Source organism: Larus michahellis, chromosome 3, assembly GCF_964199755.1.
Source record: "Larus michahellis chromosome 3, bLarMic1.1, whole genome shotgun sequence".
In the NCBI taxonomy this organism is placed as follows: domain Eukaryota; kingdom Metazoa; phylum Chordata; class Aves; order Charadriiformes; family Laridae; genus Larus; species Larus michahellis.
Window position 1 is genome coordinate 58050774 of NC_133898.1, and position 126739 is coordinate 58177512.

At 45.5% G+C, this 126739-nt stretch overlaps 1 protein-coding gene across 1 annotated transcript; it reads right to left on the minus strand.

Moving 5' to 3' along the window:
* Positions 1 to 49008: 49008 nt before the first annotated feature.
* Positions 49009 to 121185, minus strand: FNDC1 (fibronectin type III domain containing 1). Its single transcript, XM_074580336.1, has 20 exons — positions 121017 to 121185; positions 93867 to 94076; positions 92028 to 92126; positions 90732 to 90846; positions 89833 to 90020; positions 89081 to 89188; positions 85577 to 85765; positions 82484 to 84859; positions 80485 to 80606; positions 78573 to 78684; positions 77253 to 77633; positions 72469 to 72534; positions 70367 to 70528; positions 68142 to 68372; positions 66917 to 67025; positions 58560 to 58639; positions 56449 to 56478; positions 54061 to 54222; positions 52850 to 52972; positions 49009 to 50840 (listed from the first exon to the last, which is right to left on the minus strand). The coding sequence occupies exons 1-20, from the start codon at positions 121105 to 121107 to the stop codon at positions 50725 to 50727; spliced, it is 5070 nt and encodes a 1689-aa protein (XP_074436437.1). The 5' UTR covers positions 121108 to 121185; the 3' UTR covers positions 49009 to 50724.
* Between the last annotated feature and the right edge of the window lie 5554 nt (positions 121186 to 126739).

Here is a 126739-nt window from a genome sequence, read left to right on the forward strand (position 1 = left end):
CCCTTCATGCCAGAAATTGCCTGTAAACAGACCATGACTTCTCCAGAAATACTTACTATTAGCTGAATGTAAGTACACAAGTAAACATCTGCCTGCGACTGGCTCAAGAGTTGTTCACCACAACTATTTGTTCACGTATATGAGATCCAATATTTGAGCTACAGGATTAGTTAACCAGTCCTATGATATTGCTTGTCTTTTCAGCCACATCTGAATGCCTACAGGAGCAGCTTCAGCACGATGCTTGCTGAAAATACTGAATTTACATGATTATTCACCACTGCCTTGCAGCAAATGCTGTCAAAAATAAAAGTTTCCCTCCCCAATCTTATTTAAATATTTGCAAACATAATGAAATCATAATAGATTTTACAGACAGATTGGCCAACATCTTTGAAGAATTCTTCACTCAACTCTGCTTTCAGCCTAATTTGCCAGACCTTTAACCTGTGTTCATAGAGAACTGAGGTTTCTGTAATCATAATGTATAGGTGTATACGCTCACATATGTATCCCTAATAACTTTCGAATTTTCTAGGCAGTTTTCCTCAGATTTGTCAGAGGAGAGACACAGACATTAAGTTCCTAAGATGCTCCATGTGTCAGCGAGAGAGATGGCTGCGCAGAAGCTGCTGACCCTATTAGTGCCACCAACTAAGGAAATACTTCAGTAAAGCCTTTCCCTTACTAGAGTTCCGAGCCCAGAAACTCTAGGGTTCAGCCTCAGCAATTTAAAATAAATCAGATCTCATTGGCAGTATTATCCACCAGGTCATGAATTATTTTGATTTGCAACATACAAACTAGGTGGAAAGTTGGTGGACTTGCTTTAGAAGAGGGAAAAACATTCTGTTTCAGATTTTTTGGTTCTTTTTGAGTATGCTCCAGTCTTTACATAATTTTTTTCGAGTTAATCTCCTTTGTCAACCTCACACACTCCCTCTCATTTACAGGCTTTCAGCAATGCACCATGAACAAGCTTGTAATAAAAGCCTTTATGAAGAATAGAGACTTCTCTTTCTGATCCTTTCAAGTGCTGCAAGCAGATGTTTAAGGAGCACAGGTATGAACCCACTGTGGTCTTGCAGTATGGGTGGGACCAAGCTGCATTTCAGAAATTGTGCCAAAGTTTTGTAGTAAAATGCTGAGTAATTATCATCTGTTTGAGGTCTTTTCCACACAGATGCCATCTTTTTTTTTGTGGTAGGAGGTGTAAGTCACCCTAACTGGACTTGTTTTCAATCACCATGACTGAAATAGATAATTTTATAGTCTGAAAGTAAGAAAGTATATTATTTTCCTACATGGGAGCACTGAAACTGAATGCTGGAGAAAAGATAAAGGGGTTTTCAAAAGCCTTGTCTGGCTCTGACCCATCTTGCGTTGAGATGGAATGCAATACAGGAAGGAACTCTGTTAGACACAGTCCAAGTATTTTTGCAAACCTCACCCAAAATTTTACAGTATTACTTTATATCACTCCAGTTTATCCACAAGCATGAAACAACTTTTTGGTAATTACACAAGTCTCAGGACCTCATGACCTACGGAATAAGCTGTTGAACATTCTTCATTATTAAATATTGCCTTTAAGGACTTTTAAAGTTTCATGTTGAAATCTGCTTTCCCAGATTCCCAGTCTTCTTTAAATATTAACGTACTTTTTAATATGCTTATAGTGCTAGTAAGGCATATACATATTGAGATAGGACTTTGGGGCAGTTTTCTTGAACTTCCTAGAACTGCCACACTGCAGGCTTGGATTTCTCTGTCCTTGCAAGTCTATGTTCTGAAAACAAGAACTTAATTTGGTTTGCAGGGGACAGAACCATGCCCATTCCAACCCATTAAAGATAATAGGACAGTTAATGATATAAGTAAGAGAAGAACTCAGCCCAGAATCCACTTATTCAGCAAACTGTTTCAGGAAGAAGGTAGCTTATATGTTTAAAATATTGTTATTCAAATCATATAGAGGCAGCATCTTCTAGGAATATTCTACCACAGTTATGCAGAAAAATGTATATGCCAACGTCAGCATTTGAGGAAAAAGGTATCGTAACACCTCCAGGGCAACGGTTTTAAAAATCTCTGCGTATAAATTGAGACCTCCAACTTCCTCATGACTAAGTAACTAGGAGTGACCATTAGTAAAAGAATCGTTTGAAACATTAGCAATTTTATTTTGGAAGTTCTCCTCATTTTAGCATTCCTCTCAGAAAGACACTGGGTCAGTTGCATTTATATTGGAGGATGTATAAATCTGGAGCAAATCATAGGGAAGCCTGTGGAGACATGTCTCCTGAAGCCTGCAGTAGCAGAACTTTACACTTCCCCTAAAGACATCTGTTTTGTTTTGTTTTTATTTTTTCTAGGTCCCCTTCCCATTCTCTCCACACCCATGAGGGCAGTTGCCTCTGAGTCATTTTGAGAAGTCTGGATTTCAGTTCTTAAAAGTTTCTGCTCTTTACCCTCTGAGAGCTTTGCCAAGGTGTTGGCAGCCTGAAAGCCAGGTATTTAACTCCACACTGCTGTTTGGGCTCAGCCAACTGCAAGTGTCAGAGAGTATTTTCCACCTGTAAGCCTATGGGAGTCCAAATCGCTCATGGCAGGGAGCTCGCTGAGTTTAAGAAGAGCACAAAAGCAGGGAAATTGTGAGGACCAAGGTAGGTTTTTGTCACATGGCATAAAAACAAGCATTACAGATTGCTCATATCTTTTGCTGACTTGAGTGGGAGAGCAGTCCCCTCCAGCCTGGGGTGTCCCCAAGGGGTCCTGCCATGGGGCATCTGCAAACTTGGTATTTACTGTTTCTGCCGTCCTTGGACTGAGAGAAGGGGGCAGGCAGGGCCTGGGCAGCAACACATGCTCTCTCAGCCCCATTTCCGTGTATTCAGTAGCTCCTGCCCCTCCAGCTCCTCCAGGCACCCCAATGGGATGGGAAGGGGAAGGTGCCGGAGGGACAGCCTGCCTGCTTGGGCTGAGCAGGCAGAGGAGAGCAGCCCAGCCACAGCCCCACCGCTCCTCACCTTCCTTCTCAGCGTGAGAGCCACGAGCGTGCCCAGACTCCCCCACAGATCAGGACGTACAGCACACGGTGAGGCAGGTAAATGCTCTGTACTTGGGTGACTGAGAGCAGATGTCATCTGTGGCATTGAAAATTATGTTTACTGAGAGACACTGCCCAAACCAGCATCCTTCTGGAGAGAAGTCCCTGGTTTGGAAGGACGCTTGCAGTAAGCCTGGGATGCCACACAAGAATGTGTTATGATACTCTCTGATCTCCATTTAAGTTGTGGCTTTCAGTTGAAGTGATGAAACAGTCAGGCTTTGTTTTTTATTAATTTTCTGGTGCTGGATGCCACCACATGCATCATTCTGTTCCCTCCTGCTCTTTTGGCAGGTGTTTCACTAACATCTGTTGTCTTAGCCCCAGAGGACCCAGTCCCCTTCATCAAAAGAGAGCAGCGGGAAGCAGACAGTCATATGCTCTTTTAATGACTCAGACATCAGCATGATGTTCATGGCACCATGGCTGTTAACAAAACAATTAATGAGGACTGAAAGAGAATGAGCGGATAAAAAAACACCAGCATGATCTTGTCAAGAACTGACTGCCTCAGAACAATCTCATTTCTTCCTCTGAAAGGATAATTCACCTGGAGAGTAATGGGGAAGCAAGCAAGATTATCTTGACTTGAGGTTTTTTACGCTCTCTACCCTGATTTTCTTTTGTGAAACAAAGTGAAATAGTCTCTGTGGAACCACTGTGCACAACCGGTTGTATAACCACATGCGAGGAGCAGTTGTCTGTATGTCATGCTGTCCAGCCTAGCAGATATGTCCAGCAAGGAAATCCAAAGATCTGCTCAATAACTTTTTCTATTTACAATTTGGACCTCGGCATGTAGAGAACTCCTGTAAAATTTATTGTCAAGACAGGTGAGACCAGGCACTAAATCTAAAATTATTTAAATAAAACTGAGAGACGATACCAAAATTACATTATTGACTCACTTTATTTTTTATTGTGTATAGCTATTTGACCTTTCTCTCTAACATTCCTGTCTGGCTGACTGTTTTCCTCTTTGTATCTGTGCCTTTCTCTTCTGCCTTGTAGCACTTTTCATTTCTCTTTTACCGGTTTCTCGACATAGCTTAAGGGCAAGAAGAAATCTGCATAATTTGCAGCAAAGGAGGTTTTGGATCAATATGAGGGAAGATTGTGACTGCCGGGACGAGGAAACGCCCCCTTCAGTGGCGGAGAGGTGGTGGGCTCTTGTCCACTGGAAGCTCTGAAAAGCAGATGTGATGAACATCTGTCAGGCCTGGTCTCACAGCACTGAACCAGTCCTGTATTCCTACAGTTAACTTTAAGACAGCAGCTGTGGATCCCACAGCTGCACCAACGACATGTGTCTCCTGAAGACCCAGAGCTATTAACTATTTTAAAAAACCTACAGCTGGATTTTATTGAAAAGGACAACATTTTCCACCTCTCTCTGCTCAGAGGCAAACAAGTGATGTTGCATCTGTGCTTTGGTCAAAAGGAAAAGCTTCTGCTACTCAAGACTGATTGTATTCACCTATAACCTCTTCAAAGGCATGTCCAATGTATACCTTTGCTCTAGTTGCCAATGAAGAAAAGTGGACTTTTTGCGGACCTCATTGATCTTCTCGCACAGGACAGCTGTGGGGCTCGAGCAAATCAGATCATCCAGAATTTTTACTGGCTGAACTAGTCATGCCAAAGCTCACGCTGGGCTTCCCAGCAGTGGAGGAAAATTGAAAGTGGCTGCCCCAAGAAGGAGAGGCAGGTCTGGAGCCATAAGGCCTTATCAGGTCTGTCACGAGAGAGAAACAGGGAGGGAGAAAGAATGACAAGTGATGATCCCCACAGCTGTGACCTTCCCATACCTCCTGTCCCATCCCTCCAGAAGTGACAGACCCAGCACAGAAAAAATGCACAGTGGGCCCTTGGCCATTTTGCTGTACTCAGGTGTCTTTTGCCCTCCATAACTAGCCCTAGGGCAAGCCCAGAGTCGTACTTGTCCTACTCTGCTGTATTGGTGAATTCTGAATTATTTCAATTAGACCTTGATGAAATCCTACTGGCACATTTGCATGAGCAGAGCCCAACTGCAGGTTACAGTGTCAAGTGCTGGTTTTCAGAAGAGCCCTGCTGGGACACCCCAGCTCACACCAGCTGTGGGAGCTGGGAACTAATTCACCAAAAACAAGTGCTGCAAATAGCACGAAGCCCAGCAGGTGATGTGGTGCCTGGCCAAGTAGCTTTCACTCTGCAATAAGGGCATTTCTGCATTGGGCTGTCAGCCTGTACCTCACTGGTAGGGTGAGGTAGCCTCAGATGGGAAATCCTGGGAACATCAGATTTTTGGTGGCCTGTGTCCTGGACGGTGGCAAGAGCTCTGCTGTGCCTGAAAGACACCATGGCTTTAACCTCACTGTAGAAATGAAGAATTCTTTTATTTCCTGACGTGGTTCCTACTCCTCCTGTCCAAGTGCCTGTGATGGCTATTTCAGAAGACATGAATACAGATCACTGTGACTACCTCTCTTAAGGGCAAACCGTTCCCATGCTGCTACGAGTGACGGGATATAAAATCCCATAGAACTGAGTCATTACAGCAACACAGATAAGGCTGTGAAGACCATGTTCAAGTATCCAGTTAAGTTTATAGCACAAGAAAACAGCCTTTAGAAGTATAAATCCCTGTATTCCTACAATCAACAAAAGCTTCATTTATGTCTTGGACTTTTTTGGATCTGGCACTCCTTTAGTATTAATCCTTCCCTGTTTTACTACATGAGCAAAATTCTCAAGAGGCTTTTTAAAAATGAGAGCAAACTCACTGAAGGAAAGCACATCAGGCCAATCTCGCTTGTTAAAAATAAGTCTTCTGTAGAAAGAAGACATGGAAAGTCTCAAATGCCCCCGTGCAATCCATTTTGGTATCTGAAGATGCCTGTTCATTCATTTAGATCTAAGTTTTTCAATTTAATAAAAGCTTGGCAGCACCCTAAAATGATCTAATTTGGTGGCATTTCTTTCCTGGTCTGCCAGCATGAAATTTAAAGAGGCTGGCGTCTCCATGGCTGTGCCTGTGGGTGACTGGTTGTCTCAAGGGACTCGTCAGCAGGGGACAGAAAAATCATCATATCTCAGCTCATCACTGAGATTGCAGTTATGGGAGGACCATTCAGTAGCTGTCACTGGCTGGAGGAGCACCAAAGATGTTGAAGGGATGGTTTGCAGGAGATTGCGTGGGATTTGGCCATCTTTCCTTCACTGTAAGCTAAGCTACTGTGGGAGATGCTAATTGCTGTTTACACAGCCTCTTGGCAAACTTGGCAGCCTTCTCTGAACCAGCTCTGCAAGCTGGCAGCCCCTGATCGAGGCAGGGTGAGGCCAGTCTCAGTCGGTCACAGCGCTGCATGCATCCCCTCCCTTGGAGACCACAGTGGTGGCTCTGCTCCTGCCTAGGCAAGAGCCACCAGCAATGGAGATGGTGGGTACTATACACTGCTTTTCATCCGCGGCTTTAGGTTTTGGAGCCCCACATGCTTGTCTGCCTCAGTCTCCGAGATTTTTGCAAGCTGAGACCAACAGGGACACTTGGAGGGAAAGCTGTACCCTGTGTGCCCTAGACAGGGAAGCGAATTGCACAGCTTTCTTCTGAAACAACTCTCATTTGCCCTTTCCTTTCACTCTGTGGTCCTTCGCATATGGACCGCAGGGGCTTATTACCAAAAGGCAGGCATTTCTCATATTCAGCTAAGCCACCTTCAGCACATCTTTACACTCCCCCCCAGCTGCATGCTTCCCCTCCATTATTCTTCTGGTATCAGCAAATGGAAAGGTTTAGAGATGACTGTGGCTGGACCTGACACACAAGCCAGCTTATTTTAGCGGGCTGCTAGAATTCTGTGGTTCTACACTGGCAGCCAGACAGGGAGACAAAAAATGAGGCGTATTATTTCCAAATGAATTCCCCAGAGTGCATTCAATTAGTGAGGTTGTTTTTTGACCTTTCGCAGGCTTCGTTAAAGCCCCTATCGCTTTTCCAGAAAAAACAATTTTGAAAACAGATGGGAGTAAATGAAAAATTTATGCCTGCAATGCCACACAGCCCAAAATGAACAGTCTTGAACGATCTCTGCTGAGTACCAGTGTGTAATTAAAAGGATGCTTATGAAGCCTTCATACTGTGAAGTACAAATACTTGCCTATAACCTACTGGGAACTGCCTCACGAGAAAAAAACCGTACACTCTATTAACTCAGCTGGTATGGACTTTTGCATGTAGACTATAAAGTGACTGAGAAAGAGGAGTTTATGGAGGCTGGTATTAATCACTAGGTGATGATATAAAGCAGGAAAAATACAGGAAAGAATTATTCCTTAGAAACAGCTTTATAAAATCCATAGGAAAACTCTGAGAAAAAGTAGCAAATAGGTTTAGGAAAGACCCAAAAATTTACTTCAGTTGCCTAAGATCTGAGAATTACTGGAGGAATAAGACAGTTGTGCTGCAGTTGTCCTGCCCAAACCACGACAGTAGTGCAGGCTGGTACTCAGAAGAGGTGCCGTTACTTACAAAAATTAAATACTCCTTAATAGGCACATGTGATCCTCTGTTATTTTTTATCCCTTGTGTGACTCTGCCTAAATCCTTTTTGGATCTAGCCTCAAGGCCCTTCTGATATCCGGAAGAGCTGTTTTCCAGCTCGTAGAGCTGGAATGTTTTATTGGAAGCACTCTGCGTCCCACCTGCGTGGTGCTGCGTGCTCTGCCTGTAACACGCTCACGGCTGAGCAATGCTCTCCTGAGTGTATGTCACGACAAGCTGCCGTCACTGACGCCCATCTCTCCTTCCTCGCTTTGAGATGAACCTAAACCCACCAGTTTAGACAGGGAATAAATGTAGGTCAGGTCCCTTTAACCCATTTTATCTCTATTCCTGTCATATGCTCTACTTAATACGTTGTTTGTGTAGCAAGCTGCGGCAGGAAGAATTAAGGTAATATGGACTAGCTCTGCTGACAAAACTTTCTCTAAGCTACTTGAAATGTGAGAGAGTGAAAATGGTCATAGTCTGTTGCATTTCAGGTAACTACAGAAGAGCTTTCAGATGTCAGAGCAGGACCAAAATATGGTTTTACTCCTTGTAGAAATCAGTGTAATTGTACTGGTATAAAACCAGGTGCATACTGTGCCACCAGGTCTCACTGAGCAAGCTCAGAAATTCAGGGCTCCATTTCATAGGTCATTCCTGTGCTCGTACTTGATCATCCACCTATCCTTACACAAAACTATTTGACCTTTGGCCGCAAAAGAAGCATACGTCTCTGTAACAGATTCATGTCCAGAGAGGCCACCTCCCCTCTTTGGTATTGACACCTCACAGGAGAAGGGACTACCTGTTATCAACAACACGAGTGGTGGCTCTGCTTTACAGCAGGTGACAGGGGCCTGGACTCTGATGCCGCAGGCTGGGAGCACCCAGGTGGGGAATTCCTCTCTGGCTCTTACATGGCGAGGCACCATTTGAGCCAGCCCCGCTGGGACCCTCATCAGATGAAATAATCTGCGACTGACTAGTGCGCTGAAAGGACCTAATAGAGGTTGGAGCAAAGACTGTGCATTTTGCTTTTACAGTCTTTGAGTCTGTGAAGGGTGCATATGTTTAACTGTCTGGAGAACATATGATTCAATTTCCTTGTACCCAGATGTCTTTATTTCTCGGCAAATATTTTTTGGAGTCATTAGTGTCCATATGATGGAAGGCTCGGCTAACAGTATGACTAAACTGAGTTTCATCTGGAATGAGATTAAAAGTGGTTACTTTATTATACCAGTTGCAGTCTATTTCTGCTGGGTCAGGTGCATTTATTGATTCTTCTGTCATTACCAACATTAGGTCACACAGTTCCATAACTCTTGACATTTTCAGCTGTGTATATTTCTAAATGTCATTTCTAAATATAAATAAATAAATAAGCCCAAGACCATGCCTTCCTATGGAAAAAAACACTTCTTAACATTTGGATTTTCAAAGATCTTCACTTTATTTAATGTGTGAGCATTAGAAAATCATGCCCTGACGTATAACTTTCTCTGTGTACTTTTACAAATAGTTCTTAAGGAATTTTAACTGTAACGTTTTTAGGGAGGATAAAAGAATAGGGTTTAGAGTTGATCCTAACACCTCATTCTACTACTTATATGTGGCCACACCGAATGGACACACAGTCTGCTGTAAGTAAAAATAGTCACTTCTTCTGAAGGGGAGTGACAGGGAGGACAGAAGGAGGAATATTTGAACCTGTTTGTGCCAGGATGATGCTTGGAAAAGGAGACTTCTTAAGCTTATAATAATTTCCTGCTGCTTCTTAATATCACCCTGTAGTCTGTCTTTTAAAAGGAAACAAACAACAATAACAAACATAAGCTTATAATTGACAACATCAGTGAAATCTGCTCCTCTGGAGATGCCACAGGCATGTGCTCCCTCTTCCAGCTCTGCAAGTGCTCAGAGTCTTTCTGCCTCTCTTATCTGGCCGTGTGCCGCTGACAGGGGGCTGCTCAGGTGCACGGCGTGCTCCTGTTTGTCCCATGTGGCTGGTTGTAGAAGAAGAGATCAAGACGGAGTCTGCCGAAGTCAGCGAGGCCCTCCCTCACTGGGGGAGAGGTACAGCCATAGGTGCTTTGTGTTGTACCGCAAACTAAATTCCCAAGACCTTCCTCAACAAGTGTGTCTCTGGTCCCATAGGTTCACCCCAAGGAGAAGAATCTGCAGCTGGGTAGAGTGGCCCTAGGAGGAGACCCTTGCTATCCTCAGTGGATCCATCTTGAGGCTTGGCACTTCTCTTCAAAACTTTTCCCAGCATATTCCTCGTTAGGCCTTTGTGTGTCAGAAACCATCCAGCAGACAAGAAATTTGAAGAGAGGTATTAAAATATGTACCCCAGGCTTTAGAGGCTTCCATGCCGGTATTGAAATTTGCACTACTAAGTGAATTCCTATGCCATCCCCCTTCCTTTTCAGAGCAATACGTGTTACAGTTTAAGAAGGGACACCAGCCACTGCGGAGCAAGGAAAGGAAGCTGAAAGTAGCAATTGAAACTGGGAGAAGACGGAAGGCGTTTCCAGAAGAAATGTGAATTGCCTTCAGTGGGGCCCAATCCCCCTCAGCTGCAGGGAGGTTCCCACTAGCATAGGCAATGTACCCTCGCCCACAGCTGAAGCTAATTGCAGTGGTATACACTTCTGCAGGCTTTAGAAACTCTAGCCCTGTCTCTTCTCTTTGAGGAAAGCACATGTAGCCATCAGAGATGCAAAGTTATTTAAAGAAACACTATATAATGAGGAGGAAAACACTTATTCTGTGCACCTAGCCATCCAGTTTCTTCTGTTTACATTAGCCAAGACTTTGGGGAAATACCTAAAAATGGAAGTTTATAACTGCATTAAGTCCAGCAGCGTATCAGTGAGCAGCATAAAGTTATTAACACTTCATACCAGTGTTTCCCCTCCTTTGCACGCTTCTTCCACGTGATCCAGAAGCTTTGGGACAATTGCTATAATTCAGTTTTTCAAAGAGATGACAGGTTACATGGCAATGATATTATACTTTTTATTAAATTTCTGAAATTGGCACATTGCTTGCTGTTGATTCATTTAGTAACTCTTGTCTTGAACTGAAACAGATGGAATTAGCACAAATATGGTGTTGTTAAGGTTCAGCACTTGGCGAACAAAGGTGCTGTGTTGCTAGGAGAGCAATTTCTAACAGCACATTTTTAAAACAGAAATTAATGATTTACCCGTCGCATGTTGCGATCCAATGTCATGTGTCTCCAGAAATCCACTTCTTCCCTCAGAGCAAAAAATTCCACTCCTGGAGTCCAAACTTTCCTGTCTGCTCAGGAGCTATGAGAATACAACATACAGGAAAAAGTGAGGCTTATCCAGAAACCAGCCATTCCTCAATGTTAAGAGCTGGATATTGATTGTCTCCACGCTGAAACACCTCTGCAAAAACAAGCATCCTTTGTTAGCGAGGAATCCAAGCCCCGTGTCTCTGATCCATGGGTGTCTTGCTGGGATACCTATTGGCCCATAATCAAATGTGGCCAACAAAACATACTTGTGAGAAAAACTGGAAGAAACCATATTACTCCACTCTGGGCCCTTTGGAAAATGACTGTGAAAAATGCACAGATTAAATCCGATTATGCTCTCCAGAGCTGAGCACAATGAAGCTGCTGACATGACGTGATGGAGGCGGGGAAGTGCTTACTATGCACCAGCTATGCTGAGAAGAAATCAGGTTAAACAGACATATCCATGCATGAGATTTATCTCGGAAACCGGGGATCTGACTCCAATACTGCCACTGAAGGCCATGTGGTTATGCAGCACTGAGAGGGCGTAAGGGAGCGCTGTGGCAGGCTGCATAAATAACGCTGCTTCATGATAAATGACTGTCACTAGGAGGCAAAGCTAGTCATAGAATGGTAGAATCATAGAATCGTAGGGTTGGAAGGGACCTCTGGAGATCATCTAGTCCAAGCCCCCTGCCAGAGCAGGGTCACCCAGAGCAGGTTGCACAGGAACGTGTCCAGGCGGGTTTTGAATGTCTCCAGAGTTGGAGACTCCACCACCTCTCTGGGCAGCCTGTTCCAGTGCTCTGCCACCCTCAAAGTAAAGAAGTTCCTCCTCATGTTCAAGTGGAACTTCCTATGCTCAAGTTTGTGCCTATTTCCTCTTGTCCTGTCCCCGGGCACCACTGAAAAGAGCCTGGTCCCATCCTCCTGACAGGAGACCTCCCACCCTTTAAGTATTTATAAGTGTTGATAAGGTCCCCCCTCAGCCGCCTTTTTTCCAGACTGGAGAGACCCAAATCCCTCAGCCTTTCTTCATAAGAGAGGTGTTCCAGTCCCCTAATCATCTTGGTAGCTCTCTGCTGCACCCTCTCCAGCAGTTCCCTGTCCCTCTTGATCCGGGGAGCCCAGAACTGGACACAGTACTCCAGGTGCGGCCTCACCAAGGCAGAGTAGAGGGGGAGGATAAGGATAACCTCCCTCGACCTGCTGGCCACACTCTTCTTGATGCACCCCAGGATGCCACTGGCCTTTTTGGCCACCAGGGCTCATTGCTGGCTCATGGTCATCCTGTTGTCCGCCAGGACTCCCAGCTCTCTTTCAGCTGAGCTCAGCCCCAAACCTGTCCTGGTGCAGGGGGTTGTTCCTCCCCAGGTGCAACACCCTACACTTGCCCTTATTGAATTTCATAAGGTTCCTCTTTGCCCAGGTCTCCAGCCTGTCCAGGTCTCTCTGTATGGTGGCACAGCCTTCCCGTGTGTCAGCCACCCCCCCAGCTTTGTGTCATCAGCGAACTTGCTGAGGGTGCGCACTATCCCCTCGTCCAGGTCATTGATGAATATATTGAAGAGGACTGGACCCAGTACTGACCCCTGGGGAATGCCACTCATCGCTGACCTCCAAATTTGAGTAGTATCTCAAATGCTTTCTGAAACAAGCCCTGCTGACAGGTAACAACATACCCGTCAGCAAATTAAAAGCAGAAGGAAGGATCATTTCCCATATCACCCATGCAATAATGCTTAAGGAGCGGTGCAAGCCTGCAGAGCTGAGGTGTTTGCTGGCCGTGGCAGGTGGAGGCGTAAGAGCATCTCACTGAATTGTGTTTTAACATCAGCCACAGCTCAGCATGGGGAAGGACCCATGGGGTCTGGCTTGGCTCCTCTGGGCACCCCTGCCCCAGGAGCACCTCAGCAGCTGGCATACTCAAACTGGAGGCAACTTGCTGCTGCCCCTCAAAGTACATCCCCCTATCTCTGCTTCCTAGGATTATTAACAATATAACTGTTCAGATGGAGAACTGTAAAAAAACTTGCTTGCAGGGACTAGCGAAACCAGGGCCCAGGGGTTGGCTCCAGCCCTGCCTGGTTTGGGGCAGCTCCAGCCCACGGTGCCACCACTGTGCATGCAAAAAGAACGCTCACAGTTATAACCTGTTGACAGAGGGTTTGCCTTACCCACCGAAGCAGAACAGGGCAGGTGTGGAAAGGGCTTGTTTCCAGAAGTGTGGTCTGTTCCCAGTCTGTGGGATGGATGGCACTTCCAAACCAAGGCATCTCTGTGCACGGCCAGCAGTGCCAGCCCAGGACCCCCTGTGAGCCACAGGGGCACCAACTGGACACCCCAGAAACAGCCACCCTGTCACTTGCACAAGTTCTGTCTGGGACAGCAGGGAAATCCTGGCTGCCTCATGCTGCCGGGGTTGTGCGTGACGCTGCCCATAAAATGCCCTGCCAACTGAGACAGCTTGTGAACCCCTTTCCACACCCCCTTTTTTCTGCCCGACTCCCAGTTTTTCTCTGTTCTTTGAAGTCCCAGGGGCTTGAACAGCATTAACTCTGCACCTGGCAGCTCAGCCGGTGCCTTTCATCTCAAAGCCCCCATGGATCCACTTGCTCCGAAAGTGCGGGAGCTGTAATGCAAAGAGCTTGCTGGGGGCTTGGACCCCACAGGGATGTTTCCATTACACTGTTACAATACAAAAGGCCCAGAAGAAAAAAAGCAAAATTAGGCAACCTGCATGAGCCCAGTAGATGTGTGGGAGGTCTCTGCAGGCCTGTGGTGAGCAGTTTCGATGCATTTCCAATCATTATTGTTGAGTTCAGTGTGCCTGAGCAAACCAAACAGCAACGGAACTCAGCACTGAGATTTCCAGGGCCTGATTTAACAAAGAAATCTGCAGAATCCCTTAAAATGTCATCATGCCCAGCAGAATCCAACACTAGTCACATGGGAAAGGAGCAGAAACAAACACTTCCCAGACTAAAATAAGCAACAAGACCAGTAGCCCACTGACCCCCCTGAAAGCTGCAGGTGCTTGCAGCCTCTGGCAGCAGAGCAGGCCCCCCTGCTCAGCTCTGCCAACCGCCCCGTGCCTCGGCGCTGCCCCAGCTGCTTTCCTGATGGCTTTTGATGCAAGGATTTTGATGAACTTGGCACAGACTCTGCCACCCCAGAGCAGAGCAAAGCACAGCTTGACAGTTGGCCCTGCATGCGAAATTACCTTTTCTGCTCTGATAACCTGCTTCAAACAGAACCAAAACTTGTCTTTCCTGTGAGGAGTTCTCATTTATCAAATTCGTCTCAAGGCAAGCAAACTCCATGGGTTTGGAATGGGCTCAACATATGAATACATCGATATCAACAGGCAGTCATATATGCCCTGATACTTCACAGCTTTTCTCTGAAGCAGTATCCAAAATGTCACAAGTTTTGTAGAAGAAAGTTGGCTCCATTTTGCTGAGACATCTTTCTTTGCTGACATGAAGTTGCACAGTTTGAGGCTCTGAGACAGCAGAGTACTTAATCACTTCCCGAACTCAAAGTACCTGTGCGATGCTGTACTGAGCCTCGGTAGGGGGCTTCACTCAGCCGCAACTGTTTTCTGCACTTTGAAAGGCTCCTGGCCTTCCTTGGGCTGCTGCTTGCTTAACAGCACAAGTCTTCTCTGCTATGGATCTGTGCCCGTGTAACTTAGTCAGATTTAAAAATGAAGGCAATTTAAAAATGAGCTTAGCCTGACATCTCCCATTTGGCTGACCAGTTGAACCCAGCTCCAGCAGGCTCCAGGCTGCCACTGCTGCATGCCCCAGACTGGGGCTCTACTGGGAGGAGAGTGGACTGGGGCAGGGCGGGAGATAGTATCGGGCACCACCTAGGAAAGGGAGAGGGGGAAAGCATTACGGGGAAGCAGGGGAAGGGGGAGCCATGTGGACCTCCGCGGGAGGATGAGGAGGTGCCTGGAGCCAGTGTGGAGACAAGAAGTTGAAGAAAGTCACAACTGAGATGCTGTGGAAGAAGAGAAGGTGTCTGAGAAAGGGAGGTCACTTTGGCAGGCAATATAAAGATCCTTTCTTTTCCTATCCAATTACTGGCTGCTTTTACAGTCCAAAATTAACTACTGTAGTCCAAGACAATTACAGGCTTCATTAAAGTCATAGCAGAATGAGCTGTCAGAGCGAAGAGCTGTCAAGCCCTTTCATCTAAGGAAAAGACAGGGAGGCTCAGGCTGCTGCAAACCATACTGCAAGCAGCCCCAGCAAACAGGCAGGGGTTTTCTCTGGCAATGGGCTGGGGATTTGTATTGGACAGGCAAAGCCAGGAGGATTTGTGCCCAACGTGGGTGGCAGCTCAAGCTTGACAAGCTTCTGGGCTGGCAAATTTGGGAACAGATGAGTTGGCAGCCACTGCCTCCTTGGGAGACGGGGCTGCCATACTTCTCTAGGGATGCATGGCGAGGTCATGCCAGATAGCCTCCATTTGTGTAACTGGTTCTCACCCTAATGGAAACTGTCCTCCAAGTGACTTCCTCCAGTCACCAGCTGGACAGTGTTGCTGGCTGGGCAATGCAAGGCTTAGAGGCGATTCAGCCTACAAGAATAGCTTTATGTACCTTGGGGTGGGGAGGGGAAGGCAGGACTGCTCACATACACTATGCCAAGAATAACTGAAATGTGCAAAGAGATGGCCCTGCACATTGGCACAAACACGATCTGGTTCTGCCTGTCTCACATCAGCAAGATGTCAGTCCCGTGGCCCGCAATGTGTACTCAACACAATATATCTGATCACCCAGGGTGCGATGAACTCCTTGCAACCAGACTGCAAGTCACCAGTTCCATCTCCTCCCTCTTCCCAGCATTTGGCATGCATATACTTCCTCTTCTCTGGGACATGGAACGGGATTTGAAGACTATTTAATGCTTAAAAAATCCTGCCGCTGTGTTCTACTTAACAGAGAAGTTTTACATGGAAAATGTGTTGTTTTTTTCCATTATATTAACTTCTGACAGCTCTGCCTGCCAGTTGTAGCTCCTTGCTTTCAAGCTACTGACGAATCTCAGCATCTGTTCTTCTGGGCATCCAGGCCATTTGCAGATTCTTTAAAAGCAAAAGCCATGAAAAACTGTTTTTGTAAAATGACTGGATGTCTCCCATGGTTAAAGTCAATTAGTGAAAGAGGCCCTCAATGTATTGCTGACATGATGTTGCAAGAAGAGTACATTGAGAGCTTGTCCATTTTCTCTAAGGCTACCACAGCCTTCTCCCGTGCTAACCCAAGCAGCAGAGTACCCCCAGGCACTGGGAAGGGAGTGAAGTCAGTCCTTCTAGTAAACTGCAAGCTGGAAAAATAGTTTTGAATACTGCTGACAGCGTAGCTGCTCTTTAAACCTGCTTTAGAACAAAGTCTCCTGATGCGGAAAACGAATCAAACTTTTAACAAGGTAAAACGGCAAGTAAAGGCTCTGGATAAAACCCTGATGGCTAGAACCATACATTTTATGGCCGGAAAGAAAAGTATTCCACAGATGTCTAGGAACTAAGGGAAAGTTTTGTGACAAACATTGTCACTCCTTCACTATTCAGCCAAGTTTTGCCCATGGAGCTTTTCAATGGTATTGCTTTCACTCTTTAGGGACTCTCTCACAGGAGAGAGCACCACCTTATCCATCAGTGTTAATATCCAGGTAGGCAGGAGAGCCCACACTGAGAGATTATCTATTGCTAAGCTTCTCCAAATGAAGGCTCAAGCATTTCTTCTGGACAGCAGAGTTGAAGGTTTTCCCAAACAATGCACAGAGCTCTGCACTTTCATCACTGCTGAGGTGTTCTGGGGCACGCCATTTTTTCACACTAATGACAAGTCTGGGAAAGGCACAATACGATGCCTAAATGTGACCATGAAGCAGTTTTCAGTGGCTGCAAAGCAGTTTTCATTTCTTTGTTTGCTGTGGCATTGTCGCCTGTTCATCCTGGGTCACAGTCACTTCAGGGACACAAGGAAATTAAGTACGTTGGGAATGAGGACATAACCTTAAGGTTTATCAGGGCTCCCTTTCCGTCCCTGTGCAGAAACTTTTGAGAAAGCCAAGGGAGGAGACATGGCAGAGCAACACGTGTCAGTGTAACCACCTTCTTGTCACCATTGGCACTGCAGCAGTGTGCACATGGAATAAACCGGTCAAGCCCTTCCTCAATGAACTGAAAGTGCATCAAAACGGGAAGTGAGTAGGAATGAATCAAAGCACTTTTCAATGTATCTATCCCTTGGCTTGGATACAAGTCCATTAATCAAGCTCTTTTTTGTTCTTCTTTTTTTCCCTTTTCGTCAAGTTATTCTTCCTCAGACATTTTGTCTCTCTCCATTTTTCCCCTTTTAATCACGCTAGTGACAACAGCGCTAAGATAAATGTGTTTACAGACTAGAACTGGGCTGGTATCTTGAATTCCTCTCCACTGCAGACAATTGCATGACTTCACCCACTGGCCACACAGCAGAAGGCCAAGGGGCTGCCAGCCAGCTACGTCAGGCAGCGTGCAGGCAGCGGCAGCTCCCGCTTCACTTCTGGCACCTGGAGAGCTCGAATGCAGCAAGGGATGCAGATGTGGCATGCCTCTGGCAAGCAGCGAGCCCTGGGGAGCAGGCTGGGGATGGGCTGTGCATGTGCACGTCTTCACCGCAAAGTTCATCCATCTGGGGGGACTTTGGGCAGGTTCAGGTGTGTGTGGCAAATTTGCACCATCCCTGGGTAGCCACAGCCTGGCATGTGTGCACTCATGCAGTGTGTGCCATACCCTGCCCTGGGGCCCTCCAATGTGTAATATAGTCTTGTTCCTGGTCTCTGTAGGACAGCCCTGGCAACTATTTCTAACCTCTGAAGTGAAAAAAGGGAAACAAGCCCCCTTCTGAACAGACCGATGCGGCCAGCAGCTCGGTGAGCATGGGTAACACAGATTTCTTTCCTTCAGGTTTCAAACTTAAGAGATGGCAGAAGGGCAACTCTGGTTGTTTTACAGTATCCTCATGACTCTGAAGCAAGGGCAAATGCCCGTCTCTATTTTAACTTCATAAATTCTCTGCTGCTGCATGGACTGAGGCCACTGATGGCACCTTTGATCTCGCCTTCTGCTTTCCTGAGGCACGTGATCTTTTTTTGGCTTCTGGAGTTTGCTCTAAGGTGTTGGGCAGTTTGCTGTGGCTGATCGTGTGTGGCATGTGGGGTCTGCCAGCCCTCCCAAGACATGCCTCTCAGCCCTGGCCACCAGCCGGACCCAGGGACAGGAGCCAGCAGCCCAGGTGGCCTTTTTCTGACCCACTGTTGCACTGTTGTTCAAGCTAAGAGCAGACGTGGGTTTCACTGATTCAGGGTGCCCCAGAGATCTAGCAAGGCAAACCAAATTGACTATTGCCATCCCAGTTTGGGAAAAAGAAGACAATTTTATAAAGCGCATTGTTTTTCTCCCAAAGCTTTCTTTATAAATGTCCTCTGAAGCAATTTCACACTTCAAGTAGTTTCGGAACACCCAGATTTCATCTCTCTGTTTTCAGACTCTTCTGCCCCACTGGGGGAATGCGATGAAGGCTGGTTTGCCATTGAACCAAACTCGGACAGCTAAGGCAGGGATTTTTGCTGCCTCCAGTTGATTTCCCTCTTTGCTCTCCTGCCTATTTTCTAAGACAATCTTCTCAATGAGAGATCATCTTGAGACAATTTTTTTGCTTGGCTTTTCCCTGCTGATTTTGTGATCATTCATAGCCATGCCAGATGTGTGGACTGGTAGTGTATTTCATCTCCTTCATTTAGTGTCAATTGCCACTTTGGGAGGATGTCTTTGATAGCTGGTCCCCTCACTGAATCTGAATTACTTTCTGAATCTCTGTCTCTTCCTGGAGTGGAGTTGTGACTCTCACAGTGCCCACTGCTTGGACACTGCTAGCCCAAGCGCACGTTTTAACAGATATTGCACAAACGTAGAAGGTAAACCATGTTAAATTATCCATTAAATGGGTCACTGTGTACTCTTTCCAGTACTAGATTTAATGCTGAATGTGGTGTGTGAAAATATGAAACAACCACAGAGAGCAGAAACCAAAAGCTCCCTGCAGATATATACTAATAAAAAGGCTAAATCTGAGATGCAGCTTTGCACATCCCTCTCTCAACTTCTGTTGTTTAAATAACAAAAGAAACACCTGTGGTTTCACCTCCTGATAAACTTCAGCTTGTCCTAGGGATTTAAAGTGGTCACAGACTGCATTGTACAGGACAGAACAGCACACAATTAAATGAGGTATTATAAATGAGATTTTTTTTTTACTCTGTTGTTTCCCCACAGAAAAGCCATTGCAAACGGGGAATAAAGAAAAAATGAAACTTTGCACAAATAGGTGAAGAAACAAATCTAAGGGAAACTGGTGCCTGGAGTCAAAGAGCCAGGCTCTTCCGCTGCAAGGCTTTTCATAGACCTTCCACCCACCAACATGGAGAATCATCAGCTCCACCCATGAGGGCAGCCAAAAGTGTTTACAAGCCATTTCGGTACTAGGGAACACAGAGCTCTCAAGCAGAAGAGGTCAGATCTCAGCATGAAAATCCTTGATAGCACACTGTGATCAAAGTGAGTATCTATATTGAAATGTGCATAATTCCAAATTGTTGTACATGTCAACAAATTATAGACACCCTGCTGATAATGTCTTTCCGGTGCCCCTGTAACAAAATGTAATTTGTAATTCGAAAGAGCACTGTCATTTCCAATCCAATCTCTGCCAAGTTTTCTTTTCATATCCAAAGCATAAAGTGAGAAGATTTAAACCTGGAAAAGCTGAAATTCTTTTATTTTGTGTACTTAACTTTCTCATCTTTACTTCAGAGACTCAAATCCTAGCAGCTTTGCAAATGGAGCTTCTTGCATCAGTAAAACAAGTGGGACCCATAACTTAATGAACTAAACAATGCTGTGTCTAATGTGAATGCCACAGAAAATGAGAGGCGATGACCAATATTCAAAAGTGCTTAAGTAAGTGACTTAGTGACCTCAGCTCCACAGGAAAAAGCTTTAAGTCACTGCAGAAAAGATTTTTGATGGGTATGACCATGGCGTAAGTTTGAATGAGACCTTTCCTTCCTCTGCATTTAAAAGTAAAGGACAGATATAAGTAATACACTGCACAAACCCAGCATCCTGTGGCTAATATTCTGCGAGCAGCTGCTTGATTTGTCAACGGCTTTGAGTACTAACCAGGTTAGAAAGAGGTCAAGCCACAGATGTTTCGAGAAAAGAACTGAAAAGTTGCAATCTGCCTTGTTGGCCTATTCTGCACACTAAGGTGCTCCATTTAGACTAAATGGGACCCAGACTGTAGTTCCCAGCTCAGTGCCTAGCATTGGTTTAAACCTGGCTTGTAGAAATTTGAGTCCAGTAAAGTTCCCGGCAGCCATGTAAGAAAATTTCCATGCAAAAGACTGTGTGGGTTTAACTTGACTAATATCCTCATAGGGAAGGTTGGGAAGAGTGGGCTTGATGAATGGACAGTAAGGTGGATAGGTAACTGGTTGAAAGACAGAGCTCAGAGGGTAGTGATTAGGGGCACAGAGTCTAGTTGGAGGTCAGTGACAAGTGGTGTTCCCCAGGGGTCAGTACTGGGTCCAGTCCTCTTCAATATATTCATCAATGACCTGGACGAGGGGATAGAGTGCACCCTCAGCAAGTTCGCTGATGACACAAAGCTGGGGGGGGTGGCTGACACACCGGAAGGCTGTGCCACCATACAGAGAGACCTGGACAGGTTGGAGACCTGGGCAAAGAGGAACCTTATGAAATTCAATAAGGGCAAGTGTAGGGTGCTGCACCTGGGGAGGAACAACCCCCTGCACCAGTACAGGTTGGAGGCTGAGCTGCTGGAGAGCAGCTCAGCTGAAAGAGACCTGGGAGTCCTGGTGGACAACAGGATGACCATGAGCCAGCAATGAGCCCTGGTGGCCAAAAAGGCCAGTGGCATCCTGGGGTGCATCAAGAAGAGTGTGGCCAGCAGGTCGAGGGAGGTTATCCTTATCCTCCCCCTCTACTCTGCCTTGGTGAGGCCGCACCTGGAGTACTGTGTCCAGTTCTGGGCTCCCCGGTTCAAGAGGGACAGGGAACTGCTGGAGAGGGTGCAGCAGAGAGCTACCAAGATGATTAGGGGACTGGAACACCTCTCTTATGAAGAAAGGCTGAGGGACTTGGGTCTCTCCAGTCTGGAAAAAAGACGGCTGAGGGGGGACCTTATCAACACTTATAAATACTTAAAGGGTGGGTGTCAGGAGGATGGGGCCAGGCTCTTTTCAGTGGTGCCCGGAGACAGGACAAGAGGAAATAGGCACAAACTTGAACATAGGAAGTTCCATCTAAACATGAGGAGGAACTTCTTTACTTTGAGGGTGGCAGAGCACTGGCACAGGCTGCCCAGAGAGGTGGTGGAGTCTCCAACTCTGGAGACATTCAAAACCTACCTGGACGCGTTCCTGTGCAACCTGCTCTGGGTGACCCTGGTCTGGCAGGGGGGTTGGACTAGATGATCTCCAGAGGTCTCTTCCAACCCTATGATTCTATGATTCTATGAATATCATTGGCCTGTCTTACAACAGGTTTTTTTTGGTAGTTAATTGACAGCTCTTCAAATAAGACAGCTATAGAGTAAGGACACGGGCTCAGTGAGAAGGCAATGTATTTAGTCAGGGGTGACTCTTCCCCAAGATTCACCAAATATTAGCAAAATCCCATCTTGTCATTATTGTCCAATTTTCTGTATTACTTCCTTGGCACTGGCATGTATTTTACAGTTATGTCAAGACCTGCTTTGACATCAGGTGATCCTTCAGAAAGATCCAGCCTGGCCAATGAAAGGCCCCTAAATAATACAGTGCTTTGAAGGAGAATGAACAGTGCAGGGTACTTGGAGTTTAGTGCAGATGAGCCGGTCAAAGGAGCAGTCCTAGCAGCAAGGAACTTGTCTGCTGTATCTGCATCCTGTAATTACAGTACTTCCCAGGAACTGCAGACTTCAATGTAAGGTCCCCAGGGACCTTTGCATAGCAAGTGCTGATGTCCACATACTGGCCTCTGATTTTGGGTAAAAGGCTCATGGGACCAAAGTGGAGTATGTTTGCCCAAGAGCCTACGGGGAACAGGGAGATATCTCAGCTAGCTTCACCTCAGCTGAGCCAGGCATCTGCAAAACAGTTGATGGAGAACTTCGTGCCACAATGGCTGTACTATTTCCGGTACTCAGGTCACCTCGTTCAAGGCAAGCTTATGTATCTCTGCACCGTACTGTGATCCATGTAGATGTTCCCCTGGAAATCTGATTTCCTGACTTAGGAGAACAAAAATGGAAGCCAGACTAAAACTGTTTTGGAAATTACTCCCTGGCTGTATCTAGTTCTGCATTATCTTTGCAAAAACTCAGTTGAAATTTCAATTACACCCCCACCCCCAACCCCCAACCCCCTACCCTCCCCCCCCAAGGAAAAGAAACCAAACCAGAACCTTAAACTATCCTTTGAAATTTCTGGACCTTCAAGAGTTTGGTAGGGTTAGGTCTTGCTTGTGAAATGTAACAGTCTCCCAGTGGGGAACAGCTCACTCATTACTATCTTTTCTTGGACTGCATAAGGTTTAAAAAGATCATGAAAGTCAATCAATATCAAGAATTTTTTGTTATTTTTCCAGCGTTAATTTCCTGTTCTCCTTTCATGTGAAAAGCTACCTGGACAAAGCACAGTGCATGATTGGCCTGGTGTTCCTTTACACATTATTGTAAAATATAATCAGACCAGAAGCTATTCAGGGAGGATTAATACCAACCAAAAAAGAAGGTTTACTGTGGAAAGCATCCAACAGAAATTTCCTTTTTCTCACCACAATTTTATATGAGATTAAAATCATATTCATCAGCACTTTTGTAAATGTTTTTCACTGACATTGCAACTGATGTTTTCTATTACTATTTTAAACAGCTTGATCGATTACCAAGGACAATAAGTTCCCCATAATTCCATCAGTGTTATAAGAAGGAAGGTGTTTTACCGAGGTCTGGAAATTTCTGTTTACCACAGCCATCTGTTCAACGTAGCCCTCCCAAATTTTTGGAGCCACAGTGGTTCATTTTATTCTTCCCTGACAGGCTGCCTGGTCATAACCGAAGTTCCTTTGCTCATTGCCCTGTTGGTACGTGTGAGGACTAACACTGCTTGTACAGATTTGTGAAAAATCAAGGGCATTTGCGCTTGCACCTTGGTCTCTAACACCCTGTGCAGGGTTTACCCAGTCCAGCCTGCCACTTTTTCACACTGTCTCCCAAATCCATGCATGGCTCACCACCATTAGAGCTGCTCCATACTTAACAATGAAGAAAACAACTCTTAGATAAAGGGTTTTACCTTATGCAAGTCATAAGCCATAGTGAGCTCAGTATGCTCTGCCTTCTTCCAGGTAAAAAGTGATGCCAAAGGGTGAATGATACTATTGGACTGCAGGATTTCCTTCACTTACTCTGACCCTTTATTGCACAGATAATCCCCATACCAGTGACATAGCTTTAAGGATACGTTGTGTGAGGACAGATGGTGGTATTAAGTGAGGCATCAAGGTAGTCTCGATTGTCTTCTGGAAACTCTGTCAAGAGGCACCTGTCTTATTTCGGAGTCAGACACCCAAAGTTGGATGGTATGAACACCCTCCACCTCCCCCTTGCCCAAGAAACCCTGGGTTCCTCTCCTGCAATACTCCTGTGTAATTCCCCTGCCAGGTGCTGTTGGCTACAGCTAAAACCTGTCTCAAATCTGTCTTTAAATTAAGCTGTGATTTTAAGTCCCAACCCAGCGCTCATGGCCTCACTATATACAATCCCAGCATGCTCTTTCTAGGCATTAAGTTCCCATAAGAATTAAATTCTGGCATGAAAGGACTTTGCAATGTGGAAAAGAGAGCATGGACCAACCTAGTAAAATGAAGCACCAGTCCTAATGAATAACAGCTTAAACAGCCTTCCAGAGAAACTTTGAGAGCTTATTCTCCATATACTGAACTGAATTTGCAGAAATCCACATTGATTGCCACCACACTACCTGCTACTGCCACATCCACTGCAATTCCTGTTCCTAGTTTTTTGCCAACGGGTAACACAGTTGCTGTATCGTCTCTTCCAGACCTTGGGAAACACTTGCTTGTCCTTGAGGTTTGGATAAAATAACAAGGAGAAGAAAATGTAATGGTAACTGGGATGTGACCACCAAATCCATGAGTAGTTTATTATTTTCTGGTGTTATATATACAAAGATGAGCTCAAGCTGTTGACTGGTAGTTGTCAACCATAAGAATGGGAAAATGCTCAGGGATATTACAAGAGCTGTTCAAAAGCAGTAAAGAACATTGTCATGATTAGGTGTGGTCATAAACAGCCCAGAACTGAGCAGAACCCCTCTCTACTAACTATAATCACCTTTTCAAGGAGAAGTGGATTTGGCTTTAACTTCTTTTCAGCTGCTTCTGGAGATACTTTTCCCGTTCACGGCGTGACAGCCCTCTGTTACTTTGGTCAGTTTTCCAAACAACATTTCTCATTAAAATAATATGTATTTTTGATCTATAAATATGAATCTTGAGAGGCGTGGAGCAAACAAAGAGCCTGATAATATATCATAAACTTGGACGTGTATGAGTTCAGACAGCATGGAAGCAGCCAAAGACAAATGCAAACCAGCCTCGGCTCCTGGTCTGGCCTAAGGAACCACGCTGGATCCAGCACTTGGCATCCAAAGTATTGTGTGTCTTCAAACCAGGATACTGGACAGCAGGCTGCAAGCTGAGGTCAGAGCAGTCTTGCTACGAGCTGATTTAAAACCACCACGTCTTGTGATGGCCCTGTGCCCCATGCTGAGATCCTGGTATCCGGTAAAACTGGGTTCTCCATAAAATCAAATGGGAAATGGTTAAAAGGAGATGTATGGTCCTTTGTGTCCTTCCCATTCCCATTGCTGGCCTGGCTTGACCTAAAACGACAAAACAAGGCAGCCTTCAGACCATTTTCATTTAGCTGTGTTTGCTAGTAGCCCTTCAGGCTCGTCTGCAAGCTTGTTTCGAGGCACAGGCATGATGTGGCTCTGTACTCTCTGCCCCTTGCCATGCCCCACACCATTTACAAGTTTGGAGCTGCAGCTTTGGATCTAGAGTGATGCAGGAATAAGCTCTGTGTGCCTTATTCCTCTATTCTCCTGCACCTCTGAAAGTCAGAGGCGAACCCCGACCCTCCTCCCTGGGTGCTCTTGCTTTGCATTCCCCTCTGCTCTATAAAGGCAGGGGACAGGGTGGAGAGCAGCACAGAATGATGTCCTGGCTGTAAAGCTGGGCTGGAGATGACCGTCTGATTCCCAGTGCACCAGGGGTAGGATTTATCTTTCCCCTTCGGGGACAGACCCAGAGCAGGTGGGCGTCCCTTCCACCAGGGCAGCCAACAATGCTTTGTATGAGTGATGGACGCACCTCGTTGGCACATCTCTGTCCTAGTCACTATCTCCTCACCCCCAGGGTACTTCCTCGAGCTGACGCAGTGGAGGTGGCCATGGGGCACATAGACCTTTAGGCTTTGCCACTGCTGGGGAGCAGGAAACTGGGAGGGTTGGTGCTCAGATTGACTAACCATGGCCATGTTTAAGCCTTCATGTCTTGACTTGCCTGTCCCCTGTCTTTCTTCAAGCCTGCTGCACACCATCCTGTTGGTTGCAGGGATTCGGGGAAGCTGGCCACACTCTGAACAGGCAAAAAGCTTCATCCAAAGGTTTAGGTTTTGTATTCACTGATGTCCTGTTTCCCAGAGCACGGGAGCAGGAACACCACAAGGAGCTGTGTCTCGTACCACAAGCAGGGAGAGTCAGCCATGAGTCATGTGGCCACGAGGCACATTTAATCTCTCTGTGCCTGGTGCACGCAGCCAAAATGTGTGTTCTGTGTGCCCTGGCAGAGAGAGCCTCCTGCCACACTCTTGTGGGCTCACCAGCCTTCTCCAGGGGCTGCTCAGGGCCGGGAGCAGCCCAAGTGTCCTCCTGACCTGGTAGCACCTGGCTCCTCCGTGCTGCATGTGGGCAACTCTGGGATGGGCTCTCATTGAGTCCATGGGGCAGGCTGTGTGGGACATGGATGGGGTCTCACCAAGATCCGTGGGGCAGGCTGGGGGAGATGTGGCTGGAGTCTCATCAAGGTCTGTGGGGCAGGCTGGGTGGGATATGGCTGGGGTCTCACTGAGGTCCATGGGACAGTCTGGGTGGAATGCACAGTCCCTGTGCCAGCAGGAGTGCGTTAGTGCTGCCATCACTGGGGCCAGACCACTTCGTACTCTAAAATCCCAAAGCCCTGATCTTCAGGCATGCTCAGGGTTTGGTTTTTTGATTCCCTTCCTTTCTTTTAAATCCAAATACCACAGGCTTAGCAAAGTATCGACTTACTCAGCATGCAGGGGCTGCTGCTGTAAAAACAACCTGACGTTGACGAGTCTCTGCGGGACCATTGTCAAACTGTTTGACGCGACAGTGCAAAATGTCCTGGCCAGAAGGGCCCACAGGTCTGCTCGGCGTCCAGCCGGGCTGCCCCCCAAGCCCTGCCCTGCCACATGCCATGCCTCTCTCAGCAGGCCGGTGCGAGCCCCGGGAGGGCACAAGCCTGCCCGCCATTCTCCCCGGCTGGGGCCAGACCCTCAGGCTCTGCCTCTGCCCTACCTCTTGCTGGCGGCTGCCCTGAGCTGCAGGGCCAGGGTGTCACTCGCGTCCCCCACGAGGCCTGTGCTCCTTTCTCATCCAGCCTGGAATCTCATAACCGATTGGTTATTATGTGATGCATATCATTATGTTGGCAATTAGCGGCTTACTGTCCCTGCAATCACTGTTAAGGCTCGGCTGCCACGGGTTGTGCCACATGCTCTGCATGGCCTGCCTGCCTCCTGCCCATGCAGGAGCTGATCCAAAAGCCCCTGTGGAGTCAACATGGGTATCAGGGGGCTTTTTTGAATCTTCTTTCACTCTTCCTTGTGCGTCTTTTGCATGTTTTGCTGGGTGTACATTGTGCCCGCTCCAGCCACACCGCATTCCCCTGCCTCGCCATTAGCAGGCGACTCTGCTGCCTCTCTCTTGATGTTTCTTCTCAATGGTACACATCTCTGGTAGTCTACCAGTCTCTACAGTTCTGTGGCAAAGAAATGGCAGGAACAATGGGAGCAATATTTCCTGGAGAAAATGAGGCTTTTTGCCATGTAGAATAAGTGATCAGTGCAAAATAATTCAGTTATCAACCAACTCACAGACAAAAGAAGGGATGTCAGTTCGTATGGCTGCACCAGCTTCAGCACAGTTAGGTCAGTTTTACCACAGGTGAAGAAAATCAGTCCCCATAACCAATTAATCTGGGCCCCAAGGTGGATCTGGATTTCAGACTCCCGATACATACAGTGTATAGTGCTAGAGGGTCAGGTATCCCAAAAATGGATCCCAGACTGCCAGTAAGTCAAGCAAGGCATCCTCCCAATGTTTGCAATGCTCGCTTTCCAGACCTAGACAACCTCCTACCACTGAGCACTGTAAGAGCTCCTGAGCATCGGAGCTTTTCTATGTATAGGTCCTTCTGCTTTGAAAGACTGGAGTGGGGCTGAAAGACTTACTAAATAACTTGAAGGCAAGAAGAGACAGAAGCAACTGAATAAACAAAGAGTATAAATGTTTAGAGGAATACACAGAGGAAATAGGAGCTCAGGGCCAATCACAAGATCAGAAAAGAAACTCAGATATTTTTGCAAAGAAAGATAAGCATAATAAAGAATGTCAGAGCAAAAAAAGTAAAAGAGAGAAAAAATATTTTGAAGAGGTATAATACATATAGAATATCTCTTGATACATCCTAAGTCTATGTATTTAACAACTGTAAGTGATCATTAGGAGCAGTGTATCCACTGCAGGGAAAGGGAGCAAGCAAAGCAATTCTTTCCATGCGAAAATGTGCTGTAGAGCTTCTTTCTAAGCATCTGAAGCGGTCTGTTCGTGAGAAATGCTTCTCACTGGCCACACCAAGAGAATGTGAAAAGGCATGGTATTATTTCCATTTACCAGCAACAGCGGCAGGCCATATGGCTGGCTTAATTTCTGCTGCCCAGATGGAGGGATGGGAGCCAGCTTTACCCTACATCCCTGTGCATCAGACTATATGATTAAGGCAGACCAGTTACACTGGGCAACTGAAGGAGCAAGGTGGCTAACTCTCCTCCCGTTCTTCTAGCTTGTGTAAGTTGATACTCACAGCTGGGTCAGGCTTCAGGACAACTTCAGTGTGAGACAAATTTATGAGAGCAGGTTTGAATGCATGCTGTGCTTCTGGCTTCCTACCACATTCTCCTGGATGTTGAAATATTTATGTGGAAAAGAGGCTTATGAGTTGAAAGAAAGAGATAATGAGCTACGAAACTGCTGATTACCATAAGGACTCATCCTCTTTTGGCTGACTTGAGTTTCTCCCATTAATTTACAGAGATAAGCTTAGTCCTTCAGACTTGGAAATGTCTGCAGTCCAAGATTTCACTTGTTCAATGAAACGGGAATAAACACCTCTGAGACAGTAGCTCTTGACGAGATTCATCCTGTCATTATTGTCTTTTCCAGTTCAGAAGGGTGGGGTATTGTGATAAAGACTGGGTGGGCTCTACCTAAATGCTTAGGCTTGCTTTCCGAGCCACAGAACTTTCCAGACTTAATGTGCCATACCCTTTTTTTTTTTTTTTTGGTGGCAGGAAAGTATTCCTTTGATTGATAGCAGAACTCAGGCTCCATCAAAGTTCAAGCCATACATTCCCTGTGGCAGCCAAAACCACTGAGTAAAGGAGCCCGGCTTGGAAGGATTTAGGGGAGAGAAGTTCTGGGAACTCAGATCTGGGATGCCGGAAGGTGCTGTGAATGTGATGCAACTCAGCTGAGGGCTTTCAAGCTATCATGAATTGTGCTCCAGAGGAGGAGAGCTGGAGAATCATTGTTTCTGATAGGCAACTGGATAAAACCAACTAAACTGTTAGTTTTAAATATCAGTCTGAGATGCAGCCCTAAAGCTGAGGAATCCTGTTCTAGGATCAGTTGAGAAAGTCTTTCATAACCTGAAAATCCATCAGGTGGCTCTTTCCCCAAGAACCCAGAACATTTCCACAGCAGCTCTACATGGTACTGCAGGCTGCCGGACTATCCCTTGCCAATTTTCTCTCAAATTATACAGCGGCAGGCCACATGAGCAGAGAAGCCCCCATCTATACACTGAGTGAACTTCTGGGTCATGGATGAAAGGACAGGAGGCAAAACCTGCCTTTTAAGAAAAGTTGATGTGGTCAGAAGCAAACTGGAATTTAACAGGACCGTTGAGGACCATAAGTACCTCCAGCTATCTCTGCTGACACACAGCTGCTGTAAGGAAGACAAATACTTTAGGTCAAAACCTTCTGCATGGCATGGGAGACCACTCGGGCATTGGGTAAAGGTCCTTTTGGGCCCGGCCTCTACAGAAACAGCCAGCACCAGCCTGGCCACCAGAACCATGCCATGGGCAAACCCTTGCCACTCTCTCACGTCACCAAGTAGCTGCCACTGCACAAAGCTCTCACACTCGTGCAGTGTCCTGGTGCAGAGAGAGAAGTGTGGGGATAGTTGGAATATTTGGACACTCTGGCATCCCAAGGATTCGCTTTCTAACATTTGAAATGGCATTTCCTTTCGAAAGGTTTGGTAAGTTATTTGAGAAGAAAAAACATTTGGAAACATTTTTAAAAGGTCAAAATCAAAATAAACATTTGGAAAACAGAGAATCCGCTCAACCAGTCTGAAATGTTCATTTCCTTTGGATTTGCTGCGCATAATTTTTTTTTTCAAGGCCTTAACATTTCTTCTTTTCTTGTCAGAAAAGAATGTCAGATCCTGACAGTCCTTGTGGGGCTGGAGGAGCCTCTCCCACTCGGCCCTTCTGTGCATGCATCATTCATATGAGAAATGGGCCCTTGGACCGTAAAACAGTTGAGCAATTCCCTTCCAAAAGGAAACCACCACCAGAGTAGAAAAAGATGTCGAGAACAAAAGTTATTGTTTAATGTGATAAAGGAAATCAGTGTTGAAAACAGCTTCCACTGTATCCCATTTCCTACAGCTTTGTCATTCGAAAACAAAGATCCCACTCTCTCTCCTCCGCAGGCTTGGCCTAAAGCTTATCTTTCTCCCAGTTATGTGTCACTTGAATTCCGTGAATTTTACGCTCCCTGTAGTTTCTCTGACTTTGCTTGTCAGGTCCACAGGGCAGGGATACATTTATTACCCGCTTTCCAAAGCACAGTGGGCTACTGCTCCCTGATGCAGGCACTACACCAGTACAGATAATAAATAAAGAGGAACGTGCCAAGCCATACAAGAATTGTAACTTTGAAGTTTTCTCTCTTTCTGTTTTTCTCATTGCAATTTTAATGTAATTATTTAGAAGTCAATATATTTCACCCTTGCTGCTCACTAAATATTCTCAGATCAGCAGACATGTAGAGCTGCTGAACACGCCTAAAGCAAGAGGGAGAAATTGTTTGCCAAACAGATGTAGAACATTATTACTAGTTTCTTGTTTTTCATCATTCCTCTCCCAGTCAAGAAAAAAATCAAATAATTGAAGTCTGAAACTGGTAACAAACCTTACAGCATTTGGATTCTGAAATAGAAGAGAAACTCTATGTCTGCAGTCATCCTGCAATTTGTCCTTCGGCCTTAACCTGTTTGTTGTCCTTGGCGTTATTTTTAAAACATCTCTATTTCAAAAGTTATCTTCTGACAAGTGGGGATTTCTAAGGTATTGGCAGTGTCCTCTCTCTGACCCTGCGAAGGCAACGGCATGAGACGGCTGGGACGTCTCTAGGTTTCACTCATAGGGCTATCGGTGAGTACAGGCTACTTAACCCTGCATTTATTCTCACTGTGCATCTGATATCCTAAATGCAATGAAGTCATGAGAAATGCTTTGCTCCCATTATAGTGCAGGTTTCCAAATTCCCAGCGACGTTCCCTGTGCACTAGTGGTGCTGCCAGGCAGAACTTCAGCTTCTCAGGGCCCTTGTTCTCTTAACTCTGCTAATATTACAAGACTTTCCAAATCTGTGCTACGTGCTAGGGTTTTAGAGCTGCACTGAATGCCCGGCATCCCTCCCCAGAGGCAGGTGTCCCGTGTTCCCCACCTCGACGGTTCAAAGGACCTTACAAGCTATTGGCTTTGCTCAGAATGCATGAACTCTTCTAAAATAATAAACACGAGTGTCTTTCTGCCTGGCCAGCCTCTGGCACCCCAAGCCATTCACTTCAAATCACCAAGCTCTGATCCCCAAGCATGGAGGCTACAACTTTAGCTAATTTTGAGGTGATGGCTAAGATTAAAAATAGACCGAAGGGAAGCCAGCTGCAGGCTGCACAGTGATCTGGCAGCAGCTGCTAAGAGGGACCATGCCCAGGTTAGATCCCAATTCCTGAGGCTTCATCCTGGGCCTTTCCCCAGCTGTGGAAAGGGGCTGAGGGCAAGGTGGCCCAGAAGAGCTACCTTCTCCAGGTAGTCTGCATTGCTCCAGGCCTGGGTCAGGACCAGATACAGAAGGAGTTTGGCTTCAGGTCACCCCAAAAGGCACTCATCTCACCTAACTTGAGCCATCTGCTACACTGCTGCCTAAAAGTAATTTTGTGCAACATAACCTCCCTGCATAGAGCAATAGAAAGCAGCAGGAAACTTTAGGATAAGAGCCGTCTGACCAACTTGGGCATCTACCATGGGATTTATCTCCAGATATGGGCACCTAAATGTTTGTGTCCCCATATAAGTGCCTGTGGTAACATTTAAAGCCTTGAGTGAAGAGCTACCCCATGGAGCCTGCAAAGCCTACAGAGCCGTGCAGTTCACCTTCATTCCCTTGCCTAAACATAGGTGTCTAAGGGTAGGCACGCTGTGAGGCTGACAGGTACAACACAAGACCTATGGGTGACCCACAGCCTTCCAGGACTGTGTCTAGGGACCATGCAAGATAGGATATTACATCTCAGGGAGACATCTGGTTTTAGGCACCTGAATCCTGCCGCTAGAGACAATGGAGGTACCAACAGTCAGGTGTTTGCCTAGAGCTAGATCCCTACCCTGCTTCAGGATGAGCCAAATCTTTCCATAAATGTGCCTATCTCTCTTCGTTGACTGTACAGGAAATCCACCTGCCCAGCTGGGCGGGTGTCAGGAGCTATGCTGCAGATGCTGGAGACCCCCCATCTAGGGGCATGCCATGACAACCACCACCACACCAGGTGAGCACTGAGGGGCTCTTCATGTTTGTGTGAAAAAATCTTTTGGAAGTGTAGACTTCTTTCCAATGAAATTTTTTTAAGAATTTTGGGGCAGGGGGTGGGGGAGAGGAGGGAAATTGTTTTATATGTTCTAAAATAAATACCAGGTTGACAGATTTCTTCAACACTGACTAGCATGCATTTCTTGCCCATTTCATGTCTGAACCCTAGTGAAAACTTTGTGGCTGCACACTGATCCCTCACAGTGATGCTAAAGGCGAGCAGTGCTCCAGGATGAAATCTTGTCCAGCCAAAAATGATGGAAAGTCTCCCATGAAATTCAGTAAGGGCAAGATTTTTGCCCCTAATTTTTGTGGTCAAAGCATTTCCACAGGCTTTAGTTCTTCCCCAGCATAGGATCCCCAGCTGAGGTAGCTCAGGCCACCACAGGGAAAATTCAGACAAGCAGCTCTGAGACCTCAAAGTGAATACCCTCAAATGCCACGCAGAAATATCCTCAAATGCCATGCACTTGCACAGGGACGCTACAAGGGGATTTGAAAGCAGCAGAGCAATGAAGAGCTGGAGGAGGATGTCAGGAGTGGAAGTGGTTCGGGAAGAGGTCTGAGGAAGGCCAGGTGAAGACTTTTCTTCAGAGGGCATAAAAGTGCAGCTTGAAACTGGGTGAAAGTTCAGGCCTGTGCTGCCTTTATCCAAACCAGATTTCCTAGCTTCACTCTCTGTGTGCAGGATTATTTTTTGGTTATTATTTCCTAGCTTTCCTGCTGCTGTATGTAATCACTCTGAGGAATGTTTAGCTACTTTCAAAACTCTGCGCTTCTTAACTGAGGTGGATTTTGGAGGAGGCCGTGGCTTTGTCTGTGCTGACAAGCAGTGCAGCAGAGTTGGCGCAGATCTGCAGAGTGAATCAGTGCTGAGGGCTCACCTCACACTACTCGTCACCTTGGGGTTTTCTTCAGCCCAGCTCCAGCCCGGACTGAGTGCCCATGAGGAAGTGGCCCACACTACGAGTGCTCCCAGGGACCACTCTCATGCTGGTTTCACCTGGCAGAAGCCCAGCTTGAGCTCCCCGAGGCCAGTTTGCAGTACAAATCCTTGTGGGCTGTGCATGGAGAAGGCAGATACTCACCTTTAAAGTGCACTCCTGCTCCAACCAAGTGCTGGTGTCAGCACAGCCCCAGGTAGCTGTAATCCAGCAGCGTATCTCCCCTCTTTGGCCCCATCAGAGCAGACTGAACCACGGTGCTCCTAGCTACAGCAATGCCGTTGGGAAGTGCCAGTGTGGCACCAGATGGGAAATGAGCCTGCAAGGCCAGACATGGCTGCTATGAAAACATTAACTACAGGTAGCTCCAACTATTTTTCCCACAAGCCACAGCAAACCATGCTGATCCAACCTATCCAGAGCACCTGGGGGTACAGAAATGAGTGTGTAGGAAGTGGTTAATGAGGAGTTTAAACACTAAGTTGGCATTATTAAGAAAGGGAGAGGGAGAAAGCTCCTTACCAGTCACTTCTCCCTAACTGATGCTAACAAGATGGGCTAAAATGCACCAGCACAGCTTGCTCTCAGGTGCTGACAGCTACCTGTCGGGATGTGAGTAACACCTGACAGGCTGCTTGCAGCTCAGCCAGCCTGAAAAAACATAAAGCACTTAATCTCTGGACTGCACTTGAAGAGAGTCACTAGTTCAGGCTCATTTTAATTGCCATTTACATGATTATTCCTGCTTGGAGGAGCAGGCAGCAGAGAGGGAAAGCACCGAAACCCCCTTCTCTCGGTGACCGCTGACCCACCTCTAGCCCTCCAAGGGTGACAGATGCAGTTAGCATACTGCACCCCTGAGCTGTTCTGCGAGAGCACAGTGCTGCCCAGATGCAGCACTGTCAGGTCTTAAGGGCAAATTTGCCCTCTTTGCAGGCAATTCTTGGAGTGCTTGGTGTTCTGCTTGCCCTGTATCTTCTGAAATCAAGGTGGCAGAAGTGTACCACAGGTATTCTGCTTCTTGTGCCCAGCGTTTGGGACCTCAGAGGAAACCTTGTGAGAGCAAAATGCTCCAACTCAGGAATGGAAATGAAGAGAACTCTAAATTTGGTATTTAAAAAAATGCTTAATTGATATGACTATCTTTGGGGTGAGAAGTACAGTGTCACTTGGTGATTCTGTGTGAGTTGCAATAGTGAAACAGCACGGTCTAAGGCTAAGGGCTAGCTAAAGGCCTCTCTCTTTTCAACCTTTCTTCTAAATTAAGTCAGTATCTCCTGGGTGCTTGTTGCCTCCTTGTCCAGGAATGGATCCTCATCCCTCAAAAGAGTTCAAAATATTCATCTTGAATGACCCAAAATGTTTTCCTGGATCCACGAAGACATAACTCCTGGGCTTAAGTGGGAAATTTCTTCAATGTGAAACAAAAATTTCATGATCTGCAAATGCCCATGAGTCAATAAATCTATGGAAGTTGCTTATGCACGTAAGTGTTTGGTTTGCAAAACGGGGTCCCCAAAAAGGATCTTTTTAGCAATGATCAGCAAAATCCCTGATGGTTTGGGGTCCAGTACAGAGATTTGGATGCTTATTATACTTATGTAAACCTTCTGGATCAGCAACACTTGGCTGTAAATACAAGGAGTAAGACAGTGGAAAGAATTGTAGCACTTGTACTGTTAGTCAGACTGCCAAAGAGCAGAAGAGCACCATGGAGAAGAAAAAATGCTGGAAAGTAAATTAGCCGAACTTTGCTGCAATGGCAATAAAAGCTTGATGCAGATGGAAAGAATATGATGCATTACCAGAAATGGCTAGCCTTTCCAGGTCCATGCCAGTCAACACTTCAGTGGATTTGTAACTTGAACGTTCTCGTTTTCTGAAATGCAACATGTCACCACTCCAGGCCCCTGATCACCGTAATGCCACTGGCAGTGTCCTGATGGCTGGAGGCGTCTGTCCTGCCAGGCTTCCAGGATGCTGTGGGCAGCTGACCTCCAGCTGGTGCAGATGTTTCACAGGCAGTACCATGACCGTAATTGCAGAGCATGTAAAGAAGAAATCACAGATCTAAACAGGCAGCTCAGCTTGACGAAGGAATACACACATTTTCCTTCGGTTCTCACTGACTTTGTAGAGCCAACATTTCACCACATCTCTGAATTTCCATATCAATTTCACATTTTGCAATAGTGGATACAGCTCTAGTATGACCAGGGACTCTGTACATCACCCACTCTCAAGGGAGCACGAGAAGCACTTTCGAGGAAACCTAGAGGGGTGGTACAGGTCCCTTAAGCCCCAGCAAACTCACGGCTGGTGTTTCGTGTGTTAGTTATATGGGTGTAGGAAAATGGATGAGCAGTTAAAGATTCAGGCTGAGAGCACTGTGTACTTTGGTCTGGTGCTAGGTAGGAGGAGGAGCCGGCCCAGCAAGGTCTTAGTGTGTGGCTGGGAATTGGATTTAGCTGTGTGGATTAGATAAATAGCAGTTTCCCCTGCTTTCATCCCTTGAAGTTTTAGTAGGTAGCAGTTTAAAAATTCATTGGGTTTTGTGGTTCAATGTATTTGAGACCTTTTTTAAATTGGTTTCTACATCCCTCTGTTGCTCTCCTCCTCAGCTCATGATGGGAGACAAAGCTCAAGTACTGAGGCCGAAAGCTATTTAGTCTAGTCCAAATTCTGCTCTCAGGTCCACGGGGATAAAATTAGTGACTAATTTAAGTGTGAGCAAAGTCTGTACTGTTGTCTCTGCCCTTTCTGTCCAAAGGCAACAGAGAAGGCCAGCAGCTCCCTGGGCTGCATGAGTATGGGCACAGCCAGCAGATCGATGGAAGTGACTGCTCCTTCTACTCAGCACTCAATAGAATCATAGAATCATAGAATGTGTTGGGTTGGAAGGGACCTTTAAAGGTCATCTAGTTCAACCCCCCTGCAGTGAGCAGGGACATCTTTAACTAGATCAGGTTGCTCAGAGCCTCGTCAAGCCTGGCCTTGAATGTCTCCAGGGATGAGGCCTCCACCACCTCTCTGGGCAACCTGTTGCATAGACCACATCCAGAATACTATGTCCATTTTTGGGTGCCCCAATACAAGGAGGACATCAATAAACTGGCGAATTTTCAGCTGAGGGCCACCAGTATGGTCAGGGCCGAAGCACTTGCCTCGTGAGGAGAGGCTGAGGGAGCTGGGCCTGCTCAGCCTGGAGAAGAGACAGTATTGGTGAGACCTGACAGCAGCCCTTGGTACCTACAGGGAGGGCATCCTCCATCAAGGATGGAGCCAGGTTCTTCACAGTGGTGCACAGTGGGAGGATGAGAGACAATGGGAGTAAGCTGAAATAAAAGAGGTTCAGTTTGGATATAAGGAGAAGCTTTTTCACCCTGAGGACAGCCTGAGAGCTGAACAGGTTGCCCAGAGGTGCTGTGCAGTCTAAAGCAGGCTGAGGACAGAGTGTATTCTGTCAATGGACTAACAGACCGATGGTCTGACAGACAGGCATATTGCTAAAGGCTTGGACACAGGTGGAGTCCTTCACTCCACCTCTGTGCAGTGCCTGTACCCCGAGGCAATGCCCATCTCAGGTACAGCAGCAAAAACTTTATTAGCACTGCTTTTGTAATTACTGTTTTCAGGGGAGGGGGAGGTGTCATTCTGAATTAGACTAGATAATTAATTAATGATTATGAAAAGCCAGCTGCTTTCACTTTTCCTTTAATGAGCTGGGTAAATTAGCAAACACTGTCCTGCTCTGTGTCTACACCAATTGCATGTGTGTGCAACTTCACTTAAGCTTCCATGGAAGGGGAAGGGACACTACCATGAGCCATTTGCATCTGTATGTACCCATAGTTGACATATGGCACATGCATACATCACATACATCAGTGTTCTTGTTGCCTCTTTTGCAGATATTTCTCATATGGCGCTCGCACGATACATGCACTACATCTCACTGTAGAGAGGTTGGTGCTGGTCTCTTCTCACAGGTAATTAGCGATAGAACAAGAGGGAATGGGTTCAAGCTGCAACAGGGTAGGTTTAGGCTGGACATTAGGAAAAAATTCTTCACAGAAAGAGTGGTCAGACACTGGAATAGGCTGCCCAGGGAGGTGGTGGAGTCACCATCCCTGGATGCGTTTAAGACTCGTTTAGATGTGGTGTTAGGGGATATGGTGTAAGGGAGAACTTTGTAGAGTGGAGTTGATGGTTGGACTTGATGATCCCAAGGGTCTTTTCCAACTTAAATGACTCTTCCAACTTAAATGATTCTATGATTCTATGCCTTCCCTCCCCATAGGAACATTGTCTGCTGACACAGACCTGAGTGAAGAGTTATACAAGCTTTGGGCCAGCAAATAATTACAGAGTAAATACAATGTTGCCTTCTGTTCACAAAAGGGTTTTTTTTCCTCTATTAATTTAATATGATTATGTATCAGAAAAATTTGCGTGGTGCACATGATGCTGGGAAGCAGGGATAATAGTGATCACTAGGGGAACAACAACAGCAGAGTCTTCTGATCTACTTTGTGAAGAAGGGCATGCATGACCAGGTCGGCCAGGCAACAGCTACGACCTGCGATGTCATTCTTATGGTCCCCAACCATCTGATTTCCCTCCATGCTCATGTCATTACATTACTGGATATTGTTAAGGGACCTGGTCTGCCAAATTCTTAGGCCTATTCATCTCTCAGCAAGGAAAATGTTCCTCATCCCTGCTCTGAAGGAAATGTCACACTTCAAAAGTTTTTGGATAGTGCAGCATTTCCCTGTCAGAAGATAACGAACTTGGGTCATGTCTTTGGATTCATAGTGAGACGTAATAGAGATGGGGGTGTTGGGCTCTGCTGGTTGTCGCTGCACTCCGTAAGGCTCTGAAGGGCATGTTATAGCACCTCAAAGTGTCAAATGGGATATTTAATGTGGGTCTACATTTCAATGGCATTCTAGTTTCTGCATGGTATTTATAAAGTGGAAAATGAGCTACAGTTGTAGAAACTGCTTACTTCAGAAAACTTACCTGTGGCCTCCGTGAGGCAGGGGAGATCTGGACCTCGAGTAGGATGTCTCAGTCACAAGTGATTGGGCTTGAAAAGCATGGGGTTAGAGCTGCCCGGTACCAGCCTGTGTTGCACCGGCAGGACAGATCAGACACAAACTCATCCTGGGCACTCATGGTCTGGATGCAAAATGTGGGTACCCGCCTCAGAAATGTTCTGGCTCTGTTAGGTCTTCAGGCTTTCCACTCTTGGCCCTTTCCTATGTTTGAGAAGACTCCTGAAAGCATGGGTGAGGGAGCAGTGCTCTGGCAGTGGCGCTAGCAGGAGCTGTGTATTTTGGAATGCCTTCTCAGCACAGGACAAACGGTGACACGGCTGAAACACCAAACTGAGCTGATGACTTTTCAATTCTTGAGGGATTTCTGTCCCTGTCCCCAGCATCCTGGAAATGGCAGGGCTTAGGAATGTAACACTTTTTTCCAGTTTAAGATTTCCAGGGACTTTCATAGTGTTCTTCTTTAGAAAAAAATTGTTCTGACATTTCAGTGCTTTATTAGTGGGGGCTGGGTGGGAAAGAGTAAATACTGGCATATCAATAATCTGTGGATTACAAAAAGGGTAAATATAAATTGGGTTAAGTATTTTTTCTTATCTCAGCTCACTGTACTTTTGTCCTTTTTCCAGCTCAGCAGAACTTTTAGCCAGCTCAGATGTTTCCTCAGAGACTCATAAAAGCTCTACAGCCCAGAGCAAGCCCCATAAAATAAGTAAAACCTCCCAGTGTGAAGTTCTGCCTCCCTCCCACTCAGCAATTAACTCTTCTTCCTCCTACTTACATACAAGTTGGCTTCCCACATGCTGAATGCCAAGTTTTCTGCTACTCTTCTTTCACACCAACCTCAAGAGAAGGGGAAGGGATTTTTAAGCATCCTGTCCTTGGGGTCTACTGGGTCCTTCTCATCTCCAGGTCTCTCCTGGGACAGCTGCAGTCTGCTGTGGGCCTGTCTCAATTTTCTCGGCCATCGAGGGACACTCAAATCTCTTTACTTTCAGCCATTTCTCATATGGGAACATTTCTTACCATACCTATCTGCCTTTATCTCTCTTACTACCGTCTATGCTACCAACTTAGAAACACTCTGGTTCCTGAAAGCAAAGTTCCAGTGAAGGTTTTGGCACTTGGCAGCTCTTTTACCTTGTGCCAGGAGGACAGAGAGGTTACAGTAAAACAAAGCCCCATGGTCTCAAGTAACAACCACATCTCCCTGTGATACAACCTCAGCACTGTCCAAACTCACATCCCTCCTTCTCTGCTGATGGCAGACCTGCAAAAGGTCTCTTTGAATACCCATGTTAGCCTTAATTAATTTCTTGCCCCTTTTATTTTCTGGAGGATGAGAAATCGCTTCTACTCTCCATTTCCTTCTCATGCAACTCTAGATTATAATTACTTCCTGTCTGAGTCTGTTTGCTCAGAAACTCTGGAAGTACAGCGCAGTTTGTTTTAAAGGCCATTTGCAAGAGCGAAATATCAAATGTTGGTAACCGTGCCAACGCTTATTATATGGAGTTCCCCCTGTAGCTAGTTCATATGAAGCATTCATCATACGACACTGCAAAAAGCACGTGACTAATTGACTGACTGTTTTCAGAACAGCAATGTCTCTTCTACAGCTGGCTTCCAGCCCCCCTACAGCTGGCTAGCTCCTGCTAGTTTCACAGGGACAAACTGGATAAGCAAACGCATGTGTCTGGATGTGGCCTATTTAAGCTCTATATAAAAAGCTGAAAGCTCTGGAAGACAAGTCTAAGCAAGAAAGACATGTTCAGATGTGGATGCACCGTTCCTTGAGACGCTTTGTGGAGTTCAAGAGCGGGTTAAGCTGTCCGTGTCGACACAGCCAACAACTGGAGCATCCGTGCAGCTAGGGAGCCAAGTGTAAACCTGGCACTGCTCTGCTGGCTTCTCTGTGGTTATTCCAGATATTAAGATCCCCATTTCCTACCTAAGTGGAAGAATTTCAATTCATCTGGGGTTTGACTGTCTCTGTCAAACCACGTCTGCATGTTTTGGCGTGTATTATTTCCTATTAGATCTCCTCAGATCTTGGAGGAGAACCACTTCCCAGTTCAACATCATAAAACACAAAACAACATAAGGGTAGCCAAATAAACATTTCTCATAAAATAGGGAAACACGGCGATAATATGCACGTAAAGAAAGCTGCATTTGCTGTGCGACTAGAACAGACTCCTAGAATCAATCAGGAACGGGGGAAATGGCAAACGACCTTACACAGCACTGTTCATGCTTTCTAAAATACTGAGTTTTCCATAGCCACTTCCAACCCTAAAAGTAATAAACCTCATAGGTGAAGCACAGCAGAGCCGTCTCTGCTGATGCATCTCTGCTGACATATTTTCACAGCTACTCTGCCCTCCTGGCAGAAATGGCAACATGAGCCCAAACACAAGCATTTAGTTTATTGCATCTGTATACAGTTAGTTGTTCAATTTTATATACCAATTCAAATTCAAGACAACTAAATGTTCTTCTCCTGAGGCTGACAACCGATGGGAAACCATAACTTGTCCCCAACCCAGTACTGAGGCAACCAACTACTGCTAATTAACGCCATTTTTTATAGGAAACCTCAGCATTCAGAAGGTAGATTTTGCATTTTCAAGAACTGAAAAGGTTTCTACTGCAATCTAGGGAAGGAGGTGGGGGTTAATCAGGTGGTCTGAAGCCTCCAGCTCCAGTTTCCTTGCAGCTGTTAGCAGCTGGCTAGCCCACACCCTGGGTATCCAAATCACAGAAGAACCTGCAGTTCTAGATCATAGTTGAGTCCCTAGAAAAGGACTACAGACCCATGTGTGTGAAAAGTGTGGATCCTGTACCAAAGTGGCTTTTCACAAAGTTTGTCAGGCTCAGCGGCAACAACAGAAACAAAAGGTGGTAGGAAAGACACAAGATTGAAAACAAGGCCCTATACTGAGGTGCCTTCCCTATAACTGAGCTTCCTAAGCAATCCACAAGCCTCCCAGGAGCAATGAAACTTGGACAAGTCCACAGCCAGATTTTGACCCATACTGAGGGATCTCCAAGATATCGGAGTCCAGCCCTGTGAAGCATCAGAAGTCAGTGGGGATTCCAGAAGGTCCCTTTAATACTTCTGTAATTGCATAAAGCAACATTAAGACAAGGGGATTCTCTGACACAGGAAAACCCTCAGAGGTGGGCTGACACTCTTGCAATCTCCTTTCCTGTTTTTCCTTGGCAGGGTGAGATCCAAAAGAACGAAAGCAGCCTTCATTTGGTGTACTGCTATTGAATGAAATGCCAGGTGTTGAATGTAAAACCTCAGGTTCAGTTGCATGCCAAAGACATATATTATCATCATAAAGGGATGAACGAGGGAGACATGGCAAAGCCAGCAAAAACCCAGAGAACAACTCACTATCATACTGATTCTTGCCTTTTTATCTGTTTGGAAAACAAATGTGTTGTGTTTGATGTGGCTGACAGCAGCTGATAGCTATAGAAAAACAAACGCACACTGTGGAGAAGCACACTCCCCTCCACAAAACGGAGCCAGCAAATAAAGCCTTGAATGGAGAGAGGCAAATCTGGCAATCAATCACCTTGCTTGTTTTACACAACAGCTATAAAAATCCCAATATTCTATATGCTGCAGAGATTAACCCACATTACAATATTTTTACATCCCTACTGATACATTACATGATTATTTCAAGAAACTGCTTTTCATAAGCTCTTCTTTGGAGCTGCAACCCCTCAGGTGCACAGAATGTTTGTACAAATGAGAATTCGGATGACAAGAATAGAAAACTGCAACTGGGCACCAGGATGATAGGAACACGCCTCAGTATGGAGAAACTAGACGCCTGTCCTCAGCAGCTTGCTTTTGCTGGTGACAGAGCAATGGTCCCTGAAGGAAACACGCTTGCACTGGCAGCCCATGGTTCAGCTCTCCCTTTTTGCAAAGGACGCCGAGGCCTGGGAATCTCAGAAGTCTGAAGGACCACAAGAAGTGCATCACGTTTTGATCACTCAGCTGAACTGACCCCAAGCTGCTTGGGTTCACTGGCAGTAGCAAGGGACATCGTGCAACCTCTTGAGAGCGCCGCAGCAGCTGGACCAGTGAAAGATTTCCAAATGTTTTCAGAATTTTCCAAGTTCTGGCACCTTGCACACGGGTTTCACATGCACTAAGTCACTCCCCCATTGTTGGCACTTAGCGTATTTTTCCATGTCTAAGGAGGATATTTTTTTCCTCCTGCTGCTGGGACTCTAAAGCAGGTCCAGTAACCTTGCAAAGTCTCCAGAAGTGTGTGGTGGTGGGTCTTCAGCATGACAGCAACCCCATGCCCTCACTCTGTCCAGTGACACAAACTCAGTCTTGGGCAAAATGCATAAGTGTTATAACTCTTCTAAAACATACATAATCCACTTCTTAAAAATATTAGTGTATCACTAAGACTCACTAAGAATTTGCTATATAGTACCATGTGTTGTACATCCGCTATATACTTCAGTGCCATACGTGCTTCTCCTCAGATGCAATTGAAACCATCCTTACAAACCTTTTTGTCTCTATATCTTATACGATGGTTCTTTGAAGCAATCCTGTTTTCAGTACAGGTTAATCAAATGTGATGCAATATAATATATCAATTGATGTATACAATATTATAATATACTCCAGATATACTCAAGTATTCAATAACTGTATGAGTAAATGGCATTTCAGTTACTCTGAGGAACATGTTTTTTCTTGTTTCTGAACCTTTGGACTTTTGAAGAAAACCAGTCCAAGCAGATTTCTCAGCACAAGTGATTCCAGAATAATTTTTCAAAAGAAAATTTCAAAAGGAAAAAACCTAAGCAGATTTCTGTTTGGAACAAAAATTCTTAAAGCATATTTATAGCAGGAGAGTTGAAAATCCAGAAAAATACTATAATCTCTAAATGTAAAATGAGAGCTGCAGCAGCCCTAAAGGCAACTGGGAAATGGCTGGTCAGTTATAAGAATCTCCGACCTAACCTGGACCATTTCTGTGCAAAAAGCAAGCAGGAAAGCTAGAAATCACCAGCTTTCCCACCAGAGGAAGATTCCCCATCACCTTGAAAGTCATGTCATGTTTGTTGGAAAGACCAGTTTTGAGCTTTTGCAGAGAGAGGACTAGTAGAGCACCTGGCAGGAGAGCTGGTGGGCTGCAGCATGACCGTGGACACTCTGGGGGGGAGCCCAGGCTGATGCAGTACGGCAGACAAGCTTATCAGTGTGCGGTTTTGAAAGGTAAACATTCAGAGCAGGAAAGTACAAAAAAATGAACTGCAAAGATAATAAAAACAATAATAACCCATAGCGCTCCTTGAAATTAATGGACGAGTCCTCATTCTCATTAGTTATTTCTCTGCTTTGTTTAAGTTCCCGCTGCCTAAAGCTGGTGTTGACAATAGTACTAATTTTGTAGGTCTTGTTTTTTCTCACATTCAGGGAGAGGAAATGGTAACATATTCACAGCTTGGAACCATTTTCTCTTGTTTGTTCACTGCTGATTAGCAGCATAAACCAAACACAACCTCAGCTGACTTGTATTTATATACTCTGCTGTTTGGATAGAGAACACAAAAACACGGAGTGTATCTGCTCTTTGCAGCCTCTGGACCTCTCTCATCGGTATGCTGGTTCTTTCAGGCAGCTCTGCCTGTGCAGGTGACCATGTCATACCGGTTTTGGCTCTCACCCTGCCCTTTCCTGGGGGATGGGACTCCCAGCATCTGCCCAAGGAGGCCTGGTGGGATGAAGGATGCAGCTCTGCAGATGGTCTCCGCCTTTCTCAAGGCTGTCCCAATCAAAAAGCAGGGCAGCCAGGACCCCGTGAGGAGCCATCTGGAGCAGCCCCTTCCCTCCAAAATGATCCTCACCACTCAGTGTGATGACACATGTAGCCTGGGTGAAGGAGGTGACTCAGTAGTGCTTGAGTCCAGCCCATGAGCTTGCCCAAGCAGGAGACATGATGCCAGTACTCCCATGGGCAGCATAAAAAGGTTCATACAGGAGAAGTTTTGCAGCCTGGGCCAGGTGGGGCAGGGGCCTACCTGAAGACAGAGACGCTGGGTGACCTGGAGGAGTGGAGATGAATTGATCTCAGGTCCTCTCCTGTCTGTTACTGCCTCCACTTCATTCCCTTATGTGCTACTGACCACAGGGAAGGGGGAAATGCTGCTACTGGTTGGTTTTGGGGGACACACAGAGTTGTGGCTCTGTTTATGCAAGAGAAAAATATGTGGGCAAGGCAGGTTAAATATCTGCTAGAAGACATTGAGTGGGACAAGACGGATCCTGCTCGTGGGTGTCAGGAGAGAACACTAACCTGAGTCCTCCATTGTGAAGCATTTTTGGACATAACTTAGACCATACTTTCATGACACAGTCAGTGCATCACTCAGCTCCAAGAAAGAATCTCCAATTACAGAAGGGAGAAGGTCAATGAAGAAAAAAATGAAGGTTAACGATGGAGAATCAGCGAAAGCTTATGGGGATTTTATTAGCAGTCTTAAATAAACACAGCCCATATTTTTAATGGATGAAGAGGACCTGCAGTTCACAGCAAAAAGACTCCCAGAAGGATGAAGTGCAGAAAGCAATTAGGTGGGCAGAAACACGATCGCAAGTACATGCAAGAAGAGCCTGAAAGCCTCCTGGAAATAGCCCATAATGCTTTTACTCCTACTGCAAGATAAACTGGTTCTTGCTGCCCACAGTACTCCAGAGAAAATCACAATGCCTGCAATTTTAGGAAAGTATCTCCTGAGAAAGCACAGCAGGAGCACATTGTGTATTTGCGCTTTGTCTGTTTCTACTTATAACCTTCCAAAGCTTTCGACTTAACAGACTGCAAGTTTTGCCTTGTGAGGGATGGGCTCGCTCTTAGAGATTTTTCTCTAAGACCTGGGAATGGACTTTGCTTCTCCTGAATCAAAACAGTGCTCTCATTAAAACAATTTTCTCACTATGTGTGTGCAATGCTGAATGTACATGCCATCTGCACTCCTGCCACTCATCCCCTGCTGTAATGGCCTGCTGCAAGGCTTGGCCAAACGGCATCTCCTGCCATCTAGAGGCTTTTTGCATACGCATGAGGGTATCTCCAGCATTCACGTTTGACCTGATCCCCAGACGTAGCTGTGAGCTTGCACACAAGTCACACTTGGAAAGGATGTGCTGGAACTACTCACAGCAAGAAACCAAGATCAGAAATTCTTCACGGGAGTCTAAGAAACTACAGTCCTCCCCTCTCTTGTCCTCACAGCCTCGCAAATGGTCATGCTTTCCTCTGGGAGCCAGCTTGTAACTTCCATTTAGAAAAAAGAAAAAAAAAAAGCACTTTTTTTTTTTTTCAATGAAGAAAAGGTGATCCTTCAATTTTCCTTTTCAATTTCCAAAAAGGTGATCCTTCCCCTTTATTCAGCACTGGTGAGGCCACACCTGGAGTACTCTGTGTTCAGTTCCAGGCTCTCCAGTACAAGAGAGATAATGGAGAGAGTCCAACAAAGGACCACAAAGGAAAGTCTAAGAGAACTGGGAATTTTCAGCCTGGGGAAGGGAAGACTCAGTGGGACCTTATCCTTGATGCAGGGAGTAAAGAAGATGGAGCCAGACTCTTGCCAGTGGTGTACAGCGACAGAACAGAAGTGAACTGACACAAACTGAGATACAGAAACTCCCATTTAAACAGAAGAAAAATACTTTTTATTTTGTGATGGTGTTTGCACCCAAGGACCTCGTCCCCAGGCTGTTGCCATAGCCTTTGACACTTGACATCCCAATATTGACACCACAGTTCTCACACTCAGCTACGATTCTGGCGTCATTCTGCTCCAAGTGCTCATTCCCAGCAGGGCCGTACTTTTCACCGACTTTTGTGTTGCAGCTGGCACAGTGATGTGGCACAAGTCCTGTGGGAGTTCTTCCTGCTTTATGGGACACAGAAGCACGATGAGAAAGAGGCAGCAGCAGTATAAGGCATGGCTTTGTTTTCAAATGTTACCAGCCCTCAGGCAGACTGGCAGCTCTCCAGGGGTGGGATTTTTTTATACATCCATGGATGCCAGTCTCGCCTTGGAAAGCAGAGCTGGGCTGCTGCAGCATTGACCTCATTCCTTTCTGCATTTACCTCATTCTCTTCTGACGGAGGAAGACAGCTCTTCACATGAATAACATCTAGCTGCCTGGCTAGGAAAAAGGACATGGATTTTGGAGACAGAAAACTCTACAGTTTCTTGTAGGAAGGAACCACAAGGAGCGTTTCACATTGTTTAGTGGGTTGGTTTACCTCCTGCGAAGGCCTTCAATTATCTTTCCAAGTGACGCCCAATGCTTCCTTCATTACCAAAGAGCTCTTCTGTTCGCATCCCGGGTCCACATGCTGGGCTTTGGCTGCCCCCGAGAGCCCTTGGCATTTCTCACATGCTGGCAATTGTTCCCGATGCCTTTGAGGCAGAAATCCCAATTCTCACAAAAATATGGTACAGTGATCAGAGATTAGCATCTGGAACTGACCAGGGCCAGACAATGCTTTGAGCAACCTCTTCGCCTGTCTTTTCCTCCCCACCCCTTCCCCTGTTGTGTTTTTCTCCCTTTCTTTTCCAGCCCTGTACAATTCCCCACCAGGCAGGGCCCTGGCGTCCCTCTGCCCCAGAGAGACTTGGACCAGAGGCGATGTAGGCACAAGCCGTGCGTATTTTCTCTCTGTGGGGATCCTCCCTCTCCTCCATCCTGTTCCCTCAAGGATCGCTCTGACAAGAAGGCAGGGTTGGTGCAACACCCCTTAGAGCCTCTGAAGGGACATGGCGTTCTCCAAGCTGGCACCAAAGGCTTGGAGTCCAGATGCAGATGTGGCTTTGCCAGCAAGGGGGGGCATGGGAGGAGAGCTGATGGAGGGAAAGACCTGTCCCTTTTCCCTTAGCACCATCCGGATCCACATGACATCCCCTGTCACACAGCGCAGTCACAAAGCTGTACAGCCGTTTCAATGGAGACAGGGTTTACCTCCAAGCTGGCATGCTGCTTCTCCTATGGTGCCACAGCAGGACCAGTGTGTCACGGGAACAGCAGGGAAGGGGGAAAGGAAAGGGCAGAGCAACCCATGGGTCAGGTCACTGCCAGGGCCTTGGAGAGGGGATCTGGATGGGAAGTGGCTTTCCTGACCCACATGGCTTTAGCTGCCTCTTTAATCCCACCACCTCTTAAATAACCAAAGAGCAAAAATAGTATCATCTCTTCAAGAAACTACCTACTATCATGACAATGTGTTACTCTGCACATGGGGCAAAGGTTGCAAATGTGTCAATCAGATCACCTCATACAGCACAGAGGACTTACCCAGACCTCAAAGTGAAGGGAACAGACTGCATACCATTGCACTTCATGTGCTTCCCTGTTGTGTCCTACTGCTGACCCTGCCCTGGCTGATTTAGTCTCAGGGAAGATTTACACTGGAGGGGAACAGAGCACAGTGCCCTCCACCCCTGTCCCCAGTTCCTCTCCAGCTGAGGCTGCAGAAAAAACAATAGCCTCAGCTCTTCACCCATGATGACATCCCTGAATGGGACGTCCCACCCCAAGGGTATTTCCAGCAGGGAATGAAGGAATGACATCTCTGCAGATGAACAAATCAAAACCCCGTGGTCTCTGAAGGTGAAAATGCAAAATGCATTGGCTGTGAGGAGGGAACATCCATCTTTAAGCAGTTGACCAAAACATGACTGGTGAAACCGGGCCCTGCTCTTAAGAGTCAGTGGCAGAAGTCCCACTCACACGTGCTGAAGACTGGGCTCTGGACCAAGGCATGACTTTGATTCAACAAAAGAAAAAAAATACATTCTATTATTGGATGCCTCCTCTAGGATCATAAAAAGTCACTGAATAATTTAGATTGGAATGGATCTCTGGAGTTCTCACATTCGATCTTTTGTCCACAAGGACTCCCAAGTCCACTCCTGCAAAGCTGCTCTCTGGACAGTCACCCCAGCCTGTATAGCTTCAAGGGGCTATTCCATCCCATGTGTGGGACTTCTCACTTCCCTTTGCTGAACTGCACGAGGTTCCTGACAGCTCATTTCTCCAGCCTGTAAAAGTCCCTCTGATGAGCAGCTCTGCCCTCCAGCACATCAACCACTGCCCAGTTCCAGTTTAGTATCATCCGCAATCTTGCTGATGGTGCACTCCATCCCATCATCCAGGTCACTAGACAGTCTTGGCCCAAGTACTGGCTCTTGGAGGTTGCAGTTGCAACCAGCTGTCATTTGGATGTTGCGCTATTTTTGATCACAACCCTTTGAGCCTCAGGGCGCAGCTGGTTTTATGTCCACCTTAAAGTCCAACTATCCAAGCCATATCCCACCAGTCTGGCTACAAGCACACAGTGGGAGACCATGCCAAGGACCTGATGAAAGCCAAAGTAAATGACATCAACTTTTCTCCCCTTGTGCACAGGGCCAGTCATCTCAACAAAGAATATGATCAGGCTGGTTAGGCATGATTTGCCCTTGGCAACCTCACACTAACTACTAACCACCTTCGAAAGGGAACAACACACACCTCATAGAAAAAGTTGACACCCACTCCTCTCCCAAGGAAGACTTTTTGAAAGCTAACAATTTGTCACTTTCTCAGATTACTTGACACAGATGACCAGAAAGGATGAAATAGAAATGGAACCATGTATCATAGGTTTATTAGGGAAAAAAGTTATACTTCAAGACCATATAGTTGGCACTGTACTGAAGCAAAAGTATGTGAGAACAATTAAAATGTTAAAACCCAAATCACCATGAAAAATAAAATGCTCTTTTAATTTCTTTAGTTCCTTTTTTGTCCCCGTACAATTTACAATAAGTACCATAAGTGACTGATAAGGTATTAGTTCTACACTACACTTAAGCTGGAATGAGAGCGAGAGATGGACCAGAGACCGAATCCATCCCCCAGGTATGCTGCCACTCTCCCAGGCTGTGAGAATGGTTAAGTCTTACTAACACGAGCAAAGGTTGTTGAGCCGTTACCATGAAATGGTAAGACCTTGAAAGTTACTGAGTAAACCATTAATGCTAGATTTCCCAGAAAGACTGCTAAAGAAGTCCTACATTATTGCAAGCTTCCAAATGCCTGCTAAAAAAATCATCATTATACCTTTCATTCATGTCGGCTTTTGCTTTCTGGTCTGGATGGAAGAAATTTCGGTAGTATTTTAAATGAACTGTATCCCAATTTATCCCCAGGACGGATCAAAGTCAAATGGGTTTCCTGCTAGTTGACTCTTGTATTGGTGGCTTGGGCTTCTATTTGGAGAGCAAATAAGTTAAAAGCAGTTTCTAATTTGCAAGTTACTCATCCCATGCATCTGCACAGTGAAGTGAAAGATACTGACACGGAATAAATAACATACAAAATAAGATGAGAATGGATTGAAGAAAAGTTGCACTAAACCTTTTAAATGGTAAAGGATAGAAAGCTTAACTGATGCTGATAAACTGCTGAATATGTGTTTTTGCTGGACTATACAGTGCCACTCTAACATGGATAGAGGGGTAGATTCCCATTGAACGTCCAGTCCAAAGGCTGCCAAGGAAGTGGGACACAGGTCTTTGATCAATATTTCAAATGTTAGATCAACAGTACTCACAAGAAGAATACAGCTCTTTCCTTGGTTAATATATTGTGCATAGCCATATCTCAAAGAATTAACAGCACCTCTTACATAAAAATTCCAAACATATTTATCTAGTGAACAAGAAAAACTCAGAGAAAACTTAGTACTCTAAGCAGTACTTCTGCAGATGTACAGTACTGTATTTATATAGATACAGATATAGATACCTCAAAGTGAATTTACACTGTGACGTAGTGATTAGTCCAGCAGTGGGCAAACCCACAGGGCAAGTCTTCAGAAGCACATATCGCCTTTGGTGGGCAGCCGGTTACATGGCATGATTGCATAGGAGAGCCCCATTGGGCAGCAAAGGACAGTTTAGCATCCCATTAAGCAAGCACAGCATGCTTAGGTCGTTCCCGCAAGATATAAGAAACTTCCAAATTTTCATGGCTAATACAGTTCTAGTTTTCACAGGTCACATACATTGCAACCACCTCTCCGTGCCTTAAAGACCCAGAGGAAGAAGGTAGGACACGAAATTTATATCCCATCCCTGCTTCCAAGCAGAAATCAAGCAGCACCACAGATTTAGGCTGGTAAAGTGGGGACCATGTTTGGCTTCATGGGGGTTTCTTGAGCAGCTGGTCTTCACTGGTTTGCCTCATTTCTCTTTTTTTTTTTTTTTTCTTTTCTGAATCAGTTGCTTACAGTCAGCTGGTGGAAATCTTTTGAAAAGCATGGTCGGCCTGCCCTGCCTGAGACAGGGAAGCAGACTGCTACCATTTCCCTGGGATAGGCACGCCACACTCATACCAGCCCACGTAGTAGTAGGGTGTTGTGTATCCAATGCGTCCAAACGATACAGGCTCCTGGCGGTACTGGCGGTAATACCCTGATGGGGGAAAAACGGCCATTTGCATTTCAAAACAGAGACATAATAATTTAACAAAAGTAACAGACGCAGCGAGAGTCAATCCCACAGCCCAAATGAAAACTTAGAAGCTGTCTGGTAGGGAGTTTTGTCAAAAGGGTATTTGCTAGCCCTGGTATTTGCTTTAAATCTTTGTTGAATGATTTCACTCTGGTCCTTTACATTTCTTGTAGTTTTGATTCGTTTTACTGTCCAAAATCTCTTGAACTATTGTGTAATGCTGTAGTCTGCCAAAGCGCTTCTGCATTTCACTCCAAAAGGTGGCTATATTTCAGCTGTGTTTATGAAGTTTGCAAGTCAGTTTAAATATATGAAGGACTCTGGGGCAAAAAATACCATCAAATCCTATTATCTCACAAGGCTCAAGAGACTATCAACAAACATCAGCTTTTCGCAAAATAAAAAGGTATCATTTCATGCAGTAAATGTGGAGTTAAGCCCTTTCTCTCCCTTCCGATAGCCTTTTCTTCATCTGCAGAAAGAATGTGACTGCTTAAAGCATTAGGAGAGGTGCAGCATTCTTCTCCGCATAGCTCGTGCACTGGAACATCTGAAACACTCATGTCTTGTGCCAATAATATAATTTCTGTGTGCTCTCTATCTCTGTCTCCTAGACCTAGTAATACACATCTGGATTAATCATCCCTCTTTTGAACTGAGAAATGCAGTACTTCCCAGTGATATACATCGGTGGCTATTTCAGTTTCTTCCTGGTAACATCACCATGAAAAGAATATCAACAAACAACTTAACATGGAAACCATTAAAGCCAACTGAATAATTTAAATCAACTGACTTATTGAAAAGATTGGCTGACTTTCATGATTGGGTTCGTTTCGTGGAGAAAGCCACAAAAGCGAGAGAAAGTCCTCTTGGCTATGTGAGCTGAGCGGTTAACTCAGAGAAACTCCTTCAAGGTGAGAATTTTCCCTCAGAGGGAGATATCTACCACGCCAGAATAAACATCCTGCAGTCCCACCTTAAGTCACAGAATCACAGAATGGCAGGGGTTGGAAGGGACCTCTGGAGATCATCTAGTCCAACCCCCCTGCCAGAGCAGGGTCACCTACAGCACGTTGCACAGGAACGCGTCCAGGCGGGGTTTGAATGTCTGCAGAGACTGAGACTCCACCACCTCTCTGGGCAGCCTGTTCCAGTGCTCTGCCACCCTCACAGGAAAGAAGTTCCTCCTCATGTTTAGATGGAACTTCCTATGCTCAAGTTTGTGCCCATTACCTCTTGTCCTGTCCCCGGGCACCACTGAAAAGAGCCTGGCCCCATCCTCCTGACACCCACCCTTTAAGTATTTATAAGTGTTGATAAGGTCACCCCTCAGCCGTCTTTTTCCAAACTAAAAAGACCCAAATCCCTCAGCCTTTCTTCATAAGAGAGGTGTTCCAGTCCCCTAATCATCTTGGTAGCCCTTTGCTGTACCCTCTCCAGCAGTTCCCTGTCCCTCTTGATCCGGGGAGCCCAGAACTGGGCACAGTACTTCTAGAACACACTAGACGTACTCCTATGTGCTTTGTATTGAATGAACTGGTAAGAAACCATTTGCAAAAGCCATATTTGCAAAGATTGCATCTGGTCCTTTGTGGAAGAGTTTGCACCTCTGTTCAATGAGGTATGTCGTACAATTGGGAGAAAGGTTTCATAGACCTATACAATTTTTTCTTTCTGTTTTTGCATTTTGTTTCTGTAAATTATCGCATCATATGCCCCTCTCTTTCTTTCTCTCTCTCTCTCTCTCAACACCCACAAGTTCTTCTGGGACTTTCATAACCTGTTCAGCTGGGCCTGAGTACAAGACCGTCTCATCCGTCTCATCACCTACTGCATCAGCAGGCCTCCTCAGAGAGCTGCCAACAGTCATGGACAAAGAACCCCACTCCATGCCCTGCTCCCTACCCCTGAAACCTATGGACGCGATGAGAAGCACCTGGCCAGCACCCACTCCCGCGTTGCCATACCTCGGATGGTGGGCAGGGCTTCAATGTACGACTGAGGTCCCGTTCTTCCGTCCAGGTGCGAATCCACAAACTGGCAGTGGTCCTCTCCCCTTCCCCAGCTATCCCCAATGCTGTAGAAGGTGTCTGAAGGGTGATACAGACAGATTATTTGACTCAGAATTATTTTTGTTTGGGATGCTATTTACCACCAGGAAACTAGACATGGGAGAAAGCAGAAGTACTACAGTGACAAACACAGTATTTCTAATGAAAAAACAGTGGCTGAAAAGAGGGAGAACGCTACCTTCACAGTACAGAAGGAGATACTATGGAAAAGAGAAATGGGTTATAGCTCGGTAAGGAATATTCCCCATTTTGCAAGTTCATGGACACTGCACCACAGGTAACAGGTGGAAGGAATTTCAACCGAGCCAGTCATTTCAATATGTCATGAGAAAGTAAAAAGGACTCCATTTGTCAATACCACCAGCTTGAGTGCAGTCTCAAATGAAAACCGAAAACTGTGGAGCTCTCCCTCTAGCAGATGAGGTGGGTCCTGCTGCCCTGATTGTTTCTTATTGGATATTAAACACTGCCTTTAAACTATACAAATGCATTGCAATAAAAATAATACATCAGCACAATCTGAAAAGCCATCGAGATAATCCCAGTACCTCAGACCAACAATATGGAAAGCTTTCTTCATTAAGTCTCATCAAATACACCCGCGTAAGAGCTACTGTTAACCCCTGGGAGCACTGCCCACCCCGTCACTGTAATACCAGTCTTTCCTCCACCGTTCCCCACTTTCACCTGCCCTGGGGCTCTCCGGGGTGTGTGTCTGACCATGTGCAGCTGGGGCTCACCTGCCCATGGGGCAAGCGTGGGACTTCCCAGGGAGAGGTGCAGGGAGCAGAACTTTGTTCTCACAGTACAAAGCACATTGCTTTCTCAGGATGCAAAAACACACAGGCTTTTCAAGGGAAACTCCTTCCGGAGAGGGGAAGAGAGAACTCTAAAGAGTTCTGAACTCTAAAGAGTTCTGCTGGAAAGCTAATGCCAGGGCATGAGTGTAACGCAAAAGCAGGGCAGCTCAGCTGTTACATGGGACCTTCTCAAGAGAAGGACTCCCAAGATAGCCATCACGCAATTCCTTCACAGACAAGGTGAAGAAAGCGAGAAGATGGAGATGACAAGTAATCATATATCGGGAAATTCATCTCAGTGCCTACCTTTCAGGTCATCGCTGAGGTAAATCTTGTACCTTAAGGAGTTGCAAAGAACTACTCCTACAAACTTGCGGTACCAAGTCCGTTTCACGTACTGCTTGCCACTGCAGTCTGAATAGGTGGGGTCGTACTTAAAAGTGAAGGGGATCCAGATAGGTTCACCACCTTGGAGAAGATAAAATTCAACGTTAAGGACAGACATTAGCATTTCAGTCTGAGTTTTGCTGAGGTTTACATCCGATAGTATGTTTTACAAATAAATAAATAAAATAAAATAATAAAAATTTAAAAATAAATAAATAAAATGCAAGGGACTTGATTAAATCCCTTCTAGGCAGTAGACAGCAATAACTGTTAAAATGATAAAAAATATGATTTCATGTACCGAACCACAGTTTTAAGTTAACAAATAGCCTCACTGTTTTCAGTAAGACATCTTCTCTACCTAGTGATACTCTCTTTCTTTTTTAAAGGGAGCCTGATCCTAGGTCTGACAGTGGCACTGCCCAAATACAGTCACTTGCATTTTAACACCAAGTACGAGACTTACACCTTTTGCTATAAAAAACAGATGTTAAAAATTCTGCGGTGAGTAACAGCCTGTGATGCGAATTCAAGTCTATTCTTGCTATTTGGTTAAAAAGGTCAAATCAGAAACATACTTTTCGGTTTTGTTTTCCCACATTACATCAAAATAGACGAGGTTCCAACAACAGACAAGCGAGACCTTTCCTGGGGAACTCTGTCCAGAGCGCTGCTGCAGAGAAGTCTGTATCACAAAAGACTAAATATCCCTTTTGGCTTGCCTAAATGTTTGCTTTATACTAACCAAGACAATATAATTTCTTTTGAAATTGCTGCTGTAGTAATGTACATATAATTACACAAAAAGCTTCCAGTGTGGTAACTGATATTTTTCTCCCAAGCTACAGCACAGAGCACCATTTTTACTGTGCTATTTTGAGGAGGTTTACAAATGAGATTGAAACTTTTTTCTGTTAGTCATTCTTCCTCCCTCTCAGTAGGCACACGGACCAAATCCTGCAAACGCTTGCACGTGAGAAGCAATCGCTGATCAGCAATCCTCAAAACTCCACCAGTATGGACACAAAGGTAACTGGACCGACTTTACACAATTAGTCACACAGTGAAAGGAATGCAGGATTTTGGCTTTAGAATAAAGCAATAAACTCTCTATTTCTTGAATGCAGTTTTATTGCTGTGAATGGTCTGCTTTTGTCCACCACCTTTGCCCACCTCCGAAAATCCTGAAGGATAAACTTAGAATGTCCTGCAAGGGCTGCGCTAGATGTTCAGAAGCTCTTCATTTCTTTCATTTCTTCATTTCTTTCATTTCACCCAGAGCTCTGACACCTCTTTTTGGTCTATCTTACCTCTACCACTGCAGCTACACAAAAAACATTTTCTCTTTGTCCAGTCGGAGCAGAAACTACAAGTGCAAAAGCCATCACCTTCCAAAATCACCTTTCCATGAACAGACCCACAAAATAACTGACAGCAAAAAACCTGAAGGTGACCGGTGACAGGGGAAGGCCACTGCTCTCAGAGGCCTCCCACACTGACTGCCAGAGACACCACGTGCTTGTGCTCTCCGAATCCTGTGCATCATCAGAGACATCTGAGAGGACATGGAAAAAGCAGACTAACAAGCATAATAAAACATAGAAGGGAGGGAGACACTGGACATTGTTTTCATGAACAATGCAGTCAAAAAGCCCCAGAACCAACCATTTGAACTGCTTAGGAAAGCTGACAGAGTGTAATAACCATGAGATCTTTTTTTCCTGCTTTTCTCCCCAGAGCACCCTACCAACGGACACGGCAGCAAGGTCGGTCCCAGCACCAGGAAATCAGTTCTTCTGATTAGGGGCCAAACCGGCTTATTGCAAAGTCAGTAGGCTGGGAAATGCAAAGCAGGCTCAACAGCATCGTGACATATCCCTGTCATTCAGGTCAGCCACAAACCCTTGAATTTTTTTATTATTTGTAAGGGCGTTAGGCTTATAGACGAGGCTAACAAGTAGAGACAGAACAAACTGATCCCACTGTCCAAGCTATGCTCAGGGAACTAAAGGACACAGATACAGAAGCAATACAGTTTAGTGCTTATTACTAAGCAATTAAAGCTGTTGTACCAGATAAAAGATGGGCCAAAATCGAGTGCTCAATCTAACACATCTTTACAAGGTTTCTTTTCAAAGACCAGAATAAGGGATCTTATGACAGAAAATGTTTTTTGAATTAGCACAACCTGTTCTCACTTAAAACTGTAACTCAAATTGCCTGTTAATGTGCTTCTAACACCTATATTATAACTGTTTTACACAGGTTTTATGCATGTCATGAAAGAAATAGTGGAATAAGACTTACCAGGTGGTCTGACAATGAGGAGGGGATTGTCTAGAAGAATGAAACAAATACAAATAAATTAATATTTTGTTCCAAACCTTGTTTTATAATATGAAAGATACAGTGTCAAACAAGAAAATGTCAGTTGCAAAACAACTACTTTTAGCTACATTATGAACGTGGGATTTACATGTCTCCTCGATTTGCAGAGCTAATGAGTGTTTGTTATTCCGCTGTTTTTCTCCGTTGAGGAAACTTGCCACAAGGCTGTATATTTAATACTGTAAAAAAAATATTGAGAATAGTATCAAAGTTCAAAGCCAACTCTGAAACAGATTTCCTCCTCTCAGGGGGTCCTCAGAGCAGGAGGAGAGTTTCCCTGTAGGCTTCTGAATATATAGTGTAAGTTACACCTGCAGGCCTAACTTCCAAAGGGATATGTAACCTACCCCTTGTATGCAAATCTTGGTCTCAGACATCCACCACGTTTAGTACAGTTGTTTAGTGGTTTTCATAAATAGGTGAAATTTATCATTTTAATTCTTTTTGTCATAGTGACAGAATTTTTGCAGAAGCCCCCTGGGCAGCGCGGGGTGCACTGCCCACTGCCTCAGGAGCTTCTGGTCATGTGGAATACTCTTTTTTAACAAAAGAAGGATGGAATAGGTGTGGAGTAAGGATAACAAACCAACACGATCCAATGCATTAGCTTCTCTGTATTCATTATATTGCAGTTTCTGTCATCTCCTAATTAGTCCATAGTGTGCACAAAATACCTGAAGAAAAAGCACAGTGCTTGTATACCATTGGGGAAGAAAAATTCCAGGGAGTTTTTCCAGTTTGATGAAAGGGAACAACGCTTCTCTCTTCTCTTCAGTGGGTTACCGGGGTAAGATCGAACATTTTCAACAAGCTACTTGCTCCTAGGATGGCATTCTTTATTGAATATTCTCATCAGCTCACATCTTTCAATTGGACTCGAAGAGCATTCTGAACAAACCATTTCTGTCTCTTCTGACCTGCTCCATCACTGTAACTATACCATCTGGCTTTAGATTTAGCAACTGCTTTTGTACTTCTGCCAGATGGAAAGCCACCTTTGGCCACATGACAAACGAAAGATCAGTGCTGCAAATAAAAGTTTAAATCTGGTGGATTTAACCTGTTAAATAAAGCTCGCAAGGGAGCTGACTTTGGACAGGAAAACTAGGCATCCAGGCTCACATACTGGCAGGCAGCTAATCGGCAAAACTCCCTGCAAGATACAGCATGGCGTATTTGTCCAATGTTAAACATTATGCTTGGATTTATACTTGAGCTTCTTACTCCTTTAAAAAAAAAACTCAATATGTTATGCAGGACCATTTACTGATCTTGCATCTTTGTCTCTCTTCTGTGAAGAAATGGTTCTTAATGGAGCTTCTGAAGTGAGCACTATGGGTTGAAGCCAAATGAGCAAAGGCAGAGACTCCGTAAACCTCATGTTTTCCCAAAAGGGCAAAATTTGCAAGAGACAACAGACATTTTGCTCAAGTAAAGACTGAATAATTTGCCTTTTATTTCTTAGTGGAGTCATTGGCCTCTGGCTCAATGGAAGAAGAAATGGGTAAAAATAGCTCATTTAACGTACTATTTTTAGAAGGGGGTGTTGCTCTTGAACACACTATTATCCCTGTGAAAGAGCAGCATGCCTTGTCAAAAAAAGAACAGAGATCTTTGCCCGTCTGATGGAACAATTGTTTCCTATATTTCTTCCAGAGACAACCACTTCCAACTGTTCAGCTGTTCACAATTAGGAAGCTAATTTACTAAATGTTTGGTCAATCTATCAAAGACATTAAACTTCCCATTGCTTCTGTATTGTTGAACATTAGTAGTCTTTTGTATTTTAAATTCAACTTCCTGTTCCCCTGAAGCTCACTTTAATGTCACTTAGATTTTCATAATGGCATTAGGAGTGCATATTATTTTCCTAGCTTTACTGAAAACAAACAATTAACCTAAAATCAAATATCTCAAAAGCAGCAAGTTCAGGATAATCACCATTATTACAATGCTGGTTTCAGTCATTGCCCTGTGACATCTGTTACTAGGAATTCAGTTTTGAGATGAAAATAAAAAGCAAAGCATACCAGATTCTGTGATAAATGAGACTGAAGAGCTAACAGGTCCATAACCAAAGGGATTCTTTGCTTGGACTTTAAAATAATACCTGAAACAAAAAGAGAGGGAAAATAAGATTAAAACACTGATTCCACTGCAACTGCTTTATTATAAATACTACTAAAACAGGGTGAGAATCAAACCAGTAGAATTCCACCGAGTTCAGGTGTCCTTTGCATTAAATGGAGTTGGATACTCAGCCAGGGTATGAGCTGGCTGTCACAGACAAATTTCTCCTTTTTGGAATTGCTTACATGCATATTTTTGGATCACTTATTTTTATCACCACCCTTTCCAAAAAATACACACAACTACATCCACTTTATATGAAAGAAGCAATAGCAACAGACTAAAAGGAAAAGTTGCAAGGAAATTAAATTCTGATCTCAGGAACAGTTTTAAATCAGATTAACTCACAGAACCACAGAATGGTAGGGGTTGGAAGGGACCTTTGGAGATCATCTCGTCTAACCCCAACTCCCGCAAAAGCAGTGGTGTGAACTGCAAACTAAAACTAGATCAGATTTATAAGAGATCAGAAGCTGAGCTTCTGACCTTTCTGTAAAAACTCTAGCAGCATTAAGATCACAATACTTGAGTAATATGAGAAAGTTTCACATGTTGCCTTATTGATTCCCCAAAGTATTTAAATCATATGCTTAACTTGAAGCACATGACTCGCCACTAGAACTCCATTCTTTGCTTGATAGAAGCAAAGTTATTATCACTCTTAGAGAAGAATGTGTAAGCACATTTTTACTTCATTTCCAAATACAGTAATTTTTATTTGATGCCTATTCTGACATTTTTTCCCCAGATTAATGTTTTCTTCTTTCCTTTTTTTCTTTGTATCCAGTCCAGCAGAAACCAATTAGAATGGAAGATTACTGTAAAAAGTTCCAGCACGGCATTTTTGAAGTTCCTGGGTTAAGGTCTTCCTTTCCTGCCTGCTTGCTCAATTTCATTCTTGTAAAGAAATTAACAAAAAAATGACCATGCCTCTGTAATATCCACATAGCATTTGAATCTTGATTTAGCCTCTCGACCAAAAGCAGACACCTCCAAAAGCACCACACATGACCCACATAACAGGGCGAGCACTTACGGGTGCCACCAAGCACTGGATTACCTCCCATAGCAATGTCCCACCTGAGTGGAAGGCCTGATGCTCCTGGTGAAAGTGAGCCTGCCCCATTAAAAACATCAGGCTGCTCTTGATCACAGAATCATAGAATTGCCTAGGTTGGAAGGGACCTTTCAGATCATCTAGTCCAACCATCAACCTAACTCTGACAAAGCTCTCCCAATCCTGCACAGAAACCTGCCAGTGCTGCTCCACTTGCACAGCCCACGCTGGGCCCAGACAGCATGGTTCACGGCAAACATGGTCTGACATCCCCTGGAAGCTATTGCCACCTGGCACGGTTTGTGTCTTCTCTTCTGTCCACAAGAAATGACAGTAGCCCTTGCAACCTAAGAGTATAACGTGGTTTAATGCCACAAAAGATGCTCATATTTTACAGCCTACCAGGCTGCAGGCAAATTCAACACAATCCTGTCGAAGGAACTTTGCTATTTTTAGTCTGCCACTCAATTTTTATTGTGTGCACTTTCCTGTACCATGAGATGTATCTGTTCCTCAAGGACTTAGCTACAGAGCAGGGCCTGGAGGTTGCTCCTGAAAGGAACCTCTCTGGCCTAAGCACCAGCAAAGCACATGCAAAACTCTTCACACTGAGAAACCAGAGGGGAACCAGTTGAACCAGCCCTTTTGGCACAACTGAATCTCTTTTTCCATTAAAAAGAATGTTTGCTTTCATGCAAAGTGAACTGCTTCATGTCAAAATCAAAATGGAAAGACTGAAAAGACGTGCAAATAATATCTACTTCTTCAGCAGAAGGGTGGCCGTCATCTGAACACAGGATTTTACTGTGTAGCAAGGTGTTTACCTCCAGGGGTACGTGCTAGGTGATCAGTGTGGAAGCTACAGGAACTGAAATGTTCTGGGCTTCATCCATGGCACAAGCTTTACCTTGTATCTGTGCCAGACCTGGAGCACACGCATGGTCAGACCCTCTGCGGGACACGTTCCCACCCCTGCAAGGGGGACATGCCCCCTGTCCCTGCTGCGTCCCACAGCTGATGGCAGAAACCAGCTCCACTCCTGCTTTCTGCAGACAGTTCTGCCTGTAATTAACAACTATACGATGCTCACAAAGGACTCACAGCTTTCTTTTAAAAGACACGCACTGTGGCAAAAAGAAACCACCTTAAATAGTGACATTTAGCAAGGCTGTGTCTTTTGCTCATTCCTAGCACAATCCTCTTCCTGGGAGAAATATTTGCCAGTGGTTTTAACTATTGGCCTTGATTTCTCAACCCCAGCTTATGAGTGTTTAGTATGGCTGGAAAAAGAGGAGAGGGGAGTGAAAAGCCTCCCGTGTGCTCCTCCGCTTCTGGCCACCCGAGTAAGCACGGCAGCCTGAGCACTGCTTTAATCCCCTGAGCTGCCAATGCTCTCACAGGACACCTGCATCCATCCACGCCTCCTTCACCCACTCGCACCTTCTCCACTTGGGTCGGGACAGGGGCCATCGGCACAAGGCTGACCACAGGGACAGGACACAAGGCAGCAATTCCTCATGTGACTTCTGAAATGGCCACAACGCAGCACCAAGCTGCGCTGGCTTAGTCCAACACTTGGTGTGACTACTTCAGAAGAGTAGGAGAAAAATGTTTTCCAGCCTACATCTTACCTGTGATTACCTACGCAATCAGGGCAACTGTGCATTCCGGGGTCCTGCTATGTATATAAAAGCCCGTCTGGGACACATGATTGCTCAGGATGCCTGCCTGACTTTCTGGAAAGAGCAGCGAGGAAGTTCTGAGTACTTTTTTCTACGCTAAATTGGAAAATTATTTCCTAAGCCTTTATATATACAAGAAGCCTTTAGTAGTGCCAGAAAGAGAGCCAGGTCTCGTGACTTGCTGACCTGTGATTTAAACATAGATGATGCTATGATTACTGCATTAAGAACGTCAATGAAATAATGCAGTCAGGATATATTTCTTTCTCAGACATGACAAATAAAATAGAAATTGCCAAAGCCCTCCTAGGTCCAGGCATCTGACATTTTCATTAGTCAGAATCATTCAGCTGATGAATTTACCAGGAAATCTCAAACCAGTATAACTCAACTGTTCTTCATCACATAAATACATGAACAAAACTTGTAATATATAAGTTGATTGTGCTTTGATTACACTTTGCCTAGGCAGAACTGCAATGAATTGTTACCAATAGGCACAAAAGATTAACAACTGCAAGAGACGCAACACCATTCGCTACTCATTTTCAATACAGACAAGAAAAAAGCTTTTCCTCCTAAGGAGAAACCTCCTTAGAGATTTTATATATCACTTCTACTGACATGTCAAAAAAGGACATAATAAACTGTAATGGGGCAATGAATATGTAATATTTTTATTCATTTAGACTATATGACTAATCGTATCACCATACCTGTCACTTTGAGCAAAATCATTTTATGACTTAACTCAAGGTGTCTCCCTTCTGTTCGCATTAAATAGCTGGCACTTGCAGCCAGAAAGTGAGATAATTGCTTAACACGCTAATAAGGGAAACAGCTGTTTTTTAAAAAAAAAATCATTCACCGCAAAATCCTTTTTCCCACCTCTCCGAAGGGGTGCCTGCATGGACCCCCCGGCCCCATGCCCCGTCCAGCGTCAGGCTGAGATGGTGGGACACCAGCCAGCCATGGGGCACACAGCAGCACCGTCCGCATGTGCTGCAGGTGGCAGGGTGGGATCCACAGCACCGGGACCGCATGCCAGCCATGGGGACGGTGGGGTGGCTGCTGCTGGACCTCCTGTGTCAGCACAAGGGTGGTGGATGTGTGGAGGGTACATGCAGGTGCCTGGAGGGAGAGCCACGTGCTGCCCAGGAAGGGGAGGGAACAAGCCGACGTGACAGCACCCCACAGACCCACTGCCCAGCAGGATCAGTGGATGAGGGGGAAAAGAGGCTGGGAGGAGGTTGGGAAGGACAGGCAGGTTTCCTCCCACAAGCATGTGGAGAGGGCAGCAGGGGCTGACACCCTCCCCCTGCAACTGCACCATCCCTCCAGAAGAAAAACACATAAATCAGCTGCCTGCAGGTTCACAGGCTAGTGCAAAGTGCCTCCCTCCATCAAAAACAGCCTAGCACTACGTTTGCTGTGAATATTTACAAGAAATATTATAATAAGACACTAGAGCAGAGTGAGAAGAGGAGCTTCCTACACAGCTGGTATGATGTAGGTATGTGCCACACAGATCTACCGCTTGCACAGGACGAGGGTTTCATTGACCTGTTACCTCTTTTGTACTGTCCGGTGATGCACAGCAGCCAGCTGTGGCTGATGCTATTTGTTGGACATACTGCAGTTTTTCTTTAGTAGGGATACAGAAAGGAAACAGAAATTTTCGCTGCATCTCACCCCCAGACCCAGAAGATCCAGGATCTGTTTGCAGTTGTGGGCCCTGAGTAAACGTTTGAAAGCTTCCTATGAAGTGCCTTGTACAACAGTGGAATTGGTAGCAGGCACTGTGGGATCAAAATGTCCCTGGAGGGAACAAAAACAGCGGACAGGGAAGAAGATTTGATGAGACATGGAGATATGGTGGTAAAGGACCATGAGACTATCATGAGATAGACTATCACGAGACTATCTAGCCACTCCCATCAGGCACCAACACAGCTTTCCCACAGAAAGGCAGGAAAAAGCGTAACCATGCTCAAGAAAGAGACTGAAATGTTTATGACGCGTATTATCATGTTTGTGACTGCAGGAGACTGGATTTAGTGGTTGAGCAGATGCCATCCAGCCCTCTGCATCAGCCTTCTGTGACAGCTGAGAATTAAGCTTAGGGAAGGGACATTGTCAAGACTGCTGTTTTTAAGATTTAATAAGGCTTAAAGTAATTGTAGTGTTTATATTCACATGTCACGAGGAAGCAGCTCCCTGTGCCCACTGAAGCTGGCCAGAGTTTTGCTAATGGAAAAACTTCCACTTCTCAACTGGAGGTCAGACCAGGCCTTGGAAGAAAACTTATGACATGGGTTAAACACAGATTTCCGGTTTGTTTGTAAAACCTAAACACCAGGCAGATGTTTTCCAGGATATGTTGACAGCTTCAAATCTTCTCCGGGGCTGACTTCTACCAAGATGCCAACCTGTTACTGATACGCTGTGCCCGCCGTGAGATTGCACCACCCATAGCCCCTCATGGGACACCCAGCAGTCAACAGCATCTGCATACAGTAAATCTGACTTAATCAGAGATTTCTCACAAAATGCACTAACAGTGCAAACACAAAATTTTTAGACTAACTTCAGATTTCATGCCATATTTTCTTAGTTAGGCATGGGGTCTTTTACCAGTGGTTAGGGAGTTATTTTTAAGACAGAAAATATGCGATTAATTCAGTCTGTGGATTTGGAGAATATAAATGAGACTGGCCAATACACACAATTCCCCTGTCGTAACGAAGGGAAATTTCTCCTCCTTCTCCACCACAGACCCCACATGAAGCCTTTATTTCCTTCACAGAGTGTATAACAGAGGCCAATGGATTATACCATTCTTCAGTAAGATGCTGGGGAAATAATATGCTTAAAACAAACAGTGCTTGCTTGAACCTCCCTTACTTTGAACCAGAACCTTAACATGTGATAGGGGAGTCAGTAGGTTCATGGAGATGCGTGAACCTATAACCTGGCTATTCCTATAAAACTCCATTCAAATACAGCTAAATTGTGACCTTCTGAAGCCTGGAGTTAACGTGCATCTTGGAAGATGTATCACAGGTTGGCAGCTCAATTCCCATCAATTCCCCTGCACCAAGCGCAGCCAGGACAGCGGCTGCAGGGCTCCTGGGGGGCTTTCACTGCAACCCCTCTTTCTGGTCACCTGAAGCCCTTGAGATGTTAGGCACGAGAAGCAGAGAGCTGTCAGTGGTCTTCAACACTGTCCTTGGGGCAGCAGGAGAGGGAGACTTGGCTGAAAGGCAGTGAAGAGGTGAGGAGCTGGGGCTGGAAGTTGGAAATGGCAGAGAAGCAAGACACAGAGGAGTCCAGCCAAGGGAATCTGGGGCATAGGGGCAAAGCCTCCCTGGCCTGTGTGGGGAACAGGCTGAGAGTGTGGGAGCAGGAGAGGCTACAGAAAACCAGTGAAGGGGAGAAGGGCAGGGGATGTACAGGAGTCTGGCATGTCGAGGCAGGAACTGGGACTAGTGGCAGGAGGAGAGAGGTTTAGGGAAAGGATGTCCTCAAGGCACAAGGACGTGGACATACAAAGGCAGGAGGGTCTGCACCCACTTCTCTCACTATCTAGGAACAGAGCTTAGATCTCAGGCCTCTTCCATCTTGTTATAATGGGTGAAACCCACAGCGAAACTGTGCCCCACACCTCCCTCCATACTTTTGTAACAATGATGTTTTATAACAAGGGCACTAGCAGATGCGGAGCATCAGATTGCAGCTCTCTACTGTGCAAGTAATATTGCTTTAATCCACCATCCACCACTCTTAAGGACTTGCACTGAGGTCTAGGTTATTAATCTTCAGAATAGGTTGCCTTTTTTTATCTCTTGGATATGTGAGAAAAAGCCTCATGAAGTATGTGACCGACAGTGCTGTGGACAGAAAAGCCGAGGGTAAAATGGCACAAAGTTTTTCCTGTAACATCTTATTTCTGTTTTTTTTTTAACTCTTTGGGTGTCCTGTGTATGCTTATCCTGCCTCTCCATACACCTTTTGCTTGCTGATTTCCTGGGTCTTTGACGCTGCAGGTGTCCTCTGGTGGACATGTCCCTGGTGGACCCAGGAGCTGCTGCTGAAGTTGCTCTGGTGCTGGCTCTCCCAAAGAGATGCCATGTCCCCAGAACTCTTTGGTTGGAGAGAAGTCTCCAGGGAGGAGACAGGGGATGTCCTGATTTGAGGTCCCCTGTTGTGGAGAAGCACTCCCTTCTTAACACATAGTCTGATTTCTTGGTGCTTGGATGTTTCAGGGCCATCAGTAGCAGCTGCAGGGGCAAGGTGTGTGTGAGCCTACGCTAAAGTTAGGGCTGTGCGGAGAAGCACTGTAAAGTGGTCAGAAAAAATACGCCTGGTCATATTTGAGACCCAAATGCTACAATGCATTGACTTTTCATAATTTATTTATTTTATCTTATTTATTATTTAATCTATTAAGATTTTTGATGAAGGCCATGCCCAAACAATTCTTCTCTGTTTTCTAGGTTGAGATGCTCAGATAACTGCTTTTAACCCGCAGAACCCTCCCTTCGTCTATACGTCATCTTGGAAAGGAAAGATACTTTAGGTGACGCCATTTTGCTCTTCTGTGTTGCCCTGGCACAACCCCTATGTGCCTGTCCTAGGAGTGGATGCTCTGATCTGCAGCTCGTCATGAAGTGAGGCATGCTAGTCCTAGCCCACAATCCCAGTGCATCTCCCACGTTAACACTTACAGGAGCAACACCTGCCACCAGTGTCTAAGAGACTGTAGGCATCAGCACATGAAGAGCAATCACCTAGCCCAAGGCAGCACCAAAAGTGTTTCACACTCAGAATTTGAGCGAAAAGTATGAGAGCCACTGAGCGTCTGCCAAAAGAAGTAATTTTAATGTAGTCCCTTTGTGGCCATTTACTTCCCACCCAATTGCCACGAATTATTCCAGTATCACCCAAAGCATGCACGTTCTGCCATTTCAGTGAGATTTTTAGCAAGATAAAGACCTAAAGCTCCTGCCAAACTGACTTCTGAGCAACTGCCACAGTCTCATTATATACCATGAAGCCTTTTATTCCAGCACAACTCGTGAACAGACAGCGAGAACAGACAAGAGAGCGGCACCTCTCCTCACCAGCCCTTAGGTATCAAATCTTGGCCATGCCAGTATGTGGGAATGGCCACATCACATCACACCAAGGGTATACATTAGTATAGTCTTCCCCCCAAAACTTGAATCAGTTATGCATAAGACTAGAAAATGCATTTTTAAAATAACATTTTCTCTGTTACTGATACGTGGTTTTATATACACAAACATATATGCATGTACACACAGTCATCTGCTCCAGCATTAATATGGTAAAGATAACCATGTAAGTAGCTGTGCAGTTTATAAAACCATTTGCTGTCAAACAGGATGAGTAAAATCTAGATCATTTATACTAAGGCCAAGAAAAATGACTGACAATTCTCAAAATTTATTTTACTTCCCTAACAGAACTGAAAAGGAGTGGCTCAAATCTTTACCGTGTGTTGGGCTTCAGGTTCTCAATTGGCAAATGAGTTGTCCCTGCAGTCCTGGTTGACCACTTGTTCTTTAAAAAGTCATCGTAGGATGCACTGTAAACTAGATAGCCTGTAAATGGGAAGACAAATAGTTGCGAGGATTCTAAAATTTTAAATAAATAATATCCCTAGGTGTCATGGTAGATTTTATGAGTTAAAAGGGGTGGAAGCATCTTAGAATATGAAAGTGATTTGATGCCTAACACCCCTGGAAAATCCCAGGCTACAAGAATTTCCTGTCATTAGCTAATAATGATGGAGCATTACATCAGAGGATGGTACCCAGGTGCAAATACTGGTTTAAAACAGTGAAGGCAAAAAGATGACAGAGGTAACACGTTCACTGTTTTAAGTGATACACTGACTGTGCAGAAACTAATGTAGTTAGAAATTCTGTGTTGTTTTTTTTTTTTTAAAAAATACATTATGCAAACTGTGTTTGGGAAGGTACTGGATTAACAGCCTTGAAGAATGAAATGCTGTGGGACAGACACCACACAGCCTGTTCAAGTGCCACCTTCTCCCTTCCCAACCATCATCCCTGCTTCAGCTCCGCCAGCTCCCACCCCTCTTGTCATCGCTGTCAGCCACAGAGTTGGGTGAGGCTCCTCAAAAACTGGATGTTAGCACCAAAGCAGTGGCCTCTTCCAATGCTGACTTCAGCTCTGACAAACAGAGGTTGATTAATTTCGAAAATATTTTGGTTATTTATTTACTCTTGTGTCTTTCCAGCAACTTTTGAGATTCATTCGTGAAGTCAGTTGCAGGCTCACACCCAGAGTGGCTCCAGCCACACTCACCTCATCTCAAAGTGGACCGAAGCTGAGTGTGAAAGATGCTCCAAAGGCAGGCTTGGGAGGTGCCTGCGGTGGTGCTGAGGGCACTACCTGGAGGCAGAAGTGCTCAGTCGAGCAAAGCACTATCACAGCTACCATCCAGGTGAGAAGCGGTGCCTTCAAAACAGCTGCCACAAACGCAGTGGCAAAAACTTTGAAATACCTGGACCAGCATGAGCTGGTTGGTCTGGCACCAAAGGATGACAGACGGACCTTTCTCACTCTTCAGAAAGTAGCTTACCTCTCAGAAAATTGCAGAGTGAGAACTTCATGAGCCACTGGCTCAGCTTAAGGCAAAAAGGGTCCTTTAAGAAAACCTTCCCCTTCCCCACTACCCCTCAGGAGAGTACCTGTTACCATGTCTCCTCGAGCAGGTTTGGCCCAGTCCACGATGACAAAGGAGTGACAGCCTTCGACTGCCACGACAGTGATGTTGTGAGGGGCTTTCAGGGGACGCAGATCTTTCTCTCTGAGGTCATTCGGGATGATTTCGTCGAGGCTCTCCACTTGGAAGTGCTCCAGAGCCTCTGTCAAGGAGCAGGGGGCTGCTGGATCTTTATTGAGATAGGTCACATAAGGAGCTGGAAGAGACAGGGAAGGGTGGTGTTTAGTCAGCAGTTTGTAGGTACCACAGAGTAGCACACAGGCTGGCAATTCCCTGAAAAGAGAGTCAAGTTTTGCGATGCATTTTAAAATTCCTCCACTTCCAGCCCAGAGACGGTTCCCTGCTGCCAAGAAAGCATGGCTCACACTCAATTTGAGTGCAGGGGGAACGGGATGCCAATATTCAGGTCTAGCCCACACTCACAACTGTACCCAATTATGCAAAGGCAGAAGGATCGTCTGTGACTGCAGCACCCTCTGCACGCTGCCTCCAGCTGCTCTGGAGGAGGGGTGGAAATGTCACCCAAACTCTCTGCCTTTCCACATATGGCAACAGATCCCTGCCAGGGCCTTAGATCGTCTTAAGATTTTACCAGGTCTTAGTGGTTGGTTCTTACACAAACATCCTGAAGCTGGGGCGAAACAACAGAGAGAACAAGAAAAGTAATTCCAAGGTGAAGTCTGACCAGGTTAAATGAAGGGATTATTGCTGCGGTTCCCTGGGTACTAAGGCACCAGGAGTCATGAGTCCCTACCTTCCAAACATGTGCTCCCAACCTGTAACGTTTATTTTCAAAAGCTTTATACTGACCAGAATTGCACTTCAGTTTGGGAAAAGATTAAACCATCTTTTTATTACCTTAAAAGTCACTGTAACATTCAAAGTAAGGACTATAGAATTTGCTTTGGAAATGTTTATTCAGCAATGTTTATTATGCAATAATACAATTCATTGAAATGGTAATATTATTTCCCTAGTGCCTTGAGATGTTCATAAACCAACTTTTCTTGGTTTATCTTATTGGATGTCATGCCCTAAAGGGATTTTTTCCAGATTTTGCAATGAAGTTAATTTTAGCCTCTCCAGCTAAATGAATCAAGAAGTACTGTCAGTGAGAGACCCGAATAGAAACATCATGAAATTGTTTGGACAGGGAAACTGAAGATGCACTGGAAAAAGTCTTGGCTTATATAAAAACAAATCTTTCACTCCAGCAGCAGAGCTCCACTCTAAGCCACGTGAAGCTTGTAGATATTGGAAGGGAAGGCAAGACATGAGTCAAAGCTGACTCTCTATTCCCTGAACTCCCATCTGAAATGCCAGGTGAGCCAGCAGCTGACCTGACCTCAGCTCAAATGCCAGAGGTTTGTAAAGGGCTAGGGGGAGGCAGGGGTCACCAGTCTGGGGTGGAGGCCAGAATGCAGTGCCTTAATACCTCCAAATCCCTCTGGTCTGGCCCCCAGTTGCTTCTCTAACAAAGCAGCAGCACAGCTCTGAAGTCAGAGCTGCAACACCTACCCACACACTTGAATGGCTCACGTACACAGGAGCCAGCCTCATGTCAATGTATTGGGGGTTCCTTCACCAAGTTCCTTCTACAGAGCAAAGACACAAATAGCAATGTCAAATTTATCTCTGATGGTTTTACTTTTTGGAAAGTTCATATCCAAAATACCATTCATTCCTTGATGTTGAAGCACACCTTTGACATACATGCTTGTGCAAGGTGGGTGAAATCACTGGGGTTGCATGGGTCAGTGGAAAAGAATTAGGTCCCCCAGAGGAAGACTCACACCTACATGGAAAGTTGCACTGATTGAACTACTAGCGTGAACTTAAAATGATGCAATTGAGTTGAACTGAGCACCAGAGTAGACACTCTTGCTCTCTTACTGACTTCAGATAAACCAAATACAGTGCAGAACACAAAGCAGAGCGCTTACACTGAAAGAGTAGAGGTTTGCACTGGTTCAACAAAATCCATGTGGGTCCACACGTAGACATGCAACTATCAAAGCTATGAACAAAGTATTGCTGTTTGGGTGTCCCAGGTGGCAGTCCTTACAAGGACCCCACACCAGCCTGTTGGACCTATTTGTGCAATGATCTCAGCTTAAGGGCTGACTTTGCTAGAACAAGAATTCTTTGCAGCACAAGTAGTAAGCTACATAAACCAAAGGACATCCTTACCAGTGAAGCGTTTCTTCCCAGCAATATCATATTCTGACATAGGGCCGGTGCCAACAACACTAGTCTCCGGATAGACAACTTCCGATTCTGTTGTTGTAGAAGCAGTGGTGGTGCTGACAGTGGTGGTGGTTGGTGGCAAAGTACTCTCAAAAAACTCATAGTCTTCAGAGGAAACATAAGATGAAAATGTTAGCTTGCTTCATGCTATTTTGGCTTAACTATGAGAAGGGAAACGTTTCTGTCACCAGCCACAATCCCAAAGGAGTGTCACACACCCTCCTTATGGGCCCCTAAGTCAGGGTTGGTGACACTTCAGCCTTGCAAGGGTTTCTACCAAACTGATGGACAGCAAGCACAAAGTCTTTGCCTCAGAATACTAGTGTTGTTGCTGATTTAGACCTTGTTCACACAGGTAAAAAGGGTGACAATAAACAAATGTATTCATACAGCAATATCCTGAACACACTCTGTCTGCCACCTCCCCTTAAAATCCCCAAAGAAAGACAGCACAGTAATTGAATCCCTGTCAACAGCCCTCAGATGCCAAAGGAAGGAGATAAGGCAGTGAAAAAATGGCTTTTTAAGAAAACTCTCTGTTATTATTCTAAAATGCCAGAGCTGGTTCATACTGCTCTTAAGGCTTCCTGAAACTTAGAGACATGGAGTCTTGTACTTGCCATTTGTGGTCCCATTAGGGCCATGAGGGAAGGCAACTGACACACATGAATCTCCTGATTCAGTCCTCCTTGATATTCAGTCCCATTAAATCCAGTGCTCTTTGAAAAGCTACTGTGCTACCAGATTGACACACAAAATGAAAGGAAAGAAGCATTTCACATTCTTGCTGTGTCCTTTTACAGGCTGTAGGACTCTGCTCATGGCTTTGAGTGTTTTCTGCTTGAACTGCTAAAGCATCTGTTTTCTGCAGGTGACCTGCCCCTAAGGGGAGGCCTAGAAAAAGATCTGTGCACTGAGGACATTCCACTTCCACGGGGATGTAAGGAATGTAGGAAACAGGACTTGTGCAGTTTTTAGTTCATCCTCTCCTCCCCACATTCTCAGTTGGCCTCAGTATGACACAATCAGAATAAAAAGCAAAAAAGTCTATATCTCCCTCTCAGTTGCTGCACTCTCTTTCTAAATGGCTTTTTTTGTTGCTGCTCTTGGTTTGACTTAAGATTCCAGCACTGCATCCACAAAGAAAAAAACTTTTATTCTTCTAGAGCCATAAATTCTACTAATAAGTTAATAATAGAACATGTTGAATTTCACAGGGTTCTGTACTTATCTGCTTTAATATGCAGGGGTAGGAGAAGGAACCTGAGGATTAAAAGCAGCAGAACATCAGAAGTCAGTGATGGCAGAAAATGAGTGCTAGTTCCAGTAATTAAGAATTGCGCTCCCTGTGCAGACTTAAAATTAAATGCTGGGACTTGAGGCTTCCTCTTCAGCTAAGTTTTGTGTGTCCTGAATTATAGCATCAGGATGGCACGACTAAAACTGCAAATATACTTCCCTCTTCTCCTTTTATCTGATTTCTAACTTCTGTAATTTGAATTCCACATGAATTCAGCAGATTAATTATTTTGTATGTAGGTGATCTTATTCAGTATGAGCATGTTTTATCGTCTGAATGCAAACTACACATCAAAAAAACCCCAAAATATATTCACAGTGCTCTAGAGTGCTAAAAACTTACTAAAGTATTTCAAGTTTCCAGGGCTCAGACAATATTTTGGTCTTCTTTTCTTAGAAGAGTTCATTGGCTTTGAGTGGGCTGGAGTTAGAAGTTGTACCAGAGAAAGCAAGTCTAAGATTGAAGCGGTGACTATGACCTAGGTCTGAATGTAATTAATTTCCACAGTAGGTTCCTGTTAGATTGCAGGACTGATAGTAAGGGACCTTCGTGCCCAGAAACAGTTGCTTTTACAACCTTGAACTTCACATGTGACGTGGGACTCTGGAAAGCTTTTCCAGCTCACCACTGCTTGCTTAATCACCCATTCACCTGCCCCCTTGAACCCAATCCCAAAGAAAGAAGAGTGGAGAAAACCCAACCCAAAACATGCCACTTGCAATAGACTTTTATATTTAAACAGTACCATCATCATATATCACATATGCCTCTGGAGTTGCTGTCACATCTGAATCCAGTCCTGAGAATGTATCTATTGAGGAAGAAAGAAAAAAAACGCTGTAAGAATTCAACGGTCCTACCCCGACCCTCCTAGTAAAATACTTCTGAAATAAAATTTAAAATAAAAATCTTTAGCCAGCTGATTTGTAAAGAAATAAGACAACTGCCTAGTTTCCAGATAACACAGCGAGAGTCCATTCTGCCTATTCAGAATAACAGATGAATAGCTAACTGCAGTAGCCAAGAGTTTTGTTGAGGGAAAATAGGTTCAGACTGCTACTCAAAATCGAGAGTAATGCACCTTCCAGGAGCTCTGCCCTGGCCCTGGGAGCTGTGGAGCAAAGGTAGGCTGCCAGCAGCCATGTAACCCTCAGGTCAGGATTTGACAATGTTTTATAGTCTCAGGAGCAGCAAATGTGAGAAATTAATACGCAAAAAAAACCTAATCAAACAATCCAAATAAACTGAAAACTTCTATTCAAATATATTTGCCAGGGAATAAAAAAAAAAAAAAAAAAAAAAAAAAAATCAAACAACCCACAGAGCCATGATATTTACAGACTGCGTCTACGCCAGCAAGTAACGCAGCCCAAAAGGAATGGATTTGTAGAATAAAGTAATTGGTGCTGGATTTCACAGGGTTTTACATTGCACTAGCTCTAGTCTGATCCTGTGGACCGAATGCCCATTAGAGGTCAGGGCACATACGTGTCGTCCCAAAGCACTGCTGCCGCTTTAGTTTCATCCAACAGGAATTCAGTCTGTGCACACCGAGATTGCTCCACGATGCAAACGAAAACATGGCAAGAAGAGATGATTGTGAGGTGCACACCAAAAACACTCTCCCGATCCACCCCAAAAACCAATGCAAATGCATCCACAGACTTCCCAGATGCCTATATATTACCTCAATATCTCTGCAGGTCATGTATCCGTCTTGTGAATCCTGGAGGCTTCCCTGAACACCCTGGGAAACGCATTTCCCCACGTGTTGTGCAGGGAAGCCAAAGAGCACACAAAGCTCAGATTAGCCATGAAAAGCAATGCAAACAAAGCAACAGCATTGTGCCGGAACCCACTGCAGCTACGATCAGAAGTCTTCAATGAAATGCCGGGGCCGGGGAGAGGCCAGTGTGTGAACAAAGACAAGAGAAAGACAGCTTTGACCTCAGGATACTACACAGAAACTGATAATGTTCCTGTAACACTTGATATGGAAGCACCAATGTTAATTTTACTAAGCCAGTAATGCAAACAATGCAAAATTTCAACTGCCAATGTCAAATAGTTCACAAATATAATCTGAATGATACATTTCCATTTTGCAGGCATTTTTTTATTTAGAACCAACAATAATCGTACAAGGCTAATTTCTACTACAATAAGTATCTTTCAAATACATAGTAGTGATTTTAATGCAAAAATAAGTTTTGAAAACACGGAAAATGGTTTAATTCTTGTCAGGCATTCATAGAGCAAAATCTGACATTTTCTCGTGGTAGACTTCTGCAGCCACTCTTCAGGAGACCATCCACTTGGAAGCCACTTGACTTCTCTGAGGGTAGTCACTGACAAGGTAAATCCTTTGTTGCATTAATTCTACGGATCTTCTCACTACAGTTAGCCAGTATCAAGCAATGTTTACAATGTATGCACTTATTTTTGACTACATCCAAGTACACAAGAGGCTCAGATATGCAGAAATTTGAAGTCCTTCACAGGCAGATTTAAACTTCACACCTACTAGCTGGTCAGCCTTTCGCCTATGTACAATCCAGCATACACAAATTTTATTTTCTATTTTTGTGCTTGTTCAGTCTCTTCTGCTTCACTTCCTGTGATTCTTTAGCAATAGCTGTGGCATGAAGATGATGGAGGTATATTCCAAAGGACCTCTCGCTTTATAATTTTCTCCACATACACCAGCTGAAGTTCTCCAGCTTGCTCCATCACCGTTCACTGCAGCTCTTCAGTAAATCCTGACAGTACCAGATGAGGCTAAGCCTTGCTATGACCACTTGCCGTAGTCTTTTGGCACCTCTAAGGACAGTGGACTGTGCAACCATTGCTTGATTTTATCACGTGTAACAAGTGATATTTATTTTTCCTTTTGCGTTCGTGAAAAAAAGTTTAGCTGATTTCACTGACAAATCACACTTGTGTTGTCAAAGTCCTTCTTGAAAGTTAAAGACTGCTGAATCTAGTGAAATGTTGACAACAAATTCTGCTGGGTCAAGCAGAAATCCTGCCAGAGAGTAAGCGAATTTGCCAAAGCTTAAATAGAACGTTTGGCGGTGGGTTTTGGCACTTGCAGCCCCCGGCTGTTTGGGAGTAAAGCACTTAGCAACAAAACAGCAAGCTTTGGCAGAATAAGTATTTCATTAAATGTTCTGGAGTATTTTCCAGACTGAGATTAAAGGGAAAGACAACTTAAAAATATGATTTGGAAATGGTCAAGGGAAAACGGCATTAAATGTTTTAATAATTCAAGTAGTAGTTGTTTATCCCTCTTGAAATAGACACTGCACTTGTTAAACAAAAACAGCCATCATTAAATAAATACCATAAAGATGCTTTCTTTTCAAGCAAGTTCCTCTGTGGAACAGGCAGGTTGTTTTGCTGCATTTGTCAAATGTTGAGGCAGATCATCACGATGAAAAAAAAAAAAATAAAAAGGAAAAAGAAGATAATCAAGAAAATTCTAATGATTATTCTTCAGAGAAACTTTCAAAATTGCCAGGTTGGGATTAATATTGCTCAAGATATATAGCAGGTAAGAAGTGGAAATCCAGCACCATCGTGTCCTCTCCATCTTCCACTTTGATGCATTTGCAAACATATTGTCGAAATGCCAGACAGTTTAGGAGTGACTTAAAGGCCATTCTCATTGGACACACAGCCTGTGTAAAAAGACTAGTTTTCATTCATGCCTCTAGGAAAAGCTCAAGGATGCAGCAAGCTCACCTGGTAGAAGGCAAAAAAAATCAAACAATGTTTTTACGTGTCCATAAAATCACATGAAAATTCCCCAGCCCACAACTCTGCTAAAAATAATACTGCAAAGTTTTTTGTTGTTCAGCTTCTGGGGCCTTTGCTCAGACTAAGCCCAGCCATATTTCATAAACTCCTATTGTTCTTATAATATGTATTCTCAGATGTCCCTCAGGTATGAGGACAAAGAGAGGAAAGACTGGAGGATACAAGCAATATCTAAGGTAAGCAAAAGGAGCTGGTTGGAGTGGGAGGGACTCTAACCCTACCAAAAATCCTGGTCCCCTTTAGGCAACTTTGAAAATACCAGGCTGACCATATAAAGCAATGTTTGTAATATTTTTGTAAATACAATTAAAAACAATGAAAGCACCAAAGGGAAATGAAAAATCTTCAAGGAAATATTTAATTATGATGGTCATTTATATATACATATGTTTGTGTGTGTGTGTGTGTATACACACATCTATGCATATGTATATATTCATGCACACTTCCATAAATACATACTCAAACAGGGGGCTAATTGTTAGATAAATATTAGCACCATAAATCATTCTAATTCCATCTGTACAAGGCAATAACATCTGTGACTCATTACTTACCCAGGGTAGCGGGTAAGGGAATTTTCAGTCTTCTGCTTCTGAGATCCTCTCCAAAGATGCCATCCTTAGACTCCCTGTGAGTTGCTGAAGCCACATCTTCCCATATCTTCTGCACTCTTCAAAGCGATAGTTCGGCTTCTCAGGCCATGGTTACATGGTAAATCTACTTTGGCTTCACTGATACAGGTGTACGGGGTAAAGGAAAGGGGGTTTAATTACCCATTAAAACTGATCACTGCAGTTGGCAGATGTCTGACTGCCATCCCTTTGTTTAGGTTATGGCCATGCTTCTACTGCCCATTTGTAGACTGAGTTGGGGATAAGGACTGCCATGGTGTTCCCTGATCCGGTTTTGTAAAATAAGCAGCTGACTGGTTTGCAATACAACATTCAGGTGATCAAAAGGTAAAACATGGTAGGAACTGGATCAACACCCAAATACTAGTGCATTTGTATTTGTTTACTTTGGATTTCAGTTTGGCACCGCACACTAAGCTTGTGTAACTGCAACAGGGAAATAATAACACGTACCGTCCCTGTTTTATATTTTCAGACAAGAAAGAAATTAGTGTACAACTCTCTGCCTTATCGGTGCAGAGTTGGAGTTGTCTTTCCACAGCTTCATTTGTGCTGTGCTGCATTCCTGCTAGACAGTCTCTACCTCTGAGGGCTGGCAAGAGAATAAGAATCTCATCTTGAAAAAGCCGGTCCCACTACGGCTCAAAAGAGTGGCTTTTCATAATCTATTGTGAGAAATAAACACGAGATAGATAGACAAAATGTATAGGGCCTTCAGGTCCTTCCCTGGCCTGAACTGGAGTGAGGACTTCATTATCGGTGAGTGCTTTGACAGCAGAACTAATGGCTATACTTGTGCTCACATGCATGAACATATGTGACAAGACTGGATCCAAGACAAGGTGAGAATTTTGCCAACATCAACATATTTCCATGAAAAACTTCAGCTGTGAGGAAAGCTGACATTTTCCAATGAAAAACCACTTAACAACCAAACCCTTCTCCAGGTGCTCTAATCTCCGCTCCTACCTTATCGCATTGACAAAAATCTCAGATGCAGATTCTTTCTCACTGTACATTTGCGCTGTACAAACAGCACAACCAAAGTAGTTCGAACAGCACAAAAGGAAGTTACCTTCTGCGTTGCACTCTGGCAGCCCATCAAACCCCAACAGCAAGTTGCCCTCGTCATCATACTGTGCGTAGGTGCCTGGAGGACAGGTCGGGGGTGGTTTCTCAGTGGGTGGTTCAGTGGTGGTTGGTTCAGGAGTGGTGGTGGTAGTTGTCGCAACAGTTGTTGTAGTGGTTGCAGTAGTTGTTGTGGTAGTTGTTGGGGGTGTTGTTGTTGTAGTGGTTGAGGGAGTGGTTGTTTTCTTAATCATTTCAAGACCAATCAGAGGTTTCCCTCCTAGGCTTATAATTGGTTTATCTTGTGCACTTGCTACAGGTTTACTGAATCTGCCATGTCCAAACAAAGGTAATCCATCAGGACTCACCATTGGAGCACCCTTTTCATCTAGGAGAGAAGAATAAAACCAAAAAATCTCACTATTAATCAATTTCAGGCTTACAGCAGGGCATTTATCAACAGTAGATACCACAAGAGCACTGAGAGCATGATTGCAGCTTTCTGTAACTAAGCTGACAGAGGTGGTGGCTGTTATCTAGGAAAGAGCCACAGCTAAGAAAGCTGCAAAATGGTTCAGAAGAACCTCAGAAAAACTACAGCGGTGTTCACTTTATCAGCTGTTTGATAAACACTTCTTTGGAAGACTGCAGGGAGGTTTGTTTCACTGCAGAATCAAAACACGCGGACTGTGCCTGCATTTAATCTAAGTCAGTCTGGTAACTGTTGATGAAAGGTATGTTGAATCCCTATTCTGCTCCCTGATGTCAAACATGTGCAAGGAAAAAGTGGAATGAGCTGGTGAGATGCAGATAAATATTTGTGCCAAATTCTGGATGGTGACCAGTTCAACAGCAGGCACTGAATTTGCATTCAGGAGATCTATACAGGTAGACTGACATGCAAACAGCAGTGTTTTCATAGACCACACACAGGGTTTTTTACTATTTGTGGTCAGTTTCAGAAGAAAAAATAAAATAAATTTCATACATATGGCCTGGTGTAGTGCTAGCAGTGGGGAATAATTATTGCTATGTATACAGAGATATAAACATCCCTATTCTGTCTCAGCTCTGGATTCCTTTCTAAATGCTGATACAAGTGAGATGGACTCAGGTGATTCTTGCTGCCTCGTACTCAGGAGCCCCACAGGATGCCCCAAAGTATCCCGAGGTCCTGCAATGTGCAGGATGGAGACCTGAGGTACAAGGAACTCCAAATGGCTTGCATGGGACCTGGGGATGCCTGAAGCATTCAACAGCTCAAAATCTTGTACCAAGTGCACAAAACCAGTATTTTTTTTTCTGTAAGAAGGAAGCTGTCACTTACCAACAATTGTACGTCCATCCCCTCCTAATTTCACTCGGAGAGGGTTGCCTTGGGAATCTTGGAGGTATTTTCCTTCAACATTTAACACTAGCCCTCGGTCAAGATCTACAATCTAAAAGCAATAGATGGACTCAAGTTTAGCTAACACAAGAGGAGGTGAAATGAAATTTCACAGAAGCAGAAATCCTGGGGAAATTCAGATGCTAAGTGTGGTGTTCGGGAATAGCCACAACACCCACAGACTTTTAAAAGTTAGTCACTAATTGTACAATAATCACTGAAAAATCACTGCTGAAGAAAGCAAACCCCCAGGAGCTGGGCTTCAGAGTTGCACAGCAACTGTATTCATATCGCCTACTGTAGCTCTCACATGCAAAGGAGCAACTCCCTTGATTTTCTTGGGCTGTGCAGCCCCTGTAGTGGATTCCTGTAATACTGATTTGAATATGACCCCAAGTCCTTTTGAAGATGGGATTAAAAAGTATGTGTACTAATAAAAAAAAAAAAAAAGGAAAAATTAAACTAGCTAATTTAGATTGAAATGGCAGTGAAAACAAAAAAACAAAGTAGCTAAGATTTTAGTTGGGGTACGAGACCGAAGAAAAGCCTCTGTCTCATAGAACAAATCTGTCTGAGAGCTTGGATTGCATTCAAGAGGTAACTGCAGTCAAAATCCAGTTCTTGCTGCTATTTCAACCCAAAATAGTTGAACTGTATGCTGTTTGAACCAGAGGTAACAGACACTGAGCCACGGAACACAATAATGCAAACGTGGCGTTAAGTGCTGGGAGGAAACTGCGAAGAAGAGGTGAGCAGCAGTTCCACGTTGGCAAGACTTACATTTGGTGCTGGGGAGAAGACTGTAGCAGGAGGGACAATAGATCATGAGATCAGTCTCTGAAGGCCTCCAGGCCCCAGACGTTGACACAGATCCTCTTTCTTTACAAGATGTTCATCCTGCTTGCAGCAATGCCCTCCTCTGATGGGGTGGAGAGAGATGCTCCACGGTCTCCCAAGGACCTTCCTAGCCCACTTTCTGGAGTCTATATAAAAGGCTTTGGGCATGCTTTTCAAAATGCCTCCCTTGAATATGACATACCTGATGCACATTTCTTATGTTCCTCTAATGCAAACGGTAAGATTGAGGTGTCCATAAAATAAATGTCTTTATGTGTCATGCAGCGTGTGAGCAGATCTACCGACGCCAGGGAGGCTGGTCACAGTCTCCTCCTGCTCAGTGTTTGGGCAAACGCATGGCAAACACCAGTTCCTTCGCTGCATTGGTTGGTTATAAACTCACTGCAAAGGACTCTAAAAGACAAGATCTGGGCTTGGAGGCACCTAGTGGGGCTTCCCTATCAATGGCATTTGAGCTCTTCTGAAAACAGAATGGATGAAACAGAATATATGAACAGCAAAATGCTTAAAGATGCCTACGTTTGTACATTTAAAGCATCGTGACGCTTATTTAGTAAATTTGCTTTTTGATACTCTTGCTCACGTGCTTCTCCCTGCAGTGTGAGTCTGGGAGAAGCACTGCTGAACACGTCCTTCACAGCAGCTACTTCGGGCAGTCCCCACTCACACTGCACACCAGACAAGCCCTGAGTCACTGGGGAGCTGTAATCCCACTGACTTTGAGGAAAACATGACTCACTAAATCTATGGGAGTGATGCTATAGTTGAAAATTCAAGCCATCACGCTTTAAATCACACATTTGAAATGTTTCCAATAATGAAATGCAGAATTTGTCATTAGATTTCAATGGAACAGTGGAAACTAGATCACTAAGTATCACCTCACTTCACAGCTTCATTGACTGAGGGCACTGTTCTCCTCTCTTTTCTTAATGAAAATGTAAGTACAATAAAAGGCCAAAGAATCTTGAATTTGGAGAGAAGGTCACCCTACCCACTTTGTTCCTTGAGGGCCATTGATTACTCTCTGTCCACTTGGTTTTCCATTATTACCAGGTATTATTTTTCCATTTCCATTTCCATTTTTCGTTGTAAGATTAGGTCTGCCATTGTAACCTGAAACAGAGAAGTAAACACGCTATTCTGAAGAAAGCTGTGCATACAACAAACCACATTTTTAAATGCAAAGAAATGCATTTTCTGACTGATCTGGACATAAATGAGAGCAGAAAGAGCCCCCACCACAGTCAGCAAACAGGCATTTCATTTCTGCTTGGAGCAACTGCTGTGACATTGTCAGATCCCTGTGGCTGACACAAGCATCTGAAATGGTTTCTTTTGAAGAGGTTAAACACTCACGGTTTGTTTCTACCATGTTTATTTGGTCTCTTCATTCCCTCTTGGTTTTTTTTAAGAAAGTAAAGTAGGGCAACATTTCTAGATGGCACTACAGACACAAATGTTTGTGATCTTTGTAAACATCTGAGGAGTGGGGTGAGGGAAGAAACCATCATTAAACACAAGCACTTGTTCAGTCCTATCCGTATACAAAGCTGTAGTGAGGAACTGAAAAGAGAGGGGATGGGATTTATCCCCCCCCCCCTTTTTTTTTTAACCTGTAAAGGTCATATATTGGTATATGTATTGGGTTTTGTCAGAGTTAGGTTGATGGTTGGACTAGATGATCTGAAAGGTCGCTTCCAACCTAGGCGATTCTATGATTCTAAAAGGAAGTATTCTCCTTCTCTAGCTGAAAAAAACACTGCTACACAGAGGCACACTCAGCTCAGAAGTGGAGAAGCAGTGGCACTGAGCTGCTGGCCCCGCAGCTCAGAAAGGGCAGCAATTTTCACATCCTAGCTCAGAGACTTGCCTCCAGAAAAATAAATATATATATCTATATATAAACTGAACACTCCTTGGCTATTAATGTCTCAGTTGCGTGGTTGGCAGTAAGCTGATATACAACCTCCACAGAAAAAGCTGCTATTCTTTCACGCAATGCATCTCATCCGCCATAGTCTTATTTAATGTCCACTCCCATCTGAAAGCTCTGCAAGCTGGTGGACCTCTACACAGCATCGAGTCTGACTAAAGCATAGCACATACAATAGTCCAGTTGCATGGTCCTCACTGTATAACAGTGAGGCCACATTGAACAAAATGTTGTTATCTACATATAGCACAGAAAGTATTCACTAAAACACTCAGGTCACTCAATACTATTTTGGATGTCCATGCATTGGAGGGAGAAAAAACATTTCTACCTAGCAAAGTCACCGAAACTGTCTGAGATTCTCCACAGGTGACATGGGTAATCAATAGGTGACACACTTTGACGTGTAGTGGACCCTCTGTTCCGCTACCCAGGGTCAGCAGATATTTTGCCAGAAAGCAAGCCTCTAATATTTGTGGTAAATCACAGCCATAAAGGTATTAGAAGGCTTCACTGGGACATGAACAGTTCTCAACAGGAATGTGCAACTCTGAGCTGTTACTTAGAAAAAGAGGGAAGTGGCTTAAAAAAATAATTAAATAAAACACAGAATGCCTGGGCAGCATGAGGAAACACCTTACTGCCTAGGTGTGGGCAAGGTAGCACTATATAACCTACAAAAGGCTTTTAGTAATCCACATGATGAAGAGCAATATACCTGAGAGGTTGTCATATTCTGAGTATAAATGTACTTTTGGTGAAGTCATTGCTCAATAAGGAACACAGCCCTTTTTGCAGTTTAGTACCTAACTCTGCCATCTCCTCTGTGGATCATGGGATCCTGTGCAGATCAGACCACAGGCCCAAAGGTCTGGGGCACCACATTAGACTGATTAGGCAACGTCCTCAAGAACTGGGCTCCCTGAGAACAACCAAAATAAAAAGTAATACATTATACTAAATAACTGAACCTGTATTCTGAAGGAGGGCATTCATCTAACTGCTAATTTTAGGAAAAACACTATTCAGTGAGATTACTACAACACAGACAAGATACCTTGTCTATAAGGAGGTCTAACAAATTGCCGTTGGGAAGGGCTTCGTAGCCTGGAGTTCAATAGTCGCTGGCGAGGGGACAAAGTGGAAGAAGAAACTGTTGGAGAAACAGTTTGTGTGGTGGTAGATGCAGAAGAACGTGGCCAGACAAAGCTTGGTTTAGATGGGGTATGCTTGTTAGAGGACTGAGTAATCCGTGACGCTATGGCAGAGCTTCCTGGTGATTCAGGAGAAGATATTTTTAATATCGGAGGTTTTTCCTTCTCTTCCTCTTCAGAGCTTACTTTGTGGGGTAGAAGCGTGTCCATAGATTTCCTTTTATTGCTAGTAGTATCATCATATGTGTTTTTGTTACCTCTAGAAACAGAAGGGGACCATCTTGCTGCCAAAGATGTGGGTTTCTCTTTCACTTCTTTCTGATCATATTCACTGTAATAATCATCCTCTTCATTAGAAACTGACTGACGAGATTTAGACGAAGAGGAGGAAGGAACTTTTTGAGGAAGTTCAGGTTTGGACATTTTTGAGGGCAACAGGCCATATTTCTTCTCTGTTTGGGACACTGTTCTTGTAGCAACCATTGAGCGGGTAGGTAATGAGGGACGAGCTTGTCTCGAAGAAGTGGATGACAACCTTGGATTATGCTGATTGTCTTTTGCTGTATCACTGGCAGAACTGGAGTCTGGTTGAGTAAGTTTTGGTTTGTAGGAAGGTTCCTGAGAACCTGACTGCTGTTGCTTTGACAGAGATGAACTTGAGCTTCCCTGAGAGAAAGATGCAGGTAATCCCCTAGAAGAGGACACATCTTTAGGAAGCACAGAGCGGCTGCTTGCTCTGTCACTGCCTTCTGTTACATCCTCCTCATCATCTTCCTGCAATTCTTCGTTACTCTGGGATGGGACGTGAGATGGGAGGCGGCGACCCCTTGAATGCAGTAAGGAAGGATTCGTTTGTGCCCTCTGTGGAGGCTCTGAGCGAGAGGTCTTCTCCAATGGAAGACGAGAGGGGAACGTCTTTTTAGGCAAAGATACACTTGGTTTTGATCGAGCAAGGGTTTCTTTTACCTCTCGACTGTCCTGCTCTTCAGGCTTATGTTTGGAAAGAGAAGATTGCAAAAGAGAATGCTTTTCTGCAGCAGCCACTTGACTCTGTTGTTCTGCTGAGTCAGAGCGGGGTGACTTTTCACTATGTGTCTCTCTGAGGTAAGAATCAGAATCAACCTGAGGATTTCTTCTCTTGGAATAGATTGCTGAAGAAGACTGCCTGGAAGAGGGTAGAGAAGGAAATAAGGGGGTTTCATCTTGTGAGTCCTCTTTATACTTCTTATCAATATCCTTTCTGTCGGATTTGGCACTGGTGGAGGAGTGAGAGTGAGGTGAACCATGACCAGAAACAGCAGACCTTGATGAGACTGCCACCGCAGCTAATTTGGAATCCTTCCACGTGTGAGAACTGGAGCTTGAGGGCACCCTTGTTTGCTGCAATCTAGAACTGGGCTGTCCTGCTCTGTCCTCTGCTTCTTCACTGTCAAACTCATTGTGGCTATCACGAGCATGGGAATCTGCTGATTTGGAAGAGGGTTGATGTGAATGACCTAGAGAGTCAGACCTACTGGGATGGCTTGGAACAACATCATGAGAGATAGCAGACTGCCGATTTGATGGCAAAGCCAGGCGACTAGGCTCTGAAGTTTTAGAAGACACTTTCACCAGCATGGGGCCTGGCTTTCCTTCCACTTTACCTGCAAGATCATTATTTTTGGCAGGCAGAGGACGGGAAGAGGTTTCAGCAGGCACATTAGGGTTGCTTTGCCTCATTTGCTTTGCTTCATTATCTGTGTATTTAGGAACAGACGAGGCAGAAGAGTGTTGTGCTGCCGATGGTAACAGTGCTGGTGGCTCATGTTTCTCTGTGCTCGTCTGCTGTGACACCTCTGATGTGTGGGTTCGAACAGGGAACTTCCCTGAGGCAAGGACAGGGTGGACCGGCCGACTAGGGGATAAGGGTCTAGCAACTCTCCTCTGATCCTGGGCTTTTGGTGGCATTGTTGGAGCTTCCTGGGAGGAATCATGATCATCTGTCACTTCGGTGGATTGGAGATCAGGTTCCAGCTCACCTGTCTTTCTAGAAGGTAACTGAGATTTACTTAGGACCCCTCCTCGAGTCAATATTTTATTCTTATATTCAGAAAGAAGACTCTTTTTATCACTAATATTAGGTGAACGAACAGATGACCGCTTAGAGGAAAGTGATGGCTGGACTTTTGAAGAAACAGAGGAAGTTTGAGAAGAAGATGAGCCAGCATTCCCAGTTTTTTTAGCCTCTGAATTATCTTGAATATTTGTTTGTTGCTGAGCAACTGAATCCTCAAGAGCAGCTGAGGAGGGAAAAAAAAAAAGGTGTTTATTCATAACAATAGAAGCAGCACAAAAAACTGACTAAGAGAAGAAAACGGCCGGGTAGCAAGTGCAAGACAACTTATAAGAACAGGAGACAATAATTATTTCTGTATTAACCAGCCTATGTCGAATTATTGTAACTTGGGTAAACCTTAAAGCAATTAAAATCAAACTTCTAAAAGCAGGGACTGCAACGTCGTAGCAGTGGAACCAAATCTTCAGCAGACCTTAGTCATGTTGGTGGCGTGGTGCTGCATTATCCCATCTGAGGCTGTAGCCCACATTCTTAGCTAACTCAGCAAATTTTCTGTCCCCACAACAGCATCTTTTTGGTAAGAAGAAAACGCAAGGAGCAGGACCTCAGTAAGCCAGTCCAACCAACTTTCAAAAGTGGGAGTTGTCAAGAATAGCACAACCAAAGACCCAAAGCATTGTATTCTTTGGCCATTGAATAACAAGAGCACACAGTGTTTTCATGCAGGAAATAGAGTATGGTATGCATTTATTTAAAATGTTAAAGTGTCCATAAAATGTTCTTTTATATGCTGCAGTAACAGAAACAGTTTTAAGAAAGTAAAATCTCATGGTTTAGATGGAGCGCAGAGGAAGCTAAGAAAAGTCTGTAAGAATGAACATAAGTGGGATCAAGGCAAGAATGGGCAGACTACGCAACTGGTGCACGGCTTGGTACTCACCAGCTGGGATGGCGACGCTGAAGGCTTTAGACTGAGGACCTGGTCCCCTCCTGTTTGCTGCACGAATTTTGAAAATATAACGCTCCCCGGCCTGCAGACCATCTATTATGGCTGATGTTGTAGCTCCAGAGTAGGTGATGGACTTTGCTCCAAATGGCTTGAGAGCCGGGGCGTATGAAAGAATGTATTCTGAAATGATTTGGCAGACGGTTGGAAGGAGGAAACTGAAAACAGTCCTGTTTCCAGCGGACAGACTGTATGGGTAGGATGAATTAGAACGTGCATTACTAAAATTAATACACTAGCAATGCACGCTGCGTCAACAGCTGGAGTATAAAGACATGAGAGAGATATATATGCATATATATGTAGGTAAGTTAAACATTTATTCATCTTAACAGACAAAACCAAATCACATCAATGACCTAATGACTGAGATGTTATGCTATGAGACTGATATGTTAGCTATACCTTTGTAAAAATACATAAGCAGCAATGCCCATCAGAGTGAAGAGTCACCAACAGGAGCTGGACGGCAGCTGTGCATTCCAAAGAAGGTGCAGGGGACATGAGAAAGTCACAGCACCAACTACTGCACGGTTTGGTGTGCTGCACCAGGAGACCTTTTCCTGTTTCTGGACACCGACTAATAAAGGGGAAAAAATGAGTCCTCTGAAAAAATTAACTGCCCTAAATCAGAAATAACAGGAAGTCTACAAAGAGAAAATGCACTGTAGGCAGAAAACATGTACGAACACTGCCAGGAAAATACATGCTGTCTTACTACTTGCGGAAATCTAGTCTGAAGGACTGTGCAAAGCTTAGGTAGTGCAGATGACTAAAATCCGAATACCCACGCTGTTATGGCTGATGGACCACAAGCAGATTTTAGACTTCCCAAGAGAAAGAGAAATTACGAATTTACGGATTAGCTACCAAGATATTTGCAATCAACAACACATGATCCAGAGAACATTATTCCAAAACATAACTTGCTCACGATGGTAGACAACACACAATTGCGTTGCTGACTGTAGCTATGTCCACAGCAAATAACAACATTAAGTTTTCTTTCCCGCTGAAATTATTTGGAAGAACAAAATGGTGTATTCACATAATTATCATTCAAAACATCAGTATGAAATATTAAAAGGTGACATTATTAATTAGTATTAATTACTTTCTTACATTTCCAACAGAGTCTTGACACAGCTAGAATTGCACTGTATTTGTAAGACCCTAGTCATGCAAAAGCAGCTCTGCCAGTCTACTGTGGTGAAACTCCACCAGCTCCAAAGGCCATATACTCATTCCTCAGCAGTGCTGGAGCCTGAGGGGCATACCCATGAAAACACCAAAGCACTTACTTTAATCTTGGGAACAATATTGCTGCACTGAAATATAAGTGTTTCCAGCTGAGCCTTTGCTTAGAGAGGTTTTAGCTGTAATCTACAGGCCAGTAGGTAAAATTCATGCCTGGATGATTGAGGTTCTTATTCAGAAAATATATTTCCACCAGGAAACAACACCACTGCATATTGCCAAATGGTAGCGATAGCACACTTGTCCAAAAAAATCAAAATTGGACGCATCGTGCTCAACTACAGCTGGGGCCAAACACCACTGTAGAGGGAGCAACACATGGTCTTGTTGCCACTTAGGAAGCCCACCCTGCTCCCACCTTTCGTCTCAGGGTTACTGTGGTACCTGTGCTCTGTATGAACTTTCTGTATCGAGAGAAAGTTCACCCCTGTAGGAACAACTGTAGGCATGAAGAGGAGTCTTCCCGTGACATTCCCAAGGAGTGTAGGAAATAGCTCAGCCATGTGCAGGCTTCCTTTTCTTTTCAATCCTCTGTAAGAGGCACGGGTATTGGACCAAAACAGAATTTTGAAAATAAATGCCAAGGACTGCCAGTTTTCTCTCTCTATACCAAGAAACACAATAACACTTGAGGTGTCACAGTCCTATAACGGGAAACCTCTACAACATAATAACACCTTTAAAAACAGGAAACTTTTTTTTTTCTGAAAATGAGCCCATATCCATGGCGTTAAGAAGTAAGACATGCATAGGTCATCAAAATAAAGAAAAAAATCATCAATATTTCATATGCAAATGCATTTAATGCTCAGTTGAAAAAAAAAGAATGTATTAGAAAGCATGGTAAACTCTGAGTTTGGGGTTTTTTTTTGTTTTAAGATACACAGGAGTTGCTTTAATTGCAGAGGCACTGGTGTTACTTCTGGTAACTCTCAAATGGCTACTGGAGGGCATGTTCTCCCATTACTTTAATATGTGCTATAAATATATAAAACAACAGGGTTGAAAAACAAAAGAATCCAAAGACAAAAATTCCTGATTACCACATACTATCAAAATGTCTATGGAGTGCTAATTCAGGGGTTTCATTTAGCCAGTATAAATGTTATTTGTGTCATTTATTTAGTTTAAAAATAAGACCTATCCTGTAACACTTCATACTCAAGGAAAACAATGATATATTAGACATATATAGGTCTTCAGCCTTTGAATATCAGGTATCATTGAAATGATTTCCTTGGATGAATCATCTTAAGATCAGCAGACAAAAATGGACAAAGGGCTACAGACTGCTCAAAATTAGGAGCAGATTTGAAACTTCAGATAGTGTCCCTGCCTGACCCTACTTTAAGAAATAATAATTCTTGGACACAATTGCAGCTCCATTGAAGCAATTGGCAAGACTCCTACTGACTTCAAAGCGGAAGGAATTCCACCACTGCCCTGAAAAACACATATAAACTAGGTCTTGTATGCAGACATGGTAGACTTCCCTCCAGGCCAAAGGTTTTTTAAATCCTGAGATGCTACAGTGCTGATAAGGCACCTGGAGAAACTTGTGTAACTCGAGAACACAATCCCATCAGCCACTGAAGAACTGGAGCAGCCAAAAAATCAGCCTGTTCTTTTTCAGAGGGAAAAAGGAGAAAAAAAAAAAATCCCAGAAAGTTTTTCTCTAAAATCCTATGCAAGTAAATAACCACTGACAAATTAGCTTTGCAACCATGTACAACAATGCTATAGTACACAAGGCGTTTTGCACTTGCTTCTTAAGCTGAGACTTTCCTTCTGCGATAAACTAGAAATAAAACACAACATCAACCCACTCACTTTCTTCACAACTACCCAACTTTTCGTTCTTCGCCTAACTGTTACAAATCCTTTGGGAAACTTCCTTCTTGAGCTCCATTTTGACCTGCTTATTAACGGAAGAAGAGGTATATGTGCACACGTGACACCCCGGGAAGCTCTGTGACATCCCAGGCACATGGTGACGATGGCTTCCCAGCAGCAGTGAGGAGACACTGGGCTGGAAACAAGAAAATCTTGCTCGGGTATAAGCCATTAACAAATGAAAAAATCCTGGCACAGTCAGCGGTTCCAGCTTGCTGCGGAGCGGCAGTCTGGCTTCGAGAAGACCGGCTCCTTGAGGGGGTTAAAAACCGAACAGTGATGACTTACCTTTGACTTTTCCTTCACTCTCTGGGAGAGCATCCCAGGATGCTGCTACAGAGGTTGGTTTGCCCTTTAATGGCCAAACATCCAAATTTTCAGGTGCGCTGGCAGGAGCTGTGAAACAGCCACATGCAGAAGAGGCGAGTAAGAAACACAGCATACACCTTTTGCTCCTCATAGCAGAAATTCCTATACGGCCATTTCAAAGATAAATATGAAGAGCACACATGGCTCAGGTCCATGTGTGCCTGTATTACGTCTCTGTATCAGACTCCTGTCGTGAAATTTTATTCCATACTTTTAGGAACCGGCTGCCTGCATGAGACAGCTACTGTGGCTTAGCTGGAACGATGTGATAATTCAGTTGTTATGGACCACTTCCCTGTACCAAAGGGGGCCCCACGGCTTCTCCATTGTGGAGGCAGATTTAAATTTGCTACACACAGAGCGGGACAGCAGACAGGCTGCTCCTCCCAAAGGAAAGGGCAAATCCAGCTGCAGGGGTCCAAGCTGCTGACCCATCCCCCCAAAATACCCAAACCATCTTCCCCAGTTCTCATCCTGCTGCAAGAGCAGCCCTGATGTGCTCTCCAGGGCACTGCTGCAGGGATGCAGGCAGTGGCACCGAGGGTTTTCCCAGGTTCCCAACCCTCTGCTGCCCCAGGCAAGCACTTATTCCGGCTTTCCCTCAAGTCAGACATATTTCACAGCTTAAACCCCAAAACTCGCATCACCCCAAGGACCTTTTTAATACATACCCGCCTCTGGAGTCCGTTGGTAAACAGACACGCTCCATTTTCCTTCTTTTTCTCCCTCCAAGATTTGGACGGCAAACTCATACATGGTATCTGGCAGCAGATTCTCCACTAGCGCCCGCCGGTTGGACACCTGCTTGTAATCCCACCTTGCCGATTCCCCCTTTTCCCGATAGCGAACACTGTATTGCCTGGGACCAGAAACACAAGCAAATAAAAATTCACATGATAACTGCTTCCACAAGGAAGCCGAGAACATCTAAACCAACCACTTCTCCTGCTGCGCCCCTTGGGGTGCTTCAGCACCAGGTTGCACAGCCCTTCACTGTTCCCAGGCTGAGCAACACAGTCTGGTGCTTTCAGATGCTTTGGCATATTCCAACCCATTTCTCTGTTTATTGTGGTCTCCAACTGCTGTGGCATGATGCTGTGAGCCAAGCTCTCCTGCTCGTCGGAGACCCTGACCTGCTCAGATTCACCTGCACAGGGGTTTCTGGAGGGTCAGTGGATGCAGGAGGCATTGATGGGCATCTTTCACATCGCAGAGTGATGCTTCCTTCACCTGCAGTACAGTGATCTCGAAGAAAAAGTATCCCAGGTTGGTGCTGACTACATTTCAGAAGGGATCTAAGGGCCTATAGATCTCTAAATTGTAGAGATCAGGGCAGAGGGAAGCAAGGAGGGTACGTGACCCCACATCCACCCATGTCAGGTTTCTAACAGCTTCTCTGAAGCATCCCCTACCAGCCACTGTCATAGGTAGGGGTATGCAAATTTCTATCCCTAAGTTAAATTATTCTCATAACCAACTGTAATTAAATACATGCAAAAGCCATCAGTAGGGCATTGGCAGCAGTTCACCCACAGTATGCATTCAGAAAAGAAAACACAGGGCTAGCTACCTATTTGCTGCAACCTTCTGTTTTTCATACAGGGGGTCGGTCCAAGCGACGAGCACAGACTGAGAGGACATAACTCGAACAGTTATGTCTTGTGCCACCTCCATCTCTTCCTCCTCTGAAATGGCAAAACAAAATAGCGTATCGATAGCAACGTCGGAGTTCTCATAAAAAACAGTTACTGTCTTCAACTGACATTATAATACACACACAGCGCAGATGAATAACAAATACAGCGGTAGTGGAAAACCAAGTACATTGATTACTGATGGCACCCCACGGAAACATCATTTCTTCTGTTAGTGGTCTGCTCAGAGTATCAGTATATTCTACAGTCCTTCTATATTCTATCAGTCCCCAAACTGTTATTTACAGCAAACGTCTTATTAACATACTGACATTCATCATCTCTGGCAAACTCACTGCTAGAGCTGCCTGGAGAGCGGAAATTTTGCCCTATGAAAAATCTCGAGGTTTTAAAATTTGGTTCCATTTTGAAGGGCAATAAAACCAGGGACTGTCAAAGATTCTTCACAAGGGAGAGTTCCTGCATATTTTATATTTTTGAGTGCTTCCAATAGGATTTTTGAATTCAGCTTTTCATTTTTTATGGTATATAAGGCAAAAATAAAAAAATATTGAAAGAAAAAAAAAAATTGAAGTGGGCTGTTTTGACATATCAGAATATCTTACGCAAATAATGTACAAAACTTTAAAATTAAGTTAAATTAGTTTGATTTTTTGGAGGTTTTTAATTTTGATGAGGCTCCTTTTTCTATCTGTTGATCAGTTTTTCCAGTCTAGTCTACCTACTGCCCCAAGAAAGATTTATTACTCCTCTTATTAGTGTCACGGTGACCATTCCCAGGTCTCCCAGAGGCATAGAATGCACAAGGCGCAATTTTCCGGCTCAAGTTTTACTGAAGAGTAACACTGGAAAAATATTGATGTCTTGGGAAAGGAAAAAGGCCAGTAAACTGGAGTACGACTTCGTTCTCTAGGGACTCATGTGCGACTGAAGTCCAGGGAAAGATTGCCCTTCTCTTCAGCGGGTGGCACATTACCCTGAAACCCAGCACTGCCCACACAGAAGGCAGGCAGCAGGGAAGCACCTTTTATCATTTTATTAATACTGCTTGAATTAGAGAGGCAATCGGAGACATCCACCAAGCTCTTTTAACACACAGAGAAAAACCTAGCAGCTCCAGCACCAAAAGACTCGCAGTCTAAAAACCACAAAGCTATCTCATTCCTTTCAAATGCCTCCATGAATTGACAGCAGATGTGAAAGAAACATACCTGTGACTTTCCTTTTAGTTAAAGATGACCTATAGACAGGTTGGCTCCGTCCTTGGGAGCTCCTTGATGGCAGTGAAACCACATGAACTGATTCAGAGGCTGCACATGCAGGGGAAAAAACAGAGGCTTTCCTGTAACCTTTTTTATTGCAAAAAAAAAAAAAAATCTGTCTTTTCAGGCAGAACTCTGTTTTATTCTTCTTGGAGATACAACATGAGAAACTTCCTTGAAAGGTATTTTATTTAGATACATAGCATCTATGCCAGAGAGTTCAATATGCATGCAGTAAGAACAGTAAAGTCGGTATTTTAGAAGCAGGAAAGCAAATTATTAACATGAAAAGACCATTACAAGAGTCCCACATTCCAGGCTTGAGTTCTTCTCCTGATAATCTGATAATTTAAAAAGCGTTTGTTCCCTTTCTTTAAAATAAAAAAAACCACCAACATAGCATAAAAGTATTGAAAACAAGAAGTAGATGCTGAAAACCACGTTATATGCTATTTCTCATCTAGATTAAGTTTGTTACCGAACCCCCAGTAAATCCGTGTACTGCCTGGACAGGCTCTCAACCTGCAGAGCCGTGGCACGTGCTGAGCATCAAACGAATGGGGAGTACGTGTCTCAACCCTGCCACCTCGGCACAGACACCAGAGCAGCCCCTTCATGAGCAGTGCATAGAAAGATAAAAAACTGAAGGGATGCTAGAGAAGGGATGAGACAGAAGTAAGAGATTCCTGTTAGGAAAAGGTGGAATAACTGCTAAAGGTGACTGAGGAATTCTCTCTCTTTGGACAAACAGAGATAAAGGTGTGTGTTTAATACAAAAAACATAAAGCAGAAGGGGAAATAGACATTTGCTTTGCAAAGCCAGGAATTCTGGCAGCCACTTGTGATTTTGGAATCATCACCCACTTTGTAACCCAAGACCAGACCATCTGCGGGAAGGGCGTCCAGCCTACAGGAGAGATTTTGACAGGAAGAAGCCTAACCTCGAGCAAACGCGCCCAAACAGCAAAGAGCTGCAAAAAGCTTGCAGGAAGAGGATCACAGTAAGGCTCCGGACTGCAGACCTCATGCCCGCTCAGGAGAGAGGAGCTCAGGCAGCAGGACGGAGATGGGTCAGCCACGACACAGGCAAGTGACACAAATAGCGCAAAGGGAAACACTCAGCCTCTGGGGAAATAAAACTGTGGCAAATCCCATTGCTACCGTTAGATGGGAAAACTTTTAAATCAAGGGCAGGTTATCTAGAGCACGAGTACAAAACATCACAGCATGGCAGGACAGGGAGCATGGAAGAGGCCAACATGGGCGTCTCAGGAGCCCTTAGTGACCAGGACCTCATGAAGGAACTGGAGAGAACATGGGCACACAACTGTATCATTGTAGTATGGAGCCCATGAAACAATTTTAATGGTAAGCGTGGATACATTTAATTAAAGCATTGATTTTTCCTCCATTGACCTGAAATAACATAGGGGCACAAAGTGTAAGAAGAGGACAAGGAGCAACGGATTTAAGAGTGGTCCCACCACATGCAAGGAGAATCTGAGCTAAGCCTCTTTTCCCCAGTGCTTCCCCCTGCTATTAATACAAAAAACTCACGCATGGTGTCTATTTAACATGGAGTCAAGGTCTGCTGCAACTGTCTACCCTGGTCATCGTATTTTTCTGTTAAGAACATGTTACAGAATGCAATTATAGCAAGCATTTTCATTTAAATGAATAAGTCGTTTTGACGCTACACCACCAGGTGATCTGTGATCACCTAGCAGCCACAGGGGACTACAGAAGTGTGCTGGCTCAGGTAGATGCTGTCAGAGAAATCTGACTCACCTAGTTTTCTTGCTTCCTGGTTTTGTCGCTCTTGCAGCAGCGGAGCATAGCTCATCCTTCGGCTGCTCTCTCCATACCCACGGGGGTAACCTTGGGATCTGCTGCGTGGACTCCTGAAGCCTGCTCCGTAAGGTGGCTTCCACCGAAAAGACAACTTGCCGTCTGGAGACTGGGCGCGCACTCTCAGAGGTCTGTTTGGCATGTCCTTCTCTTCAAAAAATAAGCAGATACACACACAAAATCCATCACAGTTATTATGAAGCATGTGACGTATAGCAGCCCACATATGTCTGTTGCAAGCACATCTATTAAATTACATGAGAATAAAGAGCATAATTTTATAGTTTTTTTAATTTTGCTATAAAACCCAACTGCAGTAGCAACAAGTTTTCCAAGAAGGATGTACAATACTCAATAGCATCTTTTCCCAGGCTCTTCAGACAGACTGGTACAAGACACCAAAAACAAAAACATATCGTAATACAAGAACTCCTGCCAGAAACAGGGGATGTCTTGTAGCTTTGATCTTTTCATTATTTTAAAAAATGCCCTTTACCTAGTTCAGGCACACCAGTACATTATTTTTTTGGCAAGTGACAATGTTCAGTGCAAAATGAAGCACGGAACCGTTTCACTATTTTTAAACTTTCTTTTAGAAAGTAATCCATGTTACAAGCAGGTTCTCTTCTCCTAAACCCATCACTAATGGTTCTGCTCTCCAACCGCCTCATATTTAACAGGTTTGTTCTGCACATGCTTCAACTCTTGACTTCCTAAACTCCCATTACATGATCCCTTGAGCATTCAGAGCTGTAACAGGTACCGTATGCGAGTCATTTATTTTTACATTTGCTGGCAAGTTTAGCAGCGCTCTTTAAGAAGTGATACTGATGCAAGGATTACTCAAGCAACCGGTCTGGTTGCTTTGAACAGCATCTCCGGTTTTGATGGCATTCTCCATTGCATATGACCAGCACCATGCTACTGCGCAGGCTGCAAGCAGAGCAGAGAGCAGGAAGAAAGTCCTCAGCCAGGGATGAGATTTCCTACACTTGTAGCAATTTTTTGCCTCTTATCTTTCATATTTTGCACTCAAAGCGGATCTCTCTCGGTCTCTTCTAGCGATGCCATCCCACCAAGCACAAGGTTGCGTGAACCTGCCAACACTGAGGTTACACGCTGTGTTCGAACCCTCTCACTTGCTGGCTGAGCCAGTCATTGCAATCACAGCAATGTCAAAAGAACAAGAGGCTGAGGCAGCAACAGCTGACAGAGACCTGGACAGACAACAAAAGATGATGCATGAAAGTACCCCCTGTCAGAGCAATAGTGAGATCCTCTTTCTAGCACCAGTTTAGGAGCTCATATCTATTTATGACAGCACTTAAATACGTCACTTAAAGTATGTATTGATGTCTGCATGTCCCTATATACACCAAAAGCAGGTCCTTTTCCTATATTTCTGCTCAGTGACAACTTCTATAACCAAACTGCTCAATGGTCTTGATCTGCTGACAAGTTTGCATCTTCTTACACACTCCCAACAAATGTTCTTCTATTAAATTACCCTTTGGAAGGGACCATAGCAACTCTCAAAGCTGTTTGCAGAGCTTCTCTTGAAATCCCTGTGAGAAATGCAAGTTTTCAGTGCTGATGTGGTGTATAACATATGCAGAGAACGGCACACTCCCAGGGAATTCTGCTTTTCTACTGAAACACTGGGCAGCAGCTCAGCACGGTAAACCTTGCCTTTTTATTTTGCATACAGAGAGACAGATCATCATTTTAAACACATGGACTTCAGCAGCTCCTGTCTTCTGGCTGCTCCTCACTACCCCAGCAAAACGAAGCAGCTATAAATCCAGATTAATCAGCCAATTAAGCTGGTTTTACAGACGCTTTGTGTTGCCAGAGCAGCGCATACTAGCTGGATCACAGCAGTGGATCTGGTCGTGTTTAACAAACAATAAATGCTTTTTGCTATACAATAAACATAGTTGCTTTCATGAGGGTCCCTGACCACTTTTCAAGGAATGTTCTCAGTTATGCACTCTATTGAAAAAAAAACCACCTGCTCCCACACGGTTTCTTTTTCTTGCTCTCCTGAGCAGTTGCTCAACACAGATTTCAAAAGCCCGTTAGTCACTGATCATGTAGGAGCACAGCCTTCATTCACAGCACCAGCGTGGAGAACTGAAAGAGGTCAAAATTCAAGTTGGAAGGGACCCCTGGAGGTCTCTTCTCAACATCCTGCTCAAAGACAAACTATCTCCAACACTGTGTGAGGCCAGCCCAGGTTTTCCCTAGCTCAATCTTCAAAACTTCCCAGGATGGAGATGGCACAGCTTCCCTGTGGACCTGCTCCAGTGCTGCACCAGCTGCCTAGGGTGAAAGCTTTTCCTAATGTCCAACCCAAACGTCCTGAAGAGCAACTTGTGACTCCCCCAGACACCTGCAGCTTGCCAGCCTGTGGTGCAAGCACACCATTTGGGTTTCCTCTCAGTGGCCCTGTGTGTCACTGAGTGTTGAGAGCCCGCTGGCCCAGGGTGGCCAGGAGGGATGCTGCAGCCCATCAGTTCTGCTCCCCCAGTCAAGGCCGCAGCTTCCATCTGGAATTAAAACAGAGAGTTGCAAGGGACTAAGCATACAAAAGGAACCAGCCAGTGAGCCATATTGAAACTATTTAAAACAAACGTGGCTTTAGGCAAAAAGAAGTATATTGACCCTAATGCTGAATGCAGGGGATCAGCTGAGATTTTAAAACCAGGGCTTTCTAAGACTTTAATTACTTTCCTCATAGTAGCACCACACTTTACTGCCCATTGTTCCCATTTCGCTAGTTAGCTCCAGTTTCTATTTATCCTTGTCACAGTTTGACCAGTACAAATCCGAAGGCATCCAGGATGGTGCTATCAGAGAATGGTTTAAATAGCTTTGCTGGTAAATGTTGACCCGTCAAACCCAGTATTTTTGTGTGAAACATGTGCCGGGCTTGACAAGAAAGGCATTTCTCATTAAAACCAAAGAGCAGCAGAAGGAACTTGCCCACCTCACTGTAGCCCACAGCCCAGGAGCCACCAGGAATAAGGCTGAAGGCCCTGACCTGAACCACACAGAGGGAGAAGGTGAAGCTGGGCTCACGCCACCTTGTATGAGCACCTGTAGGGTTGTTGTCCCATTGGACTCAGGCACACTGTAGGGCGAGCGTTCCTCCCTGGTCAGGACATTTCCCACTCTTTAAGCCCCCCACAGGACAGCAAGTCACTGCCTCCTGCTGTCGCAGCCCCCATACCCAAGCACTCTCCTGCACTGGTCTCCTCTTCTCGAGTTGGCTCCAGGAAATAGCCTGGACTTCCACAGGGAGGATAACCCTGGGACCATGGACTCTGAGCAAAGCTCACTGTGTCCTCAGGACCAAAGTTTGGTCCTGTTGGCCAGGCTCGTTCATCTTAAAACAAAAAAACAAACAAACAAAAAAACAACAAAAAACCCCAGACCAAAAACATTGTCCTAAACAAGCTACAGTCATCAGGACAGGCGAGAGGAGGAAGAAATGAATCCAGTGCATCATTTAAACCATTCAGTCCCCAAAGTAGCCCCTTCCTGTGAGGACACTGAACTTCCCAGGAACCATAGTCTTGAACAGCTCACAGCTAATGAAAAAGGAATTAGATGATGCTGTCACCACAGGTCAAGCACTATAAAGACGCATCCCATGACCTTCCAACATCCCTAGGATCCCATTCACTGCACGTCTAGGTGCTAGATAGGAACCTGGAGATAGCAAGATCTGAACCTGCACAAAAGACTAGGCAGTGGAATTTTTTTGACATGCTGGGCTAAAGGAAGCAAAACTTTTTGAAAAATCAAGGCATCGTTTCAATCCTAGACCAAGGGAGACAAGAACGGGTCCAAGAAAAGGGATGTGGAGAGAAGGAGTTGAAACAGGGGAGATAAAAGTCAGTGAAATAACTGCTATAATAATATTAAAGGTGACACGGAAATAGGAACACACATGGAAATCTGATGCAGACAGGGAAGAAACAGTGCTGAAACTGAGAAAAGGGTAAGAGTGAAGTAGCGTGGCTGGAAATGAGGAAAGGACTAGACAAAGCTGTAGCCACTGGATGCTGGGCTTCAACCACCTTCAACAGGACCTTGCACAAATCCTCCAGCCTCCTCCAAACAGATCAATGTGACAATAAAAATTACCTCACTTATGCACAAATATCTACCAGGTATACAAGTACACCGATCTCAGCAACAGCTGTACAGAGATCTGTAAATAAAACATCATTGCCCCAGAGGGAGAAAAGACACATCGGATTCTATCTGGGAGTTTGCACTCCCAGTGACACAGGAAGTGGTAGATTTACCAACAGGACCAAGCACAAACAGAAACCCCAATATCTTGCTCGCTACCCAGCATAACACAACCCCATGCCACAGGATGGATACCTTGCACTGCTGCTCACTCCCAGCATCAATACCACAGCTCCATCCAGGCCAGCTGAGTCCAACCCAGATAAACGGGCATCCAGAAACGGACCAAGACACCAGTCGCTTTTAGGGACCCTGAGCAGTGGGGAGCATTTCCACCACTTCCCCGGGCTGCAGTCTGATCCTGCCGGGCATCTCTCCCTACCTTCTACAATGGTCTAAACGTGGGCAAGCTGCCTGAATCCTCAGCGGAACATGGTCCTAACAGGTCCCAAGACAAGAGTTTGGATCAGCATGAAAGCTGCATAGCTGACAACTACTACAGTGCCTGTGGTTCCTCCTATCAGAGCCAGTAGATATGACCTTTATGAAAGCGTACAGCACTGCAGTTGCCTGTTCCCCATTTAACACCTACTCTGGCACACCAGAAGCTCAACTGAATTTCAGCAAACTCTGGACGAGGTCCCAAATCAGTAGCAATGAAAAAGCTAAGTCTTCGGATGCATTCACTCCCAGCCCCTGTTTTTTCTAATAAATTTTGGGAACAGCTACCACGTGCTTGATTGAACTGAAGGTTGATTCTTCCCCATCTTCCCACTATTTTCCCCGGTAAATATCACTAAGTTTTTTTTCACTTTTGGTTCCAAAACTGATTTAACAGTTTTCTGTACCTCTGCTCTGGCCAAACTAAATCAACTGGTAAACATCTTCAGGCTTCATCTAAACAGCTACCTGCAATTACCATACAATCAAATCCTTTTCTGTGTATGTTCTGGAAAATGAGAGAGAGTCACTCCCTTGTGCTGTCTTCAGTGTAGAAATCCAACATTACCTACAGCTGCAGGAATTTGTGTATAGTATCTTGGCCCCCAAAATGCAGGGCTGACTAAAGCCTCAGTATTGACTTTTCGCAGTTGAAATGTCCACGAGTATTGCCAAAGTTTCTGTGCGTGTCAGGACTGCGGGTGAACATTTTACACATGATGTAAGCCCAGAGCATGAGGTCTAAGCTGAGGGTAAAACATCCTCTAAACAACCACACAAGGAGGCAGCTTGCACTTGCCAAATCACACAGATTCTTCGGAGGGCCTCATCAATTATCTAGCAAAGGAAAACACAAAATAGCTCCAGAAGAAAAGGGAAGTACTGACCCCTAGTAAGCAATCTGTAAGTGTGAGGAAAAATATCCCACGGAACTCAAACCTACTAAGATATAAGTGCAAAAAAGTAGCTGAAATACGAGGTCACAAAAAATCAGCCACTTCAATTTACCACCACAAGTATAGGTACAAAATGTTTGCTTTTGCCTTCCCTAGTCAGAAAAAACTTTTCTGCATTTTCCTTCTATGTGCCATCACTCCAGGACTGGAAAACTGGACCTATAAAATGTGTTCTGCTGCAGAGAGGGCACATATTTGGCACAGTCATATAGTCTATAAACATCTACCAACCTCTCTTTTCACTTCAGGCAGAAGTTTGGGAAGCTAAGCACAGTGACCCAGCCATCACAGCTTAAAGAGAGAAGTTGTAGCTGCTTAGACATAACAAACTCATCAGAAAGTGATCAAATGCCTCTATTAGAAAAGGTCAAAAATGCCAGCTGGGAAATGAAATCCTGTCATGGGCAACTTGACCAAAAAACATCACAGTCTACACTGCAATAGCAAACTGATGGGATTTTTTGATTATTTTCTTTTGTTGGGGGAGGGATATTTTGGATTTTTCTTAGTATTTTTATTTTAAAAATTAAGTTCTAAGCATCAAATGAGACTGATTCACTCTAAACCCTGGATTTGAGACTACCACTCCTCTACTAGACAAAACAGTATGGAAGAATAAACGAAATGTGCCAAACTGCTCAGTTCATTCACTCTCCTCAAAGAGTAGATCCTTCTCCTAAGAAGTCTTTAACTGCTCCCTAACCACAATCAATTGTCCTCTGAGATAATAACCTTGCACTACTGCCAATTCACAAGAGCAACCCAGTTTCAGAGCTGAACAGCACAGTTTACGAATGTTTCCCTCCCCAAATCCACCACCAGGGCTAGAAAAATGCCTCAGCCAGCTGTGGTTCCCAGATCTCTGAGCTACTTCTTTGAGATAAAACACTCCTGTACACAATGCACTCTCATAAGTGTCTGAGCCCTACCACCACAGAGGTATCAGCTGAACTTGAAGCAACAAATGATAGTGGATAAGTGAACAGAAAAAAAGAGACGCTACATTTTGATTCTTCAGCTGGCAACTCTAAAAGCAATTCCATTTGTGAAGTAAGACTCTTTGTAAAACATCCATGCTCCTAAAACCCATTGCGGTGGCCTGTCGTAAATGCAACTGCTTGAGTGGTGATGCTCAAGTTCATAGCGCATGTGGCAAACACATCCTAGGGCACCTCTACAATTGCCCCGTTTGGCAACTTGTGAAACCAAGACAGGAATCTGCCCAGGGGTGCAGAAAGACTGAGGGACGCCAGCCCCACAGGAGGTACCAGGGAAGCCAGGGAGGGAAGCCCCCTGCTCAGGAGGCAGTGTTTGTGCATCAAGGGCTGTGCCATGGCCAGCCCTTTGCCAGGAAAAAGAGTTTATGGATTTCAAAAATATTTTGCAACATGATCATCCAAGCCTTCTTCATGTCCGCAATGGGAGTTGTTTTCCACATGATGCTCCACATGATCTTCCAGCAGGTAAATCACTTTATGCACTGGCTTTAATTGGGACAATTCCAATACACCATTTTACTTTTTCACGTGCTTTGAAATAGATTATGAACAGAGCACATTTGAAAAAGGAAAAAGTACAGCTTTACTAGCAGAGCCCAGGTGTCTAAAGCTCTGTAGTCCTTTGTGCAACTCAATGCTTTCAATACGATTATTCAAGAACAGCAAAAGAAAAATAGCGTTTTACTATCACTGAGAGGCACAAGGGAAAGAGAACATCCCACCTTTCTCATCCAACAATCCACACAGGGGCGGCTGCTTTGCTCCTCGCCTTCACATATTCTCCCTGTTACCTATCTCCATACAACTATCCCAAAGCCACACCAGCTGAAAAGTGAAGAAGAAAGAGGACAGACAAAATATTACGGGAAGATACTTGTTTTCCACCCAAAAATTAACTCACCGTGTCATTTTGGCAAAGTACTACAGTTTTTTTAGCTTTGGTTGTTTTTTTTTTTTAGGTTGATGGCTTGATCCAAGCTGCATTGAGAAAATGGGAGCAATTCCACCAGCTTCAATGAGGGCTGGATCAAGGCCATCCTGAGAAGAGTTCACTCTGCAAAGATATTTCCTGCAGTCGGTGAGCCAGCTCAAACAGTGCTGATGTGGCCCTCTAAATCGAGATGTGCTGACTGCTCTAACTCCAGAAGACTCCAGGCTCGATGATTTACTTCAAACCAGACGTGGCACAGAGCATAGCACTAAAATCTAGAGGGGCTCTTTGTAGCATTGCAGCAGTTAACACATGTAAAAGAGCAAGTATATGATCAGAGAAAGCAGGTCTGAAATGGGAAACAAACCCAGACTCAGGCTTACCAGGTTGGTAGGTCCCCCAGCGTTTTAAAAGGCACTGTCAACCTTGTCCCTATGTGGGCTGATCAACTTTTTTTAATGCCACTAATTTATACACTCAGCATCAGATCTCCTCCTGGAAATAAGCCAATCAGTTAAAGCAGCGGAGACAAGTGACACATAAATCCTTTGTTTCTCGCAGGGAAAAAAAAAAAATGCTCAGCACATTTCCACACACTCCTGCTTGGCGCAGAAAGCAGGGACTGGAACGCTTTAGTTCCTGCAAAGCACAATGGAAAGTGTGCCATAATTCACCGGGCTCCAGCCAGGAGTTTTGGGCAGAGGACCAGTATCCAATGGTAATGCCCGATTTAAGCAAAGCGATTCATTATACATCTGTAGAGGAGTTACCTGGCATCCAGAGGACATTCTTTAAATTGACAGCGTTAACAGAAGTTTCCAATGCTCCCTTTGAAGAGCCCTCTGAACGCTAAGTACAGTAGGACTAGGGCATTTTCCAAACTCAACAACGTATTTCTACATGTTTAATGTATCTATTATGACTTAAGAACAACCGACAGTGAGTTATTGAAGGCTTCACGTTCTCCTGCTGACGTCCGTGCACAGATTTCCTTCTGTGTCAGTGCCCTTTGAAGGAAGCCCGCCGGGCCCGGGCTACCCTCCTTTCCCATGCCCACTGCCTTTGGACATGTCCTGTACAGGCTTCTCCAGTGACCAAACCACCGTGATGGTAAAAACCCCCAGCAACCCCAAAGGGGCAGTGGCAGTACACTGCAGTTGTGGCTCTGGTCTGCAAGCGGCCACCTGGGGTGTTGTCCAGCACCCGCCTCTTCACTGAGTTGGAAGAAAGGTGGTAGTGGAGGGACATAACCTTTGTGGGCTCCTTGAGGGAACAGAGCCGACAAAGCCAGCTGGCATAGGTGCAGCGATGCATTGACTGTGGCCGACCTCACCACTGGGCTGAACCATGGGATTAAGAAACACTTCTGCCACAGGGGCAGGAGGGCAAAAGGGCTGCAACCATTTTATTTCAAAATCACAGATTCCTTTCTCATACCCCAGCGCCGGTCATTACCTCCATTCGTCCCATGCATGGCAGAGCAATCGCATTCAAAGTCAAAACTAGTCGGTGTCCTCCTCTGCAAGCTTCACAGCTCCATTGTCAAATACATGCCCTAAAACAAGATGTTCTCCTAATGGCTCGACATCAGTAAGCTTGGAGGACAAGGCAGAAGACCTGCGAGCGGTATGGCTTTGTGGGACGCTACAGCATCTGTACAAACAACAGCTTCATCCCTGCCTTTCCTGATGAATCCAAAACAATAGATGTACATACTTTTACTATGATAGCATCTGACAGCAAAAATCATTCCAAATACTACTCCAGACCATGAAAAAGAGCCTGGTAGCTGGTCCATAAATCGTAACTATTTAACAGTTCCCCTCAACTGACTTTTTCCTTAACTAACTGACGACATAAACAGGCTCCCATAAGCTCTGCTGCAGAAACAGCGCGGGGCTGCTCCCTCTGATGCAGGCAGAGGACTCGATGCTCCCAACTCCTTTGGGACAGACTACTGTGGGGACAAGACTGCAACTGTAACTTCGAGTTTCCTGAATTTCTATTGTTTAAGACTTTTAATACTAACATTCGTGAAAAAATAAGATATACATAAAATAGTAAAGACATTCTAGTAATATGTATGTGCTTGCATGCTTAACATTTCCCTGTGGTTATATATACATGGATATAAAACACAGATATATATGACTCACAGATGAAATTTAGAACACACAACACACATTAGAAAAATCAAAAAAAGACACCACAATAGTAAACACAAAATGGAGAATATCATACAAAGCAGTAGTATTCAAGACAAGGATCCAACGGTTGTAGTTTCTTGCAGATTAACCAAAATAACAGTGCAATGTCATCCAAAAAAAATCAATATAATTCTGGCTGGATCATTTGGAGATTATTCTACACTACTGTGCCGTAAAAACTCACTGCTGTAAGAACTGTGTCCCATAGCCAGTCACTTTGTTTTAAGAAAGACACAGGCCCACCGAGGAAAGTCAGGAGGAGAGTTATAAACACGGTGAGAGATCTAGAAAACACGACCTTGGCGCTAGAAGAAAGGAGAAACATCACAGCACCCAGGGACTGAGGCACTATGGGCTGTCTCTGAAAAGTAATGCCAAATGGGTCCTGGAGTTATAATTTTAAAAAAGGAAGCTTTTTTTTCAACCTTTCCCTTTCCACACTCTTCTCAAGAGATGCTATAGAGAGCTATGCCTTAAGAAAAGCCCCTTTGATTTATTTTACATAATTGTGTCACTACCGGATGTATTTTTCATTTATGATCATCACTTGGAGACTGGCGTTTGTCTCACGGGCACTTAAAAATATCCCTCACCGCATGCATTTGAGTTCTTTGATTCAAGACTTCTTCCAAAGCTCTTTGGTGCACTCCCAGCCTTGGTAGGGCAGCACCCTCTGTCTCCAGCTTATTTTGAAACCTAGTCCCACTCTGGAGGGAGAGGGGGAGGCAGCAAGTCATTGCTCCTTCAGGTCCATCGAGACGACAAAAAAACCCCACCCTGACAGTCCAGAAGAATTGAGCAGGAGGGTCACAAGCTCTCCTGGCTGCACGGCTCTGGCCCCCAGGGCTCCCTGCTGCCACCCACACAAAGCGCACGGCCCGGGCTCCAAAACACATGGTTTACATCAGGCCACTGTTTGAGTTCCTGGAGAACTACAGCCCGCTGTTCAACTCAGCAGCCACTTCTGGGAGAATAAAACATGAAATCCAACACCAGGCCTCCTGAAAACTTCCAAGCATAAGGCACTGAGATGGAGATGGCTAGACATAGCACAGACTGTAAAATCAGGTACGGTATGTAGAGCTGTAACCCTTCTACAATAAAAATCTTCAATTGCTAAGAGAAAATGGGGTGACATTTAGTGAAGAATGTACTTTTTATGTCATAAAAACTTTAATTATTCTCCACTCCCTAATAAACAAAAAATGGAAAAAGCTGAACATTTGGCAGACCCATTTCAGAAGTGTTTTTAAAACCAGCTACTTCAAAAGCAGCATTGGAAGGTGGCTTTTAAACCTGCCACTCGAACTACCCCTTTGTTTAGATACATCTCCTCCACCTGGCTGTCTAATATTAACTCATGTTGGTATTATTCTATGTTTTTCTTGATAGAACTCCTCTTTCTAATTTTGCTTCGGGATTCTCTTCAACGCATCTTTCAAGGTCATAATATTATTAGCTTGCTTACATTTGAAGTACTCGAAGTTCTTCATCTGGCAAAACCAGTTTTATTTCTGGTGTACTGTTCTCTTTGACTTTGCTTAACCATATCGGCCAGAGATCCTGCCAGAACAACTGACAATGTAAGGATTTGGCTTCCCACGCAGGACAGAGCCACAACTCTGACTCCTTCTATTCCTCAAGAGTCCAGCAAACAGTTGCAGGATGAGAGCACAGCTGGATTAGGTGGCACCATCAGCAGAATTAGGCTTAAAGCCTTTAAGTTTTTGATAACAAATAAAAGTCAAATCTATAATATTTGAGTGAGTTTCCATTGTATATGCGGGTATCCTTTAAATCTTTGTTTACTGACTTGAAGTCTAACCTTTTCTGGGCTTGAAAACAGAACGGTGTAAGGAGGGACTGGACCTCTGTGGTACTCCAGATTTGACCCAAAGCTCCCTGGCTTCAGTAGGAACCTCTCCTTTACCCTACCTGTCAATGGAAATTTGGTTTGCAGGAAGGGGGACTCACTGATTTAACAGAAAAACAAGTTTATAGCAAAGCTGACCTATTTCTTTTACACCATCCATATGACAAAAAAGAACGGCACGAGCTGTCAACGGGCCTGATAAAGGCATCGATCCCAACCGGTTCCTCCATGTACATCCATTCAGTCCCTCATCCTCAGGAAGGAGGGAATATTAGTGCTTCTCCCCCGAGATGCACCTGAGGTTTCCCGGTGCTGACACTGCACCGCCCTGCAGGACTCCTGGCTGTCTCAGCCGGCGGCTCCCGTGACGCTCAGACCCTTCCTAGTGGGCAAGAAACTCACATTCCTTGGCTTTGGTGGATATCCAACTGCAGAAATAGCACAAATATCAACTTACAACATTTTAAGCCCTCTTTCTGAGACAAATCAGAGCCTAAGGGTGCTTTAAGTGCTGAAGTCTGAATTTAATCTGACTGCAATCACAAACATGACAAAAAGCACAGGATAAAGTTAACTGAGTGTGTTTTCCTCTTGATAATCCTTATATAGGCTGTTCTCTAGCTCCAGTTAGAAGTTCGGTAATGGGAAGGAAACCTGCCTGAGAAAATCAGAACGTGAAGCCACACCAAGCAACTCATGCTGCAGCCTCCACGTGATTTTCACTTCCAATTTGTTCTTGTTTTCATATTTGCATTCTTTATTTACTCAAAAATGAGGTAACTTCTGTGTTTCTGACAGTCAAAAATGAAGCATACAATACCTCAAAACCCTGTCAGGAAAGTAAACAGCAGACGTAACATTGCCACAAATTTCTGTTAGTCTCCTCTCTAAAATCAGGGTCACCTGACTCATACTGCTTTTTTATGTGTATTTTGCTGTCAAATCAGGCGCTGCCCATAGAAGAGAACAGGCGGATACCAGAGAAGAGAAATCCACTGTGTTGAATGCAGTGATGAATACTTGGAAGCCACATCTTTCCTGGGATGTCCCTTACTTCCACCTGCATGCGTGGACTATCCTTATGCACATCTCAGAGCCACCTATACAAAGCCTGGGGTCTTTAACTGCATTGGCCCTGGATGCACGGTTTACTCGGTGTTAAAGCATCCCATTGGTATCACAAGAAATAACACTTTCCTTAGTGGAGAGATAGTGGCTTGAAGCCCACTTCGTATTTCTCTCTCTGAATGCAGCAGAAGGTAGGAGAAGAAACGACCCCCTGTGAGACTCCCAAGGCAGCAGCATCCCCCTGAGCGACTCCTCAGGGCAGACCCCAGGGCACACACACACGAGAGTATCTTCCTGCATGGGCAGGATCCATCTGCCACTGGTGCCCAGGGCAAGTCCATGGGTTTCAGTGGGCCCTTTCACTGCAAGCTCCTGGGAAGCAGGGCTCCCCTTCGCCCTCTGCTGCCTCAGTCTGCTGCTTGTCCTCAAAACAGTTCAAAGTCTGTCAGGGGCATGGGGCTACTGTAAGTTGCCCCTGGAGCTCAGGCAGGATTTTGGCTGCACAGCCCGTGATGTGCAGCAACACTCTCGTTCTCCTCTAACCATCTGGCAAATTTGTCCATGATAACCGGAAAAGAAGGCATGAAGATGGTGCAAAGCTTGCACCAGGATGGCTTTTATCCCTCCTGTAAGACAGACTGACTCCCACATTGACAGCTGACGCTTCTGAGCCATAATCTCTCCACATGTTTCTACAGGAAAGGACTCACCCCTAGTACAAATGCACATGGTGAAATCCACCATGGCGGTAAGAAGAAATGACATCACCTGCTAGCACTGCTCCATTTATCTGAAATTTCCAATGGTTTCATCCTGAAAACATTAAATAAAACAAAGAATTTACTCAGACTGACTTAATCTCAGTGGCTTTCTCATATGCTGTGAAGATGCCATCGAGGAAAAGCTTTGTTTAGAGATTTCCACACAAGGAAACATATGCAGAGCTTTCTTTAAGTTGAAGATGAAAACAACACTTCTCCACCCACAGCTGATGCCCACACAGGTATGGCTAGATAGGAAGGGTGACCCAGGTCTGTGCAGGATCACAAGCCCATGGATGACCTTCTCTCCAGCACTGACTCCAGCATGGAGCTTGCATGATGCCGCGGTGCCTGGCCTAGACATGGGATCTGGGTCTGGGAGTCACCGCATTGCAGCCTACCCAGATTTATCCTCACCCCTGTACGGACGGCTTGCAGGTGAACCAGCCCATTCCCCTCTAGGTGGGCCTCCAATGCTGTCCACAGGCGAGGTAGTAAAAAAGAGAGAGTATTGTTTCTGGGCTGTCATGCATCCCCTCCACCACCACTCCCCCTGCCCGCGTCCCAGCAGCCTGAGCTAACTTTGAAGTGGGCTGGCAGGGGACACCAGTCAGAGTGAGCGCGTGCACTCCCGAGCCAACCCTGGTCCTGCTCCCTGCAGGTATGGCCATAGATCTCCAGGGCGGAAAATACACCTACTAAAATTGCACTGCTCGTTAGGAGGCTAACTAAACCGTGGCAGCATCTTTATGCTGTGCACCTTGATTGCTTGTTATGAACCTAAATCTTCACTCCATTGCTCTGCTTTCACGTCAGTGCAATCTTACAAAAACCCATGGCGCATTACAGAGGCAGTCGAGTGAAGAATGAGGCCCTGCATCTTTCAAAGGCTGAAGAAAACATCATGTGTTATTATCCTGATGGGAAATATGGACTAGGCTTATGGAAATTCACAGCAAGCAGCACAGTTCTCTATCTGCACCAGCCTTCACTCCAACCTCATCAAACGGTGGTTACCCACATCCATAAAGCACAAAGCTTTATATGCTTAGTTCACATTATTCACTTCATACGCTCAGTTTCATTTAATGAAATACTCCTATTCAAACACCTAATTTCCTTCCAAACCTTGCTCAGCTTTTGGCTGCTGGGACATTTTATGGCAGATCCTCAAAGCAGGAGACAAATACTAACGTACTGATTCGGGGTGCTGGGTTGTGGGGGAAATTGACAACTCTCAGCCACCTTCTAATCCCCTCTCTTCAGAGCCTCTGAAAAACCCGTTCACCTTGGTCACTTTAACACCCACCAAATGGATTACTTCAGTCATTGGTGGAAACAGTGACAAATGGTAACCACGCCACAACTACCCAAAAAATCATGGCTTCAAATGTTCTTTAGGTACCTAAACTTGGATTTTCACAGAAAAAAAAAGAAGAAAAAAGGTGGGTGGGCATGTCAGTGAGACATTTCTGAAGCAAAGATTGGCTTTGAAGCCAAAGCATTGGCAATTTGGATGGTGTGGCTATGGTTTTGGTTCATTCCTTTATGCATATTATAGACTTCACCAAATCATCGTCCCTAAGGGCTCTGGATTACTTGTGGGGAGTGTGTGTTGGTTTACACGTCTCTCTAAAACCACCTCAATATATCTAAACCTGCATCCTTACCCTGTAAAGTAGCACAGATTTTTTTAATCTACCAGAGATTCACATGTTTATGTAAAGTCTTTTCATTCCATCTCTAGCTGAAGCGCACGTTCAACTTTCCACTAGAACCTGCCAAAAATGCCCCAGACTCGCAAAGTCAGAAAGTAGGAATTCAAGTTTCATCATGTATTGAATGAAAAAAAAAAAAGTTAAAATTCTCCATTTTTATTTCACATTGCAAACCTTTCATAAATCAGAAAAGTTTGAGAGTTTCCCAAGGTACGGATTTGCTAAGAACAAAACACCAGTTCAGTGTTAGTCTCTGCTCTTTCATTAGTAGTTCTCAGAGATTAAGTTTCTTTATAGGGATTGGAAAAAGCACATCCTAAAATAACACAATCTTTGCTTCCTCCTCTTCACAAAAAAAAATGCAAATAAAAAACACTAAAACATTATTTATCTACCTGTAATATAGAACCGTTCATGACTCATATCTTGAAATAACACCAGCCCTGATTCTTCTAAATAACTTTATTCCACATTATTTATTGTAAAAGATCTTTCAAGTAGTACATACATAGCTTTGTACCCTGGAAAGGAAAGCTGGCGGCACACACTCCACATCTCCCAAAGTTCAAAACTCATAGATAGTGGATAAAAAACATGCCAAGGAAATGGCCAGAATAGTATTGCTATTCTTGGGAGCTCTGCACTAGGTTAGGCTCAGATAAGAAATGGATAGACACACATGTGTACACTGGTGTGGCAACTGCAAGTAGCTGGGACGGTCAGCAAAGATTCTACCCAATTAATACCCTTGAAAAGCAGCTGAACATATCAAAAAGATTCACTCACAGCTCTGAAAGTTTGTAAAAGAGAATCCATGCCGCCTTCCTTGGTTTCGCCCAGGGATATCTAGAACTGAAAATACAAGTATCTACAAAGCAACTGATGGTTTGGCCTCCAATGTTGAGGTACAAAACTTGCAGCTTTTCCCCACACAGCACAGAGCATCCCTGACCTGTGGGATACACAGCAAGAGGGACATCTGGGGAAGAAAATCAAGCCTTAGTGTCAACAAAGCCTCTGCAAAAATCAGGAGAGCAAGTCTCAGGAAGGACCATGGTAGACTTTTCTTTTTTTCTCAACTTTCATGTTGAGTTCCATCTAAACATGAGGAGGAACTTCTTTACTTTGAGGGTGGCAAAGCACTGGGACAGGCTGCCCAGAGAGGTGGTGGAGTCTCCTTCTCTGGAGACATTCAAACCCCGCCTGGACGCGTTCCTGTGCAACCTGCTCTGGGTGACCCTGCTCTGACAGGGGGATTGGACTAGATGATCTCTAGAGGTCCCTTCAAACCCCTACCATTCTGTGATTCTGTTATTCTGTGTGACTTCCAGAGTATTTAACATGCCAAAGCTAGCAGCCTGCTGGAGACATCCATTACCAATGTGCATGGACTCCTATTTTGTGTTATTCATGTGTTCTTGGTTGAACACCTGAAGTGGGAGATTTGGAAGGAGAAGTGGAATAAAATGGTGTACTGATACAGTACGCTCTCTGACTCTGACCCTCTGACACTGAACTGGCACCACTACTGTTCAGATGCAATGAAGTTTTCAAATACTAAAACACCCAAATGGCATTGCCCGCTTTGATTCTGAGTTCTGAATATCCCGTCACCACTGTTGGCCAGTCTCTATAGCGAGGTCCTGCTGAAAATCAACCCTTATTTCTATGACAGTAACATCTACCATCACAGTGCTTCGATTAGACCTGCATAGCATACAAGGAGATGTTGCTCAACATAGTTATGGGCAGCCTGGATTTGGATGTTCTGCATGTTCAACACTGGGTAAGCAGCCGTACAGTGACAGCAGACAAAGCCCTAAGCCCTAGCTTGGATCCCCAAAACCAAGGCTAGCTGCTACTAGCAAGGCACAGAAATTTGCACTGCTTTACGAGTAGCTTAAGCAACTTGCTACCATCTTCTGGGTTGGCCATCTGCTACCATTCAGAAGCACAAACATTTTGTTAGAGCAGCAAAACTTCCTGAAACACAGTGATTTCCTTCCATACAAAAGGGGCCCCAAATTACTCAAAAGCTCCTGCAGACATTTCAAAGTTTCACTATTTGCCTTCTCAGTTTTTACAAGGACTGCTTGTAACCATCATAAAAGTGGGGGGTTTTTTTAAATATATATATTTATACAGCACAAGCATCTTAAAATATATATTTGCAAGAGGCCCCTCGCTGCAAAACCCAAATGGCTCCTCTCTCATTGACTATAGTCTTGCAAACCCTGTGGCTAACTTTAAGGAGGCTCTTATGTTTGGATTCCTAGGGCCTGTTTCTGCCACCCTTGCTGCAATTATTAGTAGCTTGTTCTGCTTTTTCCACTCTTAAGAAAAAACTTGCAGCAGGCAGAATGGTGAGAACAGGCTAAAAAGAATCCCCCCTCTCTTAAGGCACACCTTTTTCTTTCAGAAACCTCCATACTGACTCATCACATACTCTGACGCTTACCCCCACCGGACCCTGCGGTCCATCAGTTATCTGAGCTCTCACTTCAGCTCTCTCCACTGGGCTGACATCCTTCCCCTCTCCCTTCCGGCGACAGAGAAAAACTACTTTTCTCTTTCATTTCCTCCTGCCCCCTGACGCATATATGGATGGTTCCTTCCCTCCATTCCCAGTGGGGAGTTTGGAAACCATCCTCTCCCAGTTGTGCTCCCACTGCACTGCTGTGCGGACGCAACTGTGCCCACACCAGCCTTCCTGCATGGCACTGTGCTAATGCCATGCGGGACGGCTGGCCGGTCACCACTGTGAGGAAAGATTTAGGCCAACACAAAGCCATTTCTCTTTTAACTTTACTAAAGTGGCGGTCTGAAATCCATTTCCTCCCCTCCAAGGTTTCACACTCATTCCCATTCCCATGTCACATCATCAGTTGCAGGTTTCCAGCCCAACCTGCACAGCGTGGTACCAAACACGAGCAGAACCACACGATGTCTCATACCACTCATCATCTCTCCCTGAGAGTCATTTAAACACCGGTTTTTGCAGAGGAAAGCGAGTGTGTCTGCGGAGGTGTGTAGCCCTCAGCTATCAGCACTTCCATGGGCATGACACAGCCTAGGCTGGGGACTGCGCTGCTGCGAGGGCAGCGGAGGAGCACGTATGGTCTGAGACATCTGGTGGCAATAAACAGGTATTACCTTGCACTCAGCAACTGAAACCCAGCAGCTCTGATCCTGACTGGGAAGGGCTTTCATGAAGACCCAGCCAGTGCTCGCTGGGCGGTCGCCTGACACCTGTTTCAGCATGCTCCCCAGACCTCGGGGGGCCATTTTGCCTTACGGTAGCCATAAAGAGTGAAGAACAGGAACTGAGTGCTCTGGCAAAGCAACTGTCGCATCACAAACAAAAAAGTACATTAATATATGTATCTAACAAGAAAATTTGGCTGTCTAGTATTCCTGTTTAAGATTTAGACTTTCTATATCTTCAATACTGTAGCTGTGCCGTCACAGAAGAGCTTATTTTTCTGTTTTATTTTATTTTTGTGTTGGGTTTGGTTTTTCAGGAAGAGAGCAATTTCATCTGTGTCTGCAAGCACAAGACACTTCAAGGTGTGGATGCCATGCAGTACTTTCCTGGTGGGCCATCTTGGTGGGAAAAGATACTCAGGTCTTTACAACATCACACTCCAAATGCAGCTTTTCCCCTCTCCTCTGTGTACGTACAGCTTTGGACCTGAGACTCGAGAGCAGGGCTCCAGCACCACCGAAGCTGCTCCAAGATCCTACAACAAAGCAAGTATCTAGATTGATAGTAAATCATTTCACTCCCAAAGCCAAGGACACAGAAGACAACAAAAAGCAGGAATTAAAAGTCATTTTCTAAACAGTCCCAAGCAGACTCTGAAGTTTACTGACTGGAATAAATGGAAAGCTGGGATACCCTACATTTTCAGGCTCTCCACTCCTGTGCTCACAGTCTCTTTCACCAGAGAAACATGACCTAATCAGTAAGCTGAATTCATCCTCAAGCACCTCACTGTGGTATGGCTGGATTAACATCCCCAGACTGGAGAGGCAGACACCAAGACACATCAGTTTGCTGGTTTGATCCAGCAAAATAATATGCATGTACTTCCTTCAGCTGTGTCCACTGATTCCAGGGAGTGCCACCTCACACAGCAGGTGCGTTGGCATATCGCACATCACAGCACAACACGCATGAGGGGGTCTACAGCAGGGACAGCATCAGAACCTGTGTCCTGAGTCACAGAGGGGGAACTTGAGCACCCCTCTCCACCTCAGGGGACAGTCAGCTCACCGCTTTGCACTATGTGCGATGACAGTACAAACCCAACAGTCTCTTCCTGAGGTTTGATAAAACCCTGCCAAGATGTTACTGAGCATCTCACAAAAGATTTCAGCCATAACTTCTTGTTTGGAAAGTTTCAAGTAGAAGAGAACAGCGGCTTAGGTTGAGCAGCTCTCTGGCACCACAGCATGGAAAAAGCATTCAACCCATTTTTAAAACAGGGCCAATGGAGCCCAGCAAAGGTGACACGTCACTTTGAACGTTTGTCTCAGACCTATGAATGAAACTAGGTCTTCTGATCCCCAGCCCACCTCCCCAGGAATAAGACCTCAGCCACAGTACCAAATACATATACTAAACATAAACGCATCTGAAATCAGGCTGAAGTCTCAGTCCAGCCGAGCCAGATGGAGCCTTTCCATCACTGCCATTCGCTCTTAAATTGTTTATAATACATTTACTTTGGGAGAGCAGAAACATCAAACCAATGGCACAGCTAGGAGAGAAGCTGAGGCCGAAGCTCAGCTGCCACGGACAGCAAGGCTGCGAACACATAACCCAGAGCAGCCACTCCTGAAAAGTGCGGCAAGCCTTCTGCCAAGTCCCCGGACCGCCGTCAGCTTCACGCTGCTACAGCCTCTCCGTGCGGGGCCATCTGCAAAGCATCCGACGCTGAAGACCACACAATTATGTCACCAAACGGCATGGCCTCAAGAGGTGACGAAAGGGAAAGGCATTCAGACTATGCGAAAGCGCAGCTCAGCTGCTCATGCAGGGACAGATTCTGGTACCGTTGGGTATTTCAGCGGGGCTGCCACATGAAGAAAGATGCTGCCCAGCAGGAATAACAGCATCTAAATCCAGCCCTCCCGCCTATCTGGCCGCAGCCTGCATGCTGCAGTGCTCTCCGAGCTGTCCCAAGGACCTCGGCAGCACAGGTAAAACTAAACGCTGGCTTCCTGAGGCTGAAAACACGAGGCCTGGCTACTCCTCAGGCTGCCGAAGGGGCGGCAGAGGTGGGCACAGGGTGCTGCTCCCACGCTCCCCTCCCTCAGCAGTGGGAGCATCCTGGGGCTCTGCCAGGGCTGGCCAGGCAGGTGGCGGGGCTCGGGATGGACACTGGGCATGGCGAGACACTAGCCCCGGCAGCATAGTTTGTCAGTCACATCTACTGCTTTCTGTTGAGGGAGTTTTAAGGTAAACTCAGTAGTTGTTGCCTGTTACTAACCAAACCCCTTCCCACTGTGTACGCCCTTCCAAGGATGCCACTGTGCAAGGAGGGTAAAAAGTACTTCATTACAGAATAGCACAACAAATTATGCTAACTATTCAGTTTCTCTTATTTTTGTCTTCTTTTCAGAGACAAGGAAAAACTAACATTCCAGCTCCAGCAGTTCTGCACTTTTTCCAAAAAAAAAAGTTTCGGCCAAAATATTGCAGCCAACTATACAGTAAACATGACGACAAATAACCATTTGAAGAGTTGCCTCTTGTTTTACAGCAGATGTATATATTAAGAACGACCGACTCCTCCAGTGGAAAAATAATCAGTTTAACGCCAGAAGAATACAACAGTCGGAAAGATTTGTTGGAACCAGGACCATTGCAAGATGCCCAAGAGGACTTGATGACTGAGTAATAGTGAAATAGCTGCACTGGAACAACGAAATATGAACACACTCCACAGTCCTCAAAGGGTAATTTGTTCTGTTTAATGAAGAGCTGATTTGATGATCAAGTTACTGACTGAAGAGGGGTGATTTAAAACGCACACTTCTCCAGATCGCTTTCTAATATATACATAGTTAAATTTGGATGTACCTTTTAGGTTTTCCTCCAGGGCGAAGAGAAGCTTGGACTGACTTCCTTACAACAGGATTTCAGTATTTTATCTGATGTAACTAACAATTTCTCTCTGTTTAGGAAAAGCTCTCTGTTTAGAGCACACAATTTCTACATGACTTGGGTCCTTCTTCCACCTTTCCTTGCTTCTCCACTCCTTGGGGTTATTTGCCTTAAATATAGACCCACTCTGCCAAATGCAAGTACCTACACCGAACACACACAGTCCAATTTGAGCAGCACCGAAGCACGTTCAGCTCTTACCGCAGCATGGGGGTGTGACATGGCCAGGGCACCCACGCCGACCTGGCACATGGGAAGAGCTCCCATATCGCATGGCGCAGATGTCATTTATGAAGAGATAACGGCAGGTCAGCAGTTACAAGTTAAATGAGACTGCGTGCTGCTCGGGAAACATCCAATAAAACCTACACAGATTTTAACCATCCTGAAAATGCTGTGAACAGTACAAAACACGACAAAGTTTGAACATACATTTGCAGAAACTCTGAGGGGCAGTGGAGGGGAGAAGACCTTACATTACAACCCAGAGAGCAGTCCCAGGGAACCAGGGAAGAGGAATTGGTGTCAGCAGAGCAACATGTGTCAGAAACCTAGATGCCATGTGCCTTAGGAGGGCAGGACACAAGACGAGAGGTCTGGAGAGAGATGGGTACCAGGATCCCCTCCAAGACAAAGGAGGCGGAGGGAGCTCAGCAGCCTCCACAGGTCTTGCTGGGGACCAGAAGCACATGAGCTGTCAGCACAACCTCCCATCTCCCCAGGCAAGCCAAGACCACGCAAGGAAGGAGCCACCATGGAAACAGTGTTTGATGTTGCTCCTGTTAACTCTGCTACCAGTGTAGTAGTTAAGCACTCAACCGTGTGGTCCACCGTAGAAAAAGTTCCTTTTCATTACAAGCTTTCCTAAAGTTTAAAGAGGAACCAGGGAAACCTGACACTTTCCAGGTGCTTGTACGTTCCCCAAAGGAAATGAATCCAACTAAGGAGGTGCTGCAGGCAAACGCTGCTGGTACCCACAAGTAAGAATAAATGCGAAAGCTGGGATGAGAGCATCAGAAAGTCCATCTAACCAGGTACAGGGTCAGTGCAAAATCCCCTTGCTGGCCTAAGTGCCCCTTTGGTAGAGGCAGGCAGTGGAGATGCAGGCTAACCCAAACTGCCCCTCTAAGACATCCAGGGTGTGGAGGAAAGCTTAGAAACGTGTGTCCTGGAGACTCAGAGAACAGACAGCAAAGCAAAATATCTCAGCAGTTCTTGTTTTTTAAATCTTGTGCTTTTTAAGCCACTGTCTTGATCTTGGCAGTGCTTATTTTGGCACTGCAGTTTGTGAACATTCAACACAGACTGTAGGTTTTGCAGCCAACAGCGCAGCAGAATAAGCGGCAGTATAGCAAACACATAAAAAATGTAAATCTGAATTCAAAGGTTTTATACTGGGTCACGCATAGCAAAGGATCTTCCAGACGACCTCCCATTTCTCCAGGAGACCCATCACTCCTTTATTGCCCTGAAGACAGAAGCCTTAGAAGCTATGGTGTCAGTGCAAATATAGCGAAAATACATGTTCTCAGCCCACATGGAAGCAAAATACTTGGTCTCCTCATGAGCCAGAAAGAAAGGGTCTCCCCAGCTTCAAGACCTGCTGCTCCCCTCTGGCTTTCACTGCCTCACACACAGGCGGTGCATCCCTCTCTCCATGCCGGGCAGGGGCACGGGCTGCCGAGGTGAAGCGATCTCTCATCTTGGGGAATAACAAAAACACTCGTAGACTCGTAGTTCCAAGCAAATAAAATTTCAACTGCACTCAAAGTAATAAAGGCAATACTGTAGTGCAAGACACCAGTGAAACCGCTGTTGCTTTAGGGGGCTGTAAAACAGAGAAGACAAGCGGCGATTTGGGGTGGAGGGGGAAGCAGAAGAGGGAGCGCTGGTACCTGCCCGAGGGATCAGGGCTGCAGGGCTGTGAGACCCCTCTCAAGGCTGCTCAAGAGCGCAGTCCGCCTGCAGCTTCGGGAAGAAAAAAAGCAGCACCGGGCTTCCCGAGAGAATGGCACATCAATGTCTATGCCATTCCCTCTGGAAGTGACCACCTCACCTGCTGAGTGCGTTAGCGGTCCATGGGAGGCATAGCTAAACATCCACGCTCCCTCCTCCCCCTCAGTGTAAATCACACATGCAACAAGTGATAAATGTTCCCATGATACGTGAGTGCACCTAGTTAAGAACAGTTCATTTGAGCAGGCAAGGAGGGGAGTTAGGAACTACTAATTATGAAGACAGGCAACTCAAGTTAAACAACATTAGTGGATCCTGACATTTCAAAACTGTGAAAAAAAAAAAAAAAAAAGGTGCTGGTTTCGCTGCAGGTTGTTGAATATTTGGGATCACACTGAGGCTACCAAACACAGGCTCACTCTGGAGGTCTTTGGTCAGGAAAAGGTTCCAGTCCTGATTATACCTGAACTGCAGCAGTGTAAACTTAAAAGATCCAATGCCTGATGCCAGCACATCCCGACGCCACCTTAGCCACACACCTGCGCACTTCCCCAGTGATGGAGAGAGCTGGGTGACACAGTGACATAGCTGCCAGCTAGAGAAACTGTGATTCCTGGAAGAGCACCAGAAATTGAACCTGGTGAAAATACTGCTTTGCTTCATTGATCAGAAGATACTGGACCACCTGCAGATGGCTACAGACAACTTGCAGCAGACATGAAGTCCAACCTCAGTTATCTTGAGACTCACAAGCCACATTTACCATTTCAGTGTCCTGCATGAGAAATGTCCATGTGACTTGAGCACTGAATGTGTCTGAGGAGAGAGCTATAGTTTTTGGGTGTATGAATACTCACTCAATGCACTAGATCATACAGACAAGATCCCATTCCCTCTGCAGGCAGAGAAAAAGCATGCCATGTCTTTATTTTGCTCCATGATCTATTCAGCCCCCCTCTATTTTCTGAAAGCATCTTCCTAACCACATGTACAGCCAACCTCGGTCCATGTGCTGTCTGAAGAGTTGGAATTACAGACTTGGACAGCACAAGGGCTTTCATACCTCTGACACACCCAGAGGCTGGTACAGAGCTATACAGTTAAGACCATTACAGCATTGCCCTATATAACTGAGAAGATACATTCCTTAGAGCTAAATGCAGTGGAAAATTCCCTTGGAGATACTCCTGCTTTCTCTGTTTATGTCACACAGTCTAGCCAAGGAGGGAAAACAAGAGTTAGTGCTGCTGTCAGCAAGGCTCTCGTTCTGAGCTCAGCCTCTTCCTAAAATTTCTCCCAAATTTCTGCCACTGGCCGCAGGTGGTGCTTGGATATTGTTTGTATAACAGCAGCTGAGGAGGATTTCTACAGAAGGGCTGCTTTCTGCTGTCAGTGTGTGTTCTACATCCTTCCACACACAGGATCTGGCTGCAAGCAACAAAAATCTCTCTTGGCAAAACACAAATGGGATCTCCCCCTAAACTGGCTCCAGCACAACACCCTTCTCTTACACTTCCTTGGCCTGAGAGACTGCACATAGCAATCCCGGGCACAGGCTCCACACTGACTTTCCATTTTGATAAAGAGAAGGGAAGTCAATGAGAGAACCAGCCCAATGACAGACCCTCACTGGGGAAAAATCTTCTCTTTCTTTCCACAGACAAAAAAATGAAGGGCTCTTTCATTTCGTTTGTCAGAGCCCCTCGGCTGAGCCGAGGCAGCCGCCCTGCCTCCCAGACACAACACTCAGGCAAAGGTTCCAAAGTGCAGAGTTGAGTTTGGGACAGGTCACCTCGACAGAGCACGTGCTGGAAAGGTGAGGAAAGCAGAATGGGAAGGGACCATTTCAAACATGGATAGAAGATGAGGAAGCAGGGCAGCAAAGGCACTCAGCAATAGCTTTTAACCCCTGAGAAAGGACTCCAGCACCCACTAGCCCTCCTGCCTGAGACTACACTTCTTCAGGGCACAGTCTGGGTTTAGTGGCTTATGAACCACTCCCTAGGCTGGAAAAGGAAAGTGGTGCCCACTCAGCGTGGCCAGCACACCACCAGGGAGAAGGAACACACATGCAGCCCAAGTCCTGTACGGCCCCTCTGGGGGTAGACAGCACAGTGTTCCCACTCCAGCAGGTTTTGGTGCGCTCCAGAGGTCCGTAGCTGGGAAGCACGCAGCGCTCTGTGCAACGCTATGCCAAGACATTTGGGTTTGTTCAGAAATTGGCTTGGGTTTACATCACATTGGTGTGGGACTGCAAACGAAGAAAGACTGTACTGAAATTTTGGATGTAACATCCATAAAGCTTCAGACTCCCCTAAAATCACTTTAGATGTTACACGGTCAGAGAAGCAAAAGCCTGCCTGTCACAACAGCTAACACTTTTCCTCACAGGCTATGACATTTCCCATGGATGTCGCCCATGCTATCAGCACGCAACCTCCCCTGCTCCCTTCCCTCCTTCTCCTCCCGCTTGCCGGCAGGCAGCCCCAGGGACAGAAGACCCCGTTCCCCCTCCACTCCCCACCGCTGCAAAGCAGCGTTACTGCAAACCCACTTCCAGGAGAATGATCCCAGGCTTAACCTGGACAAGCACAACACGTCACAGAAAGAGACAGCAGTGGATATATGGGCACCTGCCCCCAAAGCTGCGCTCGCTCAGCCTCCTGCAAACGCACTCTGTGACTGTGCACCCTGAGGGCCACGCACCTCCAGCAGCCCACAAAGAGAGAGCTGTGTAGGGTCTTCAGCCTTGAAGATCTTTTCCTTGTTCCAGATTAAGCAGATCTTTCCAGTTTGCTTAGGTGCACACTAAAACGCCCCAGGAGTCACGGGTGACATTAGATCCTGCCCAGCCCTGAGCTGCCACAGGGTGAGATGCGACCATCCTTGACTGGTTCCACTGCAGCTACGGCATCGGGCTGGAGACGGGGCAGCCACTGTGTCCAGAGCCAGGGAGCAGGTGTCCCCGTACCGCCCTGGCCACTGTAACCCCAGCAGTTAAAATCTGGTGCTGAAATGCCTCCATACGTCCCGCTACACCCTGCCTCTAGCCGTGCTCTGGTGCAAACACCTTGCGGGCGCCAGCTGAGGCAGTGCCGGGAGGCAGCACTGCCCGCCGTGCAGCCAGTGCCGCGGGGGCTGCACTGAACGTACACCGCTTCCAGGCGGGAGAGGACGGGGAGGATCTGCCACCCCACCCCGCGACCCGACCTCCCGAGCAGCTGAAAGCCGAGGCTGAGCGCCGGGAGAACCCTGACGGCAGCCCCAGCCTCGCCCGGCCTGATCCAGGCTCCGATCCTCAGTGCTCCGGCGGCGGGAATGAAGAAAAAAGAGGGATCTCGCCCGACTTTCGGAAGAGATGCTCGGCGCGGGGTCTGCCCGGTGTCAGCGCCGTGAACCGAGGGAGCGGGGCTCGACGGGACGAAGGGGCCAGCACCCGGTGCCAGCGGGAATAAGGCAGCCACGGGCTAGAGGCAAGCGGGAAGCAGCCCTCGGTTGCCCTCAGCTCACGTCTGGCCGGGAGCGCCCTTGGCGGGCTGGAAGCCCGGAGCTGCCCCAAGCGCAGCCGAGCCGCCGCGGGCTGACCCGCGAAGGGTCCCGCTCTCCCAGAGCCCCGGGGATCCCCCAGACCCTCGGCGCCAGGGCTTGCCCCGTCTTTGCAGACCGCCCACCCCCCCCCTTCCCTCCCCGCCCGGGTCTCCCTCCCCAGCCTGAGGGAGGGCAGCCGGAGGGACCGGCACAAACACGGGGGCGGCGGCAGGTGGCTCTGCCCGGCTCCGTCGCCTGTCGCCGGGGCGGCTGCCTACCTGGTGCGGCGGCGGGCAGCAGGGCAGCGAGGAGCAGCAGCAGGGCGGCCCAGGGCCGCGGCGGGGCGCGGGGGGCGGCGGGCCCCGCCATGGGGCCGGGGGTGGCGGGAAGCGGCGGGGCGCGGAGCTGCCGCCCGCCCGGCGTCCGTCTCCGCGGGGCTGCCCCGCTGCTTCCTGAGCGCCCCGCCGTCTCCTCCTCCCGGGCTGCCGGGAGACTGCAGCGGGGCGGCCCCGCGGAGGCGGGAGCCGACCCTCCGCCCCCCGCGGCACCCCCTGCCCGCCCCGGCTGCGGGGCCGGGCCCGGCCCTGCCCCGCGTCCCGGCACACCCGCCCCGCCCCGCCCGTCGGTCCCCGCAGTATCCCCCGGCCCTTTGCCTGCGCTCACCTGGCTCCTTCTGAAAACTTCTCCTCGTGGAGAAGAGCCTGTCCCTCTGCACCCAGGGGAGTTTCAGCTGCCCCACGCGTGTTACACACGCACCCTTTCGTCTCGTCCCCCGTGGCACTGCGTCCTCCCGGCCGGGGTGGGCATTCAGCCCGGGGCGGGCGCAGGCAGGCGCGGCCTGCCCGCCACCTTTATCACTTCCCTCCACCGGCACCTCCGCTCCTGCCCGAGCAACGGAGAAGCTACCCGAGGCTGGGCATGAGGCTGGGCTCCGGCCTGGGTGTGGGTGACAGCGTGGACACCGCCGCCTGCCCAAGCCTTCTCCTCGGGGAGCGCAGTGGCACGGCGGCCCTGCCCACACAGCCCTGCCTGCGCTGGGTTTGACCTGCTTTCCCCTTGCCCACGGGCACTGCAACCTCGGCAGCTGCCTGGCAGCGAGACATCGCTCACGGAGCTGTAGCTATCAGTTCTGCTAGAGAACGGGGGAGGCTCAGGGGTACCCCCCACCACCACCTCGCAGCTGGAATATGAATGACTGTACAGAACTTCTACATGGTGTCTTTCCTTCTTCATGTCATCCTTTGTTCTTTCTGTATTTCTGCCTCACATCTGGCTGGGGGGTTTTGCTTCGGTCCAGTCTTGGACTTCTCAGTTAGACTTCTCTGGTTGCCTCCACCTCCCCATCTACTTTTTGCTGCATCACTGAAGGAGACCCATATTTTCACAACAACCAATAATGGGTCCTCTGCTGCAGAAACTAAGCAAAAAAAAATAAGGGGGTGGAGACGCATTACAGTTCTTGCCTGCTATGGAGGGAAACATAAGATATAAAAGTTTCTGCAGGCACTGGGAAAAATAAACACCACATTTTCCGGCAAAAAAAAAAATAATAATAATCCCAAATAGATCAAACAAGCAAAAGCACAATTGAAAGGAAGGCAAATAACATGGGCAGGCTTCGCACAGGAATCTGGCAGGTGCCAGTTCCGCACCTGCTTCTGCCCAGACACCCGTCCTGGCGTGCTGCTGCACAGCCCTGTGGCTGAGTGTGTGGGGGACCAACACAGAGCCACCTCCAAAATCTCAGGCTGCACCTCTGCTGCTGGACGTACCTGCTCCAGGGACTCTGGCCCCACTTGCTGCTCCAGCCCTCCCGCCTGAGCTGCGCAGACCCCCCAGCCCATGGGAGCGGTGTCTCTGCTGCTAACAGCAGGCACGCCATCGCCTTTGGGCCCCGGGTGTTATGTGTGTGCGTTTTTTTCAGTTTGCAGTGCCCAAAATGAGGGGAAGACAGTATTAACTGGCGAGCTGCATGGGATTTTTACAGCAAAACGCTGTGGGCTGCACACCCTGGCGATGTTATGGTGGAGGTGGTGTTGGAGGGCTCTTTGGAGCATGGGGAGCCAAACCTGGGGCCTGCTCATCCATACTGGGTATGGGGCAGCCCCCTGCAGAACTGCACCTGAGTTTTGCTGCAGAGCAAGGTGATCATTTGCACCCCAGATGGGAGCCTGGGAGTGGTCTGAGATTTTAGCAGCCATTTGCAAGGTGGGGACCGTAGCCCAGAACTGAAGCAAGGAGCCAAATTATGTGACAGCATAGGCATGCTGTGACAAGCAAAGGGAGCCCATCCCAGCCCCCAGCTGCGGAGGTCTCCAATAGACTGTCTTTCACCACTCCTGGAATATTTCCTCCCAGAACCTGAGTGCTACAGCCTGGGAGAGGCTTTTAAAAACAAAGCAGCATATGAAAAAGGAGTCTCTAGTTGACAGGGTTTCAGACAGCTCAAGGTAAGGCACATCTGTAATACCACACGTTCAATATATTGCTGCCTGTTGCAGCCTGTTGTCTCCACATTGAAAGAAGCAACATTGGTAACTTTCTCCTCTTCTCACTTTTCACTGTTCCCCTCATTGCTCTGAATGCTGCCCCTGTTGCTTGAGCATCACTGCTTCGTTACCCCCCCTTTGGCTTTGATTCTGCCCTTCCTGAGGGGCCTCCTCGAGGATGGAGCCTGCAGTGCGATAGCAGCAGTCATGCAGTGGGGTGCTGAGCGTAGCGAGCCTTCTACATCAAATGCCACCTGCACCCTGAGTGCAACTTTTAAAGGCTTTTTCTGGATTATGAATCAAGGACTGACTCGAACACTGACTAGTTAATTATATATGCAGTTCTCATGTGGGGAAGCAGCTATTCCCGAGAGAAAGTAAACTCCACCAACAAGGTATGACGGCTGGGGCGGGGAAACACCCAAACCAAGAGATCTGAATGTTTGGGTCAAAAGTTTTATCAAATAGAACTGGGTACAGTTCTATTAGAGTCTGGGATCTCAACATCACAGAGATCCAAATCCCACCTAAAATCTGTAGCAAGAGCATTTCTGTGTGAGGAACGTACTGTTGAACACGGTGCCGTTTGTGAATTGCAGTGGATGTAGATACTGGACAATGTAGCTGTGCCAGTGCTCCCTGACACGGACATGTGAGCCTGCTCTCAGCAGCAGAGGGTACCTGGCAAGGCAGGAGGCACAGCCTCAGCATGCCCCTCCATCTCCCAGCTTCATTGTGGGTGGCAGAGGCAACGCAAGGGACCCTCCACGGGAGCTGACATCGCTCAGCAGGCTCGCACCCACTCCCTGCTTTTTAAATAACAGCTCTGAAAAGGGCAAAACACTGCAGTTTCCAGCGGGAGGGAAAATGGTATATGGATGTATTGGAAACGGTGAATCTTCGTAGAGTTCACAAATCTGAAAGGTTTTATGTTTCCCTCAGCTGTTTCTTCACAGCTCACCCAGTGCAAGTGCATCCAGGGCAGACAGAGGATTGAATTTGCAGGAGTGCAGCCACCTGCCTGGATGAAACTACCCACTCTGCTCACCTGCACGTGCTGTGCAGCCTTAAAGGTTTTTCATTTGAAAGGCAGAATTCCAGAGAGAATGTGATAAACTCAGGAATCAACCAAGATGCCATGTTTCAATGAGCATGGGGTTGTTCCCATAGTAATGTGCAATTTGTTTTTTTGGAGGAAAGGCATTTTCTGTAATTAGCCCAGCTGGCATCGGTGTAACATCTGATTAAATTATAGCTCAAACCAAGACAAGGGATAGTTGGGGTTGCTGATACTTTCTCTCTTGTTTATGCTAATGCTTCTCTTTCCAGCCAACTGAGGCCAGACAAATGATCACTGTCCACTGGAGAATCCCCGAGCAGAGAAGATGCAGCACACCAGCAGCTTGCTTGCTGAATTTCTAAAAAACTCATTGGAGCAGGTCCTCAGCTGGCACAATCTAGCAGAGCTCCTTGCCTCATCTCCTTTCATTCACTTTTGAGCTCCGCTAATTATACCAGCTAACAAAACAGCTTTTTGCATTTGGCCAATTAACTTATTCACTCTTCACTTCTAGAATGTTTGTCATTAATGCAAAGGAAAGATAGCTGCAGCCTCTGAGCTAAAATGCTAATCCCACCAGTTTGTAGGGGTAGGTTTATAACTATAAAAGACAGACAGAGGCAGGCATGTAAAAGAAGAACTTTAGTAAGCCAAATTGCCCAGGTATTTACAGGCAACTTCAAGGGTTCCATACAGAGAGTTTCTCTCCTCTGCAATCCAGAGTGCTGGCTGCAGCTCACTTGGGCATAAGCAGGCAGGATTCATCCCCAGCACCAGTGCAGGTATGGACGTGGCAGCAGGGGCTACCAAACAGGCATGGCTCAGCACCCAGCAGCTGAAGCCACATCTGCTGTGATGAGCGTCTAAGAGAGCGAGCTTCCACACGAGCTGCAATCACAGCTTTGGATCCAAGTGAAAACATAGCAGCCTTCCACTAAATTCCAGTGACATTTGCTTTATTAATGCACAAGAAAGTGGGAATGCTGCATGAAAAACTGCTAGGGGAGTTTCTGACCGCTTATTCTAATGGCTATCACCGCTCAGCATAAATCTGTTTAAATGATTTGAGACCCTTGTCCTGTAAACATTTTGCATCTGTTTAACGTTAAACCTGCACAAAGTGTAAGGATTATTTATATACATAAACCTGAGCATCTATTTTACTTCAAGATGAACAGAAACAGTAAGCATGTTAATCGTGTAATGCTTTTGGGCTGACGTCCACAGTTCCGTTGGAGGCCACTAACAGAGAGAAAAGAGGCTGAAAGAGAACCAGAAAATGCCTGCCAGCCATGGAAAACTCCTATGAGCACCTGGTAAGCACCCCTCTTCCTTGCAGGCTGTCCTGTTTCAGTGTAAGCATGTGCACAGGTTGGTAGAAGCACAGACAGCTGCATCGCATGAAGTAAATGCTCATTTTTCAAAAAGAAGACAAGGTAGAACATATACTTGCCATGGGCAAATCACTTTTAATCAGTAATTTATTTGCTGAGTTTTGCCTCTTCTTCTAGTGATCGCTTGTATGCAAGTAGTTTCTTTACTGTAATTGTTAATTACTTCTGTTTATATGCTTTGATAATTCTCCCACTGAAATCAAAGGGAAGATTTCCATTGTTTTAATAATGAAATGGTTCAGGCCCGTGTTCATGAAGCTTTTTGGGATATTTACTCAATTCATCTTCGAGATACAGGTTGAAAACAAACTGTCAGAAGAAACTGAAAAGTTGTTTAAGTTAAATTAAATTACCAGATGAATGTCAATGCTGTCTGACTTCTTCAGTGCCCATCTGGTAAACTCATTTAAACAAAAACTAAAGAAGAGGAGATTATGTCATTAAAGAATGCCTGCACACAAACAAGGAGCAACTAAGGTTTTTCAGGCAGCTGTAGAGCTGGCGCTCCTTGCTTCTTGAGTTGTTTATGTCTGAAACCATGTCTTTTTCATGCCATCCTCCTCACAAAAATGACAGCGATCGATAATCTTAAGGGTCTTTTCCAAACTAAATGATTCTACGATTCTGTGACTTTTAGGTGCGAAATGCCTGGCCCTACTTCTGTCGGGCTCTATTTTAGCAGCTCCTCCTTCCCACAAAGCCAAGGCAGGGTGGTTTGGTTTCCAGCCCTGTGGCACCAAATGCCACGACATGAGCTGTAACTTTCTCCCCCAAGCAGACACCAAGTTCCGCCGGCACGTGCCGTGCAAGCGTGCCTTGGTCCAGAGAGCAAGCCCCATGAAAATGGCTGTTGAGACAGCCGGTCAGGCCACCCAGCCAGGAGGGCTTGGGCAAAGGCTGAGCCAACCACAGGAAGCAGAGCAGCACGAGCAGAGCAGTTGGGAAGCACCACGCGCTTCGCTCAGGACAGTGGTTTTACAGTGTGAACACGCTGGGAGCTGGGGGCTTGTGGGGTTGCAGCCTTGTGAAGGTATGGCACCCCAGCCTGCCGCCTCCAG

Coding starts and splice junctions, on each gene's coding strand:
- FNDC1 (XM_074580336.1), bottom strand. CDS start 121,107: ATGGCGGGGCCCGCCGCCCCCCGCGCCCCGCCGCGGCCCTGGGCCGCC. Junction 92,127..93,866: donor CCAGGAAGCAAGAAAACTAG/GTGAGTCAGATT, acceptor CTGCATGTGCAG/CCTCTGAATCAGTTCATGTG. Junction 67,026..68,141: donor TCGAGGAGACATGGTAACAG/GTACTCTCCTGA, acceptor TCCCATTTACAG/GCTATCTAGTTTACAGTGCA.